General features: G+C 40.9%; 1 protein-coding gene across 1 annotated transcript; it reads right to left on the bottom strand.

Moving 5' to 3' along the window:
- Positions 1 to 62,136: 62,136 nt before the first annotated feature.
- On the bottom strand, positions 62,137 to 118,668 carry LOC120515059 (rho GTPase-activating protein 40). The gene is made up of 15 exons (XM_039735772.1): positions 118,587 to 118,668; positions 115,195 to 115,370; positions 112,396 to 112,616; positions 105,102 to 105,189; positions 104,606 to 104,727; positions 87,618 to 87,783; positions 87,371 to 87,462; positions 81,892 to 81,969; positions 79,141 to 79,300; positions 78,652 to 78,734; positions 68,527 to 68,733; positions 68,034 to 68,174; positions 65,735 to 65,883; positions 65,547 to 65,602; positions 62,137 to 62,525 (listed from the first exon to the last, which is right to left on the bottom strand). The coding sequence occupies exons 2-15, from the start codon at positions 115,358 to 115,360 to the stop codon at positions 62,419 to 62,421; spliced, it is 1,836 nt and encodes a 611-aa protein (XP_039591706.1). The 5' UTR covers positions 115,361 to 115,370; positions 118,587 to 118,668; the 3' UTR covers positions 62,137 to 62,418.
- Positions 118,669 to 144,179: the final 25,511 nt, after the last annotated feature.

Raw genomic sequence — 144,179 nt, 5'->3', positions numbered from 1 at the left:
CATCAATAAACAGCTCGTCTTCCTCTTTATCTGAGACATCACACACTGCATGCACGGGTTTACCTTTCCCAGTCCTACAAACTTTAGGGAAGTGGTTCAATTTACCACATTTTTTACACTGTCTTCCTTTAGCTGGACATTGACTTTTTCCACTGTGTGCTTTGTTTCTGCAGCAGCTGCACATGAATATGCTTGTATGCGTCACTTGCTTCATATTCTTTTGCTGCCTTCTCAATTGTGTAATGCGGTTTTTGTTCAGCACTCTTTTCAGCTCTTGATTTTTGTCTGCGTACTGAGCCGCTCGGAGTACATGCATTGAAGGTTCTCAGCTGTGCTTGTGCTATCTCGTGCGAAATCCACGGCTTTATTTAATGTTATCTCAGACCCGGCACTTAAAAGTTTCTCTCGCACTTTCACTGAGTTTGTGCCAAACACTAGTCTATCCCTGACCATCTCATCTTCGTTTGCATAAGCACAGTCCTTCACCCGCAATTTTAACTCCGTTTCAAAGTGATCAAAAGTCTTGTTTATACCTTGCGTTTTCTCACTAAACTTGTATCTCGCGAATATCGTATTCATCTTAGGCATGACAAACGCCTTGTAGCAGCAGCGTGTCTATTGGATTGCTGGTGACGGACGACCTTATATGGACAGGCACTCAATTAGATAGATAGATAGATAGATAGATAGATAGATAGATAGATAGATAGATAGATAGATAGATAGATAGATAGATAGATAGATAGATAGATAGATAGATAGATAGATAGATAGATAGATAGAATTATGTGGGAGGCTTGGGTATGGGGGACGCAATATAGGCAGGCAGCCAACTGCATGGGAGATGTGGTGATCGGGACACAACTCCGCCTCACACGGCGACCGAGCTGCAGGTTATGGCCGTATATATGTATGTAAGTAGGATTCAGTTATGACCCTTATGCGTAGAATTTCGCTGCTTAACTTTAGTAAGTAAGCTGTAAGGAATGAGCCTGCCAAAGTTCAGCCTTCTACCTACATGGGAAGTTGGAGAATTAGTGATGAGTGAGTCAGTGAGTCAGTGAGGGCTTTGCCTTTTATTAGTATAGATGAGTAGTCATCAGTTGCCAACTCTCATGAAAACAGAGCTCATTCCTATACAAGATGTCAGATACAAGATGTGGACCAGTTGGAATGAGTCACTGGGCATGTCAGAAAGGCTATGCATGAAAATCGCTGGAAAAGTCATTAGATGTGACACACCTATTTGTTGTACCACAAGACGTAATGCTGGGCTTGAATATGGTTCTATGTCTGTGCTGAATAAGAGTGAAAGGGGTCCTGGTGCACACAATGGCAGCTTTAAATTGTCCCAATGTGAATGAGTATGGGGTGCCAATTTGTTTGTTAACTGGCAACTCTAAATTGGTCCAGGAAGAATGAGACACCCCAGCTCTTGGATTGGATCAAATGCTGTATCCCAGTGTGCAGGTTTTCAAGGGGAGTCTTCCCTCCAAACTCTTCAAACAATTGGCAGTGTATCCCAACAACAAGGGGACCAACCTAGAGTTCCAGCATCCTTTTTTTAGTTTCACAAGAGACCCCTTCTGCTTTTCAATGAATATTAATGTATCCTGGTGTTTAACACTTTTTTTATTTAATTTTATAGATTTTAATAATGAATAACATTCCATACAAGTAAGTCAAGTTTTACAAGACTTGGTTCTAAACAAATCAACTCCCACCATGAGAAAGAGAGCTGGGCCAGCAGTGTAATACTTTATGCAAGTAAATATAAGTGAATAGATAAATTAATGAATAATTAAAAACAAATAGAGTAAAAAACGAAAATAAAAGGAAAAAAAGGGGGGCAATCTACTTCCACGATTTAAATGCTTCTTCTAAAATGTTATTGATTAGTTCCTCCCAGGTTTTGAAAATGCTTTGTACAGTTGCTCTAGGTGAGATTTTGATTTTTTCCAGTTTCAAATAGTATAAAACATCAGTTACCCACTGACTTAGAAGAGGAGCGAGATAAGTCTACATGGCAATAGTGTAGTAAAGGCAATTACAGTTTGTTTGTCCTTCTCCACATTAAGCCCCTCTGTGAGCCCACCAGACACATCTGTTAATGGATTAGGAGGGATTGTGACACCAAAGCTGTCTGAGAGGCATTTAAAGATTTTGGCCCAGAATGATGTTAATTTGGTACAAACTCAAAACACGTGGCCCAGTGAGGCTGGAACTTGATTGCAATGTTTGCTGTTTAGATCTTGCCCTGGAAACATTTTGGACAATTTTAAATGAGAGAAATGTGCTCGATATATAATTTTGAGTTGAATAATTGTATGCTTTGTGCATATGGAGGTCGAGTGAATTCTGTGCATTGCTACCTTCCACTCCTTTTCTGAGATGTTGAGTGAGAGATCCTTTTCCCACTGTCCTCTGGGATCTTTGAAAGGGAGGGACTGTAAAACAGTTTTATGTATTACAGAAATGCTTTCTGAGTTCTCAAGACTGCTCAATATGTTTTGTGGCATAGAGTTAGGTGGGAGGTGAGGGAAAATGGGCAGGTTCTTTTTTAACAAAGTTTCTAATTTGAAGGTAGTGAAAGAAATGTGTTGCTGGAAGGTTAAATTTGGAGTATAATTGTCCATAGGATGCGAAGACGTTGTCTATGTACAGATCTCTAAGTGATTTAATCCCAAATGTTTTCCAGACATTAAAAACTGCGCACATTTGAGAGGGTGGAAAAAGGTGGTTATCATGCAGAGGTGCCACAAATAAAAGCTTCTCTGTCTTAAAATACTTCCTACATTGGTTCCATATTCTGAGTGCTTAACACTTTTTTTTATCATACTGCCACATCACATCACCTGAACCTTCAAAAGGTTCCCAACCCTGCTATTGGGTCAAATGTTGTTGTGTTCCAGTGCAGGACATTTCAAGGGGACCCCCATATCAACCCCTCACTCTTTGACCAAATGACAGTGTATTGCAACAAAATGGTAAACATCCAAGATTACTGGCAAACTTTTTTAATGATGTGGTACTCAAAGCGTCACAGGCCCTTCGATTGAATGTGTTGCCTTTGAAAAAAGTACAACCAGTAATTATATTAGGCTCCACTTCAAGCATTGCTAATCTGCAATTTTAAAAATGTGAGAGTGAAAAGCCCACACAGACTGTAAGAAAGCACAATATTTGAACAAGAAATGCTGGATCCACGAGACAGTAGCTCTTACCTCTGCGCCACCACGTCACCCATGTTACAATAACTAATGATTCTAAATTGGCCGGCTATGAGTGCATGTGAGTGTGGGTGAGTTATGTTAACTAGTGGGTCTATATTGGTCTGAATCATGACTATTTGTACTTTCACTGGATGTTCGACTGGCCCAGAATGAGAGATTGTGGTTGCAGATGTGAGGTTTCCCAGGGGTGGATTGTTATTCCATCCAGGGCTGGTTCTTGTCTTCTACCAATGATGGTCAGAATAGGTTCTGGCTGCTATCCACCATTTAATGAAAAAAGTGGACTCTCTGCAATTGACCTTTTCATTGTCTGTTAGTCTCAGGAGATTATGACTGTAAATATTAAGTGACCAGACTCGGACACCCATACAATCTCCCAAGATCCAAAGTCAGTAAGTGGGAAAACCCAGCCGGCTTGTACTCCTTTCAGTCTGCATCGCAGGCAGCTTTCCGCAAGGAGTTGTGTGTCTGCACCTTGTGACCTTTCTGTGCGTGTGCCTGATTGCATCTCGTTCTGCTCAGCAGCTGATAAGAGGCAAGGCCATGAATGCTCCCTTGATACTGCAGTCTGTTAACCTGAAGTGACTCCCAGGACTTCATTGCCGTGAATGTCTCCGACTCCCTCCCACCCCCAACACCCCGCCGCCTCAGCATTAACATTGTAATTGCTGTTTAACTGCTTGTCAGCGGGGCCTGCACAAACGGCTTGAGGCTATCCCCGGAGTGAGGCACGAGCAATCAGTACAACAATCTGTTTCCATTATTAAACTGATAGCCAGAGCCAAAAATGAATAAGAAATTGAAAAAATTAGGCAGACGTTTCATTTGCCATTCATCAAAACTTGAAAGAGTGGCGCTTCGGGGTATAAAGAAGCCGAATTCTGACTGGGCTTTCAATCATGGATGTGGCAGGGGTTGATTTTAAGGAAAGCTGCTCCTTCCAACAATAAGGGCCAGGTGATTTTGTAGGTCTTAAAGAGTCTGTGTAACAGACAGCGGAAATCAAACAGCAGCTAATCCTCCCGGAATGAGGACATCCTTCCAAGTTTGCTTTGTACTGATTAATAAATGGTTGTGTTGTGGAAAGTGATGTGTTGGAAAGGACTTGCTGTGCAATTTTCCCCTCAAGCAGTCCCCATATCTTGTTGTTAGTGTGGGCTTTTCCTTTGGGTATTCCATTTGAATGTAGGGGTATGTGTGAGTATTCGCTGTAATGGACTGGACACCCCATTCATCTCTTCATCCATCTTTTATATGCACAGGCCAGCAGAGCTGATTCTAGCATTATCAAAGCCAACCCTGGATGAGATGCCATTTCATCTCAGGAAACAACCCATAACAAATTCTGCATATCTTTGAAGTGAAGAAGAAAACTGGAATACTGAAAGGACACCCACATGATCAAGAATCCTTACATAAAAAGAAGGCTGGCTAGGATTGAAACCTTAGTCCCTGGAGTTGTGAGGTGGCAGCGCTTAGTGTGGGTGGATGACATTACAATAAAGACAATGGCATCAAAGTGTTACATCGGCATTTCCCTCTGCCATATGCAGTTAGGCTTACCTTTTGGCCTGTATTAAACTCAAGCCAGGAGCTCATTCATTTTACTTATTTCTATAATTCTCATCTCACCTCTTTTCTGAGCAATGATGGATTTGTAATTCTAACCCAGAAGTCACGTTGTTGAAAGTTGGCCTCTTGACCTGAAACAGTGCAGCCCACCTGACTTTTCACATTGACTCACAATTCATTTTTCTGATGCCAGCCACTGGGTTGGACATGAAATTTCAATGGGAAACGCATGTTGAAAGTCAAACCAATGTTCTCTTGTCAAGCTGCTGTGTGAATTCAGGAAGCACAGTGGGACCTAAAGAAAAGTCAATGACATCGTTAAACGTTTTAGTAATACATTTTAGACTGATTTATTTAGACTTTATTTAGATTTAGACTGAGTTATTTTTTAAGATAGATAGAACTTTATTTGCCCCTAAATCTAGGGAATTTGGCTTTTTGCAAAAGCTCTTTAAAAAAAAAAAAAATATATATATATATATATATATATATATATATATATATATATATATATATATAGACAGATTAATTAATATATACATGCTAGCTGTGTAAGCCCATGCTGTAAAAAACCTGGGGTCCTAGAAACTATTGAAATAGTCTGAAAAAAACTGAAACGTAGAGATGTCAGATATTGAATGGAACTACTCTGGGCATCTACTGGGCAACTACTGGGCATCATCTGGGCAACTACTGTGCGCATCCCTCTCCTAGGAGGATTCGTTTTGTCAAGGTGCTTGAATCACTTGTGCATTAGCGGCGGGAGGAAAAGTAAATGGGATTCTGTTTTGCTGATGTTAGTGGCTAAGCGACTTTGTCTTTCTTCTGAGGTTTTGTTTTGCTGATGTGCTGGCCCCGCTTGTGTTTTTATTAGCGGCTTAGTGAGTTTTCTGTTTTCTCGGAGGTGTAGCCATTACCCCGACTCCTCCTCTCACTTCCAGGCCAGACAGAGACACACACACTTCCACATGTAAACCGTTTATATACAAGATGAACACACACTGTTGACTGAAGACGCACCAGAATGACTAAAAAGGAAGAAAATTAAAATGCCTAAAAAGTCCTGACTTGGCTGTCACAGTGAGGCATTATGCAAGTATTATGTTCGACATATGTCTGTTAAACAAATCTTTGGCTAAAACTCTTCAGTGTTAGTGTTTCAGAGGGAGGATGTGCAGCATTGTTCATAATGGCACTCAGTTTTGTTTAAATTCTCTCCTTCACTGCAAACTCCAGGGGGTCCAGAGTGTGTCCCATAACTGAGTCTGCCTTTATAATTGGCTTGTTGATTTGGTGGGCCTTTCTTGAGTGATGTTACGAGTCCATCACACCATAGCCTCAAAAATTGCCGTGGCCATCACAGAGTTGTTGAACATGTGAAGGACGTCACTTCCCATATTAAAGGAATTCAGTCTCCTAAGGAAAAAGAGCCTGCTCTGACCTTTCTTATATATGTAATTCCTCTGTATTCTGAGACCAGTCCAGACTGTCATTAATGTGGACCCCCCAAATATTTGTAAGAAAGAACCACCTCCAAATCCACTCCTTGAATAGTGACTGGACATAGAGGCACTTTAGTGTGGCGAAATTCTCTTAGCACCAAGAAACTAAAGTTCTCCACCTAAATCCTATACTCTGCCTCATTCCCTTTATCAATACACCCCATAAGTACAGAATCATCTCAGAATTTGTGTAAGTGACCTGGTGTTATATTTATAGTCTGAGGTGTACAGAGTGAAGAGAAAAGGGAACCTTTCCTTGTAGTCCTCCAGTGTTGCTCACATCTGTATCAGAGACACAGTCCTTGAGTCTCATAAACTGCGGTCTGCCTGACAGATATTCCATTATCCAAGACACCACAGGCTCATCCACCTGCATATATCGGAGTTTACTGTTTAATAGGGATGACTAAATGGTACTGAAAGCACTGGAAAAATCAAAAAATATGATCCTCACAGTGCTGCCAGCTTTGTCCAGGTGGGAATAAGCCTTGTAGAGCTGATAGACAATTGCACCCTCCACTTCAATTTGTATCTTATAGTCAAACTGCAGTCAGTTCAGGTGGTCTGCCACAAGAGGACTCATATAGCCCACGACCAGTCTCTCAAAGATCTTCATGACATGTTCATGTCCTTATGTTAATTGTATTGGTTTCATATATGATTATGTATCAGTGTAGAGTCTCTGTAAATGTGAATATGTGGAACCCTCAGGAAGTGAGGCAACATGTGTCTGTCTCTGTTTGTCACTAAAAAAGGACTGTGGAGGCAGGTAGGTCAATGGGAATCACTGTTATTTCTAAGCTTATTGGTGTGTGAGTATTACACTTTATGGTTGGATTTTCTGGGTTTCCGATTATTTTGCTCTGGTTTACAATTCCGATTACTGGACTGTGTTTTTGGGAGCATATTTGGTGTAGATTGTCTGTTTGGCAACTCCTATAATGTCTCTTTTGCTCTGTATAGATTTTGTTGCATTTAAAAATAAGTCTTATTTTTATAAAAAAATCATTGCTTACCTTTCTGTACACAAGCTGAGGTTTACGGTTACCTTCCTCTTATGGACCTTTTTTGAGATTTTTAAAGACATTTAAAGTTATTTTGAGGCTAACAATCCTTTCAGGTCTGCAAAATCATTTGAGTCAGGATTGACTTATCAGGGTGATTTTTATTCCAGGTGGGCGGTGGAGGCCTAGCCAGGCCAGTGCAGCATTGGAGTAGCATTGAGACCTTGTTTACATTTGCGGAGGATCCAGTTTAGGACAAGTAGCAGTCATAGCAGCACCAGTATTAGTGGTGGTGGTAGTAGTGGTATTGTCCTATGTAAGTAATGTTTCCGTAAATATGTGTACTCTGTCTAATGGTTATTTACTGTATTTTCTTTGTTAATTTTAAAGTATTATTTTTCTTGTGTTTATTATATTTATGTAGTTTTTGCAGCCATGTTCTTTTTAATTACTTTTACTAACTATGTATTACTTGTTATCTCCTGTGTCCCTTGTGTTTGTGGGTTTAACCCCAAGTGGTGGGACCACCCTGACATCACAGCTGAATTAAACTGTTATATTGCTAAACTGAGAGATTCACTACAACAATAACAACAGCAACATTTAATTCTATAGTGCATTTTCATATAAATGATGTAGCTCAAACTGATTTACAAGATGAAGAAAGAAAAGAGAAAAAATATAAAAATAAAATTAGGCAATACTAATTAACAAAGAATAAAGTAGGGTCTAATGGCCAGGGAGGACAGAAAAAACAAACAATAAAAGCACTCCAGGGGATTGGAGAAAAAAAAACAAAATCTGCAAGGGTTCCAAGGCCATGAGACCACCCAGCCCCCACTAGGCATTCAACCTAACACTAATGTTTGTAAAGTGCTGTTCTTTGTAAGAATTAATTTCTAGGCTTCTAGGATGTTTGTTTCTGTTCTTGAATTTTGATTACTGGTCTGTGGATTAAGATATGTTGCTAAGGGTTGCGTTGACAATTCCCTTTTGCTTTTGCATTTTTGTCTTGGTGCTGTGTTTTGTTCTTCTTTTGTTTTATACAAATATTTATAATCATTGATAAAGGTTTAGTTTTAAAAATAGATAGATAGATAGATAGATAGATAGATAGATAGATAGATAGATAGATAGATAGATAGATAGATAGATAGATAGATAGATAGATAGATAGATAGATAGATACTTTATAGAGCTCAAACTAGAGGTTTTTCAAGAATTCTCCCCCTTGAGGGGCATTTGAATGCATTTTGGACATTCAAGGTGTTTTTGAACCTTATATTAACCTTAAATTGTCAGTCTTTTTCAGATGTTTGGGGCCTGGACAAGCCAAAGACTGTCCATTACTTTTTTTCGAGACCTCATACCTTTTTGCTATTTTATTGTGCACAGTGAAGTTTTTCCTTGAAGCTGAGCAGCTAATGCCAACTCTCTGGATATGACTTATGTAAGCTGTGCTCACACCTGGGGGTGGCTTTTGTCACCTGTACACTGAGCTGGGCATGTTTTATGTCAGCTGTGCTCTGATTTGGGCAGGGCCCATGTAAAGTGTACCCTGGTCTGTTTCAAGTTTATGTCAACTGTGCTCTGGCGTGAAAGGGATTAATGCTGACTGCCCTGATGTGGTCATGGCTTATGTCATCTGCAATCTAATTCGGGTGTGCATTAATTCAGTTGCACTGTAGTCTGGGCATGTTTTATGTTAAGTGTATTATGATCTGGTTGTGGCTAATGTTCTGATATGGACATGATATTAGCTGCACTGCACGGTTTGTCCCTTCCATATAGTGTGCACAGTTCAGTTTCTGGTGTGTGATTCAGCTGTGATCCCTTCCCATTTCAAAGCCAGATCTCTGACGTGACTGCTGTATATGCATGTCCTATGGGTCACACTCCATGTAAGACCTTTTCTGTCTGACATATGTGAAAGGAATTGTGATCCGCACTTGAGACTAGATGAAGTATGCTTACCTTCAGCTCTTCATGAAATGCCCATCCTCAAGTCTGACTTCATGGTGTCTAAGGTGCTGGATTGCTGCTCATAAAAACTGCTAATGACCTAACTGGGCAGGACACTGAACCAAGCACTTGAAATAAAAAAGCCAGTGAGTCCAGTGGGGAGAGAATACATTTCTCTCTTTTCATCATCACACGCCTCCACATGCAGAAAAACGCCAGCAGCTACAATTTTTCATGTTTATCTGGATGGAATATGAATAATAGCTTATTAAAATATATGAATCATTTTTATTAATGTGCAGGCCTATCAATCAGATGCTTCACCGCTCTGCTTAAAATTCCAGCCTATTTTTGACTGTGCAAGCATCCTTCGTGGAGTTCATACATACCTGCCCTGAAAACTGCAAGGTTAGAGACCCTATTGTTTAAGGCTGAAACTCTGACCTCTCCAGGCAGATATTTGTATTTAGACGTGTTAAGCAGATGGGCAGCAGAAGGACGAAGGTGTTAATGGTTCCAATTTTATGTTTGGCTAACATTAAAGGAGCCTGGCAAAAGGCAACTAACCTCCTGAGCCCCCCTCACCTCTAGCTGGGAGATAGCGTCTCACAAAACTCTATCGTTTAGAAGCACAAAACCCCCGCACCCACACTGCATATTATCAGTCGAGCCACCACATTATTTTCATGACGCCTGCGCGGCTCTCATTGTCTGCCCTCATTTTTCTTCTTCCATTATCTCTGATCACAGTCATGATTGAGAATCAATCAGCACAGCACCACGCAGCTGCTTCCTCTCTCTCACCAGACAACTCAGCAAGCCTCCTTGCACATTCGGGTCCAACTCCAGTCAGGGTGCCAAAGGCAGACAATCGACACTACAAGATATACACACTTGTGCACCCCAATACTCAAAGCTGTCATTGCTCACACTGCATCACCCTGTGTGAGTGAATGTGTGCATGCGATGGACAAGCAACTGCTGTGTGGGAAAGCTTGATTTGTGTTCTGCTAATGTCTACCAGATGTGTGTAATCTGCCAGTTCTCACTGTACCCCAATAACATTGCATGTTGAGGTTTAAATAATAACTCAGAATTGTATGGATGTGAGGGAAGGTGGGTGTGCTCAGGTGTCCCTGCATTGCACTGGCCCTAATGCTGCAGCAATAATCTCTGTATGTATGCGTGCATTGATATATGTGAGTCCATTTTGGTCACTTCAGAGTGTCCAGTAGACATTCAGTTGTCCCACCAATTTTTTTTATGAAACTGATTTTTACAATCTAGTAGGGTTTGGAGTTACAAGAGTAACCAACTCTGAAAGAGTCACCAGACAAGCACATCTCACACTTAAACAATGGATTCAGAAAGTATGCAGACCCCTTCACTTTCTGCTCACTTTATTGTGTTATAGATTTAACTTTAAAGGAATACATTTTCCATTTTTGAACATCAAGCTGCACTTGGTAATCTACATTGACAAGGTGAATACATGTTTTCAAAAAGGTGTGCACATTTACTAAAAATCAAAAACTGAAATCTCTCATTTATTTAAGTATTCAGACCCTTAGTTCGGTACTTTGTAGAAGCTCCATTGGCAACAGTTACAGCTTTGAGTTTTCATCAGTAAGTCCCTACAAACTTTGCACACTTGGGTTTGGGAAGTTTATCCCATTCTTCCTGGCAGATCCTCTCAAATTCTGTTAATGTGGATTAAAACATCTGTAAACTGCCATCTTCAGGTCTCCCCACAGATGTTCTAGGCGGTGTAAGTCTGGACCACTCAAGGACAGTCAGAGGCTTGTCCTGAAGCCACTCGAGCATTCTCTTGGCTATATGCTTAGGGTCATTGTCATGCTGAAAGGTGTACCATCTCCCCAGTCTCAGGTTGCATGCAGTCTGGAGCAGATTTTCTTGAAGGACCTCTCTGCATTTGGCCACAATCATCCTGCTCTCAATTCTGAACCCAACTCCATTGTCCTTACCACTAGGAAGCACTCCGTAGCAAGATGCTGTCACTACCAGGCTTCAACATAGGATTTGTATTAGGCAGGTGAATGGGCAGTGGCTGGTCTACTCCAGACATAGTGCTTGGAGTTCTGAGTAGAGAGTTCAATTTTTGTCTCATCAGACCTGAAAATCTTTTTCCTCTTCCCCCGAGTCCTTTAAATGCTATTTGGCAAACTCCAAGCAGGCGTTAGCTACTCTATCATAAACATCTGATTGATGGAGGACTGAAACTCTTTAATGACAAAGGCCCTTCTTGCCCGGTTACTCAGTTTGGCCGGACAGCCAGCTCTAGGAAGAGTCCTGGTGGTTCAGAATTTATTCCATTTCTCAAATATTGAATTATTGAAGAATGTATTGCTCAAGTGACATTTTGACACTTTATTTTAGTGGTCTTGCTTGTTAAGATCCCCATCTGTACTGTAATTTCTTATTTCAGTCTTAAAGAGCTGCATTCAGTGTTTTTAATGGCTCCTTATTAGCAATAAGATGCAAATGACAAAGGAGCCAGAAGTTTTCCACCTACAGTGCATCCGGAAAGTATTCACAGCGCATCACTTTTTCCACATTTTGTTATGCTACAGCCTTATTCCAAAATGGATTAAACTCATTTTTTTCCTCAGAATTCTACACACAACACCCCATAATGACAACGTGAAAAAACGTTTACTTGAGATTTTTGAAAATTTATTTAAAAAAAAAAAATTGAGAAATCACGTGTACATAAGTATTCACAGCCTTTGCTCAATACTTTGTCAATGCACCTTTGGCAGCAATTACAACCTCAAGTCTTTTTGAATATGATGCCACAAGCTTGGCACACCTATCCTTGGCCAGTTTCGCCCATTCCTCTTTGCAGCACCTCTCAAGCTCCATCAGGTTGGATGGGAAGCGTCGGTGCACAGCCATTTTAAGATCTCTCCAGAGATGTTCAATCATATTCAAGTCTGGGCTCTGGCTGGGCCACTCAAGGACATTCACAGAGTTGTCCTGAAGCCACTCCTTTGATATCTTAGCTGTGTGCTTAGGGCCGTTGTCCTGCTGAAAGATGAACCGTCGCCCCAGTCTAAGGTCAAGAGCGCTCTGGAGCAGGTTTTCATCCAGGATGTCTCTGTACATTGCTGCAGTCATCTTTCCCTTTATCCTGACTAGTCTCCCAGTTCCTGACGCTGAAGAACATCCCCACAGTATGATGCTGCCACCACCATGCTTCACTGTAGGGATGGTATTGGCCTGGTGATGAGCGATGCCTGGTTTCCTCCAAACGTGATGCCTGGCATTCACACCAAAGAGTTCAACATTTGTCTCATCAGACCAGAGAATTTTGTTTCTCATGGTCTGAGAGTCCTTCAGGTGCCTTTTGGCAAACTCCAGGCAGGCTGCCATGTGCTTTTTACTAAGAAGTGGCTTCCGTCTGGCCACTCTACCATACAAGCCTGATTGTTGGATTGCTGCAGAGATGGTTGTCCTTCTGGAAGAGTCTCCTCTCTCCACAGAGGACCTCTGGAGCTCTGACAGAGTGACCATCGGGTTCTTGGTCACTGCCCTGACTAAGGCCCTTCTTCCCCGATCGCTCAGTTTAGATGGCCAGCCAGCTCTAGGAAGAGCCCTAGTGGTTTTGAACTTTTTCCACTTACGGATGATGGAGGCCACTGTGCTCATTTGGACCTTCAAAGCAGCAGACATTTTTCTGTAACCTTCCTCAGTTTTGTGCCTCAAGACAATCCTGTCTCGGAGGTCTACAGACAATTCCTTTGACTTCATGCTTGGTTTGTGCTCTGACATGAACTGTCAACTGTGGGACCTTATATAGACAGGTGTGTGCCTTTCCAAATCATGTCCAATCAACTGAATTTACCACAGGTGGACTCCAGTTAAGCTGCAGAAACATCTCAAGGATGATCAGGGGAAACAGGATGCACCTGAGCTCAATTTTGAACTTCATGGTAAAGGCTGTGAATACTTATGTACATGTGATTTCTCAGTTTTTTTTATTTTTAATAAATTTGCAAACATTTTTCACGATGCCATTATGGGGTGTTGTGTGTAGAATTCTGAGGAAAAAAATGAATTTAATCCATTTTGGAATAAGGCTGTAAAATAACAAAATGTGGAAAAAGTGATGCGCTGTGAATACTTTCTGGATGCACTATAACTTGCTTCCATTTACACCTGTGTGTGTTCATCATGCACTATTTGGTTTAATAAGATGCTTAACAGAAAAATGTGACAAACTGAAAATGATTCGTTTTAGGCTTCAAGTCATTTAGATGATATCCTTGGAAAGGAAAAAATCTATGATATAAGAACCTAACATTGCAGACTAACAAACCATAAAATTAAATAAGGCCTGAGACTGGCAAGGATTGGTTTCTAACTAAGCAATTGGGTTGGAACAAAAACCGACATTGTCCACCCCTGGTCTATGGCCTGCATAACCCACAAACAGATCAACTCACCTTGATCAAGCCTGGAGCCCTCATCACATTCCTGAGACACTGGAGCCTTGATCATTTTCAACATGTTTAGTTCATGAAGAGTCCTAATTTACTGAAAGCATAGTGTGAACTCAACAGTAGAGTCTCTCAGGAGTGTTTTCTTCTTTATATTATGACAATGCTTCTGGTACAGTTAGTAAACCTGTGGTATTAGCAAATGTTACTAAAATTGGGGGGAATAGTACATACACAGGAGGTGTCAAAACAGTTCACTCTGACAAACAATGTCAGAACTCGATAAACACTTAGAAAATGCAGTGTGACACAGAAAATTGTAAAGTGCTACACATGGGGGAAACTAGCATCAGTCATAAATGTAAGATGCCAGACAGTGTCTTACACAAAACAATCTCTTAAAAAATTATGGCATTTACATTGACCCAGTGTTCCAATCATCTAGGTGATGTGCAGAAGCATTTACAAAAGCATATTGAGTGTTAGGCTATATTGTAAAAACTATTGAATGTAATTCTGTGATATTATGCTCAGACTGTACAGTGTTAAAGAACACACACGGTAAAGTGAAAGGCTTGGGGAACCACCCCATATACTTGAAAAAAAGTTGGTTAGGTTAGTCCAGACATGAGCTCAAAACAGAACTGAAGGAAAAACAAAATGGTTGATGTATATATTAGGTAGACAGGAAGTGATGTAATGGGAGAATGGCATTCTGGGAACTGGAAATTACATTAGAAGGAGGTGGGATCTTGAGGACCAGAAGAGGAAGTGGTGTTGGCTGTCTTCTGAGGACCAGAAGTGGCTTTAGGATGAGGGTTCATTGGCTGGTCTTCAGGGCAAGAAGAGAAAGAGTTAGAGGGCAGTCCCAGCCACTGGTCTGACGAGAACATCGATGTATTTAAACCCATAAAATGACTCCCAAGCGCGCTTGTGTGAAAACAGTAATACACTGGTGAGACCTCATCGTAAGTATTCTGTGCAGTTCCAGTCACCACAATACAAGAAAGCAGAAAAGCACTTGCAAATGTGCAGAGGAGAGTAACCAGGTGAATCTTGGAAGTAAAGGGCATGTCCTGTTATGACAGCCTTAAACCACTTTAGTTATATGGTTACAAGCCTACTGTATGTAGGGATCTAATCGAGGTCTTCAAAATTCTCAAAAGCATTAATAAATTGGATCCAATTTAATTCTTTCAACTAAAGATTGAATCATGTACTCCAGGACACCAATAGGAATTAAGTGGAAATACATTTAAGACTCAAACCAGGAAGCACTTCTTTCCTCAAATCTAGAACAAACATCATGTTTTTGAAGCAGACCTTGACAACCTTTTAGAAGTATCTGGATGAGATACTGGAACAGCCTAATTATTAAATAAAAAAAGTTCTTGATGGACTGAATGTTCTTCTCTCATTTGTTAAATTTCTTGTTCTTCATTCTAATTTTTTAACAGAAGGTATACTGAGCATTTCCTTTAAAACAGTGGTTCAAATGAAATATACTTGGAAACATTTCTCAGTTTCAAGTCCACCATTTTGTCTTCATTTTTATTGAAAGTGGATTTGGCACCTTTGCCAATGCAACTTCATTTTTGGAAAAAAATATTCCAATAATTTTTTTCAGGAATTAAACTATTTACAGTTTTTGAAACAATTTCTCACATAAGAAATCAAAGAAATCATTAATTCAAAATTTGTGACATGTCAACTCAGGGCTACTTCACCCATCTTTATTATTCCGATCTTAACATACTCATATTCATAAATGTGGACTGTGGAGCATTAGAGGTGCTTTCAATGACAGTAATCACAGTATGAGGAATGATGGGGCCAAATTTGATTGATCTTCCTTGATTTCAGCTCAGAAAATCCAGGCTTTACTCAATTCATCCATCCATCCATTATCCAACCCACTATATCCTAACTACAGGGTCACGGGGGTCTGCTGGAGCCAATCCCAGCCAACACAGGGCGCAAGGCAGGAAACAAACCGCAGGCAGGGCGCCAGCCCACCACAGAGCACACACATACATACAAACACTAGGGACAATTTAAGATTGAAACAGCACCTAATCTGCATGTCTTTGGACTTTGGGATGAAACTGTAGTACTCGGACGAAACCCATGCGGACACAGGGAGCACATGCATGCAGGGAGGGCCCGGGAAGCAAATTACTCAATTCAAATGTTAACAAAAGATGTCATTTGACCTATTTGCATGGAGCCATATAGTATCAAGGTTAATTGAACTTGGTTAGACCAATGTTTCCCAACCTCAGTCCTGCGGCACCCTTGTGGCTAAAGGTGTTTGTTCCAACCAGATTCCTAATCAGTGACAACACCTGATAGTACTGATCTCCTTCAACTGGTATTATTTTTATTTTATTCTATATTCAGAAAAGCATAGCAGCATGATTTTTACATTTATAAGACATTTATAAATATTTCTGCTATTGCTATAGATTAAAATGCCTAACTCTCTTTTATTAATTTCATTATATTTTGCCCTTTCTCTGTGCAGTTTTTCCCCTTTGTTGTCTTATTAATGACAATTAAAAATGAGCAGAGCAGACACGCTGGCAAACAACATGGAATAATCAAAGGCTGCAAGTACTTTAGCATCAGACTCACTAATTAGTAAATAATGGATTAATTAGAAAAGAAGAATGAAAAATCAAGATGAAAATATTGTTAAATAGAAAAAAATACATTATTCCCATATAACTGCTTGGTACATTTTAATATATATAGTCACACAAAGGAGGCAGTCAGAAAGCCCAAAGGTGAGTGAAATATTGCAAGACGAAGGATTGTCACGTGGTACTTGCCTGAACCTTTTTTCCCAACAGGAAAACCGAAGAAAACTTTTAGCCGCTATTTCCGGATTTCAAAATGGCTGATGTGATGTCACTTCCGGCGACTCCATTCTTCACCACTTCTGCCTGTCATCATGGACATCACTTCCGATTCCTCCACAATGACGCTGTTTCTGACTTCCGATCTCAACGTCACTTCCTGCCAACCAGTTCCTGTACCCATAATACATTCTCTATATAAACACCATCTTGTCACAACCAATTTGTCATCAGTTACTGTATTTCCAGTGCTTTTGATCCATTTTTGTAACCTTTTGTCTGCAGCACAATATACAGGGACGGTCCCCAAAACTTTATCTTTGTGGATTCTCTTTTTTTGTTCAAGTATTTTACACAATTGGCGTAGTCGGCAGGATCTTTGTTCTTAAAATGGCAGAAGGGCAAGATCTCAACAATGTCTTATCATCGATTGTGAGTGAACTGCACACTCTAAAACTGCAGATGGGTGAAACCCGAACATAACTGGTGGAGTCTCAGGCTTGTGCAGCAGCAGTAGTTTGGACGGAGACCACTCGGTCATTACGAATGCAACTGACTTATCTAACTGAATACAACGACATAGAAACATACTTCCTAGTTTTTGAACGCACCGCCAAACGAAACGCATGACCGAGATTGGAGTGGGCGTACCTTCTGGCTCCCTACTTGAAGGGGATTGCTCAGAGAGCTTATTATGACTTAACCGAGGAGCAGGCTGGCAACTATGACGTTCTCAAAAACAAAGTATTCAAATGCTCTGGCATATCTCCAGAACAGCAGGCAAGAGAATGGAGGAAGTGGAAATTTGTCCCAGAAAGACCACGCAGAACACTAGCATTCAAAGCTTGGAGCAAGGTCTTTCTCTGGCTACAGCCAGACATTAACAGCTCCCAGAAAATGGCTGAATTGCTAGCCTGTGAGACCTTTGTACATGCCCTCCCTGATGAGATTGGCCAGCAAATCCGGAGGCAAAGTTATGATAATATGGATACCTTGATAAAAATCATGGAGCGTCACTGGTCGGCTTGCAAATTGGGGCGATCAGAAAGGTTCTCTCACCATTCCCAACAAGTACGTGGAGCGGCCCCTGAGCCCTCCTGACAACCACCTGTGCCTGCAGTCCGAAAAAGGGATAAACAATACACTATGCCACGCTGTTTCAAGTGTGGCAAACTTGGCCATCTATCCCCAACGTGCACCAACGAGCCTATGGACTGCTCACTGATGAAGGGGGAAAGGTATTTTGCCACTGTGATTAATATTTTGTCTCTTCCCTATACAGGTGCAGCTATTATAAATGGCTACAATGTAAGAGCAATGTTCGATTAAACTCCGATTTTATTGGCTGGGAATTAATGAGGAGGTCTGACGATTTTGTGCTCCGTGCCCCAAGTGCCAACTTTGTCAGATTCCTAGAAGGGACCGTGCTCATCTCATTCCCCTCCCCTCGATAGATGTACCCTTTGAATGAGTCGGTATCAATCTTGTAGGCCTGTTAGAACCCTCGTTAAAAGGCTTTAAATATATTTTAGTGCTGGTAGATTATGCCACTCGATTCCCCGAAGCTGTTCCCTTACGCTCAGCTAATTCAAAAACATTGCACAGGAATTAGTAGGGATATTCGTACGTGTTGGGATCCCCAAGGAGGTTTTAATGGGCCAAGGGACTCCTTTCATTTCGGAGACGTTCAGGGAGGTGGCTAAATTACTCAAAATAAAACATCTTAAAATGTCGTTCTATGACCCTCAAACAGACGGTTAGGTAGAACGATTTAATCAAACTTTACAACAGATATTACGTAAGCTAGTTACCACAGATAGAAGAAACTGGGATCAGTTACTTCCTCTTGTTTTGTTTGCCTATCGGGAAGTTCCACAGGCTTTCACAGGGTTTTCTCCCTTTGAATTATTATATGGAAGACAACCCGTATTGGATATGTTAAAAGAAGGTTGGGAAGATGAGGTCCTTCCTACATCAAATATACTGGAATATATCACACAATTATGAAAGAAAGTGGAAGTGGAGTTGGAAGTAAGACGAATGTTAGATTTAAGGGTTATTGAAGAAAGTTATAGCCCCTGGTCTAGTTTAATTGTCTTAGTTCCCAAGCCAGATGGCTCATGGAGATTTTGCAAAGACTTTCATCGACTTAATCAGGTTTCTAAATTTGACGTGTATCCAATGCTGCGAGTGGACGATCTACTCGATCGACTTGGAAATGCGCACTTTCTAACTGCTCTTGACATGACTAAAGGGTATTGAAAAATTCTCTTAACGGCCTCCGCTAAAGAAAAGACCTCTTTTAGTACACCTAGTGGACACTGGTAATACACGGTCCTTCCATTTGGTTTGCACGGAGCACCGGCAACTTTTCCACGTCTGGTCAATACATGGCTAAGGCCCCACAATTCCTTTAGTGCAGCCTAACTGGATGATGTAGTCATCTATTCCGACACCTGGAAGGAACATGTATTGCAGGTTAAAATGGTGTTTTCCACACTAGCAAAAACGGGACTTTGTATTAATCCAAAAAAGTGCATTTTTAGGTTAAAAGAAGCCAGATATTTAGGCTACCTGGTGGGTGGGGGCACAGTTAAACCACAATGTTCCAAAATAGATACCATCATTAATTGGCCCCATGCAATAATAAGAGGCAGGTTCAAGCATTTCTTGGTTTAGCGGGTTACTATTTCCATTTTGTACCCTGTTTTTTGGAAATTGCTTCATGCTTATCTGATTTAACAAAGAAAAGAGCACCCTTAAAAGTGGTATGGGATGATAAGGCTGATAAGGCATTCTGTGACTTGAAATTGGCCCTTACATCAGCACCTGTTTTGAAATCTCATGATTTTTCTCTCCCTTTTATTCTCCAGACTGATGCATCGGACACAGGACTGGGTGCCGTGTTGAGCCAATGCGTCGATGGTGCTGAACACCCGATTATGTACCTCAGCTGGAAACTGCTGGACAGGGAGACCAAGTATGCCGCGGTGGCGTGAGAAGCCTTGGTGATTAAATGGGCTATCACACAGTTAAGGTACTACCTTTTGGAATGGGAGTTTACTCTTGTGACGGATTATGCTGCCTTACAGTGGATGTCCCTTCACTGGGAGTCTAATCCCTGTGTCACAAGGTGGTTTTTAGACCTTCAACCTTATCATTTTAGTGTTGTTTATCGAAAAGGTTTCTTGCAGGCCAACGCGGACGCTCTCTACCGTGCCCACAACCTCTCAGTGCAGGTCGCCCGACCCAATGGGTCCGGGCTGTGGGGTGGGTCATGTCACACACGTGCAATTTGAAGGCAGTCAGAAAGCCCAAAGGTGAGTGAAATATTGTGAGACTTTTTTGTTTGAGTATTTTCCATAATATATATTTTTCAAACTTGGTACATACTATATTGTTCCCAAAACACAGAACTTGTGAAATAACACATTACTTAATTATCCCAGGAGTCCAATTAAAAACAAAAGCTGGCTGGAACAAAAACCTGCAGCCACAGGGGTGACCCCAGGACTGAGGTTGGGAAACACTGGGTTGGATAGATTGGCCTATACCAGGGGTACGCAACTCTGGTCCTGGAGCCTAATGAAGCAACTGGTTGGAGTGAAATTGCTTGGAGTTTGAGGCTCTGACTTATTTGGTCTTCTATTAGCTGACTCACTTCACATTTCATTTTTGTTTGGGTGCCATTTAAGGAAAGAAACAAAGCAATTAAGAGGAACAATAAAGAAATTCAGGGGAACAAATCTTACAAACTAAGTCAATTAAAATGAAAGGAAAGGAGTAAATTAGCAGCAAAAACTGGCCTCCAATTAAGAAAAGGGTTAGAATGAAAACCTGCAGCCACTGGGGCCCTCCAGGACCAGAGTTGGGGACCCCTGGCCTATACAAAGAAAATTGAGTCATTTAGGCAAGGAGAAAAAGACACTGAGCAATGGAATCCTCGTCCTTAGAGCTGTGAGTCCTCAATGCTAACCCATGTGCCAACATGCTATCTTCTAAGTCTAAAGACAAGTCGGATCTCTTTATGTACTGCTATCCTGTTACCTCCATATAATATAGCAAGCCCAGGCCCAAATTAACCCCTGAATCTAGCAAACATCTCTCCTTCTCTTCCCTAGGAAAGACATAGGAATCGTTCAGGTTTCTGCTTCCTCAGGGAGTGAACTCAGACACACACACACACACATACTCATACTCACTCACTAACTCACTTTCTCATCTCTCCCATTAATCCATTTTCACAGTTTGAAATACACACAACAGGGCTGATGTTCCAACTAATTGTTATGACTCAAGCGAGGTAACAGTGGTCTCCTATCTCTAGTCTGTAGGACTCACCCTGTGTGGATTTGACCTCTGTAGGGCTTGCACACATGCAGATGTAGAAATCTGTTGGATTCCGTCCCACAAGACCTTTTATCCCGTACAGAAATGACCCAGTGCCAGACAGCTAATTGCAGAGAATTCATAAAGTGCAGGATCAGCAGGGCACCTGTCTGCATGCAAACAGGCCCTTTGTGCAGTGGATAAAGCCCAAGCGTAACATGAGAAAGCACTGCAAAGCTGCCTGTTGTGTATGTTAGTACACGTGACCCTCATGTTTGATGAAGGTTCACCTCTTCTCTGGCTCTCCCTGTGACACGTATAGCCTGATCCGACTGGTCTCCGTGTTTCAGCAGCCTGACGGCTTTTATTTGAGTTGTGGGAAGCAGGGTGCGGCGCTTTACATCCGAGGTTTGCTGTGCAAATGGCAAGTTAGGACTCTGCACAAACATGACTTTTTCTCAAGAAAAGGTCTCTGAGCCCCCCGAGAACCTGTACATATGAGCCAGGGGCCAATGCAGGCAGTCGAGCTAAGTCCAGAGAGCAGCAAAAGTACAGTAGTTTTGTATGTTGGAATTGTATCTTTAACAGATAAAATGTCACTTTCATTCTAATGCTTCTTTCAACGGGGTTCTTCCCTTTGGGGAAAATATGGAAAGTAAATGCAGCTGTCTGCTGACTTGCCGGCTGCCACCATCTGGTCACGGCAAGAGGGAGAGAGCCAAGTAAAGTGTGGTGTTGTGCTGCAGTCCAGTACATGGCAACTCAAAAGTCCTGAGCCAAGTTTCATGTGAACAACCTCAGTAAGAGAATTGTGAAGACAAAATGTCTGCTTAATTCACCTTAAGAAATAAATATAAAGTAGTCTTTATCTCAAGGATAAAGTACCTGCCTTCATTAGTTCATTGTAGTCTTACAAAGTGCGCTCGTGTGCTGCACACACTGCACAGCTAAAATAAAACACAAAAAATACAATGTAACATGAACATTATTGGGCATCCACACTGCTGCCCCAACCTTAGAATGATGCAAGAAATTGTATAATATATAAAAATATTATTCAAATGAGTGCACAAGAGTGAAGGCAACACAACAGGAAAAGCGGTAGGTAGGGCAGCTCACCCTCTTGACTCCATTGAAGTTCCTCATGCAAGTACTCTTTTACATCTTCTTTACCTTTGTCTCTTTCTCTTTCCCTAGCAGATCTTTAGACTGTCTTCCTCCCACCATTTCAGCATTTGTCCTTGCTGTCCTCCTGCCTCTTCCAAATGTCTTTTTTCAGGCCAAGGGGTATCCATCCATTTACTTTTGGGACTCCAACCTGTATCTTCCTCTACTGGTGCCTGGTGACTTTACGATCCAAACCCATTTTTAAGCCCTCACATACATCACTGCAGTTTCTTGGTGGAAGTACGATTAGGGTAATTTAGGGTTAGGTGAATGTTGTTAAGATTAGGGCTCAGTGTGGCTAATATGTTGTATAGATGTGTCAATTCTACCACGAATCTGCTACTCATTATATTCAATAACTTCTGCCAGGAAACTGAGACTAAAATCTGTGGTGATGTATGGCTCCATGGCTCTGCAGTTTGATGCTTTTACGCCCTAAAGGTCTATAGCTTCTGTTTGGCAGAGGTTCAGACAAACCTGTCAAGTGATTAATTGTCTGCCAAGACAAACATAAAAATAATAATAACAGTAGCCAGGTCAGGTCAGGTTGGGGAGCATGGACTGGTACAGCACATTGTCACACCCACCACACAACGAAACAGCTTGGGATGCTGGTTGGCAACCCACCAAGGCAGACACGCAGTTCAGTCCCACCCTCCGGAAATGACCATCATCTGCCACAGCCAGGTGTTACATGGGCTTCCCATTGGCCTGGTCCAGCTGCTCAGGTCCTCAACAATGCACAACACAAAGTCAAACCAGCAGCACCCAAGGATACTCCAAAGAGACACAGAACCGAAGGAGTCCAGTCTTTGTCTCAGGACACTTGATAGCATTCATGTCTCCCAACTGTATAGCAAAACAGGAAGCACCAGGACTCTAAAGATTTGGATCTTCATCTTTTTACATCCCTTTCACCACCCCTTTCCAGAGACCTCATGACCCTCCATGCTCTCCCAATCCATCTACTGAGTTCGTAGGAAGAGTCACCAGAGATATGAATGTCACTGCCGAGGTAAGTAAACCTTTTGACGTGGTTGAAACTCTCTCTGCAAACAGACACACTGCTGATGGCTGTGTCCAAGAGGTCATTAAAGGCCTGAACAACAATAATAATAATAATTGATTCAAAGTAACCATCAAACGAGGCAAGCTTGTCTCAGGACCAAGTGCATGTGTAAACAATGCTACTAAGATTTACCTAATGACCACAGCTTAGTGGCCCTTACAACCCACATCATGAAGACCGTTGAAAGGCTGGCTTTGAACTAAGTAAGTCCTCTTGTGAAAGATCATCTGGACTGCTTGGACCCACTGCACTTTTCCTATTGGAAAAAGATAGAACTGGAAGTTACAATTATCTATCTGCTCCATAAGGCTTATTCTCACCTGGACAAAGCTGGCAGCACTCTGAGGATTATGTTTTTTGATTTCTTGAGAGCCCTCATACCATCCACCCATCCTTGTTAAGGGATAAGCTCAGAGATATGCAGGTGGATGAGCCTATGGTGTACTGGATAATGGACTATCAGTTTGTGAGAGTTGAGACTGTGTTTCGGATACCGATGTGAGCAACACTGGAGCACCGCAAGGAACAGGCCTGTCTTCTTTTCCTGTGTACCTTAGCTTATAATTATAACAGCAGATCAGGTAACTTGTGGAAATTCTCAGATGATTCTGCACTAATTGGCTATTATCTCTTGGTGCAAAAAGAATTGCTGGCTGCCTAACGTCAACAAAACCAAGGAACTGGTTATTGATTTTTGCTGCACCAAAGAGCCTCAGTGTCCAGTCACTATTCAGAGAGTGGAAGTGGAGGTTGTGAAATGGTAAAAGTACTTAGGGGTCCACATTAATAACAGGCTGGAGGAACTCTAAAAGAAAGAACAGAGCAGGAGACTGTGTTCATTTATAATAGATAGTTTGAATGCTTTTGGGCCAGTAACATCACTTCAAGAGAGGTCCAACGAATTAATAAGCTGATTAAGAGGACAGGCTCAGTTAACATGCGCACTCCTGAACTTCCAAGAGGTAGTAATGCCAAAGTGCCATTAACAATGCTGTGCATTCTCTCTCTGACACACTAACACTGAGGACTTTCAGCAAACAAATTGTTTAGCAGAAGTGTGTCAAGAAACTCTATGAGGACTCCTTTGCAACAACAATACACCTGCATAATGCCTATCTATCTATCTATCTATCTATCTATCTATCTATCTATCTATCTATCTATCTATCTATCTATCTATCTATCTATCTATCTATCTATCTATCTATCTATCTATTTTTATTTCAGCAATGAAGCAGGTTGAAATTTGTGTCCAACAATTAGTGTTTTCTTTTTCTATCAGTGTACAGAGGTGCCTAGTTTTCATACTCTTTCTTTCTCTGTACGTTTAGCATTCGTTTGCTCAGAGGTTGATGTGCTTGCTGTGCTTCCAGAGCAGCTCTTCTTTTCTCCACCCTAGCGGACCGCTTCTTCTCTTCTTTCGTTGGCATCTTTTCACATTAAAACTGATCAAGTCAGTGTTTGTGTTGCAATTACTTAGTACATTTTCCTTAATTTTTCACTTAAGCTGGCACTTAAGTCTTCAATCTGCCTCAAGAATGATTTAAGATATGAAGAGGTCGGGGAAGAGTTGGCGAAGGTGGTAGGGATGAGAACGGCACCCGTACACATGCGCCACACAGCATCCCTGCTGGCCACTGCCAAGAGTTTATTCTACAATAAAATAAAATAAAAATAAAAAGAGGAATAACCCTGGAGGTCAATCATTACTCTGAAAGTGGATAGTAGACATCATGTAGTATATGTGTACCAAATTTCAGGTCAATAGGTCAAACAGTTTGCAAGCTACAGGTGATTTAAAATCCTGGACAGACAAACAGACAGCCATGGTAGCATATTATATATAAAGAAAGATTCATTACACACACAGTTAAGTGAAATATTTCAAGCCTTTTTTTGTTTTAATGTTGATGATTATGGCAGACAGCTCATGAAAATCAGAAATTCAGTATCTCAAACTATGATCAAATAAAAAAAGGATTTGCAATAGAGAAATGTCCAACTTCTGAAAAGTATGTTCGTTTATACAGTCAATGCTTAGATGGGGCTCCTTTACCACAAATTACTGCATCAATGCAGCATGGTATGGAGGCGATCAGCTTGTGGCACTGCTGAGGTGTTACTGAAGCCCAGGTTGCTTTGATATTGGCCTTCAGCTCATCTGTATTTTTGGGTCAGATGTGTCTCATCTTCCTCTTGACAATACCAGATAGATTGGGGGTTCAGGTCAGGTGAGTTGGCAGGCCAATCAAGCACTGTAATACTATGGTCAGCAAACCATTTGACAGTAGTTTTGGCACTGTGGGCAGGTGCTAAGTCCAGCTGGAAAAGAAAATTGGCATCTCCATAAAGCTTGTCAACAGATGGAAGCATGGAGTGCTCTAAAATCTCCTGGTAGATGGCTGCACTGACTTTGGACTTGATAAAACAGAGTGGACCAACACTGGCAGATGTCATGGTGCCCCAAATCAACACAGATTGCGGAAACTTCACACCTGAACTTCAAACACCTTGGATTCTGTACCCCTCTACTCTTCAAAAATTCTTGTCAAGGCTGCAGTCATCCCTGTTGCTTCTGCATTTTTTCCTACGACATTTTTCCCTACCAGTCAACTTCCATTAATATGCTTCAATTCAGCACTCTACAAACAGCCATTCTTTTCAACACTGACCTTCTGTGGCTTACCCTCCTTGTGGAGGGTGTTGATGATTGTCTTCTGAACAACTGTCAAGTCAGCAGCCTTCCCCATAATTTTGGTTGCATATACTGACCTAGACCGAGCGATACACAATATTTAAAATATTCAAATAGCAGTTTACTTAAACGTGAATAAGAAATTCTAATAATTTGAGGCACTGGAGTTCTGATTTTCTTGAGGTACAGTATCTGCCATAATCATCTCCATTAAATATTTCACTTGTAATTTATATAGCATATGCTAAGATTTACCTTTTAGAAATAAATGACAAAAGCAAATGACATTTTTTACAATATTCTAATTTTTAAATTCACCTGTAAATATACAAGAGGCATTCCTGACCTTGGCCAACTTACCCTGTGCCCACAAGCATACAGAGAGAGTGCCCACAGAGTGGCCACTTGGCACACAAAAATTTAATTTCCCTTCTGTGACTCACCAGTGTCCACTCAGGAGGGGCTGCACAACTCACTTGGCACAAGGCCTCCTTGTCCCCTGGCATGTGTGTCAATCCATGATTCACACTCTGTCTCTGACATCATGGTGCCTGAGGTCCATGACCTCATCAGCCCTGCTAGGTTTAATGTCAGGTCTCAAAGGGCAGGCAGCTGTGAATTTTGTGTGTGCCAACATAAGGGCAGAGCTGAAATCATTAAGAGTACACTTTTTCCTTTAAGGATGCCCAGAGGAACACTCATCTTGCGTCAAAGACTCATCCCTGCGCGACCTACACTTTGCCCTGAACCCACTATAGCAAGCTGCCTGGCTCACAAGAGGGCTTTGGCATAAAACTGACAAGGGGTAGGGGAAACATACTTGAAAATAGGAACCCATGCTGATGATGTTTACTAGTTCAGCTACCAGTATGGGTAAACATGACGAAAAAGTAGGAAGTAAGCTATTTTGTCTTAAATTGTAATTCCTCTGAGAACACTGCAATGAGAGAGAGGTCCATGGAAACTGGCAGAAGGTGCCCTCAGACCAATAGGTTGTACCAAATCATTCTGAAATGGAAAGGTGTGGCCCTGCTGTCTGTGTTAGGATGCCAGAAGCCTGGAGGTCGTCCAGGGCACTTGGTGAGATTTTTGTTTCTAATACAGGGTGGCACAGTGAAACAGGAAATTTTCAATTGACTTTCAATGCACTTATAAACACATTAAAAAATACATTTAATGATGACATTTATTGTACAGGATATGCAATTAATGATGGTAATCAATATTCATTCAATATTCTTTTTATATTTTGAAGATAACATCATGAGTGTGTTGTCCATTTCTCCGCACACATTCTAACAGCCTGTTCTGGAAATTCTGCATTGCTTGACGTAACATGTCAATAGGAATGCCAACGATCTCCTCTTCAATCCTCCTTTTTAGTTCAGCAATGATGTGTGCAGTACACTTCGCTTTAAATATCAAAAACAGTGAGATCTGGGGATCTCTGAGCCATGGAATGTCACCGTCACATGAAATGATGCACCTTCCAAACAATCGTCGAATAGCAGCCATCGATTGTCAGACAGTAGTAGAAGTGGCTCTGTCCTGTTGAAACCACATGTTTTCGATACTCATATGTGCGAAGTTTTGTAACCTGCGCACAAAAAAGGTTTCTAGAATAGCAACATACCGATTGGATGTAACTGTGGTTGCAAAGCCCTCGTCATTTTCAAAAAAATAAAGGCCTCTGACACCATGTGATGACACAGCACACCATGCTGTAAACCTTGGTGCTATGTAATGGATGCTGGTGAAGCTCAAAGGGATTTTCCTGTGCCCAATTGTGGATATTCATCCATCCATTTTCTAACCCGCTGAATCCGAATACAGGGTCACGGGGGTCTGCTGGAGCCAATCCCAGCCAACACAGGGCACAAGGCAGGAACCAATCCTGGGCAGGGTGCCAACCCACCGCAGGACACACACAAGCACACCCACACACCAAGCACACACTAGGGCCAATTTAGAATTGCCAATCCACCTAACCTGCATGTCTTTGGACTGTGGGAGGAAACCGGAGCGCCCGGAGGAAACCCACACAGACACAGGGAGAACATGCAAACTCCACACAGGGAGGACCCGGGAAGCGAACCCGGGTCTCCTAACTGCGAGGCAGCAGCACTACCACTGTGCCACTGTGCCACCATGTGGAAATTCTGTTTGTTAATATATCCTTTAAGATGAATATGGGCTTTGTCCAACATTCACAAGTTGTTAATGAAATCGCTGTCCTCGTTTACTTTAGTCAATAATTGTTCACAAAACTGTTGATGCAACACGTGGACATTGTGTTTGAGTTCCTGCACAATCTGTAATTTGTAGGGGTGGAACTTCAACTCGGGCAATACTCTTTGCACGCTTCATTGCCCCAACTGTATTGATGATGAGTGTTGTTAAACGGAGCTCTGAGGGCTCCTCATAATGGCAGCTTGAACAGCATCAATATTCTCTGGTGTGCGGGCCATTCGAACAACACCTGGGGACTTCTTTTTTTAATGCTGAACCCGTTTCTTCAAAATTACGCAATCATGATGTCCTAACTGGTAAGGATGCCGAAATTCCCTTTGTGCAAAAGTCACATTATCACCATTCTTATAAAAGGCTTTCACAGTGAACACTCGTGCACCACTCCACTGCTCCATTATAACTAATGGCAAGGGGTTCTAAACGAGGTTGCTTTGGTTGGATTGGTCCCAAACAACTGTTGACGGCCCAGGGTGGGCAACATCCAGATCCAAAATTAGCTACCAGAAAGAGAAGAAGCTCTAGAGGAACAGGCCCAGGACTTTAAAGGGACATTCCTGACCTTGGGAAGGCTTTGGAATACTGAAATGGAAGCAACCCTAGTTTAAAGGACACTGGTTGGAAGTTGTAGGGTTAGGCAGAACAAATGTTTGACTGGCAAGAGGGTGAAGAGATGGGTATAAGTACAGTGGGGGACAGTGGGGGAGTAAGCATTCCACTCCATTTGACAATCACATAATAGTAGGACAGTGTTGTGTCTTACAACATTCAACCTTATATAAAATTGAGAAACACAGCACGATAACCGCTTTCCATGTTTTTCTTTTAATTATTTGTTGTATTACCCAGAAAACTTATATCCCTGCTCATACGCACACATAATGGCCATAATGGTACATACACACAAAAAGTAGATCCACTAACACAATATACATAACAATTCCTCCCACGCAGCACTGAAGCTATATCAAAAAAAAATATATGTATATATTCTCACAAATATTTTTAACTATAACAGCATATAAAATTTAACATTCAGATCTTTTAGGAGGTTTCCTAACTCTTTCAGGGTAATGTCTAGTGCATATTGAGCTAGAACTACCAACTGAGTCCTGACTGTCAGGTTGCGTTGTTTCCTGGTTGTCTGTGGTGATGGTGGACTCCTGACCATCACACTCTGGTACAGTCTTGCCTTGCAATGAAGTTGGCTGTGCAATTTCTTCCTGTTGGTGGTTGTCAGAAGGAGTAGCATCTAACAATTGATCTGTATGTCGACGCCAGACAACATCATCCCCAATGTCTACAGTATAAGTCAGTGGTCCTGTCTGTGAGGCAATGACACCTTGCTGCCTTTAACCGATCACTGTTACGATAATCGCGAGCCAAAACTCTCTGACCTGCACAAAAGGTGCGCAGGGTTTGTGACTTTTGACTCTGATTCCAGGTGGCCTGCTTCTGTTGGACATGCCTACGTAGGTCAGGTTTCATCAAGTCAAGGCGGGATCTCAGGGGACGGCCTAGAAAAAGCATTACAGGTGTTTGTCCGGTAGTCGAATGGGTGCTGTTACGATAAGCCAATAAAAACTTGAACACTTTGTGTTGTAGTGATATTCCTTCAGATGACATTGCCTTAATGGACTCTGTGAAGAACTGCACGAAACGCTCAGCAAGACCATTCGTTGCAGGGTGGTATGGTGCTGTGGTAATGTGTTTTTCCTGAGGAAGGTTTTAAACTCCTCAGATAAGAACTGACTACCATTATCACTTACTATTTATTCTAGTACTCCTGTATGTGAAAACAAGTTACGTAAGAGTTCCACAGTCTTTATGGAAGTTGCTTTAGTGGTACAGAAAACCTCTGGCCACTTAGAGTGGGCATCTACAACAATAAGAAACATCTTATTAAAGAATGGGCCTGCATAGTCAATGTGTATGCGCTGCCATGGGGTGGTGGGCCATTCCCAGGGGTGAAGTGGTGCAGACACTGGTGACCTTTGAGTCTGCTGGCACCCATTACATGTGTTTGTGAGGTCTTCCAGCTAGTGATCAATGCCCGGCCACCAGGCATAGTTGTGAGCCAAGTTCTTAATCTTTACCAACCCTAAGTGCCCTTGGTGTGAAGTTTTGGTGGAATTATAACACATGTGCCTCACAAAATGCAACCTTAACTTACGGACAGTTGGTCACGTCGTGATGAGAAGGTTGATTAAGTTGCATTGCCCTTGGATGGCCAGCCTTTAATTGTCACTTCATAAACTTTAGAAAGTGTTGGGTCGCAGCGTGTCTCTCGCTGGATGTCAGAGCACAAGACTGGCAATGAGTCTACTTGAGCCATTTGGAACATGTCTACTGGTTCCACTAAATTCCTGGGTTGTGATAACTCCAATGGAAGCCACGACAGTCCATCAGCATTACCATGATGCTCTGTGCCTTTGAATGCAATATTGTAAGTGTGGATTCCAAGAAATAATGCCCATTGTTGAAGTCGTGCAGCAGCCATACCTGGGACACCCTTACACGGATTAAAGATGGACAACAATGGCCAATGATCAGTCAGCAAGGTAAAATGTCTCCCATATAAATACTGGTTAAACTTCTTAACTCCCCAAACCAAACTAAGGGCTTCTCTATCAATATGGGCATAATTACGGTCTGCTGGAGTTAAGGATCTTGAGGCAATGGCCGTTCCATCCCATCAGTGAACTTATGTGACAATACAGCACCAATACCATAAGGAGAGCCATCACATGCAAGCTGGAGTGGCAAGTTGGGGTCATAATGAGTTAGCACATTGTCAGATGTTACAAGAGATTTTGCCTCTTTGTAGGCACGCTCACAGTCTTTAGTCCAACACCATGCTATTTCACTACATAGCAAACCATTTAAAGGGTGCAAAACAGTTGAAAGATTTGGAAGGAACTTGTGATAATAATTAACCAGTCCCAAAAATGACCGCAATTGAGATACATTTTGGGGTTTTGGTGCTTTCAGAACAGCTTCAATTTTTTTTTACATTTATGTAAGCCTTCTTTATCAATTTGGTGTCCACAATACTCAATAGAATTTTTGAAAAATTCACACTTATTTTTGTTGACTCTCAAGCCAAAGTCTGCTAATCTATTCAGGACTTTTCCTAGATTCTCTAGATGCTCTCGTTCATCAGCACCTGTAACAAGAATGTCATCAAGGTAGCACTGAGTGCCAGGAATGCCCTGTAAGACTTGTTCTATGGCCTTCTGCCATATGGCTGGTGCTGAAGCAACTCCAAAAACCAAACGGTTATACTGGTACAGGCCTTTAGTAGTGTTAATAGTCAAATACTTTTTAGATGAGTCCTCTACTTCCATTTGTAGGTATGCTTGTGCAAGGTCAATTTTTGAAAACTTTTCTCTTTTGCCCAGAGATGCAAAGATATCATCTATACGGGGTAAGGGATATTGTTCAGTTTTTAACACTGGGTTCACTGTCACCTTAAAGTCACCACATATGCGCACAGTGTCATCACCCTTAACAACTGGCACAATTGGTGTCGCCCATTCAGACCATTCTACTTTTGTCAGTATGCCGTCCTTTTCTAGTCTTTGCAATTCTGCTTCTACTTTGGGGCGTAGGGCATATGACACTGGCCTTGCCTTGTGAAACCTTGACACTGCATTATCTTCTAATACAGTCTGGGCTTTCATATGTTTTAATGTGCCAATGCCATCCTGAAAAACCTGTACATACTGTGAAAGTAGCTCTTTAAAACTGTTATTTATGGACTGGTTGCTTGACTTTTCTAAGGTTTGCATGGCTTTGATTGACTGCCAATCCAACTGTATTTTCTTCAGCCACTCACGTCCCAACAGTGGCAAACCCCCTTTTTAAATTACATAAAGTGGCAATGTATGTGTTTTCCCTGTATATTTCACATTTACATTAATTGTTCCCAGGGGTTCTATTTTCTCACCAGTATATGTTTTCAACATCACAGGGTCTGTCTCCAGGATGCAATGTGCAAAATGTTCCTTATAATCCTTATAGCAGATCACTGACAGGGCTGATCCTGTGTCCAGCTCCATCTTAAAAGGCACGGCTTCCACTTCAAGGGACACCCACAAGATTCCTCTGTCAGCCTCTTTAAGTGCATAGATATCAAAGCAAGCCAACTCGTGTTCAGATGAGTCTGATGTGGTAGTATTCATTTCGTGCACATTTTTATGTTTCTGTTTATTCTTTGCAAACTTTTTGTCACGTAGGCGGGTTTTACACATTTTCTGAATATGCCCTGGTTTCTGACATTGACGACACACTTTGTCTTTAAACCAGAACTCCGAAGCGTTGTGTGACCTTTTACCACATCTGTAGCAGGGCGCATTTCTCGCGTGTGTCGCTTCCAACTTATGTGTGCTACACCCTGTCACGATCTTCTGCTGCAGCTCGAGGCAGGGTTAATGTACACTCAGTCAAGAGTCGTTTCTGTATATTTTCATTGTGCAATCCACACACAAGCCTGTGTCTTAAAGAATCTGACAAGTTTTTTCCAAATTCACAGTGCTCTGCGAGTCTTCTCGGTTCTGCTCCAGTCTCTAGCTTTGTTTGGTTAAACGCTCTACAATTACAAGCGGTTTAGGGTTCAAATGATTTTGCAGGACTTCCACTATTTGGTTGAATGTTTTCTCGGCTGGTTTGGCTGGTGCCACTAAACTGCGAAGCAAGTTGTAGGTTCTAGCTCCCATTAAGTTAAGTAACACGGCAACTTTCTTTCCGTCATTAATCTCGTTCGCCAGGCAGTACTGTTCTAGTCTCTCAACATACGTGGCCCAGTCCTCCACTGAACTATCAAAACTGTCCATTTTCCCCACACAACCAGACATTTTCCTCTCTACTCTGTTCACTTTTTTCGGTTATTTAATTTGTTTTACTCACAGCCCTTCTTGGCGCTGCGTATCCTAGGTAAAGAGACTCCTGCAGATGCACCTGCTTTTCGATGCTTGTTTCTCCCCGTTGTTTTCTTGAAATAGCTCTGTACAAATTCAGTTTTAGGTTCGATAGTATGGTGAAACAAGGGTGCATGTAAACCTCATCGCCAGTTGTTGTGTCTTACAACATTCAACCTTATATAAAATTAAGAAACACAGTACAATAACCCTTTCCATGTTTTTCTTTTTATTACTTTTTGTATTACCCAGAAAACTTATATCCCTGCGCATACGCACACATAATGGTTAACAGTATACATAGACACAAAAAGTAGATCCACTAACACAATATACATATCAGACAGCAAGTGCTTGCTTTGTTTTACCTTTTTTGTGTTTTGTTTTTCCTTATTTCATTTTTCTCAACATTTTCTTGTCATCTTTTGGTTGAAGAAGCCACATTTTGTATATGGTGAGACCCTTTGACAGTCTCTGCTCCTATTTAACATCAGCCTCTCACCTCACTTTGAAAGCCTTGTCACTTGCAAGAACCCGTATTCAGGCTCATTGTGTAAATGTTTTCCACCCGTACACCCTGTAGCATCAGAGCCCTGGGTTCAATTCACTCTGTGTGTGAGGGAACTTTCCCCATTTTAGCCACATCCATATGGATTTTTTGGGAATTCTGGTCTCTTTACTTATGACAGATGTCAGTTGGCATGCCTTATGAGGGAGTGTGTACGCATGTCTAGAGAGGCCTGCCTTATGTTTAATGACACCAGAATAGGTTACAATGAATGCTCAACTCAAAAGAGTTAGCTCAAAGAAGATCACCTATCTGGGGTTTCCACTGATTGTAATCTAAATGCACCTGTATGTAGGAGGTCCAGCTTGTGGCGAGTCAGTATGGTGGTCTGTCCTACACGATGAACACAAAAGAAAACTCCAAGCAACTCTGTGAAAAGGTGATTAAAAAACACAAGTAAGGGGATGGAGACAAGAAAATAACCAAGTCACTGAATATCCCTTAGAATCCAGTTAAATCAATCATTAAGAAATCGAGAGCATTTCACAGCTGTAAATCTGCATGGAGCAGGATGCCTTCAAATACTATGTGATTGTGGAAGAAGATGATGAGTGAGGGAAGTAGCAAGAGGCCTGTGAGAACTCTGTTGGATTTGCCAGCTACAGTGACTGAGATTGGAAAGATGGTGCAGACATCAACTGTTGTTCGGGTGCTTCCCCAGTCACAGCTTTATGGGAGAGCATCAAAGAGAAAGCCACTTTAAAAAAAAATACACATGACATCTTGGCTAGAGTTTGCCAGAAAGCACATGGGAGACCTTTTGAAGTTAGCTAGGAGGTTCAATGGTCTGATGAGACCAAAATTGAGGTTTTTGGTCATCTGACTAAACACCATGTTTGAACATTGCACACTGTTCTCAACTTGAAGCATGATGGTGGTAGCTTCACATCCTGGAGATGCCTGTCTGAGGATGGCCCTGGAGGAATTGTGAGGGTAGGGGGCAAAATGAATGTAGGGAAATACAGGAAAATCCTGGAGGAAAACCTGATGACATCTACAAGAAACCTGCAACTTGAGAGAAGATTTCTTTCCCAGCAAGACAACAACCCCAAGCATAAAACCAAATAGCTTAAAAGCAATAATGTTAATGTCCCGGAATGGCCGAGTCAGAGTCCAGATCTCAGTCCATGAGAATTTGTGGATGGATTTAAAGAGGACTTTTAATTAATGATCACCATGACACCTGGCAGAGCTGAAGGAGATTTGCTAAGAAAATGGGAAGAAATGTCAGTGTATAGAAGTGCAAACCTGACAGAGACCTGTGCACACACACTGAACTGAAGGTTGTCATGGCTGCCAAAGGTTCTGACTCGAAGGGGTTGAGTAATGTTATCAGTTATTTTGTGTTTTATATTTGTAATTCATTTAGACAACTTTGCAGAGATATGTTTTCACTTTTGACAGTAAAGTCTTTCCATTTTAAGAGTCTTTTAAATAATGCCAAAAAATAAATCAAATCCACTATGATTCAATGTTGCATAATAATACAATGAGTATACCTTCAAGGAGGTAGATACTTTTTATAAGCAGTGTAGGTTGCAGTAATGGACAAAATTTTCATTTCATGTTTTTATACAGAATTGAGATAACAGAGTTTTCTGATAGAATATGAATCTATGGTGAAGAATGTTGGACAACAACAAATAATATCAAAAATGTCCATGAAAAAAATGACATATTGTTGCTGTCACATAATCCAAGAGGCATCCAGTCGTATGCTTACAACGGACCAAACACATGCGTTTTTACTAAAGTACTGCTAAACAAACCCCTTCTGAAAAATGTTTTGTGAACTAAAGTGGACGGCGGCATTGGCGATTCTAAATTATCACTAGTGTGTGCTTGGTGTGTGGGTGTGTATGTGTGTGTGCACGCCCTGAGGTGGGCTGGCACCCTGCCCAGGGTTTGTTTCCTGCCTTGAGCCCTGTGTTGGCTGGGATTGGCTCCAGCAGACCTCCGTGACCCCGTAGTTAGGATATAGCGGGTTGGATGATGGATGGATGAACTAAAGTGAAATGTACTGTCACGCACATTGCATTGGAGGCAGCCTAAGGCCTCTGGTGATGGAAATAACCTGTCGAACCAGAGGGTGGCACTGTTTTCTAATGCCTTCTCTGTTCCTCCCTTTGCAGAACAGAAGACTGACAGCTTTTCCACCACTGACATCACATCTGTTGTTCACCCTCCTAGACTGAGATTATTCAATCTCTCACATTTTGAACCAATTCTGTCCTGAACTCACATCTGAAAAGACATTCTTTTGATGTTATTGAAAATTGTCGATATTTTTTTTCTTTGCAATTATTCGGGGTCAACAGCTGGTGACCCAAACTTTTTTGTTATATTTCTTGGATATGACCAAACATTTGAACTAAAGACCCGCCTTGCACTTCATTCATTGGTCAGGGCTTTATCACAGTAATAGCTTATTCATTGGCTTACACCGTGCAATAATAACATTGCAAAATGCATTGAGACACATCAATCACTAAAGACTCAAAGTTAAAGAAGAGTAAAAACATTATCAGAAAGATATTTTGCTTTATACTTTAAAAAGCTGAAGGTCAATTCAACGATGCAGTTTCACAGACCACTTCTAAATAATTCCGAGGTACTCCAGTTGTGACTCACAGCTATGAATATAAATGTAACAACAGGAGGTTGATCTTCAATTCAAATGCTCGTTTGCATTTGAGTGCGTTTCATCTTTGTTCAGGACAGCGTTTTCTTAAAAGGGTTTATTTGACAATATTTTAGTAAAGCTGCATATGTTTAAGAGATTTATTTTTTTCTTGGACATCTTTGATATTGTTTGCTGTTATCCAGCATTGGTCTCCATAGATGACTATCCATCAGAAACTTTCCTATGTCCATTCCACACAAAAACATGACATCAAATTTTTTTTCTCAACCACCACTACAAGCGGTAAGCAACATATAAAAAATATCATTTTTGGGTGGAGTATTCCTTTAAGCTCCATACAGCTTTGTATTGGCCTAAGAGAGTGGATAGGTGGAGTGATGGACACACTCCCTAATGGCAGATTCAGCCCATCATTTTTCACCCATTGTCGATGGCATGCAGGCACTGCACGTCTTCAGTTTCCTCAAGCCTTGTTTTCATGACTGCTGAAGCCTGCTCACTCTTGCATGGCCTCCAACTGCCTTGAGCCATCAAGCAGATTGGAAATCACCAGAAAATATTAGTTCTCTACAGGAATATTTCCATGTGAAGGGAGGTTGACGAGGGGGCACTAAAATGGACATGACGTCATCTGTGAAATCAAAATGACCTAGAAGCTTTCTCTATGAACTGCTCACGTGTAACTATAGATTTGTGATTTTCTCGTATATCACAAAATAAGCCAGAGAATGATAGCCAGCAAGACAGTGAGAGAAGCAGACACTGGTGTCCGCCCACAGAATGAGAACAGCCGAGCGAAAAGCTGAAATAGATGGCTCTCATTTGTAATGGCTCACTGCCCCTTTTTTCTGTGCCTGCAGTTAGGAGGCTGCCCAGCTGGGCCTGTGCACTGGACTGAACTGGAAGAACCCTGAGGGCAGCTTCTCTAGAATCGTTTGCTAGAATGCAGGTCTGCCACTTAGAAGCCTGAAGGTGGCTCATCTTAAAGTGGGAGAGGCTCTGAGTTGACATACAATTCAAGACAAAAGGATTTTTCTTTGATTGTGTAATTACAAGCAAGCAGACATGGGCCGGGGGTCAGCTGTCTGTTCATGGATCTACAGGCATGACAGTTCACAAAGTAAAGTAAATAGATGGATTGTTGAGGAGTGTAAGGCACTCACACTCAGGCAGACCACACTGAGTAGACACAATGGAACTCAAGGTGTGTACACACAATGGTATTCAAATGCAATTATTGCAAATACACACACAAACGTCCACCACTCATCAGACAATGTGCACCTCGGGCAACATTTTATTTGTGTGAACAACTCACTTCATGCACAATCACACACACACAAACACACAATCTGCATTCTACCAAATGTACACATGTCTTGTAGAAACACTTTTTCAAACACTGAAGTTGTGTCTATAGATGCTGTCAATTACACATGCATGTGTCTTGGTGACAACAGGGACAGGTGAGGGTATGACACAATTTGTAACATGGCTTCCGCATCAACCCATAAAGTGGAGAAAACAAATTACATCACTTCTGTTATCACCTTGACTCCTCCCGTTCTGGCATAAAGGAGAACAATGACAGGAAGTAAGCATCACTTGATGGATCAAAGCCCTGAGATACAACCCCTATTTAACATTACCACAGATCATTTATTGATAGGCAAAAAAAACTGTCGTTCCTTGCTGTTCTTGTTGTGGAGAATGGATCGCTCTCTCTCTTCAGAGTAAAAACTTGAAGACTCAAGATCGACAAGCAGAACAGACTTTATTGCAAAGATGCACACAGTCGTCTCAGTTCAATGAAGTGAGCTCCTTTCCTTGGGCGAACCTTACATTTATTGCAATTCTTATCAGTATCTCTTTTGCGCTTGAACATTTTTCATCATTTTTGGACTCCAAAAACACAAATCCTTCATTCCTAAAGTTTATTCATACCACAAATGTTTTCCCATGCTTTATCTGAAATATATGCTTTTCTGCCCCTAGCTGCCACCATTATTTGTAAAACCAAAACATAGTTAGCAAGGAACGACCTTCCCTCAATGTTCACTAAATCACTTCTCACATTCCTGACCTACAGCTGGTAGATAATGGTGGTTTTCCATGCATTAAGAAAAAATAAAAAATACAGGCATGAGCCTTTAATGATTTAACTCTTTCATAGCCTAAAGCTAACTAGTACAACATGATTCATTTTAATGGAAATGGAGATTACATTAATACAAGTTTTCAGTTCTCTATATTCTTTGCTTTTTGTTTTAAACACATTCTTGCTATTAGAAAATGTGTGTTCTTTCTCCGGCTGAGACTTCAACACTTTTTATGTCTAGTGATCTGAATTGGAGACACGGAGAACAAAAAGGGGTAGCCAGGTGGTAATCCCGGTTTTATGATTATATGCAAAAAATTATGAAAATAAATAGCACACAAGGGTGCAAAATGGTGGAGCATTCAGCCAAACAAAACACATGGTGAAGGATCAATCCATCTGCTTTTGCGGATGGTCCTCAACTTCCACTGGCAATGCAGAATTTATATTGGCATCCCAGAAGGGTCGGTCTTCTTGATGGAAGTGAAAAATAAGTCAGGCATCATTGGAACTGTGGTGTGAAAAGCATATGGAGTTAGCGTAAGTGCCCCCACTCTACATGGGGCGGTTACCTTTTTGAAGCCCTGAAGATGTTCCCCATGTGCACATGCTTGACAGTCCTTTGACTAATTCATTTACAAGACACAGCATCTCAGGAATTAACATAGATGTGCCCAACTGGGAGCACAATTCAAACACACACTGGGCACGTCAAGTAGACAAAGCCCGTCAGGCAAACGCTCACTACTGTGTGTATGCGTTCAGATACAAAAATTTCTCTCAGGTTCTTTATTCTCCACTTTAAGGGTGGAAGCGGAAGCCATAATAAAAACTGTGCCACACCCTCACCCATCCTTGTTGTCAGCATAAATCAATCTCCTTATCATGCGTATATAATTGACAGTATCCTTAGAACACAATTTCAGTGTTTACACAAGTGTGTCTGCAACATTACATTAGGTAGAAAGCAATGCATAACAAATGTAGAGTAGAATTCACCTGATGCACAAAATTGGCATCTCACTCATAAATTTACATACACATTGAAAACCTCAAGCAGACGCTGGGCTCCTCATGCACACACAACGTTGACCAGTGTTAACAACATGCATGCAGATACAAAATGTCTACACACAATGTACATTACTAATGCACATATCTTGTAGAGCTGCGGTGGGCTGGCACCCTGCCTGGGGTTTGTTTCCCGCCTTGCACCCTGTGTTGGCTGGGATTGGCTCCAGCAGACCCCCGTGACCCTGTGTTAGGATATAGCCGGTTGGATAATTTAATGGATGGATACCTTGTAGAGATACTTTGTTGAGACACAACACGTTTCTAAGGATTATTGTCATAGGGTGAAAACAGACCAGGAGATTGTCGCTTATTAATGAAATTTAGTCAGGCAAACAGTCACCACTGGTGATTATCTTTGTGGAGTTTTTTTTTTTTTTTGGGCTGGACAAGATGGCGCCTGTGCCTCACTTGCTGTCTGTCGCTCTCAGTTCTACTTGCATTTGGTTGCTCATTTGTGAATGTATCCAGTTCTTTGCTTTGGTGTGATCGCCGCTCACTCTTTGACATTCGAGTTGCTGACAAAGAACTGATGGGTTATGACCTGGGTGAACAGAAATCATCTATCCCACTGCTTCTATTGGAATTACCTGCTCACCTCTGGTATGCTCCGGTTTCTCCGCCTCAAAGGGAATGGAGTGGATGCCGGACCGGGGGAAAGCACAGTCGTTTGGTTGGTGAGAACTGGATATTATCTGGCTTTTTTTTTTCTGGAGTGGACACATTTTGGCCGAGTGTGGATCAGATCATCATCACGTAATTTCCTGACAGTCTCTGGAGTCTGCATATACCAAGGTTATGGAATTGTCTTCCACTGACTTTGAGATCAGTAGAATCTGTTGAACTTTTCAGGTGTCAACTTGGGACTCATGTGTTTGGATTGGCATTTGGGTAGCGCTATCATCTATGGGTGATCTTTGTATTGTCATTGCTCTATATTTTCTTTTAATATTTAATTTTTTCTGCTTTATTGTTCAGCACGGTGTGACATTTGCCTGTGGTAGGTGCTTTAGAAATACATTTTTACTTAGTTTACTTACTCTTCCCCAAGTATTCCTGTTTTACTCTCCCACCTCATATACGTGTTAGACAGTCTGGCATTTCCAGATACCCCTGTATATGTTGTTGACCCTGCAATGGACTGGCATCCCATCCAGGGTTGGTTCCCACTGAAACCCTGAACTGGTTTAAGCAGGTTTTATGAATGGGATAGAGCAGAGTTGAGTAACTTAGAGAGAAGCTCAATCTTACAACCCAGATAGTAACACCAGATAGTAACACCTGCCCTCCAAGCTTTACAGTTCAGACATTTTTGCCACACAGATGCACACACGCACATGCAAACAAGAGTCCAAATCTGTATCTCATATTGCACTTTTTGGAAGCAATAGCCCATTTACTGTGACAGAGTGAGCATTTTCATTTTTATTTTTAGATGCACTTTGATGCATGTGCTAGTTACAGTACACTCACTACGGCTTTGGTGATACTTGAAGCTGAAATCTCAAAAATGTTTCAATTAATGAAAATGGGAGCCCAGAATAAATGCATCTCGTGGATAATTTGGGATCCTCGTAATGCACGTTATTAGCAAAATTGCACATAATTGGCTGTCATGGTTACACGGAGACAGTGGAGCGCCTGCGAATAAAAGGGTTTCACAAAGAGAGGGAATCAGAAGACAGAAAATCAGAGGATGGAGAGTGGAACAAGAGATTGAGAGCGAGAGAGGGCACAGTGAGATAACGCTGTAGGGTCTGACCTGAGATTAGCTGAGCACTGACTACGGGCCATATTCTCTGATAGTTGCCATGGTCACAATAATTTTACCAAGAATGAAAACAAAAAAATGGAGACCGCTGCCTGCAGAAGAAGAGGCCATATCATGCGTGTCACAAGTCTCTTCACTGAAAAAGCTACTGCCGGGCACCTATCCTATAATGAAGGGTTTTAATTATGATTCATTTTAAAGGCAATGGTCTAAAGAATCCATCAAGGATCATTGGTCTAACTAGGGATTACACAAATTAAGGCTCTCCCAAAGTAAACCTGAATCAAACAGAAGTATGCATTTAGCTCTCTGACATTTTCAGAAGTGATGTCACCAATTGTAAGGACTCATTGCCTGTCTAGACCCTATAAGGAGCTCAAGAGTGATGCCTGGCACAACGAAACAAGGAATGTGTGGTGCCAGAGATGGGCCATTCACATAGCCGTGCTCTCAGCTTTGTGATGCACACACGTAACAAAAACGAATGCCTCTCTGACTTAATAAACGGAGATTATTACAGCAAACGAATTCTTTCAGGGCGTCCTCTTTGTTTCTGTCAGATAAGGTAGTTTGGTTGCATTAGGTTTGCAGATGAGCACTTGGAGGCTTCTCCCACATCAGATAGCATTTTGTTCATTACACGCCTCATTAATTTAAATGCAAATTGATTTCTGATGTGACTTTTTTTTTGGCAGGCATGTCATGTGCTTTTCTCTTCATTTTGATTCATCTTGCTACAGCTCAAGGAGCACGCCTTTAACCTGCCTTCTTTCCAGAATGGACAGCGCTTAGCCCAACTCTGGCCCATTCTTCAGCTCTGAAGTCAACTCCATTTACATTCACTGTTAAAGCGTAGCTGAAGGCAAAAGCTGTAAGACTTGAGCCCAGGCGGCAGGATAGAGAGCCAGCGAACACGTGCCGAGGCCACCGCTCGGCTGTCAGACACAGTGTCCGTTCACATGAAGCAGGCCAGCAGTCCCACTGTCTGACATGGCCTCAATTCACATCAGCAGAGTCAGCAGGCCAAGTGTCCAACCGCTTGGGATTCTCCCACTGCCTAGGGGGCAAACAGTACAGCAGAGCTCAGCTGACCTAGTCACCCTGGGAGTTTGGCTTGCTTCAAGATGAGAGACTGTCAGCACGAGAAACCGGAGGTAAATTCACCTGAGGTGTTTTAAAAGTGACACCACAAAACAAGAAGAGGATCTCTCTCACAAACTATAAATGTAATATAGTAAATAAATCTCTTTGTCCTCACTGAACAATGTAATTTCTCCTAATTCATTTAGGTGTTTTCATTTATAGCGCCTGATACGACTGGGGGGCAGCAGTCACTTGGGTTTCCTTGGCGCTGACGCTCACAAATTGATGGGACAGGAAGGTCGCACTGCAACGACAGCTGTTGCTAAGCAACAACAGGCCTGCACGGCTGCTGATAACACCACAGGCCCCTCGTTCTGCCTGAGTGCACCCCGTCTGAACTGAACAATACCGGCTTAATGAAGCTCTCAGCTGCCCCTGAGCTTCCAGCTGACACCCCAACCATCACTCCCTACAGCTGCTCTGCAATCGCTGCTCAGAAAAATGTCAGCCCAGAAAGTGCACGGAACGCAAGTTTAATGTGCCCCACTGAACAGGCGATCACTCGGGTAGTTCTTGCCATCCTCCCTCCTTCACTAGCACAACCAAGCACCCAAATTTAATATTCCTGCAGACCAGAAACATCATTGGCAGGATAACTGTCAGTCAAAGTCGACTTCAGCAAATCATGTTCATGCTAGCCAGCTTCACCCTTCTCTGCAGAATATCTCAGCAGTGATAATCAAGACTATTTTTCTGCAGCCCAGAGCCTTCAAGAAAGAGCTAAAAGTAGGTGGAATTGACTCCAATTGACGCTCATAGACTCTACCTACAGACCCCCACAGTTCCACACATTTACACTATGGTTAAGATGAGGGTTGTAGGAGGGTTATCTGACTCAAATAATGATGACTGTCCAGGTACTTGGAGCTCCAGGATGGAGGCTCCTGGCTGATGTGATACCAGGCTTGGGCAGAGTCCAAGTTAAAGAAGAAGCCTGCCAATGGAGGGCATGGTCAAAGGGCAAAGAACCAAAGGAGGAGTTTTTGACACGTCATCAGCAGAGCTGTAGTGTTACTAACATTATCGTGCAGCAAGATTTCAATAATGAAAGTATCCAGACTACATAGCTTTTTTTAGTGATAGCAACAATGGAATCTTTGAGCGACTGGATTAAATGGAATAACTGATTCACAAAAAGATTTGATCTTTCGGCAGAAAGTACTTAATAAACCTTATTTTAGAGTCAGCACATTCTTTTCATCTGTTGTCCACTGGTGGACTTTTAAGTTTCTATACCTTGAGACCTCAGCCAACAAGCCAATTGCCCCCTACTGGGCTATTCTACAGCTGGGACAGTGCTCGTCTGGCCAATCTGATGAAAGCAGCCTTCTACCTAAATGGTTCCAGTGCTCTTTTTTATCTTCTTAGGGAGTCAATTGTTGGGGAGTCATCATAAAACAGAGCCTGTTAAATCCCTTTGAGGCATTCCTTGCGTGAGTTTGGGCTAAGTAAGACAGAAATTGTTGTTGCTGTACACTTACATTTTTCTACACCTGTATCTATATCCATAGGTATACTGTATATCAACATATGTTGTACAGTAAAAGGGAAGCACATATCAAAGTACTTTTTATTCCAGAAATTCAACACTTCTCAGGAATCTTCATCACAGCATAATGGATTAGATACAAGGGGAGATGCCAGTCATTGATTGCCTAGTGACATTTTAGCTCTTTAATTCAGAGGGATGTAGGTGTTAATTGCACTATATAAATAAAATGTATTATAATAATTATTATTATTAATTGGGTCTCATGCATGTACCACACCTCGGCAAATTCTCACGAACATTTTGAGCTTCCACTTATCCTAACTCGAGCTGCGTTCTAATTCGTGTTATTTCCAGGTCAGTCAATGTGGCCAATCACTATCGATCTGGAATTTTTTTTTTTTCTCCCCACTAGCATTTTGATGGTCATGGATATGCATGCCCAGTTTCTTAGATGTTTGTTTTATGAATGTGGCAGGGCACTCATTACACACTCTTTGAAATTAAAGGTTCCAATGTGGTTCTTTAGAGCGATGCCATAGAGGAACATTTTTTTGATTTCCAAATGAACAACCTATATGAAAGTTCCAGAAGTAATCCTTAATTTACAGTTGTACTTGGTTTGAAAAATAATCATACACTTAAAAATAATGATTCTTTAATAGCATTTTTTGGTTTGTTTTTTATTGGATTGTGTGCTTCTTCATGGAACCACTGCTTAACAAAGCACCATCCCATTCTGGGCATATGAAGTTGTTTTTTTGTGCTATAAAAAATGTACTGAAATATAAGAAAAACGCTGAAATCTTATATGGTAGACTACCTAGCAGGACACTAAGAGATTAAGAAGTCCCTTTAACATCATGATTTATTGGTATTTCACAAATCTGTTACCATCTATTCATGGTTAATTACTGTATGGTGCCTGTAACAGATCTAAATAAATAAATGTTCATTCTTGATCCTTCATGTGGAAAGGTATTTTAGGAACGAAAAATGGTTCCCTTATGGGAGGGCCGCAGTGGGTGCAGGTTTTCATTCTAACCCTTTTCCTAATCAGTGGCCAGTTTTCACTGCTAATTAACTTGTTTTCCAATCATTTTAATAGCCGTTTTTAACCCCTTATCATTCGGGGTCATTTTTGCTAAATCGCTTGTAATTCGACCTCTCCAAATTAGAATCATTGCTGTTATTGAACTATCTGGAGTATAAACACATGTTTGGTCTCTTTGTAAAGGTAACATTCTCTAGTTTCACCCTTAGTAGTCAGAATCACTGTAGGTGTGACTGATCAAAAGTTATGCACATTAGAACTCACAAAAAAAAACGAATTTTTTTGTTCTCGCCTAAGTTTTTTTATGAAAATAAAGGAAAATAAAGCTGCAGTAGGTAGGTGGGGACAGAAACACACTATGTACCAACAGAATAACTTGTTGACTACTCAAATTTCAAATTTGAAAAGAATACCTGTAAAATGACATTTTTTACACTAGTTTTTATGTGGGCATGCCCAGGGGCTTTTTAGAGGGACCATTATCCACATTTTGGAACGTATGGAAAAAGTGTAATAACTTTTGAATGCTTCAACCCACAGATATCAATGAGGGCTCTACTGAAAGCTTACACCTAAAGGAATCTATATCTACACACAGTGTCACTCTATTAGTTATGGAAATTCATGTTCCATAATAAAAACAATAAAAAATACACATTTCTATGTAAAAATGGTCAATACAAGTTATGGGCCAAAAATATATTTATATTTTTATTTTTACTTTTTTTATAAAATGCACACAAACTATATATATTTATTTTACAAACTGTTACAACACAGCTCAGCGTTTTTCCATGTGCCACTTGATGGCAGCAATCACTAGCAAGCAGAAAGCACAAGGCGTGGCACATGTCGCTCTCCCATTATACCTCCTGGTGCGGTTGAATACTTTGCAACGCGTACATGCATCTATTATTTAATCGAGCGTTTATTTACGTTTAAACTTCTACTTTTATTCATATTTAAAATGCGAAAAAACTTGGCGAAATCACAATAAACAACCACGCACCAACTCTGCAGACTGGCACAAATGCCACCTTCAGCAGCTCGATCGTTTTGTTTACAAGTTAGTATGGTAAGTTACATATCAAAATGCTCGTCTGCTCATTGGCTGTAAGTTTTGAATGTCAGTCACAGTGTCCAATCAAACTGGTAGATTCTACCAAGGTTTGGAGCATTACGTCATCCTTCAAGCTGTCTGTGACACTCGTTGGCTATACGAGGTGCCAGTCAACCCCAGACCCGTCGTAATTGGCCAACTTAGGTGTCTTTCGAAAGCTAACACTTCCGTGTTTCATGCATGGTTATCGCTGACAGAAACAAATTACGTCTAATATGAGCAATATAAGTGAAAAAAAATTACTTAGGTGGTCTCAAGTTATGAAACGTTTTCTGGAGTTTTTGTCCCTTTGAGAATATATCGTGTGTTTTGGACCTAAATCGTTTTACTGGATTATATTCGCTGGAGCCTTACGGACACAATGGGATCAATACTGCTCGGAAATATTGATGTTTGACTTGCTGGGGGTCTTCAAAGGTAGGCACAGTCAACTCTTAAAAGTATGTACTTCTCTGTAAAAAAGGCTTTAGTGTCAGTGCTGTGGTTGTTGTGTGTCAAAATGGTTTATATCATCGGAAAGACGAGACTTTGAAGTTTCATTTGATGGGTAGGGTGTCGAGATGCATGGCAGATGGGCATGCACACATTACTGTAACGTTTTTGAACCGCTGTTTGTCCCGGGACCGGGACGTGTGCGCGTTAAGAGGATTCAGTCCTTTGAATTGACTCTTTTCTTTATGAAATGACAGCTGACCAGCTAAATTGGGGCTTCAAATACCAACTAATTTCACTCCAACCACTTCCTTAATGAGAAGCCGATTCCTGCTGTTAATTAAACTCGTTATTTATTTCCATGGTTTGTTGCTGTTCTCATTCTTCCACAGTAGACATTTCCATAACTATAGATTTTCTGCATTTTCTAGGAACACCGTCAAAATGTTATGGTGACCTGAGAGATCAGCCTTACTGAGACCTACTGATATCTTTATTTTCAGTTACTCTGTATGGGCACAGGTGAGCTGGTCATGTGGCGGCTTGTTTTGTGTCTCATTATTGTTTGGCTGCTAATTAAGGAAAAAGAAACATATAAGGGGTCTGAGACAAGTTAATTAAAATTATGGAAAAAGAAGTTAATTAACAGCAAAAACAGGTAACTAATTAAGAAGATAGAATGAAATCCTACAGCCACTGCGGCCCCCCCAGGACCGGAGTTTGACACCCCTGCCCAATGGCATTGCTCAGAAGAACCACTCTGGTTCCTTTATTTTTAAGAGTGAAGATGATAACAGATTTGTGAAAGACCCTTGTTAAATAACACAGCAGAAATTTAGGTTTTATTGATATGTCTGTACCCTGTGTGATGAAAGGCAAGGATGAGCTGGTATCCCAGTTTGGATGGACGATCAGTTACCTGGCTGGGAGGCCCTCATAATGGATAGAGAACATTAGTGGATGGGTGTCTTGGCTGGAATGATTTGTGTCTCCTTTCTCAGTCAGGCAGATATATAGGAAGGACAGGTGATTACTGCCTTCCGGGGCCATTTAGTGAAGATGCATCAGGAGTTTGGGGTTCTGAGACGCTCTCTATAGGCCACACCTGCTAAGCACCCTACTATACATTAAAAGGTTCTGCTTTGTCAAGAACGGTCTAACTGCGGCCTGCAATTCGTATGACATAGATCAGGTAGTGCCCACAATGTCAGTCACAAAACCCCTTTTGACTGAGATAACCCTTCCACAACCTTAATGTTAACCATAGTGTAATGGGGCCCTAAAGTTAACCATAGTCTAATGTGATGAGTGTTTCATGACTGACATTGAAGGCATTTCATGATGTTGGGGCATTACATTACTGACCTCATAGGTACTGCAGTCTGCAATTACACTCTGTTGGTTTTGTCCAAATATTTAGAATTATTTTGAAGCTCCAAGAACCAATTTTACCTGCAAATAACACTTTCCAGAATGAAATGGTTCTTTGTCAAGCAATGCTTCATACATCTCCGTAAAGAGTGTGGAAGCCGGCCCGGACACAGCAAGGCGGACACATTGACGTCACCCACAACACATTTATTATACATATTTACAAGTTAAGTGCACCTCAAAACCCCCAAAATCCCCAAAGTCCTGGCCACAACAAAATGCCTTCACTTCTCTTCAGGCTGCCTCCTCGTCTCCTCCCAGACCTTGTCTTCCTCACTCCCAACTCCAGCCCTTGTCTGAAGGGAGGCAGCCCCTTTTATGAGCACCCGGATGTGCTCCAGGTGTGCTCCGGCAATCTTCCACCGACACACCCCAGTGTGGCGGAAGTGCCGGCAGTATCCCCGGAAGCACTCCGGGTGTCCCTGCACTTCTCCCCCCCAGCACTTTAGCCACACCAGGTGTGGCGGAAGTGCTGAGGTCCAGGGTCCCCAAGGCATTGGGGCGCCCCCTGGAGGTGACCATGGGCCCCTACAGGGTCAAGCTTCAAAGCTCTGTAACCGTGGTCCCCATAGCAACCAGGGTGGTCGCCCCCATGTGGTCTGAGGTGGGCGTACGCCCTCTTCCGTTCCTCCAAGGCATCCCAGCCAGGTCGTCCCCCCAGGCATCTGCCACAAGAGCCATTAAAGAAGCGGTATTATTAAGGGTGTACATTACAGAGTAAACAGAATTGCTGATTTCTGCTGCCAAATATTAACACAAAATGATCTGCAAAGGTTGTATTGGTCAGATTCACCAGCACAACAAAGGAGTGTTTATGTTATTTGCATAATGTGAGCCATGGAATTGTGTTAGTAATGTCACAAGGGCCTGAATGCATTGAAAGGAGGTGTCTTAACATTGCTGTCATTTATTTGCAAAGTGCGCACACTTAACTGCATTCTATTTACATCGGAAGTAAAATGTCGGAGCTGGGACTGACACCTGAGTTGATCGCATTCTATATTCCAAAAATCCAAAATGGAACCTTTCAGGAAAACCTTTGTTGTGCCTGCTTTAGCAATTGATAACAGTGCATTAATGTTGTATTTGCAAATCTAAAAACTGTAGCAACATGTCCAAGCATAGAAAATGGACAGTACTGTGTGTACGACTGTTTTAATGAGACACCAATAGGCAGAAGTGCTAATCTATACTAATTAAAGGCAAAGCCCTCACTGACTGATTGACTGACTGACTGACTCATTGACTCATCACTAATTCTCCAACTTCCCGTGTAGGTAGAAGGCTGAAATTTGTCAGGCTCATTCCTTACAGCTTACTTACAAAAGTTAGGCAGGCTTCATTTCGAGATTTTATACGTAACGGTCATAACTGGAAAATACTTACAGACATACGGTATATACAACCATAGCCTGCAGCTCGGTCGCCATGTGAGGCTGAGTTGCGTCTCTCATCATCACGCCTCCCACGTAATTGAGTGCCTGCCCATATAAGGCCGTCCGTCAGCAGCTATCCAATAGACACGCTGCCACAAAATATTCGTGGGTGAAGGACTGTGCTTATGCAAACGAAGATGAGATGGTCAGGGATAGACTAGTGTTTGGCACAAACTCAGCGAAAGTGCAAGAGAAACGTTTAAGTGTCGGGTCTTAGCTAACATGAAATAAAGCCGTGGACATCGCAAGATCGCACGAGATAGCACAAGCACAGCTGAAAACCTTCAGTGCATGTACTCCGAGCGGCTCACGTGAACTGACTTTGCAGGACTGGGAAAGGTAAACCCGTGCATGCAGTGTGTGATGTCTCAGATAAAGAGGAAGACAAGCTGCTTAGTGATGCGGTAGGAAACGAACAACCCTCTGACGCTGAACAAGCCTTTGTAGACATATCAATAGGAAAGCAAGGTGTAAAGCTTGTTTAAATTACGTTCATAGACACGCTATCGCTAAATATTCGCAGGTAAATCCACAACTTAATACCGGGAATGCCTGTTAAACATCGTAGATTCACGAGTACCGATTTGGGTAGTGATCACTTCAATGAATGAAACCTGTTCAAAAAACGCATTACACAATTGAGAAGGCAGCAAAAGAATATGAAGCGAGTGACGCATACAAGCATATTCATTAGTGCAGCTACTGCGGAAACAAAGCACGGTGTAAACCTTAAGTTTAAATTAAGTTCATAGACAGGCTGCCGCTGGCGTTTGTCATGCCTACGATGAATACAATATTCGCAAGATACAACTTTAATGAGAAGACGCAGGGTATAAATGAGACTTTTGATCACTTTGTAACGGAGTTAAAATTGCTGTAACGAAGTTAAAATTGCTGGTGAAGGACTGTGCTTATACAAACAAATAGGAAAGCAGGGTGTAAAGCTTAACTTTAAATTAGGTTCATAGACACGCTGCCGCTGGTGTTTGTCATGCCTAAGACGATTACGATATTCGCGAGATACAAGTTTAATGAGAGGACGCAGGGTATAAATGAGACTTTTCATCACTTTGTTACAGAGTTAAAATTGCTGGTGAAGGACTGTGCTTATGCAAACGGTTGATGATATGGTCAGGGACAGAATAGTGTTTGGCACAAACTCAGCGAAAGTGCGAAACTTTTAAGTGCCAGGTCTGAGCTAACATTAAATAAAGCCATGGACATCGCAAGATCGCACGAGATAGCACAAGCACAGCTGAGAAGCTTAGATGCATGTACTCCGAGCAGCTCACGTGAACTGACTTTGCAGGACTGGGAAAGGTAAACCCATGCATGCAGTGTGTGATGTCTCACATAAAGAGGAAGACGAGCTGTTTATTGATGCAGTAAGAAAGGAACAACCCTCTGAATCTGAACAAGCCTTTGTAGACACATCAATAGGTAAGCAAGGTGTAAGGCTTAAGTTTAAATTAAGTTCATAGACACGCTACTGCTAAATATTCGCAGGCAAATCCACAACTTAATACCGGGAATGCCTTTTAAATATCTTAGATTCACGAGTATTTGGGTTGTGATCACTTCGCTGAATGAAACCTGTTATCTTTACAACGGTTGACAATGAAGATGAGATGGTCAGGGATAGACTAGACAAACACGGAATGTAACTTGAACACAACACATCCTCCAAATACAAACCTGATTGAAAGAAATAATGATAATCAAATCCTTGATGACAGCAACACTCATAACAGTGAAAAAACAATTACATTGACAATCATGTTATGTTATTTTTAAAATGTTTCCTTTTCTTTTTCATTACATTCTTTAACACACAACTTCTCCACTGTGAAGCACGGGTATTTTGCTAGTAAACAGTATAAAATACAGCTTTCAATTAAATTTGTGGCCATTTTGGATTGACGTCATAATCTGGAAGGGCAAATTCAGTCTTGACAGACCAGCCCTGAGTTTCCAAGTTGGAAATCCAATTTTGTAAATTTATGACTTTTAAACTATTTAAAATTTTATCTTGTTGTTAAAATATTCTCATTGAAAGTCATGGCTTCCATTTAATTCTTTTCAATGGCGAAAGGTGGACTGGAACTGCTCCTGTTAGGGGTTGCCACAGTGGATCATCTTCTTCCTTATCTTTCTGTCCTCTGCATCTTGTTCTCTTAAACCCAACACCTGCATGTCCTCTCTTACCACATCCATAAACCTTCTCTTAGGCCTTTCTCTTTCCCTCTTCCCTGGCAGCTCTATCCTTAGCATCTTTTTCCCAATATACCCAGCATCTCTCCTCTGCACATGTCCAAACCTCGCCTCTCTGACTTTGTCTCCCAACCATCCAACTTGAGCTGACCCTCTAATGTACTCATTTCTAATCCTTTCCATCCTCGTCACACCCAGTGCAAATCTTAACATCTTTAACTCTGCCACCTCCAGCTCTGTCTCCTGCTTTCTGGTTAGTATCAGCATCTCCAACCCATATAACATTGCTGGTCTCACTACCATCCTGTAGACCTTCCCTTTCACTCTTGCTGATATTAGTCTGTCACAAATCACTCCTGACACTCTTCTCCACCCATTCCACCCTACCTGCACTCTCTTTCACCTCTCTTTCACAATCCCCATTACTCTGTACTGTTGATCCCAAGCATTTAAACTCATCCACCTTTGCCAACTCTACTCCGTGCATCCTCACCATTCCACTGACCTCCCTCTCATTCACACACAAGTATTCTGTCTTCTTCCTACTGACCTTCATTCCTCTCCTCTCTAGAGCATATCTCCACCTCCTCTCCAGGGTCTCTTCATCCTGCTCCCTACTATTGCTACAGATCACAATGTCATCAGCAAACATCACAGTCCACGGGGACTCCTGACTTATCTCATCTGTCAACCTGTCCATCATCATTGCAAATAAGAAAGGGCTCAGAGCCGATCGCTGATGTAATCCCACCTCCACCTTGAATGCATCCGTCACTCCCACCGCAGACCTCACCACAGTCACACTTCCCTCAAACATATCCTGTACAACTCTTACGTACTTCTCTGTATGAAGAATTATACATATTGTACAAATAATATCAATATTTTGAATCATTTAATGGTTTTGTTTGGGGTCTATTCATTTACTACATTTCTGTGACACTTTGTTCAATTGGTGTTAGAGAGATTAAGAGAGGAGAGTACTGAAGACAGTTCTGTATGCTCTGTACACTAAAAAGGTCAAGTAAAACAAAGCAGAGGACCTACTGAGTGCTGTTAGTTTGCTGATCTTTTCTTTAAAGACCATATACTTATGTAACAAGGTTTCTTTTCAATGGTGGATGGAATCCCTTTCAGGAACAAAGAATGAGTGGATGGAGGCAGAATTCTGTTCCAAAAGAGCTGTTTTCACTGCAGTTGCTAGTACACTACTCTTTAATAGCATTTATGGTTCTTTACTGGCTAGTGTGGTCCCATGTAGAACTATTGCTTGACCAAGCACCATTTCACTCTGGGAAGGGTTATTTACAGAAAAGAAAGAAAGAAAGAAAGAAAGAAAGAAAGGATATTTCTGGAACCTTCATATAGAGGTTATTTTGGGAACCAAAAATGGTCCCCCTATGGAATCACTCTGAAGAACCACTCAGGCACTTTTATTTTTAAGAATGCAAGGCAGAGTCACATCAAAACAAAAAGGTTTGTGAAACAATATAATTTGTTTCTGTTCCATGAATGTGCTGTGGAATTTCAAGGTTAATTTTTTTTTCCATTTGTAAAGCTTTGTTGATGACACCTTGATTATGCCTTCCTCATATTTCCACTGAGTTGTCACCTGGTGCTCCAGTTTCCTTCTATATGCCAAAATCTGCAGATTAGCTTGAGTGTGTCCTGCAATGGGCTGGTACCCTGCTCAGGCTGCGTTACTGCCTGATACCCTATAGGATCCTTCTTCTCTTGCCCCTAAATTAGACTAAGTATCTTAGGAGAAAAAGTGTCATTTTTTGCTAACTTAACCAAAACATATTGGAATATATGCAAATTTCATTTAACTATGTCAAAGAGTTAAAACTGGAACACCATTTACTGTAATAAGCTAGGGGGCTTTGCCCCCTGCTCGTTTAGCTTACCAACCCCTGAGCGTGTGCTACATCCCAGCCACTTTGTGTCTCTCCCACTTGCGTATGTGGATTCCACTTTCACCAAACAACACATCTTCATTGGGAAGAAACACTACTTTTCCTTGATGGCAACACGAATTAGATGATCTACAAGTCACTGACTTTAAATTTAAATCCGAACAATATATTAAATCTCTTTTCACTGTTCCATTATTTCACTGAGTAATAATTTCCGTTTGTTCATTTGTATCATTTTTTTGAGTCTTTCCAATTTTAGTACTTTCATTATCTCTAACCTGCTCTGATTGAGTATCGCGCCAACGTTTTTGAATTCTTCACGACGTTCTACTTTGTCATCTACGCTTTGTCTTTTATTTATGGCCCCGGGTACGCTTAAATCTCTTGGCACAAAGTCTCATCTCACGGGACTTGAAAGTATCTCTCTGAAAAAGTCATGTCTCCTCCCAGGATTTTTTTTATTATAATAGAGAAATGTCTGTAGGAGCTGATTCAGGGGATATTTGAAGTGACGACTGGATAACTGTCCATTTGCTTCCCATTACCTGGCCTCTCGTTTTCACAGGTGACGGGTCTGAAGTTGGGCATGGAGGGTTGAAGTGGCTGTTCCTCCCTGCGCCCTTCGCCTGCATCTGAACTACAGCCAGCTGAGCACCTCTTGCTTCCTCTCACATATCCTTGGAGATCTCGAATACTTAACTTTATAAACACTACTTTCTATAATTGAGCATTGCTAGTCTGAATATAGACTTTATTTTCATCCTAATATAATGAACATCAACTCATCTAACCCTTAAATGACAGCATCACTTTATACTCGTGTACGCATACATCCTCCATGAATCGACCTGGCGTCCATCGTACACACCGGACCCCTTTCTTACATCAACTCTACACAGGCTTAATTCAAATTGGGCTACGGTCTGTTTTAGGGTAAAATGCGTTGTACGACCCTCCTGAAACAGCACAAGCTTCACATAAAAAGCCATCTCACTGCAAAGAGCCGTCAGATTGCAGTAATTGTACCCGCCGACCGCAGCAGCTGGGAGAATAATCAAAGTTTGCATTCACAAGCCAGCGGAGAAGGGGCTTCGATAATTGAGATAATAACACTCTGTGAATTACAGCCTTTCAACCAAATTGGCCCCATTATTACAAAGACACCTTTGAACGCTGCTTCTCTGGGGTCAGGGGTGCTTTACAGATTTGCCAGTCATTTTTCTGCCTCGTCTAAATCTTAAAAGATATCATCAAGATTCTGAGGAAAAAAGTGATGAGGCACGTCTTCCGTTGAAAAGGAACCCTTTAGGAAACCCCCCACTGGGGCAGGGCTCCTGGGTGCAGAACTATCACAGCTTTCCTCTCCTATTTGGCCCATCCACCTGATTCAGCGATCACTTGCAGAATTTACAGAAATTCGTTTCAGTTTCGCACCAGCTGCCTTAATTTCTTTATATGTTATTCCTGTTCGGGCTCATCTTCTGGCGTTAATGTCCTCTCCTCTAATTTGGGATATAAACGAACTATTAAACGGATGAACGTTCTGTAGTGATTGGGTACGTTCGAGCACTTCGGGTGGTCCTGAGGGTAAAAGCCGTTTTGGTGAAATTAAAGTGGTGTTGCTGCATTAATATTTGATTTTGTGGCCATCTGAGATACTGGGAGTTGACGTTTGTATAGATAATTCTACATCTTTAGGGAGGTACTTACTTTAGGGAGGACCTTGATGTTGTGCAGTTATCTTTGCGGCTTCACAGTTCCAGAGATGCGAGTTCAAATTCCTTGTTCACTGTTCGTTTTTGAGCACGCCTATGCTATTACGAGTTTTTCTCTCAAAGCCCCATAAACATGGGAATTTTGTTGAATGGCAACACTAACATGTCCCAGTATGCGGAGTGACGCGTGCCCTGTCTATGGTTGCTTCTTGCCGGGTCCAGTAAATACATGTGTCATTAACACCCATTTATATTGGCTGCTGTATCCTCCGAAATAACGTCTCTTCGTAACACCACAATTGATAAACGACGTCGAGAACATGTAAAGATTGATATTCTTGATCCGTTTCGAAGCTTCTTGGGTTACAGAAGCAAAATGAAAATCAAACCGTGCCTTCTGCCTCAAATACACGCGCATGCAGATCTACACCCCTCTTGTGGCCAACACCTGTTATTGCACAACGCGGTTGTCGGGACTTGTGCTGCTGCATTCTCTTTATTCATTCCGTTCAGATCCATTCATGCATTTACAACAGGCAGCCATCATCCAATTACTAAACGTGATTTTTAATACTTTACATATAGCCGGAACCATTACGTACAACATTTGGGTACAAGGGAGCTTGGGCGGCGGAATCCCAAAATCGTCACAGGTGTCCTTTCAGCATTTTGATCTCAGCTTGGATGGAGTGCCAGTTCAAGACTGGAAGAACGTATTGAACATGAAATACGAATTTAGGAGAAAGAAGTGTTTTTAATTACCCTTGTGTATACACTATGCTGATGCTGTAAATCAACAACTGTGTGTGTGTGTGTGTGCATATATACTGTATATACTGTTATATATTACTGCTCACCAGTGATTTATCATGGGTGAGACAGGACCTGGCAATGGATTGCTGCTATGCCCTGGGTTGGTTCAAGGACAGACTTCAAATTCTCATGATTCTGAATTGGATTAAGCAGGTTTGAGAATGTTATGTTATACAGTTGCCGGTCATAATAATATCATTACAAAGTTGATTTATTTCAGTAATTCCATTCATAAAGTGAAACTTGTACATTAGATTCATTCATTACACACAGACTGATGTATTTCAAATGTTTATTTCTTTTAATTTTGATGATTATAACTGACAACTAATGAAAGTCCCAAATTCAGTATCTCGGAAAATTAGAATATTGTGAAAAGGTTCAATATTGAAGACACCTGGTGCCACACTCTAATCAGCTAATTAACTCAAAACACCTGCAAAAGCCTTTAAATGGTCTCTCAGTCTAGTTCTGTAGGCTACACAATCATGGGGAAGACTGCTGACTTGACAGTTGTCCAAAAGACGACCATTGACACCTTGCACAAGGAGGGCAAGACACAAAAGGTCATTGCTAAAGAGGCTGGCTGTTCACAGAGCTCTGTGTCCAAGCACATAAATAGAGAGGCGAAGGGAAGAACAAGATGTGGTAGAAAAAAGTGTACAAGCAATAGGGATAACCGCACCCTGGAGAGGATTGTGAAACAAAACCCATTCAAAACTGTGGGGGAGATTCACAGAGAGTGGACTACAGCTGGAGTCAGTGCTTCAAGAACCACCACACACAGACGTATGCAAGACATGGGTTTCAGCTGTCGCATTCCTTGTGTCAAGCCACTCTTGAACAAGAGACAGCGTCAGAAGCGTCTCGCCTGGGCTAAAGACAAAACTGCTGCTGAGTGGTCCAAAGTTATGTTCTCTGATGAAAGTAAATTTTGCATTTCCTTTGGAAATCAAGGTCCCAGAGTCTGGAGGAAGAGAGGAGAGGCACAGAATCCACGTTGCTTGAGGTCCAGTGTAAAGTTTCCACAGTCAGTGATGCTGGTGTTGGTCCATTGTGTTTTCTGAGGTCCAAGGTCAACGCAGCCTTCTGCCAAGAAGTTTTAGAGCACTTCAAGCTTCCTGCTGCTGACGAACTTGATGGTGATGCAGATTTCATTTTCCAACAGGACCTGGCACCTGCACAAAGTGCCAAAGCTACCAGTACCTGGTTTAAGGACCATGGTATCCCTGTTCTTGATTGGCCAGCAAACTCGCCTGACCTTAACCCATAGAAAATCTATGGGGTATTGTGAAGAGGAAGATGCAATACGCCAGACCCAACAATTCAGAAGAGCTGAAGGCCACTATCAGAGCAACATGGGCTCTCATAACACCTGAGCAGTGCCACAGACTGATCGACTCCATGCCACGCCGCATTGCTGCAGTAATCCAGGCCAAAGGAGCCACAACTAAATATTGAGTGCTGTACTTGCTCATACTTTTCATGTTAATACCTTTCAGCTGGCCAACATTTCTAAAAATCCTTTTTTTGCATTGGTCTTAATTGATATTCTAATTTTCCGAGATACTGAATTTGGGACTTTCATTAGTTGTCAGTTATAATCATCAAAATTAAAAGAAATAAACATTTGAAATACATCAATCTGTGTGTAATGAATGAATCTAATATACAAGTTTCACTTTTTGAATGGAATTACTGAAATAAATCAACTTTGTCATGATATTCTAATTTTATGACCGGCACCTGTATATCTCTCTATTATAAAAAAAAAAAATCTTGTAAGGTTGGAAGGAGATGAGATGTGAGTTTCTCGGAGACACTTTTTACATTCCACAAGATGACTGTTTGTGCCAAGAGATGAAACCACGTCTGGGGCTGGAAATAAAACAAAGAGCAGTGACAAAGTAGAACGTTGTAATGAATTAAAAAATGTTGGCGTGGTACACATGCAGAGTAGGTTAGAGATAGTGTAAGTACGAAAATTGAAAGTCTCAAAAAAGGTGATTATAGATCGCATTAGCACAAACATATGGAAATTATTACTCGGTGAAATAAGAGAACAGTGAAAAGAAATTGAATATATTGTTCAGATTTAAACTTGGAGGTCTTGAAGATTGTTTAATTCGTGTTGCCATCAGGGGAATAAAGTAGTGTTTCTTCCCAATGAAGAGGCGTATCCGTGAGAATTAAAAGATTTGTTTTTTGGTGAAAGTGAAATCCCGCACGAGAGAAATCATTTCTCATTTGTGTGAATGATTTTGTCAGACACATTTCTTGTAGAGAGAAAGAAACAATATTCACTCACAGGCATTTATACGTTGTGTTGCCACGATGTAATTCCAAACACGGAATCAAAATTCAATGCGATATTGATGAAAAGATAAAAGCAAAAAGAGATCGAATATATAGTATGGAAATAGGTGATATGATAAAAGTGTGCCACAAGAGATACAGATCACGTGGCACAGCAGCAGCAACAGCAAGCCAGCAGCTGATTGAGCAAAGAGGAGGTAAAAAAAACTGCATTTGTTTCCCATTGTATCACCGTTTAAGAGGGGTTTCAGAGGAGTGACCACGTCTCCTTGGAGTGCGTTAAGCCCCCCTCTTCACAACACAAGCAGGAGAGATGGGAGGTGGGGTTGGCAAGTGAAACAAACAGGGGGCTAAGCCCCCTAGTTCTTATATAAAAACGTCTACATATGGAAGTTTGTGTGTCTGTCCGGCCCGGAAGTGAGAGAGGTGGAGTTGAAGTAAGGACTCCACCTTCAAGGAAACAGAAAACTCGCTTAGCCACTAATAACACAAGCGGAGCCAGCAGATCAGAAAAACGAAACCTCACAAGAGAGATAAAGACACTTTGCTGCTATGGTATCCCTTTTACTTTTTCTCCTGCCGCTAATACACAAGCGAAGCGAGCACGTCTGCAAAACAAAACCTCTGAAGAAAGACAGTCACTTAGCCGTTAATGCATAAAAGATGCGAGCACGTCAGCAAAACAAAACCTCCTAGGAGACAGACACCCAGAGTAGTTCCTTTCAATAACCTGACATCTTTAATTTTCATTTTTTTTTCTGATGGTTTCAATAGTTTCTAGGACCCCGTGCTTTTTACAGCACAGGCTTACACAGCTAGTATCTTATACAGTATTTAACATTATCTACCTGCTATGAACTTTTTTTCTCAACCATTTGTATTTGTACACCATAAGAAAGACACCATATGAAATTCTGACAGATTTCCTATTTATGCATCTTCTTATAAATTGTCTTCATAGGATAATGTAAGCAATGGTAAAATGACTGTTTTGTGTTCATTAAACATTCCCAAAGCCCCCATAGCTATCAGACAGGCCATGCACAAGTAGATTCATGACAACATACACGGTGCAGCAAGGTAAAGCCTGTTCTGTCTGGCCAGTAAAGTTTACACATCATGGCAGTCATCAAGCTGTACAGAATTACTGTGAGCTACAATAAGGAAAAATTGCAAGGCCTGAAGTTTGTCTCACAGCTATACCATTGTAAGTAAAAGCCCTTCTACTAGCAGTTTTACACAGTTGTTTTGATCAGCTCCTAGAGGTACATTGTGGATTAATTTTTGTAACTGCACATTTTGGTGTTTTTTTTAACAATAGTCATAGTATTTGTGATGCCTATGCAATTTATTTTGCTATTGTTTTTTATTTTGGACACGATTTTGTATGGATTTCTTACCGGTGTCAACATCATTTACTGTGTTGATATGACCATTGCCTGTCAAGTCACAGAAATGCAATTTCATTTCCCTATAAAAGATGGTGGTGCACAGTTCACGTCATCCAAGATTTTGGATAAATCACAAACTCAATTTAATTCACTGTTCAATTGCTAGTTTTGGTTTTGAACTCCTGCTTAACATTTCTTGAACTTCACTTTTTATCTAGCAATTTGGTATTCTGAATTCTCAATCTCTTATTCTGACCTGACTACTCTTTTTGCCTTATCCTTTAAAACACCTTCTGCTAGTCCTATTATCCTACTTTTTCTCCATCATCATCCTGCATCCAAATAGGGTAAATAACCTGCTAGGACAACTTGCATCAAAAAACTGAATGGAATGCCAAGAGAAAAATTTCAAAATTGTCACAAAAGGGGCTACTGCTATTAAGATTTGCTGTGGGGAATTTTAGATGTTTTTCCATCAAAAATAGTATTATAAAGTCTTTGAATTTTCAATTCTAAAAATGGCTGGCTGTAATCTAGATAGCCATGTACACTGGTGTTAAAAGCTCCGCAACCACTAGGGTCTTCCCTGTGACTCCTTCATCTTAACAGCAGGCGTTGTTGCAGCAGTGAATTGTGTGACCTTTTTAATCTTTTATATATATATACAGTATATATATATATATATATATAGTCAGACATGTGAACTTAGGAGGCAGTCAACAATCCCTGAGGTGAGTGAAATATCGCGAGACAAGAGGTTGATATGTGATACTAATGCCTCTCTCTCTCTGTTTCATCAGACAAAAAGAAGAAAAATAACTCGCCTTCCACACTTCCTGGTTCCCAAGATGGCTTCCAAACGTCACTTCCACTTCTGACTCTGGATGATGACGCCACTTTCCAGCGCCTTTGCCATGACGTCACTTCCGGCTCCTTCTGATGATGTCACTTTCGTCTGAAAGTTATGACGTTATCTCCTGCCATGTACCATTGTAATTACTGTAAAGTACTTTTATCGTATTTTTGCCATTTTTGCATTCGTTGTCCACTTGACATTATACGGGGATGGTCCCCAACTCTTTTTCTCATTGTGGAAGATTCTTGTTTATTACAATATATACAGGGCCATTCAAAATGAAAGAGCAGATTTCAAAAATTCATTTCAAACAAACTGTATAAGACAGAAACATATTCCGCACATCACTGGAGAGAGGAAAGTTCAAAGTTTAAAAGTCCAGCTAAAAGTACCAGTGAATGCCACTGACTTCATTTTCATGAAAGATGGTGCCCTGCCCCATTTTCACTTGGAGGTCCAGCATTACAGGAACAACACCTTCCAGGACAATGGATTGGAAGAGGTGGACAACAAGATCTTGCTTATCATCTATGGACTCCCAGGTCTCCAGACCTTACCCCCTGCCATTTATATCTATTGGGGTACATTAAAGGAAGAGTGTTTGTTCCATCTATGCCTACTAATCTACATCGAATTGAGTAAGCTGTGAATTCAGGTAATAGGGACTAGTTGACTCGTGTGTGGCAAGAAATGGTCTACCATTTTGATGTTTGTGTCACTACACATGGTGGTTATGTTGAGTGCATGTAACCTCAAGGAGCATAAGACCAAACTTTGAACTTTCCTCTGTCCAGTGATGTGCGGAATGTGCTTCTGTCTTATACAGTTTGTTTGAAATACATTTTTGAAATGTGCTCTTTCATTTTGAATAGCCCTGTATACTGTATATATATATATAGTGATAAGAAATGCACTCCAGTCATCGGGTCTGGAACCGGAAGTGATGTCAACAGGACTGGAAGTGATGCTGAAGCTGACTTCGTCTAAGGTGCCGGAACCGGAAGAGACATCATCAAAGGTGTCGGAACCTGGCTGGATTTCCCAGGAATGGTCTGCAAGAAACTGAGATAGACAATCAGCACACCCTGTCACCCCCGGTCTGATGTGGTATTACAATTACTCAAGCCCTTTAGCTGCCTCCTACTCACACGTGTGTATATTTCTTATAAATATATATATATATATATATATATATATATATATATATATATATATATATATATATATATATATATATATATATATTATTAACATTATATGTTATATTATTAATAGGATTAATAGAATAATATAATAAATTATTATTATATATTATATATTATTATTAATGTTATATTAGTATATTCTTTATATATATATATATATATATATATATATATATATATATATATATATATATATATATATATATATATATATATATATTGTTTGCATTAAAGTCTGTTTTTAAAGCATCATAGCCTGCTTTTAAAGTATCACTTTGGATATTAAACTAACTCTGCAGGACAGAAGTGGGATTTGTAAACAGCAGGCACCTGTGGTCAGTAAGTTGAATTCCTAGGGGAGATATGGCTGGTAGACTACAAGTGTTTAGTAAGGTAGACTCACATATATCATCAAGATACACACAAGGTCTTGAAACAATTTATTTATTTGGGGTTTTCAAGTTGTTTCTATTCAAATCCCCTTGGTCTTATCGTCACCAGTGGATATTTTGAATTCAAAGGCAGTGTGGTGATCAGAGGTGCTTCCAGACAGCAAATGAGCTCTCTCTCTCTCTGAGCTCCTTGTTGACACTCAACGTTTACGGCATCCTTTGGATCTGGTGATGGAATAACATGAACAAGCTTGACTCCTCTGTCCTCTACTATGAGGTCTTTAAGCTCTGAACTTTTGGAATTCACAGAGGGCCATTGTGACCAAAAGTCATTCTCGTTTGTTATCAGGCTGTCGTTGCTTTATAATCCACTCGGCTCCTGGGTTGTTGTTGTACAAGTCTAAGAGAAAAGTGGTAGGATCCACACAGTGCTCCCCTAAAATAACAAAGACAAGCAAGCCTCAGCTCAGTTATACATGTCAGGGCCAGGGAGAGAACTGTCCTAATGGGCCCCGCATCAGCCTCACAGCCATTTAACAAACCTAACAGAACTAACAGAACATTATCAATGTGCATTTAGGAGCACTGCTAGCCAAATACAAAATATTGCCAAAACATTTTTTTTGGAACATTTCAAGCCAGGTGCAAAAGATTTAGACACATTTTGTAACAATGCAAATCAAAAAGAGCAAAATATCATTTTTACAGCATGTAAGACAAACTTTGTAAATAACAGGTTCTAAATTACTCTGCTAATTTCTGCAGAAGCGTTTGTATCTGCCAAGTCATTAATAAGATCTGCACAAGTCACTTACAATGCTAGCTCACATGCAATGGGCTGTTAAACGGTTCAGTCGTGAACGTCATTTTTAATCAGCTTCTGCTAGTGAGGAGAGAAACAGGCAAGTTTCGATCTACATGCAGTTTCTCAAAACTGGGAACTAAAATTCATTTGGCAGCCAGTTTCACAATTACGAAACTCACTACAAAGTTTTCAGGGTTTAAATGTCTTTTTTGGCAGAAAGCAAGGACTACTGCTCGCCGCAGCTTCATTGACACTTGTGTGTTTGCCTTTTATTTCATCTGCAGCTGTGCAAAGCATGTAATCTTCATCACACTGGTAAAGTCAGTTGTGTTTCTGCCTCACATTCACATTACTGTGGAGGAGTGCAGCAAATTTTTTTTCAGTATAATATAATGCATATTATCCACACAAAGACACATCAAAATACATTGCCATGCACATGACTGTGTTTTCTCCAAAGAAAAACTCAGCATTCTAAAAGTCGCAAACTGCCCCACATTAGCTGAGTATGTGCACATTTCCTGTCATCTGCACCCACTATAAATCATTTTTTAAATATTTAATGACGGGCACTTCCAGTCAGGAACTAAATGCCTTTCTTCTGTGTGAATGGTACGGATTTCACTAGAGACAAGACATCATTTATTTTGGGATTTTTTCTGTAAAGCAATACACTGAGTTTCTCTACAAATCCAGTTTTGTGCCAATCATTTTGTTCATCTCTACGCTTTCTCCTGGCTTCAGTGACTTGAAACATGCAAGAAATGCACAGAGTAACGTAAACACGTAACGTAAAATCTCCGAAGCTTCATTCCATGTGTAGCAGTGCTACCGTGGGGAGAACTTTACTTCCCAGCAGCCCAAGAGGGTTACCTGCATAGGATGGCAGAAACGGAAGTTGGGGCAGCTGGGGATGAAAGAGGCCAGCAGGAAAGTTTAAAAGGGAAGCCTGATGGTGCAAAAGGAGATCTGTGTTTTGTGTATCCTGTCCAATGTGTCGTCTGAAGAGTCGATTGTGCCCTGGATCATTTCACGTTAGATGAATGGACTGTCTCGTGCCTGCCTGTCGTGTTATAGTGGTCGATTAATTGTTGTGTGTTTTCAAAAGGAGCGCACCTGGAAATCTCACCCCTCGCCGCTCAGGACTACCGGTAGGACTGTTTCATTCATTTTCTACAGAAGCTGTTCTCGGGATTCTTATTTTCACACCATATCATTCCACCTGCTTTTGCTGTATTGGACTGTATAAGGACATTGTCTTGAGTGTTAAATTGTTGTGGTTTGTTTGTGTTTATTGTACATCGCCGTAAGGGGACTGGGGTGGGATTATTTAGTGTGTAGTTATATTTTGTTTATTAATTAATGTTTAATAAATTCTTTGTTTTATTACCTGTTGTGTTTTGTCTATGCTTGTGAGTGTGTGTGGGTCGAGCCAAGGCTGGGTTCGTCCCTGGATTCTCCACCAAAATTAAATAAATTCCAGATAGGATAGGACGATGAACCACCGCGCAGAGCAGCACAGGAGAATGACCAAACTCAAAAAGACTCAGGTCAAAGCTGGAGAAAGAAACAGCTAGAGGCCACTGTTTACAATCGAAGTTGGATTTGAAAACAGTCGCTAAACCTCCACCACAACCTGAATACCGCGAGGAATTAAAATATGAGCAGCCACACGGTAACAATTCAGAGAAGATGCTGGACTCACCAGGAAACAACCGGGTTTGCAGGGGCCCAGAGGTGGAATCGCCTGATCCGAGTTAAAAACAGGTACCAGCCAGGAGTCCACAGGGTCCTGGGAGCACCATGATTCAAAAAGGTGAGGAGCCGATCTATGTTGAGCTAGAAAAACTTTGGGAGATCGAGCCAAACAGGCCTCTAACTTCACCAACCACCCGCCGAGTTTACCTCTGTATCTGTGAGGTGGACCTTTAGCATGGTGGAGGAAAGCTGGTATTCCAGGAGGAAAATCTTGTCCTCCGTTGTTGAACTGTACAAGTTTTACAGCAGACAAATGAAGCTCCAGAAGTATTTGGCAATCATACACCAGTAGTGAGTTGACATTTTGCATGACAAACACAAAAATAACAACAAAAACATAAGCAAAATAGAGAGCGATAGATGACATGCCACACAAACTGGCACCATCCAGGTTAGGTTGAATGGTCTTCGACGGTGTGAATCTTAGCAGCACTGGACTGCTACACATGTACGGAATTAAGAAATTCAAGAGGTGTCCATGGATCTTTAAAAGTGGCACAGTATACCTTCATCACATACAGCTGGCACTCAAAGGCAGTTGTCAAACCACCAAATATTGTTATTGTTACATTTATGCGAAGACCTTCCTGGGCTTCCACCAGCCCAGGGCTTAGGGTCTCATTTGATCCCACATCCTCCCAGAAAACCCCCCATCTGGGTTACATGGCCCAGTATTTATTTTTGAAAATGCGTTGCCTTTCAGGGCAGAGTATCTCACAATTGAGTCAGTGGATTTTATTTTTAGCTACCTTAACTTTACCAGTATATTAGAACACCTTGCTGAGCCTAAATGGCTCTTTCAGATAGTCCACAGTGGTGAAAATTTAAGGTTACATTTTTAATTTCTATATTCTAATGAGTGTCACTGGAGAAAATATTTATGCTTAGACATACCGATATTTCCACCAACTTCATAAAGGGCAATTTCTGGCTTCTCAACAGATCCATTGCTGCAAGAAAAACATCCACATGTTAACCCGAGAGCTTCATGTTTGACTCCTGTAGCTGTTATGTTTAAGTAAAGAAAATCCTCACCCATTAACTATTTTCCCTGCACACAAGCAAAGCACTGGCCCACTTACCCGCACCCTGTGGCAGCATTGGCCTCCTGCGAATTCAACTGCTTGTGGTATTGTTCTAGAACATCTGCAGCCAGAGAGTCAACATTCAGCTCGATCTTTAAAACATCATTCTGCTGAAGGCCGGTCTGGATCTTCACTGTCCTGTGAGGCTGTGAGGACGGTTCACGCTGATTAGTGGGCTGCATCTAAAACACCTGCTACAGTGAGGGACAAGAGTCAGCTTCCAGTAGCGGATGAAAGAAACTGCCTCCATCTTGGAGGAAGCCACCCAATATTTCAATCCCTCCTGTAGCACATATCAAAAAGTGCAAAATGGTGGAACAATATAAAACAGCCCTTCCTCTAATCCATTCTGCAGGCAACAGGGAAGAGTAAAGCATAGACGTGGACAAATGTGTTGGCACCCCTCCTCAAAAAAGAAGATCCCACAATTGTCTCTGAAATAACTTGAAACTAAAAAAATGTAATTGGTACCCATCATTGTTTATTCTGTATTTAACAAAACTCAGAATTTGGTTTAGAGTTTTGATGCAACAGAATATTTCAAATAATAACACAAATGAAAATGAAATGGACAATAACGACGGGCCCCTTAACCTAATATTTTGTTGCACAACCTTCAGAAGCAGTCTCTGCAAATAAGCGATTCCTGTAGCTCTCAATGAGACTTCTGCACTTGTCCACATTTGGCCCACTCTTCCTGAGCAAACTGCTCCAGCTGTGTCAAGTTTGAAGTGGGTCTTCTCCAGACTGCATGTTTCAGTTCTTTCCATAGATGTTCGATAGGATTCAAATCAGAGCTCATGGAAGGCCACATCACAATAGCCCAGTGTTTTGTTCTTAGCCATTCTTGGGTGCTTTTAGCTTATGTTTTGGGTCATTATCCTGTTTGAGGGTCCAGGACCTGTGATTGAGACAAACCTTTCTGATACTGGGCAGTACGTTTTGCTCCAGAATGCCTTGAAAGTCATGAGTTTTCATTGTTCACTGCACAGACTAGAGGTACCCCATGCCAAATGCAAAAAAGAAGTCCAAAAATATAACAATAGGTATGGTGTTCTTTTCTTCGAAACCTTCATTGTTTTCGTCTGTGGACATGTGAGTGGATGTGAGTTGACAAAAAGCTTTGGTTTCTGTCTTATCTGTCCAAAGGACATTATCCCAGAAGACTGTGGCCTGTCAATACACATTTAAGCAAATTCCAGTGTGTCTTTTTTTATGTTTTGCTTTCGACAGTGGAGTTCTCCCAGGTTTTCTTCCATTGAGCCCACCGTCACTCAAAAAGTGACAGATGGTGCAACCAGACACTGATGAACCTTGATCTTGGTCTTCAGCTTGTATTTCTTTTTGAAGTTGTCCTTGGCTTTTTGTCTACCATTCTGACTATCCTTCTGTACATTCTGAGGTTGACTTTCCTGTTGTAGTTGCATCGATGGAGGTTGGCTACAACCCCATGAACCTTAAACTTCTTAATAACATTTGCAACTGTTGTCACAGGAACATCAAGCTGCTTGAAGATGGTCTTCTAGCCATTGCCTTTAACATGGTTGTCTATAATTTTTTTCTGATCTCCTCCGACAACTGTCTCCTTTGTTTCTCTGGCCAATGTTCAGTATGTTACCTAAGATGATGCCAAACAGCAGACTGATGACTTTTCTTCATTTAAATATGCTGAATTGCTGCTTGTAATACTAATTAAAGAAAAGGGCTAGTCTGAAAAATCGCCCTAATCCAACTATTTATGATCTTTTCTAGGGGTGCCAACAGACGTGTCCAGGCTATTTTAGAATATCTTTGTAGAATAAGTAATACTTGATCTCTTTTCACACTTGCTTTGCTTTACTCACTGGCATATTAAAAGCATTCAGGTATACATGGGACAACTGATTTTTATTTAATCACTTTTCAGGAGGCATACAGCACTTTCTTGAGCTAAAAGGGTACCAACAAATGTGTCCACGTCTGTAAATCCAATATTGTCCTATTGGTTAATTTTGGTTCACTATTTGAGCAAAGACTCGGGGGTTATGCTGTATATTAGGATAGCTGAGTCTTGTTTTCTGGCATTCACGCAGTATTTGATAATCACAGACAGTGGTGTGAACAACAATCTATGTTCTAACAAGAAGCAAAACTAGTTCATGAAACTCTCCTAGAGACTTGTGGGTGGCAAAATGGCTAGCAGAAGGAAGCACTAAGATACTTCAAAAGCACTTGTAGTGCCAACTGAAGCACATGCCCACTATATGTGACCTAGTGTTGCAAGGGATTTATTTCATTGCTCAAATAAGATCCATACCTCTGCTGAGCACTTTTGTGCCTTGTGCCGATCATTGTAGATTTTCTTCAGTAGATTTTTAATCCTCCTGTCATAGAACTGGTATCTGCGGCTGCTGTTTTCATTTAGCTTTCTCACCTGAGACATCAGGAAACAGGGAATCTGCAAATATGCCATCAAATCTTAGATAAGAATACATGTAGCACAACACTATTAATTTATGGAAGGAGGAAGCCTCCCTCTGCTTAGCTTACCAAGGTGCATTTTAGAGTTTGTTTCAAAAATTGTTCATTCAGTGTAAGCTTTTTGTGCACCTTTTTCATAAAAAATAGAAACATAAAATCTAGAAAACAATAATTCTATGTTCTGCATATGGAAATTTCAGTATTGTTTCAAATTGGTAAATATGCACATTTAAAGAGACATTGCAGGGTAACAGCATTCAAATGGAATGACTGAATGAATGAATGAATGAATGAATGAAAGTGCTGTGTGACATGATAAGGAAACTTACTGTCCACAGCAGATCTTGATATTGGAGTAGCAGCCTCATGATGTCTGCTGCCCTCTCCGCCAGCACTTTCTCACGTCCTCCACTCAGCTTGGTGTCTACACTCTTATGAAAGAAGAGGTTAGGTGCCATGATGGTGGAGACACTCCACAGGTTCATGCGGTTGGACTTCTCATGCAAAACCACTTTCCTCAGAAACTCAAGCAGGGCCTGCAGGGAGACAAATTACACACCAAAGTCATTTCAGAATAAATCTACACAGAGGTGATAATGTCAGTCAGTTGTATCAAGGATACAACCACAACTGGAATCCTATTAAGTGTCAAACTTTCCACAAATGGCATGTCTTCCTACAGTAAAACATACTGTATACTGAAAGGCAGATAACTTACAAAGTATTGAAAATAATGTAATAATCCATCCATCCATTCATTATTTAACAAACTTAATTTTAATTGAGCCTTGAATGCCAAAGTAGAATGGCAGGATTGGTCTCAAAGCAAGACCCAACTATATTCCATCATGGGCACAATCACACAGTCATGTTAGAGCCACTAAACAACCTGATCTCTGGGTTGTGTAATTAAAACACCAGATACAGTGAGAACTTGCATAGAGGCATGACTCAATCTCAGAACTCTGTAGTTGGGAAATTGGAGAACTAAGCTGATGTCATTCAAATACAAATCATGGTCTACAGTAATATCAACTCATGTATCCAAATCTGGATTGTTAACCATTAGTTTTCAGCATGTGTGGTAAGCACAAAACCAGACAAAAGGTAACTCCTTCCCTCACCTCTATAAGCTCTACACAGCCACTGAACCAAGCTTGGGACAGCCAAAAGGAAATGAAGTCAAAAGCCCAGGCTTAGCCAGATAAGCATCAATCTTTTATCGTGCTTCTCTTCTGCCATTACCCACACTAAAGAACTTCTCTTCCAGTACAGGATTTGCAATACTTCTGATACTCATAGCTTGTTCTCTGCTTTCACCTTTCTTCTCAGCATCCACCTCCACCTCCAACCTCCTTCATGAAATGTTAATGTCATGAGTGGCCAATTCTCATCACCCCAGCCAATTAGTCTGCTCCATCCAGAACAGAATTGTATACTCCAACATCCTCTTTAGTTGCCCCACTACCTAACATTAGACCCTTCCCCTTACATCTCCACCAGGCAATCTCTCCTTCACTCATTTCTGCTGTCACACATGTCATCAACACCTTGCTCAACTCAGGCTCTTTTCCTACTGTGTTCAAACAGGGCCTGATAACTTCACTTTTCAAAAAGCCCACACTTGCCCCATCTCAAGTGAGCAATAACAAACCAGTCTCTCTTCTCTCTTTTTTATCCAAAACACTTGAATATGCCATCTCTAACCAAGTTTATTCTTTTACCTAGAGAACAGATTGCTCAGTTCTAACCAGTGAAGCATCAAGAGGGGCCATTGCACTGAGATGCCTCTGCTGGCTCTTGTTGACTTGTTATGGCTGGCTAGACCTATCAACATGTCATCCATTCTCATCCTCCTTGATCTGTCTTCTGCCTTTGGCACTATTAACCACCAGATCCTCCTTGCCACCTTCTCTGCCCTAAGCATCACTGCAACTGCTCTCAGATGGTTAGAATGTTATCTCTTGGACATATCCTACTGTGTACCGGAATTGGAAAGATATTTAAGTTGCTTCTGGCAAGCATAGTGGTGCCCCAAGAATTAGTGATGGGTCTTCATCTTCTGTCCTTGTAAACCACCTCACTAGGCCCTATCATCCAGTCCCATGTATTCTCATACCAATGCTATGCCATTGATATGCAGCAGTACCTCCTGTTTCCTCCAGAAGATCATATGGCCTTAGCTAAACTCTTGTCTTGTCTCTCTGATATCTCAGTTTGTTCTTGAGCTTAACATGGCAAAGGCAGAGCTCATTGTTATCCCAGCCAATCCATCTGTTTAATGCCCTATGTCTGTAAAACTTAACTCATTATCATTAGGTCACTGTGCAACCTTAGGGTAATCCTTCACTGACCACATTGTAACTGTCTCCCATTCATTCTGATTCACACTGTTTAACTCCTGCAAGATCTAATGGAGTACGCAACACAACTTTTGGCCCTTGCATTGGTCTTGTAGCATCTTGACTACTGCACCTCTTACTGGCGGGTGTACCTAGATGCTCTACCAAGCCACTGCAATTTATTCAAAATGCAGCAGCACGTCTACTGTTTACCTGGCTGGGGTGTGAGCATGTCATTCCTCTTTTCAGGTCACTATACTGGCTCCCTGTAGCAGCAAGCATTACTTCAAATCCTTAATGCTTTCCTTAATGCTATATTGTGACAGATGGCCGAGGACCATCACCCACAGGGACGCCTGTAGAGTGGAAGGACCGGGAGAGAGGCAGTACCTTCCCCAGGACACAAGAGGGCAGCCCCTACCTCCTGGTTTGCATTGGGGTCATGGGACTGGAGCTTCAATCCTGTTGGAGACGGTGGCCACACCAGTGGGCGCTTGGACAATCCTAGAGCCTTGGACTGCAGCACTTCCACTATACCAGGAGTGCTGGCAGAAGAGAATCCAGGCGCACCTTGAGTGCTTCCGGGTGCCTATGCAGCACTTCTGCCACATCGGAGGTGCTGCAGGAAAATCATCAGGGTGCACCTGGAGCATATTCGGGTGCATTATAAAAGGGGCCACCTCAATCCATTCAAGGAGCCAGAGTCGGGTGGCAGAGGACACAGCTTGTGGAAGAGGAGTGGAGGCGGCAAAGGAAAGGAGAAGAATGTGAAAGAAACGACTGTGAGTTTGGGCTATTTGTGGTGTTTTGTGCTGTGTGCAGGAAAAAAAAAAAAAAAGTGTGTGTTTTGGGACATTCTGAGTCTTTCTATATGTATGTATGTGTGTGTATGTGTGTGTGTGTGTGAGACCCTGTAGTTAGGATTTGGCGGGTTGGATAATGGATAATGGATGGCTTGTGCCTCCTCCAGACCGCGAGGGGGCGTCCGTCCTGGTTAGGCAGGGGGCCTCGGGTACAGGGCTTGGAAGCCCAGCCCTGTAGGGACCCGTGGCCACCGCCAGGCGGCGCCCGGTGCCTAATATCCGGGAGCCCGGCACTTCCGCCACACCAGGAAGTGCCGGGGGGAAGACTTTGGGTGGCGCCCGGAGAGCCGCCAGGAAAGCAGCCGACACTTCCGCCACACTGAGGCGTGGCTAAAGAGAAGAGGCCGGAAACACCTGGGGCTCATCCGGGGCATTATTTAAGGGGCCGCCTCCCTCCAGTCATTTGGTGGAAGTCGGGAGGAAGTAGACGGAGCTGGAGAGAGGACAGGAGGCGGCCAGGACAAAGGCACAGAGACTGTGGGCCCTGGACTTTGGGGGATTCAGTGACAAGGGCGCTGGGGTTGTGAGTGCACGTGACATTTATATATTATTGTACATAGTGTAAATAAACAGTGTGTGGAGCAGAAAATGTTGTCCGTCTGTCTGTGCCGGGGCCATCGTTCACAGTGGCGTAGTCGGCAGGATACTCCGCCTGGTTCAAGGCGGGGACCTGCAGTAAAACAACAAATTTCTGTGAACGGCCCGGTGCAGCAGCGGACCCCACACACTGGCCGCGGGAGCGGCCCGTGCACAACCAGCGGGCGTTTCGCCCCAGAAACCGCCACCGGACAGCGGAATGGCTTTCCCCGGGTGCGAAGGAGGACCCGACATCGCCGGAGAGCAGCGGGCTCCGAAAGTCGCGCTGTCGGGACGGACAGCCGGGCCGGCGTCGCTACGCAAAAGGCCACACCGAGGCAAGGGCCAAGGCATGACGGGATCCGGGAGGTGAGTGCCCTGCCCTGCGATAATCGGCCCTCCGGGGTCGGTTGTGCTTTATTTTCCACAGGCAGGGACGAACCGGGTCCGCGTCCGTGGCAGGAGCGCGCCGGGCGCGGGCTGTCGGCAGCGGCGGCGGCAGCAGCAGAGAAGGCTGCGGTCGGAGCGCTGCGGCTCAAGGAATCGCCGCAGCCACAGCGGCGAAGAGCGCGTCTCCGCACTCGGAGCAGGGAGGCAAGATGGCGCGGGCCAGAGGTCCCGCCGCTGACAGGCACGGGATTGGCGGTGTGTCTTGCGTGCCCGCCGATGATTGGATAGAGGCGGGCCCAAGGAATGCCAGTCTCGTGTCAGAGAAGAACCCGATTGGGCCAGAGGGAGTGGCCCAGAGGAGGCAGGCGTCGCGTGGAGCCGATCAGCAGGTAAGCTCACCGACGTCTGTCTCTCTCTATCCACCAGCGGCTCGGCGCGTCTCGGAGGAGTCCCTTCGGCCCGTCGAGTCGTCATTTGAGGAGTTGCTGCGTGTTCTAGTCGCTCAGTGTGAGCAGCTGATGGAGAAGGCGGTCGCGTCGGGAGTGACACGCGTGAGACGGAGGAACGGCGCGGCGCTGGAACCGGAGGCAGGCAGAACACGGCGGGAGTGGTGAGTGTTGCCGTTCCCATAAAGCAAGTGGGGGTTCGCCGAACATGGCCGTGACTGTTTACAGGACGACCGGCTCTGAGTAGGCAACTTCCCAACAGCGGATGCGGCGGTGCAGACAGCTAGCGAGGCTGGGAGATCGAACACGCAAGGGCTGGTAGGATCGGGGCTGCTGAGTGCCCTGGGTCCTAGCGCCCTGCGCTTCAAGCCCGCAGCTGTCTCCTGTCGCTCTGCCTGGACGCAGACGGGGCTGGATTTGAGCTTTTGCTGTGCTCAGACCCAGACCGTCAGCGCGTCCAAGAGAAGAAGGAGGAATTGAAGGGTGAATGCCGATTCCTCCGATAGGAGAGGACCGCGCTGGAGTGCGCGTCCGGAGAAGGGCCGTCCTCTGGATGGACAGAGGAGATTCCTGGCGGCTGGGCGAGCTGCCTGCAAGAGCGGTGCAGCGCCAAAGAGCGGATGGGCATGGAACCGGCGGCGGAGGCCTTCAGCAGGCAAGTTGGGGACTGTCGGAGGGGCAGGAGCACGGTCAGTCGGAGACCGGCGGCGCTGGGGTGAGTGTCCTGGCTGTGCTTCTGGCCCTCTGTTTCTTTTTCCTACAGGCCCGAAGCCCGGCGGCGCTGAGGCCGGCGTTGACAGGGACCTGCCCTCCTGGAACGGGCCGCTCTGCGGGAGAGCTCCACGCCGGGAGGCCTATGGTGACCCAGCTGGGGGGGACAGCGGGGGCGAGAGCGGTGCAGACCACTGGAGCGCGTTTGCGGCGGTGGGGGTGCCGAAGACAGATGTCCCAGGGTGCCGTGTTGGACCCTGGGGACATAGTAGGACCCTCGCTGGGGACGTGCTGCCCTTTCGGGTTGTGCCGTTCGGACCCACGTGTCCTCGCTAGCGGTGGGGCACTGTAGTCCCCGGCCGGTGCTGGTGCCCGGCCGGGACGCCCAGGAGGAGGAGAGGAGGGCTTGTGCCTCCTCCAGACCGTGAGGGGGCGTCCGTCTTGGTTGTGTAGGGGACCACGGGCACAGGGCTTGGAAGCCCAGCCCTGTAGGGACCCGTGGACACCGCCAGGCGGCGCCCCGATGCCGGTTTACCCTGTGTGGTCTTTGGCCGGGGATGGAGCCCAGCCGGGACGCCTTGGAAGACCGGAGGAGGGCGTGTGCCTCCTCCAGACTGAGTGGGGGCTTCCGTCCTGGTTAGGCAGGGGCCTCGGGTACAGGGCTTGGAAGCCCAGCCCTGTAGGGACCCGTGGCCACCGCCAGGCGGCGCCCGGTGCCTAATTATCCCGGGAGCCCGGCACTTCCGCCACACCAGGAAGTGCCGGGGGGAAGACTTTGGGTGGCGCCCGGAGAGCCGCCAGGAAAGCAGCCGACACTTCCGCCACGCTGGGGCGTGGCTAAAGAAGAGGCCGGAAACACCTGGGGCTCATCCGGGGCATTATTTAAGGGGCCGCCTCCCTCCAGTCATTTGTTGGAAGTCGGAAGGAAGTAGACGGAGCTGGAGAGAGGACAGGAGGCGGCCAGGACAAAGGCACAGAGACTGTGGGCCCTGGACTTTGGGGGATTCAGTGACAAGGGCGCTGGGGTTGTGAGTGCACGTGACATTTATATATTATTGTACATAGTGTAAATAAACAGTGTGTGGAGCAGAAAATGTTGTCCGTCTGTCTGTGCCGGGGCCAGCGTTCACAATATATATATATATATACACAGTATATACACACCTTGGTATACGTCCGCTTTGGAAATAAGTCCAACTTGGTATACATCCTGTTTGAACATGAAACATTTTACTTGTTATACGACCTTTGTTTGGAATACAACTCGTGTGCTACCCTTGTTTACCTCTCTCTCGAGACAAAGCCACGACTGCACATTAGCGTCAATACAGCAGTTGCTAGCATTCAGTGAACAACCCGCGTGCTACCTGTTGTATATGATTGTTCAATGATGATTTTGTCCATTGCTTTATGTTCAGGTGTTAATTGCTATGGTCTGCATCTTTTGAGACGTATGACTGCGGGAGGGGTGTGGTTTGGAAGGCACGCTGTATGGACAGTTGGTTAAACATGGTTCAAAATAAACAGCATTCGAAATGTTATTCTGAGTGTGTCGCTACTTCAATCTAGAGAACACTACACTACCTTTGTTTACCTCTCTTGAGACAAAGCCACGAGTGCCCACAAGTGTCAGTATGGCAGTTGCTAGCATTCAGTGAACAACCCGTGCTATAACTCTGTGAATTTTCATGTGATTTTGTGTTTTTTCGTGTAAATTAGAATTGATTATTGAAAAGCATGAAGGCATGCGTCTGCTGCATATTATATGCCAAGAACGATGGTATCTATGATTGTGAAAAACAAAGATGTAATTAAAAAGTAAATTGAGGTTAAATTTTCATTTATTTCATCTAATTGCTTTTGTATTAATGTATTTTAGTATTAAGCAGTGTTTAAATTATTTTATACAACCCCATCAATGTATAATATGCCAATAACAATAGGATTTTTATTTCATAGTAATGTATTAATCATTTTCCCTTTTTTTTCTTATGGAAAACATTCAAGTCAAAGGATCTGGAATGGATTAAGGACGTATACCGAGGTACCACTGTGTATATATATATATATATATATATATATATATATATATATATATATATATATATATCCATCCATTGTCCAACCCGCTGAATCCAAATACAGGGTCACGGGGGTCCGCTGGAGCCAATCCCAGCCAACACAGGGCACAAGGCAGGAACCAATCCTTGGCAGGGTGCCAACCCACCGCAGGACACACACAAACACACCCACACACCAAGCACACACTAGGGCCAATTTAGAATGGCCAATCCACCTAACCTGCATGTCTTTGGATTGTGGGAGGAAACCGGAGTGCCGGAGGAAACCCACGCAGACACGGGAGAACATGCAAACTCCACGCAGGGAGGACCCGGAAGCGAACCGGGTCTCCTAACTGCGAGGCAGTAGCGCTACCACTGCGCCAATATTTATATATATATATATATATATATATATATATATATATATATATATATCAGGTAGTCCCCAGGTTACGACATCCGACCTACGACTTATGAATGGGGCTGCAGTAAATGCCGCTCCGTCATCTTCGGTGGGGTACGTTGCAAGCAGTGGCTGGACGGAGGCTGGAGTGGGGCAATTTCTCTGCTTGCGCAGTGTAGTGTCCCTCAGGCGGCTCCCAGCAGCAAGTTGTTTCACTGCCCACCACCACACACGGCTGCCCCCTTCGTACTCGGTGGGTGGCTGGTACTGCTGCAGGCGGTGACCTGGTTGTGGCTGAATGGAGGCCCTTGAGGGTGAACGGGGCGGCAGGGGGGTAGCATTGTAGTGTGCCTCGGATGGCTGACTGTTGAATGGGGGCGGTGGTGGGCGATTCACTACCCACCTTTGGCCACGCCATCTTTGTTCTCGATGGGCAGACGCTGCAGGCAGCATACTGTAGTGGAGGTGACTGTGAGGTGGGCTGGTGACGAACCGCCTCTCTCCACCCCCATTCATTCTCAAAAGCAAGCCTGCTTGTGCTGTTACGCACATAGCAGGAAGTTGTCTCTTGTCAGTACATCAGACGTGTTGACGACGGGTGCCTTACTGCTGTGATAGTGTGTACAGTGCTGTGCAGAAGAGCGCATCTTAACCTTTTGTCTTCACTCTTCAAGAATGTCTCTGAAACACAAATCTGATGCAAGTGCTGGTGATACAGTAAAGAAGAGAAGAACCATCACATTGGAAAATAAAGTAGAAATAATAAAAAAGGCCAGAGAGAGGTGAAACTCCATCATTCATTGGCAGAGCACTTGGTTACAGTCGGTCAACAATAGCATTTATTAAAATAATGTACCTGTTCCGACTTACATACAAATTCAACTTAAGTACAAACCTACAGTCCCTATATCTATACATTGTCACAGGAGGCTGGGGGCCAGACCAAGCCAGGACGCCTGGAAGGACTGAGAGGTGGTCTATACATTCCCTGGGCCATTGGGGGCAACCGCCCTGGATGATGAGGGGACCATTGGGACGAAGCAAGGAGGCTCAAACCCACTGGGTTTCTGCCACACCTGGGAAGGTGGAGGAAGGACCTTCCAGGGATGCTCGGAGTGCTTCTGAATGCAAGGGCAGGACTTCCATCACACAAGAGAGTAATCCCGGAAGAACGTCATCACACACCTGGAGCACATCTGGATGGAAATAAAAGGGGCTGCCTTCCTACAGTCGGGGAGCTCAACCCAGTCTTTTCTTTCTGGTGGAACGAGATGCCCACCTCCACCCGAACTGCTAATTTCATCATTGTGTTTCAGAAGTGTTTGAAGATTTTTTTTTGTTATGTGAATATCTTTCTAGTAGATAAGAAAACTTTATCTAGTCTTGCATCATGCTGTTCATGTGTGATGGTTAATACTGTAACTTTGTCCTTATTTCACAACAGTCTCCAGACTGCTGTTTGCTTGATTAGGTTGACCTCTTTTGATAATCAGTTTTGGACTAAAGGCATCTGCTAATTTAGTAAATGTAAGTTTAAATGTAAACATAATCTGCCACAGTATCCTGAGAATATGATTTCAACAAAATACATACCCAATCAATCCATTCAGCCCTCCATTTTCAGCTTTTTACATTCCAGGGTGAGAGATAGACAATATTTTTGCAAGAAAATCTAGGTGCAAGGCAAGAGCTTCTTCTGCCAGAGGCCACTTTCATACACATACCCAAACTCACAAATATAAGGCCAAGTTACACTTGACATTGAACCTAAGAAGTATATCAGTAGGATGTGGGAGGAAACAGGAGTACACAGAGGAAACCCATAGAACCAGTGAACAGGCAATGGTTGAAACAAAGTACCTGGAGTTGAAAGTAGAAGTGCTAATAAGTGCAGTGCCATACCATCCCTTCTTTTTACATTAAAAAGTGGCTGGGAGTCTGACCTGTCCTAGCAGCATTAGCACAGTGTATGAACAGAATACAGAAAAGGAAAAGTCCATCAAAGGGCCTCCTTGAATACACATCCAGATTTACTTATACTAGGGTAATTTAGAGATACCAATTACAATTGCACAGTATCTCAGGGATACCAGAAAACTCACACAAACAAAGGTAAAGTACACAAACTCTGCACAGACATTAATTGAGCAAGTCTCAGAAGCTATGCAAAAACAGGAACAACCCCTGTAAACCCCATCCTTAACACCCTAAGACCCAGTGAATATTCTGGATTTTAACTGCATCCCCCTCAAGCAAACCTCTTCTAAACATGTGTAACTGCCAACCCAAGAAAGACAAAATTTTCCACAGAGCCCATTTCCTAGAAAATAGTGAATAAGTCTATCTACAAATGGCATGATTGTGTCACTGCCTATTTGAAACATTAGCCTCTTTACTTCTGTGCAGTTTAATATCATCTCTTCAGATTAGTCACTAAATGTTTGCCAATTTCATGTTCTGGAGGGGACAAGACAACCGCAAGTCATTTTCATTAATGCTGCTTATCAGTACAGTTTTTTGTTTTCGTTGTCCCAAATACTTCCACCCAATTTTACAACAGACACCTTACCAGGAGAATGCTCAGTGAGTAACATATGCTCAAAGCATCTTTACACAAGGTAAGAGTGCAGGATAATGTCAGAAATGTTCTGCCCACATACCTTTAGGGTGTTTCTGTTGGGATCTGGCAAGAGAAGCACAAGAAGGTTGAGAACGTGAAGCCTCTGCTGCAGATATGGAATGTCTGCAAAAAAAAAGGTCTAATGAATATGTATCCCCAAAGTGAACATAAGTTTTGATGGGTATGTGGATTCTGTTTATGAGTAGCATCTCTATCATGTACTCCCTGTCATTCACATATTTCTACATAACTTCTGTTCATCCACTTTTAAGCATGCTTGATCCAATTTGGAATTAAATAGTGTCTTTCCCACAAGCGTTGAGTACAAGACAAGAAATGATCCTGCATCGTTTAGGTCAATTTCACTTAAACTGAGCCAATTAACAATTACTCTAGTAGGAAATCCCTGGAAACCAGAGGGTCCTGAGGCTGTGAGGCAGCACTCCTTACCAATTTGCCACAATGAACCCAAAAACATCCATTTGTTAACACCATTACAAGGAAACTGGAACAAATCTTTCTTGCTTACCACCAACAGCACTGAAAGTGTGAAGATACTCTGCAGTTAACAAAGGCACTGGCAGATCACGTATGAATTTCTTGAGAAGTGCAGCTCCATCATTGGGATTCACTTCCTCCCACTTGAAAAGCCCTAAGTAGAAAGTGTTCTCTAGTCTCTGCTGCAAACTCTGTAAAAGAGGTGTTACAAATATAAAACAAATGAATCAGTGTGCACATAACTGTATTTGAAAGTAAATACCTATCCACTTCCTTAAGGTTTCATTTTACACTCACCTACTTCCATCCTGCTACAGCTTTATATCCTCTCCTACGCAATTTTGCCATTGATTCCTATAACTGTATTTAAAATGCAAACCTGTTCCATTGTAGTGACAGCTCTGCCTAAGTGGCCTAAACAGGTAACAAAAATGCAAGCTCATTATTTGGTGATGTATCTGCAGTCTGACAGTGCAAGACTCTGGCCTCAGTCCTGGGTGGAGGATAAGCCATTTTAGATATTAAAGGCAACAGTATCTTTCACTGTGGTAAAGTTAACTGACATTTACATGTAAACTGCGTGCTTAACTTTTCTGCCGAACAAATAACATATCTATCTATCTATCTATCTATCTATCTATCTATCTATCTATCTATCTATCTATCTATCTATCTATCTATCTATCTATCTATCAGCCTTGACAGGGCTCTTGACCAATAAATGGAGAGTTCAGGTCTTCAATTGCAAAGTGTGATCCCATTTGAATGCATTTTCTGTTCGTGCATTGTTTTAATATCCCAGAAGTATGTATTTTAAAAACACATGCATGCATTTTGCCCATTTAAGCTAATTGGATGGCATGATGTGTAGATTATGCAATATGAGATTTTTTCATAGATGTTTTTGATCTTGTTTGCTGTTGTCCAGTGGTGGTCTCCACAGACACTCATGCTATCAAAATCTTTGTATCTGCATTCTCAATGAAAATATGAAATTAAAAACTTTACTCTGCCATCACTACAAATCACATGGGGTAAGTAATATATAAAAAATCTTTTTTGGTGGAATATTCTTTTAAACAGGAAATATTTGCCTGTGTCACTTTTGGGCGAGCCTAAAATATAAAAAAGAGTAGTAGTTGTAGTAGTATTAGTTGTAGTAGTAAAAGTAGCAGTAACCTTAAGCCTATCCTTCTGATGAGTTAGTTAGAATTGCCAAGTCTGTATACTGTGTTGTCTCCCAATTAGGATGTCCATTCAGTGTACGTTTATGTAAACTTCAAAATCTAGTCACAAACACTGAACACTTGCTTAATAAATACAGAGAAATACAGGGAAATCCTGGAGAAAAAACCTAATGCAGTATGCAAGAAAAGTGCTTTGAGAGAAAATTTGATTTCCAGAAAGACAACAATCCCAAGCAAAGAGCCAAAAGTCTTAAAAATGACAATGTTAATGCCCTGCATCGGCCAAGTCCAGATCTCAGTTCAGTTGAGAATTTGTGGCTCTGTTTGAAAAAGGCTGTTCACTCATGATCTCCATGCAACCAGACAGAGCTTAAGCCATTTTGCAAAGACATTGCAGCGTCCAGATGTGCATAGCTGGCACAGTGCATCTACTAAATACTGATTTGAAGGGCATGAATAGTTATACAATCAATTATTTTGTTTTTTATATTTGTAATTAATTTAGACAATTTTTCCCAGATCTGGTTTGACTTTGACATTAAAGAGTCTTTCTGTTGATCAGTGTCTAAAAATCTAAATTGAATAAACAGTGATTTAATGTTATATAACCATAAAGGGGTGAATATTTTTATAGGCTCTGGATCTAAGGCCCAAGAGTTGGTTTATTGTTGTATAGCCAGGACAGAATCTGCATTGGTGAACCTGATGTTAGGTTCAATTATCAGAAGAAGTTTTTACTCCAATACTCAAGTGTAGGTTCTTACATTCTGGAGCTTTCCTGTAGCCTGTATCCAACAACAGCCCATTCCAAATGTTTTATGTCAGATTTAAGGGAATTCACTCTGTAATTTAGCTATTTAAAAGCCTTTTTACTAAAACTTTAGGTGGGAGCTTTTAATCTTGCCATTAACCTTGTACAACGGTAAAACTAAGAGGAGGAAGATAATCTACAAGATTTGTCACAAGTTTGTTAGGACATAATGATACTAATCAAACATTATAATCTTTTTAGACAGTAGCATGCCATGCAGAAAAATGTCTCTGAATTGCTTCAGATAAAGGATAAAATCTTCCTAATCTGGCTGTAGGAGAAACAGGCCAATGCAGTTCAAGGCTGCTTTATTCAGGTGACCCCTTTCTTTAGTCAAGGATACTCAAAGTATTTAGGACTCTAAAAACAGAAAGGGCCTAGAAGGTGTCACAAACGTGCACACGGGTGGCAGTCGAGCTTAACTAAAGAGAATGATAAGCCGGAATGGGGGTTAACGATGAGTACTAATGCCTATTCTTCTCCCTCTGCAGACCCTCAGAAAAAAAGTCTTCCTGATACCCTCACCCCAGCCTCCAGTACTGACCCCATTTCCAGCCCCGAAGATGATCTCACTTCCATCTCTTAGCCTAAAAACATGCCATTCCTCTATAAAGCCAACATACTGCCTAATACAGTTAAGGTCAGTTGTGGATTCTGGTAGACTCAGTCTGTTAATACTACTCATTCTGTTGTTTTCTTACTAATATTGTTCAAGTAAACGGAGTGGCTATCCCAAATGTTTTCTTCTTATTACACAGGGTATGTAAAATTCCAAGCAGCATACCTTAATCCTGGACTGGGAGCCTGATACTCTCAGAATACCTTCTGAATCCAGGGCTTTTTCTTCCAGGAAGGACAGCATCTGTAAAATGAAAAGTCCCCATCAGAGTCACTGGCGGTGCTTGAAGTGCTAACACAATACCAACACTTTCTTGAACAGCAAAGCCTATTAGCCTAATAATCTCTAAAGTCTCTCACTTAAATGTGTCACCTTTGACCATTAAGAGTTGGGAAGGATGAGGATTCATTATCATATCTAACAGGCTGCTTCAAAAATAAAACTATGGGCCCATTATCACTTGACTTTCAAACTGTAGTCTTTGTATTACTCAAAAAGGATGTTTGGGGTTCATAATGGATGCAGTTCAAAGAATTAAGCTTTCAGTTTTAAATGCAATTGTTCTGTCATCCCTGTATCTTTTTAGGTGGTTTCGTATTTAATGTGTGTAGCACCTACTGTGATAGCCATGTCTGTCTGTCCACCTGAGACAACTCATTTCCGTGTTGACCAATTTTGTTCAAAGGTGGCATACTTATTCTTCTTGGAAATTTGTCAAGACCGTTCAGTTTTCATTGTGACATCTCAAACAGAACACCCTGTACAAAGTTTTGAACTTTCAAAATCTCTCATTGAAAAGAAAAGTCAAATCTGCAAATGTGTCTATCTTAAAATGGAGACACATTCTGTGCAACTTAAAGTACGAATTCCTTTGCTGTTTCAGTTTTACCTTGACAGCAGTTACACCAACTTGTAAACTTCTCATGCATTCCTGTTTTAAACCTAGCTTTTTAGCTTCAACTGACAGCAAACAGATCCCCAATACAAGTTGATGAAACATAAGCAGACTGTGTGCACAGGTAGAAGGCGTTCTTATGAGCGGACACAGACGGTCTGGTGAACAAGCAAACCTGCAATGGCAAGTCCAGCTGGGTGCCTGCAGAAACCTCTGCATCAGCAAATTGTTTCTTTTTTAAAAATTTGTAATAACTTTATTTCAAGAAAGCAACATAGTATACAATCAAGCAGATACAATTTGCAGAACATATAACAAATACAAACAATAACAAAGTAAGAATTCAACTCCCAGCAAATTGTTTCTGCTTTCTTGCAACTTGAACATAAAAGGAAGAAAGACAGTAACTCAGCATTTTACTCCTCCTAATACTTTAAATTGTACAGTAACAAGCAAATTAAATGAACTTTCTTAAACTGTAAAATTATAAAATGCAAGTAAGGGTAACAAAAGGTTATATAGTTACAAATGACATACGCTGTGGCACGTAAGCCATTATGCACAAAATGAATAAACAGTTACTCAGTTACCCTTACACTAAACCAGTAAACCGCATTATCTGCAAATTACAATGATGTACAATTTCACCGACATTATCATTTACCAGGCTGAAGAGACATCCCTGTTACAGCAACAGTCCCAATTTCAGGCTATGCGTCCCAATAAATAACTGAAGAATATGAAATTGTAATGCCTTAGACAGGCTACTAATCTAATAAACCTTTTCAGTGTCACAAATATTACCAAAACAAATATTTTCACAGTATTTTTGGAATATCATTTACAAAACTCATGGGGAGATCCCCTGCAAGCAAGAAAGAAAGCAAAATCCAGGAGCAGACATTGGTCATGCTACAGGCCACACCAATACCAACATGTAACTTGTAAGGTACCAGCATGTAAGAAATCCTTGGTGTAGCTGCATAGACTTAAGTCTTTGATGTAACTAAATTTCCATTGTTCTTCATATGGTTTTGAATGGCAGCATTAAAGTTACGGAAATGCTCATTCTTCAAATGGTGTATGAAATATAAATCAGGCCAAAATGTAACCATTCCATGTGAAAGGTTATTTGGATTGACCATGCACACAAAAAAAAAACAGCCCCCTCCACCATCAACATGGCTTGGTGTTACGGTTACCTAAAGTAACATATTGTAGGTCTGGTGTTAACATAAAAGTTTCATTATAGACTTTAACAGCATTTTACTCTATAAACCTATAAATCTTTCCCTCTTATAATAAGTGTAACTTGCAGGCAGTGAAAACCAATATCTCTCTGATGAATGTGTTTATACACTTCCAAAATGAAGTCTGTGCGGTGAAAGTAATATTCTTCATCAATGAGAAATTTCCAATGAATAATAATATGCTTTTTCTATTACAAAACCAATTGTAATTTCAAATATGACTGAAGGAAACTGTGTGCTACTGACAAAATTTTCTAAATTTTGAATCTTAAAGAAAATTAATAAATGTAGCAATCACTTTTTCCAAATGTAAAGGTTAGTGAGTAAATGGGTAATAATAAGACTGTCAACTGAACTTTTCAGTATATAGAATTTGGCAGGGTAGAGTGATTGCTTTCACAATGCACAAATTTCATGAGCAGTTTCATTTAAGATTTATAAACTGAAAAAACATCTCCAAGGTGTTTGGTTGAAAATATACTACTCAAAAAAAATTAAAGGAACCGTTTTTAATCCGAGTATAGCATCAAGTCAGTGAAACGTCTGAGCTATTGATCTGGTCAGTTAGGTAGCAGAGGAGGTTGTTAATCAGTTTCAGCTGCTTAATGAAATTAATAACATGTGCGCTAGAGGGGCAACAATGAGATGACCCCCAAAACAGGACTGGTTTAGCAGGTGGAGGCCACTGACATTTTTCCCTCCTCATCTTTTCTGACTGTTTTTTCACTAGTTGCACATTTGGTTACAGTCAGTGTCACTACTGGTAGCATGAGGCGAGACCTGGACCCTACAGAGGTTGCGCTGGTAGTCCAACTTCTCCAGGATGACAGGCACATCAATACATACCATTGCCAGAAGGTTTGCTGTGTCTCCCAGCACAGTCTCAAGGGCATGGAGGAGACTCCAGAAAACAGGTAGTTACTCCAGGAGAGCTGGGACAGGGTCGTAGAAGGTCCTTAACCCATCAGCTGGACTGGTACCTGCTCCTTTGGGCAAGGAGGAGCAGCATGAGCACAGGATGAGCCCTACAAAATGACCTCCAGCAGGCCACTAATTTGAATTGTCTCTGACCAAACAATCAGAAACAGACTTCATGAGGGTGGCCTGAGGGCCTGACGTCCTCTAGTGGGCCCTGTGCTCACTGCTCTGCACCGTGGAGCTTGATTGGCTTTTGCCATAGAACACCAGAATTGGCAGGTCCACCACTGGCACCGTGTGCTTTTCAATGATGAGAGCAGGTTCACCCTGGGCACATGTGACAGACGTGAAAGGGTCTGGAGAAGCTGTGGAGAACATTAGGCTGCTTGTAATTTCATTCAGCATAATTGGTTTGGTGATGGGTCAGTAATGGTCTGGGGAAGCATATCCATGAAGGGACACAGAGACCTCTACAGGCTAGACAACGGCACCTTGACTGCCATTAGGTGTTGGGATGAAAATCTTTGGACCCATTGTCAGACCCTGTGATGGTGCAGTGGGTCCTGGGTTCCTCCTGCTGCATGACAATGCCAGGCCTCATGTGACGAGAGTATGCAGGCAGTTCCTGGAGGATGAAGAAATTGATACCATTGACTGGCCCCTGCTTTCACTTGCCTGACCTCAATCCAATACAACACCTCTGGGACATTATGTTTGGGTCCATCTGACGCCGCCAGGTTGCACCTCAGACTGTCCAGGAGCTCAGTGATGCCCTAGTCCCAACGTTGTCATGCATGCATACAGGTACGTGAGGGCCACACAAACTACTGAGTACGATTTAAAGTTGCTGCAATTAAATTTTGGCAAAATGGACTAGCCTGCTGCATGATTTTTTCACTTTAATTTTTGGAGTGTCTTTGAATTCAGGCCTCTGTAGGTTGATAATTTTCATTTCCATCAAACGATGTGGCATCCTTTTGTTCCTAACACATTACCCAGTCCATATCAGTATGGATATCCAGCAGGATTTTTTTACCATTGAGATCTGATGTGTTCCTTTAATTGTTTTGAGTAGTTTATAATCATCAAGAAGTAATTAAAGCAACCAATGTATTCTTTTATAAGTGATACCACCTGAGCCAGATCCCACCATAAAACGGGTTTGGATTAGGCAGGATCTGAAATGCATGGACTTTGGCCAACTGATTTAAAATCCTAATCAGTATTCATTATTTAGGACAGCAATTAAATTGTTGCCATGAGACCGCAGTCTTGTCATTATTGTTATTATTATTCATCTCAGGGTGAATACACACACATGCCCCACAGGGCCAATTTAGCATTGCCAATTCACCTAACTAGCATGTCTTTGGACAGTGGGAAGAAACACACAGGAAGAATATGCATCTCCACGAAGGGAGGACCCAGGATGAGGTCCCTGGTCTCCTTACTGCGAGGCGGCAGTGCTGCCGCTGACTGCACCACCATGCCACCCATTTTCATGGTGCTTTTAGAACAAAAAAAAACATCAACAGTTTTGGAAATGTCTGCTTTGGCAGAATGAGAGCACCGACATGCCATGGTATTAAAAAACAGGTTTAATTAACAACAAGAACCAACCTTTAATTAAGATGGATGGAGTTTGAGGCCCTGATTTAGCTGGTCACCTGCTGCCTCACTTTACATCTCAGTTTTGTTTGGCTATCATTTAAGGAAAAATGAAGTAATTCAGAGGACTGAGTCTTAAAAAAAACAAGGCAACTCAAATGAAGGCAAAATAAGTCAATTAACAGCAGAAACAAGTCACTTATAGAGAAAGTGGCAGGAAGAAAAACCTGCAGCCACTGCAGCTCTTAATGATCGGAGTTGGACCTTTGAAGTATTTACTGAGTTTAGCAAATGCCAATTTTCTAGATTTTGTAAAATAAATACATTTTTAAATACAATGTGATGCCACACTACTGTATGTTTTGGCTGGTGGAAGCAATTACATGATTTAAACTTGTCTTTAAATCTTGTTCTGTTGATAGAGCATTATTACACAAATGAAATATTTTTATTGTTAAAGAATTGCAAACTAACTGCTAACAGAATTCTAACTTCATCTGCAGTATAACAGTTAAGATACTGATGAAATGAAATTGTCTCTTTCAAAGCTGCAGAATTTATTGATCTTTGGACTCTCTCGAACATTGATTCTGTTTATAATAAATGAAATTCAAAGCTACAGGATATGAAAGCATTTACATCATTTTACCCAGGCAGGGTAAACCATCTCTGAGACTCGAGATGAAACATTGACAAAGACATATGACCTACAACTACCATAGACCATTCACTGAAGACTGAAAACCACAAGGAGTTCCACCATCCAACACTTTATTACAAGGCCATTATCATTTCAAATCACCTGCCTGTGCTGCGTATGTGTAAAGGTATGCATTTATAAAATCTGTACTGCGCTAGGTTGATATTCGACATAAATGATGCAATAATGAATAGAATATCCACCACCGTTTCAATCAGTACTAAAGGTAAAAAGATTTATAATTTTCATTAAAAAAAACATGCAAAAATATACCTCTTCTAAGAGGAGTGGTATGGTCGCATTGGAATGGATCTTTTGGTCATTTTCCAGCAGTGTGGCCAAGGGAACACCAAACAGGCAGCCCTCTATAGAAAATAAATTAAAAATGAGTTATCTTCTCAATACTAAAAAGCATTTACTGTAGGTGTCCTTGGATTCACTTCACTGTGACTCTACCCCAACAAAGTGCTAAGGGAGTGCAGGTCCTCCTTCAGCAATTGTCTTCCAGTCTGAACCTTACCAGAGATCTTGTTTCTGCTGCTCTTGGATCTCTTTAGTTCCACTTGCAGAAGATCACAGAGTGCAGTCATGTCGATGAGAGCCAGCTGACGGATCTTCTTGACATCTGGTGAAGACAAGTCCCCGATCCGTGTTACCCCCAGTCTGTACTTGGGAGAGACTAGCTTCTAGAGGCAGGGAGAGAAGCACACATTTATTATTGCTGTAGGCCGGACCTTGGATTTGCTTGAACAGCACATCTCAGTATAGTGCTGTCCACATTTGTCCAGCAGACACCCGTGACCCTGTGTTCAGATTCAGCGGGTTGGAAAATGGGTGGGTGGATGGGTGCATGTATTCTCATTAAGCTGCTCTTGTGATATAAACTCCCACAAAAAATACATTCGCAGACGTCATTATGATTATTAAAGACAAAACATGGCACAAAATATCATATTATCCATTTTGCACACATGTATGTATGTAAAATTCTATGTTAATTCTATTTGCTTCATAATCACTGATAGGTAACACAGAAGGTGAGGCCAGCGGCAAACATCTTAAGTATAGACCACCATACAGATATCCTAGTATTATTATTAAAAAGATAAGACATTTGGAAATGAGAATTTCAATTTGTATAGCTCAGCACCTGGAAGTGTGCTCATGAGGGACCTGGGAGTAAGGGAAAGGCCTTTTCCAGTATATTGCATGCATTGATTCTGAGTGCAAATTCCATGAATATTTCTGCACCGTTGCTACTGTACATCCAGGTACTACTGATAGATGGAGGTCCCTCACACTTTCCCTCAACTGCCTCTGACTTCATTCTCTTTAGTTGGAAGTGGTAAATAAGAACAGAAGTATAAAAGACACACTGGTAATGAGGCAATTCAGTGGGGCTCGAAGTGTGATTAGTTGTTTTAAGTCCAATATCATCTAAGATCAGAGTATGGAGAGTACACACACTAGTCAAGGATAGTGACCCCCAGCTCTTTGGAAGGCAAAAGAGATACCTGAAGTTAGAAGAAAGAAAGACAGAGATCAAAACAAAGACAAGAAGGAGTTCAACAATGAGGGTTCAACTAAACATTTAGGTACAAAGAATCTGTTGTAATAGACCTGCACAGGGTCACTGTTAGATTTAGCTTTACAGCAGTTTTAGTAAATGATTTCAGTCAATAAACAAAGAGATCTGGGTGGTGAACAAAAGGCAAGGAATGCATATAAACAGAACAACTAGCAGAAATCGCATGCAACAACCATGTCAGAGTTATCTAAGTGATCATAAAATTTAACTCATAACCATGCTTGATATACTGTATGCATTTCCTATGTCCATTTAAAAGGAAAAATTGAATTTAAAACTTTTTTTTTTTTTTTCTGGCGTGTAAGATCTGAAAATCTCTGCGTGAACAACGCAGGTATAGTATATATATATAAAAAATGTGGTTATACAATTCATACTGGTAAGGTGGCACAGTGGTAAGCCTTGCAGTAAGGAGATTGGGGTTCACATCCCAGGTCCTCGATCTGTGGAGTTTGCATGTTCTCTCTGTGTCTGTGAAGGTTAACTCCGGGTGCTCCAGTTTCTTCCCGCAACCCAAAGACATGCATGTTAGGTGAACTGGTGATGCTGAATGGGCCATAGTGTGTGTGGGGGTGTGGGGTATGGGTTTGTGTGGGTTTGTTTGCCCTACAATGTACTGGCACACTGTCCAGGATTTGTTCCTACCATATTTCATATGCTAGCTGGGATTGGCTCCAACTCCCTGTCCCGCAACCCTTTTCTGGATTAAGCTGGTTTGAATATGACTTTATACTAGTAGTTCTCAACCATGGGGGCCACTGCCCACTTAGGGGGTCTCTGTAAAGTTTCAGAGGGGACCCCAAGATGACTGAAAATAATCACACAATAGCAAAACACTTAAATCTCTACAAGCAATATACAAAAAGCAAAGGAAAGGAAATTTGGCCCAAAAGTTCTTAAATAGGTAAAACCAGGCAGGAGTTTCAAAGACTTATTGCCTAGCACTGGCACCACAGCAGATTTGGACAGGGAACTACTTTTATAAAAGATTCATGGAATTTTAGATAAAATTGAAGTACCACTTTGCCCCCTGATCTCTTCGCTCGCCAACAACCCCTCTCTATTCCCTAGCCCTCTAACCACAAGCCACTTCGCATCTCTGCCATTCAAGTATGTGGATTTCACTTTCACCAAACAACAAATATTTAAATTCTCGCGGATAAGCCTCTTCATTGGGAAGAAACACTACTTTTCCCTGATGGTAACACGAATTAGATGATCTACAAGTCTCCGACTTAAAGTTTAAATCTGAACAATATATTCAATCTCTTTTCACTGTTCCGTTATTTCACCAAGTAATAATTTCCATTTGTTGGCGCTAATGCGATGTTTACTATTATTTTTTGAGACTTTCAAATTTTCATACTTTCATTATCTCTAACCTAATCTGCATGTGTATCGCTCCAATGTTTTTGAATTCTTTACAACGTTCTACTTTGTCATCTACTCTTTGTCTTTTATTTCTGGCCCCGGGCATAGTTAATTCTCTTGGCACAAAGTCTCATCTCGCAGGACATGAAAGTATCTTTCTGAAAAAGCCACATCTCCTCCCAGGCTAAACAGTGACATCGTGTCCCAGGATTTTTTTATTATTTTATATATATATATATATATATATATATATATATATATATATATATATATATATATATATATATATATATAGAGATAGATAGATAGATAGATAGATAGATAGATAGATAGATAGATAGATAGATACTAGCTGAAATACCCAGCATTGCCCAGGAGGAAAATAATGTTTTTTTTTTAATTGAGAAAAACATAATCAGAAAAAACACAACTTTAAAAATAAACATAAATTAACAAACAATAAACCTGGGTTCGCTTCCCGGGTCCTCCCTGCGTGGAGTTCGCATGTTCTCCCCGTGTTTGCGTGGGTTTTCTGCGGTGGGCTGGCGCCCTGCTCAGGGTTTGTTTCCTGCTTTGCGCCCTGTGTTGGCTGGGATTGGCTCCAGCAGACCCCCGTTACCTTGTAGTTAGGATATAGCAGGTTGGATAATGGATGGATGAATAAAGACTCACTAATGTGCTTGTCTTGAGGTATTGTATGTATGTTATCCAGTTGACGCTCTGAACCGGCCAAATGTATTTAATTTGAAAAGCAACAGGGGCGCAGTGGTGCTCAAACATAAAGAATGCTGGCAGTCACCTCCAGTTCGCCCTTGTGTTTTTTTTAATTGTTTGAGAAAAACATAATTAAAAAAGCACAATGTTAAAAATAAAAATAAATTAACAAACATTAAAGACTCACTAATGTCCTTGTCTTGCGGTCTTGTATGTATGTTATCATCTAGTTGACGAGGTGCTGCTCAAAAATAAAGAATGCTGGCAGTCACCTGGTATATACTAACTGTGTAAGCTCGTGCTGTTAAAAGCATGGGATCCTCGAAAGTATTTAAATTATCACTACTACTCTCTCTGCTAGAAAGATTCATGTTGCCGAAGTGCTCACATCATTTGTGCATTAGCAGCTAAGCGACTGTCTTTCTTAGGAGGTTTCCTTTTGCCGGTGTACTGGCCTCACTTGTGCATCTTCGGAGCTGGAGCCCTCACCCCAACTGTACAACTCACTTCCGGGCCGAACAGACACACACACTTGCACGCGTAGAACTCTATTTAATTTCAAAAGCAACAGGGGCGTGGTGGTGCTGCTCAAACATAAAGAATGCTGGCAGTCGCCTCCAGTTCGCCCTCTGGTGGTTGTTCCGAATGTCAATTGGATGATAACACGCATACAAGACTGCAAGATCACCCCTCACCCTACCCAGAAGGGGGTGGATTACGGCTGATTTCATTCACCCTACAGTATTTTTAGTCAACCAATGAGAAACATGTGTACCAAGTTTCATGAAAATCGCTCCAGCCGTTCGGACGTGATGCTGGAACATACATACATACATACACACATGGACTTTTATATATATAAAACTTAATAAAATGATAAGAGTCTGTGTGTCTGTGTCCGTCCTATTAGATATATCTGTCACACACTTTCTTCTACATACACAAACTTCTACGCACATTTGCAGTAATAAAATAAAATGTCTTGCATTTGTCATTCCAGCTTGGTGGCGCATCATAAATGTTAACACTGCTTTCACAAAGCTCAGACCAAATAGCATATAACAGGATAATATGCATTGCACCTTTTAATCCAACATACAGTATGGTGCATCACAAAATTTTGTAGTACTGTAATGTATTTTAGCACTACAAATGTTTGTGATGCACCATCTGTTGGAATCACAAATGTAATGCATTTTATTACTAGCTGCATTACAAAATAAATTCCAATAGATGGTACATGATGTTTATTTAGATTTCAACCTGTAATTTCAGTGATAGAATTTCCATTAATATTCTTCACCCTCTTAAATTTGGACTAATGATTACACCATATTTAGTTCTAAAGTCCATTGGTCCAAAAGCCAATATGTTGGCTTTGTTGTGGGTTTTTCAGAAGGGTCTCCTGTTTTCCCACCTTATCACCAAAGACATGTGATTGAGTAATAATAATAATAATAATAATAATAATAATACATTTTATTTGAAAGCGCCTTTCAAAACACTCAAGGACACTGTACACAGTAAAAAATAATAATAAAAGTAAGAACATAAAAAGCAGGCAAAAGAGCAGGTAATTTACAAGATCATAAAAACATAAAACAGTTCCAAATAGGAAAATGGAGAAAGTTATGTGGGATAAGCTATTTTGAATAGGTGAGTTTTTAGTCTAGACTTAAAAAGAGAAAGAGGTGATGTTTCTTATTTCAGGAGGTAGGGAATTCCAAAGTCGAGGAGCAGAGCAACTGAAAGCCCTGCTCCCCATAGTGGCCAGACGGGGGACAGGGACAGAGAGAGAAAGAGAAGAAGAGGATCTGAGACACCGAGATGGGATGATGATCTGTACCAAATCAGAGAGATATGGAGGAGAGAGATGATGAATAGCCTTAAATGTATACAGAAGTATTTTAAAATTAATGCGATATTTGACCGGAAGCCAATGGAGCTGCTGGAGAACAGGGGTGATGTGGTGAATAGAAGGGGTCCTGGTGATAATACGGGCAGCAGAGTTCTGAACACGTTGAAGCTTATGAATTGATTTTTGAGAAAGACCAAAAAGAAGTGAATTACAATAGTCAAGCCGAGAAGTAACAATGCTGTGAACAAGAATGGCAGTGGCCTGTGGAGTAAGAAAGGAACGGAGACGATTGATGTTACGCAACTGAAAATAAGCAGACCGAGTGACATTATTGATGTGTGAATTAAAAGACAGAGTACTGTCAAGGATGACACCCAAACTTTTCACACATGGGGAAACAGAGACCGGCAAGTTATTGATAGCAATAGAAAAACTATTAGTTCTGGATAATGTTGATTTAGAGCCTACCAGGAGAAGCTCTGATTTATTGCTGTTGAGTTTCAGAAAGTTAGAAGAGAACCATGTATTTAGTTCAACTAAACAGAGAGTGAGGGAGGATGGGGGGAGAGCAGAATCAGGTTTGGTGGACAGATAAAGCTGGGTGTCATCAGCATAACAGTGAAACTGAATATTATATTTACGAAAAATATATACAAGAGGGAGAAGGTAGATAATGAAAAGAAGGGGCCCCAGGACAGATCCCTGGGGGACGCCAGTGACCAGAGGAAAGGACTGAGAAGTGAATGATTTCAATCGAATAAACTGAGTACGATCAGACAAGTATGACTTGAACCAGGCTAGAGGAGTATGAGAGAGACCGATTGAGACTAACCTACTAAGTAGAATGGGGTGAGAAATAGTGTCAAAAGCTGCACTCAGATCCAAAAGAATAAGAATGGAAAGTAAACCGGAGTCAGCTGCCATAAGGAGATCATTGGTTATTTTTATAAGTGCTGTTTCAGTGCTGTGAAAGGGACGAAAGCCAGACTGGAACCGTTCATACAGATTATTATTAGTTAAATATGAGTGGATCTGTGCAGCAACTATCTTTTCGAGAATTTTTGAAATGAATGGTAAATTGGAGATAGGACGAAAATTATCAAAATTATTGGGATCTAAACCCGTTTTTTTCAATATTGGGGTGATGGCAGCAACTTTGAAAGAGGTAGGAACAGTTCCAGTGGTAAGTGAAGAATAAATGATAGCAGATATGAGGGGAAGCAAGGAGGGTAAACAAGCTTTAACCAGAACTGTAGGAATGGGGTCGAGCTGACAAGTAGAAGGTTTTGACTTACAAATGAGTATCTGATTCTATACCTGCCTCTGTGAGAGTGTGCGCCTGAGTGTGCTCTCTGGTAGATGGGCACCCTGTCCAGGGCCGTTTCTTGCCTTATGCCCAGTGCTGCCAAGATAGGTTGCAGTCCTGGGTAATCTTCAATTCAATTAACTGAGCTGGAGAATGTTATGATATGTTACGTTACCTTGATATTGGATTAACAAGGAAGATGCTAAGAAGATTCTAAATAGCTACCCTGTGTACAAGGTCCATATGTGAATATGAAGGGTGCTAGTCATTTTGAACAGAGCAGTGTGCTAACTTCACAGTTCCATTTTTTTACAATAACTTTCTCGGGTTAACTTCAGTAACAAAGCATATCTCACTTCATTCAAAGACTTTACAATTTAGATCATATGGTCTGTGTGTTGTGTATCATCTGTTTGAATATTTTATTGTTAAATTGTTTATTGCACTATAGTGGTTTTCTGTATGGTTAACTGTAGAATTTTGAATCAGCTGTGCTGCATAGTTTCGTCTGTGGTTACCATAACTGTATTCTAAAGGGTTAACTTCTGGGGTGAGGAAACTTGCATGAGAGCTGATGATCTCAGCTTTAGGTTCTGAAGTTGACCCATTTCATAAATTATACTAAATAAGACCATGAAGTGTAGCAAAGAATCTGGTAGGTGATTGCCAAAAATAATGGTTACACACATCAAGTCACACAAATATAGTTCCATGGAATTGCCATGTCAATGTAGTGCGGCTCTCTGATTGTGAGAGAGACTGGAGAACTGGTAGATAGAATACACAATGGTCTGAAATGGAAGCAGTTAGGAGTTATAGTGGACTCATAACTATCTATACTAATAAAACGCAAAGCCCTCACTGACTGACTGACTCACTCACTGACTCACTCATCACTAATTCTCCAACTTCCTGTGTAGGTAGAAGGCTGAAATTTGACAGGCTCATTCCTTACACGTTACTTACAAAAGTTAAGCAGGTTTCATTTCGAAATTCTACGCGTAACGGTCATAATTGAATCCTACTTATATACATATATATACGTCCATAGCCTGCAGCTCGGTTGCTGTGTGAGGTGGCATTGTGTCCCCCATCCCCACGCCTCCCACATAATTGACTGCCTGCCTATATAAGGCCGTCCGTCGCTCCGGTCTCTTCATTCCCTTCTTTGCTTCGCCACGGTATTCACGTCTCCCTGCAGATAACTGCAGCCTTTTCATTTAATCCACGGCTTCACCGCTGTTATGTTGTTCATTTATTACGATTATAGTTATTGTGTAGGTATTTTAGACTTAGTTTACTGTTCAGGTGCCCATTTCCTTTATCGTTCCAACCGTACCCCCATTAACATGTCTATCGAGGTGATCACCATCAATCAAAGAACTGTCATTTACCGAGTGGTTTCCATGCCCGGAGATGCCGCCTGTCTTTTACATTCTCTGTGTTACATATTGCACGGTCATATCAGGGTCACTCTTGATATCTGGAGGAACATTGTGTCTTATGTATTGAATGACTGGGACAGGTTCAAGGTGTGGACTGATGACGGTACAGGAGATAATTATACTACACAGGAGCACTATAAGAGTGAAATGCTTAAGCCCTTCACCTATGGTTCTGCATGTGAGTTGATGGCTGCCGCTGAATTGTTTGGTTGTCGCTTTCAAGTGTACCGAAATGGCCAAATATTTTACACCTTTGGAGAATCGCCAATGCCTCTTAAACATCTTAGATTCACAGGTAACGATTTGAGCAGTGGGTTGTATGCTTACAACGCTTGACAGATGCTGAATGTCACTTCAACACAAGTCCAGCAAATACTGTCGTAATTGAAAGAAACCATGAAACTCAAACCGATTATGACAGCAGCAATCCAAGCTGTGAGAAAACAGTAAAAAGGAGGCATGTCAGATGTCGTGGTACATTTTCTGATGCAGCTTGACGAAAATAACTTTGTAACGCTGCCGCCAAATACTCGCAGAAAAATCCACAATTTAATAGACATGCTGTCACTAAATATTCGCAGGCAAATCCACAAGTTCATAGAGACACTGTCGCTAAATACCCGCAGGCAATTCTACAAGTTCATAGACACACTGCCGCTAAATATTCGCAGGCAAATCCACAAGTTAATACCGGTAATGCCTGTTAAACATCTTAGATTCACGAGTAGCGATTTGGGTAGTGAACACTTCGATGAATGGAACCTGTTATCTTTACAACGGTTGAAAAACACGGAATGCAACTTGAACACAACACATCCTCCAAATACGAACCTGATTGAAAGAAATAATGATAATCAAATCCTTGATAACAGCAACACTCATAACAGTGAAAAAACAATTACATTGACAATCATGTTACGTTATTTTTAAAATGTTTCCTTTTCTTTTTCATAACTTCTTTAACACACTACTTCTCCACTGCGAAGCGCGGGTATTCTGCTAGTCTACAATAAGAGAGTGTACAAAAACAGTCGAAAAGGCTAATAGGAGATTAATTTATATATCATGACATGTACCATACATGTCAACGGTGGTTATGCATAAGTTATATAACACACTAGTGAGGTATCACCAGGGGCCTCATGTATAACGCCGTGCGTAGAACTTGCACTATAACATGGCGTAAGCACAAAAGCCGAAATGTGCTTACGCACAGAAAAATCCAGATGCAAGAATCTGTGCGTACTCCAACTTCCACGTTCTTCCGCTACATAAATCCCGATCAGCGTGAAAACTAACGCTCGTGCACGCGCTTTATGTAACGCCCCAACTCCTCCCAGAATTATGCCTCTTTGAATTTGCAAATCAATATAAATCGCCCTTAAGCTCAGCCTTCTGTGAAAAGACAATGGGAAAAGCACGGGGAAAATATAAGAATTTCAGCAAATACCAAGTGGAGGCGAAGGAAAAACATACTATTTGTTCAAATAAACCGTGGTATAATCAACAAAATGAAGTTGATCGAGTGACATAGCGTGTTGGAGAAACTTGAAAGCTCACGTTCACAAAATCGCACAGTGCCGGAAATAAAAAAGAAGTCACGTATCAAAGTTGTCGTGAAAAGCCGAGTTGTAGCCCACTGTCTGAGTGTCATATGAAAGCTTATTAGGGTACAGAGAAAAAAAGGCACACAGTAGGGAAAAAGCACGAAACGTCAACTTCAATCTCGACATTTCCACTTTAATCACGTAGTTTATTTTATCATTAAAGTAGAACATCATAAACTTCATCTTAAAATCGTTTAATTAACCAGTTTCTCAAATCACATCGTAATTAAAGTAGCACGTTAAATGCTTCGTTTTGTATTTGATCTTCTGTGTGCTCTATGTGTGTGAATTACTACTTGCTTCTTAAACCGGCTCTCTTCCTCCAACTGGACACAGAATCCATTACATTCGTGATATTACAGCTCTCTGAATAACTAAAATACTGAGATGTATACGTGATATCATTTTCATGATGATAGGAGTTAAAGCATGTTATTAAACATGTGTTTCACTTCGATGAAATAATTTATTGCAGCAGTACTCAGGGCGGCTCTAGGCTTGTGGTGGCACTGGGCAGAGGAAGAATCGGTGGCTCCTTACGCCCACCAATATCAGTAAGGTAGCTTATGCACGGTGGATGGCTGCACGTCCGTTGCAGACACTGCGTAGCCGCCTCGTGCTCATGACACAAGCATTTAACTTTTGCCGAAATTTGTCGCTGCGTTTTTAGCTGTGTTGTTATTTTCTCTTTCTGTGTTATATTTAATATATATTGGCATAGCTGCCACTGCAGTCCTTGCTTTTCTTTCCCCAAGTAACCGATTGCCACACAATCAGCTCTGTAATAGAAGTTAAGCCATCTATAAGCTTAGCGCCGATTCTTCAAAACGTTTAAGAAACATTGAAATATCTTCGTAGTACATGTTTAATTATTCTATCCTTAACGACACTCCCAGTGAAGAATATAGATTATTTAAATGAAGTTAAAGTTTTATCTGTATAATTTAATAAACATATTTTGCTGCATTTCACCTTAAAAATGATATCATCATCATATGTAAATACGCGCTTTATAAAGTGGCTCAGGTTGTGCGATATTATAACTGTAGTGCAAGTTTACAGTGGGGTGATTGTACTTATAAGTACAAACAGTTCTACAAGGTGCTATTGATTGAGTGCATTTAAAGTTCTTGGGATTAAACTGTTTCTGAACCGCGAGGTCCGTACAGGAAAGGCTTTAAAACGTTTTGCAGTGGCTGAGACAGCGTGTGCTTAATGCCGTATACCGATAATTCTCTTTCCGATCAGCTGCTGCTGATTCACACTCAGATACAGTGATATAAATACTGTGAGTGGTGCAGTGAGAGTAATATGTAATCCTCCTAACGGGAGGAGCTGAAAGAAGAAGAAGAAGAAGAAGAAGAAGAAGAAGGAGAAGTGAGAGTAACAACGCTAAAGCAGTTATGGTATTTGGAATACTATGGCTGTTCCCTGGACCATTATATTGTTACAAGTTAATTACAATCAGATGCGTTACACTAATAAACAATATGCGGTTAGTTTCTGTGTATTTATAAAGCCACGTCAGGAAAATAAAGAGTAACCACACAGGAACAGTAGCACTGCGTTGACGCTGGGTGCCGCCAGTCCGCAAAACCGAGCGGAGAACTTGCATACGACAAGGCATGAGGTACCGTGGAAAAGTGCGTGGCTTTACGCCAAGTGTAGGTTTTATACATCGCGATTTGAACGTGGAAAAGTTCTTACGCAACATTTCTGTGCGTACGCACCGTTTATACATGAGGCCCCAGGAATACTGTGTTTAGTTTTGTACCCCATACTACAAAAAGGACTAAGCAGTGCTTGAGAAAGTCCAGATGAAAATGATCTATTTACTAAAATATTCTTTTCCATGATGCCAGTTTTGTTTATATTCAGGTAGAAGATGGAGTGCTATGCACTTGTGTACAGCAACACTTTATAGATTAACATTGCTATATAAAAATGAAGGTAACACTCTATCCCTTATATAAAGCTGGGCTACTAGAAAGAATACCTGGATTACTAGGTTTGCAAAATTGGTATCCCAGCAGACTACCAATTTGCCCACCCCTGCTTAATAAAGCATGACTGCAATGTTTTAAAAAATATTCAACATTAATCAGCTGTCCACAATAAATGAGCTTCCTGCTCTGAGTGGATTCCATTTTTACTCTTATTGTTGCCATGTTTCGACTCCTCCTTGAAATCCTGGCTGGAGTTCAGCAGACATGGAGATAAAAATAAAAAGAAGTTTATTGAAAGCACATAAAAGCTATAATTTTTGCTTGAGGGGCATTAAGCTGCTAGTGGAATCTGAGTCTCTGGTGAGTCTGTTAGAGTTTTAAACCAGGAGTTCACAAAGACTGCAAAAGAGAATCTAGATCCTACATGACAGGGACACATGCAAATAAAATATTAAACAAAAAGTAAACGTCAACATCGGATTAAACTTATTGCCGGACATGTTGCTATAACAATTGACATAAAAAATAAACTAAGCCTCTTTTTTATTGTTGTAGGATCATTATATTTCTCCAGCTCCCACACTCCCTTATCAAAGAGCTGCTTCCTTGCCCAACCTGGTATCAAGTTACAGTTAGCTTGTTAACAGCAGTAGAAGCATTCAGTTATGAAAACACTGGCACATTCCGACAAAATTTATTTTTTTAACAGATAAAATATCTAGTAGAGGAAAAAAACAGAAGTTTAATGTATACTAAGCATTCAAGACAAAGCTCATTCAAAAGGTCATTCAGAAAGACAATTTTCCATTTGGGATTAATAAGGTATATCAAATCATATCAAAAACACAAAAGTTCTGGAACTGTAGTTTTGAAAGAAATGAAAGACTTTGTTTTTAAACCTTTGGAAATGTATTGCAGTAATCAATTTGGTTGGGATAGTTACTTTACAATATGGGAATATGCAAATTTACCCCAACGCCCACAAAGGAAAACAGAATCGATCCCTGAACTTGTAGATCAGTAAGTCTAATTAATTATTGGAAATATTACTCTTAAATTAAACCAGAATCCCACATTTCGAACCATAACCAGAAAGGATTTTGAAGGGGAAATAATGTCAAATTAACATTGCCCTTTCTGAAAAGGCCACTGGAGTAGCAAGCAAAAGAAAACACTTGCAGGATCATTAATAGATTTTTAAAAACTCCTTTATATTGGGTCACAAAGAAGGCATTATACACTAGAAACCATTAACATCAGCAGTTATTTTTGAAATTTGATGGGAAACTGGTTAACAAACAGCAAAAAAAAAGTGTTAATAAGCAAGGAAAGAAACATTAAAATGGGGTTTTTGGTAAAATTGATGAAGATCACAATTTACATTTAAAAAAAGAGAATCAAATATTGTGTGTGAATTGTGACATTTCCAAATAATGATAAAATTCTGAAGGATGCCAAATATTAAGTAAAAAGCAAAAAGCCTTTAGATCTAGGTAACCTTCAAAGCTGGGAAAAGTGATATTTAATACAGACTTGTATCAAGTGGGATAGTGAGCAGACATATTGGTTAGCACAGATGCATGCTTCACAGCTCCTGAAGTCTGGGTTCAAATCCTGATCTGCATCTTGTCTATAAGGAGTTCACACTCCCCTCCTGTGTCTGTGTGAGGTTTTTCTTTAGGACCTTATGGTTTTGTTCCCACATCTCAAAGATGTGCATATTAGTCTAACGGGTAACTCTGAACTGACCGAATTAATAATAATAATAATAATAATGTGTGCTGAGTGAGTTGTTACTGCGTTATTTCTCCTGCATAAACTCAGAGTACATAAAGTGAACAACTACGTTACATTGTCCTTTTATTACAGCACAATCCATTCTGTCGTAACTTTCAACTCAATTTTCTGGCTTGGTTGCCTAACATAGTGTATCAATATTTTAAGAAGATCAAACAGAATAACAGACATTCAGCCAAACTTATTGATGCTGATGTGGATAGCTTCATAAGCCTGTTCTAGATGGAGGTGGTGAAGAAACTGGAAACAACAGTATGTCATCTGTGAGGACAGTCACCTTGAATGACCCACATACATGGTACCATAAAATCATGTCTGACCAGTGCTATTAAGCATCACTGGCAGCAAAGCATTAAGTCTACAAAGCCAGTTTTCATAAGTGTGGTAAATTGGCCTCGGTGAAGCTTGGTCAATTGCTAAAAGCAGTTACCAAAGGACTGTTTTTGAATTCTGTAAATTTGTCTGACATATGCTGACATATGCCCTCATGGATGTACCTGATACATATATATTACAGTCATGTGAAATGTCTCAGTTGTATTTTTATTGTTAATCGATCACTTTTCATGCTCAGAAAATCCATTTATTGTGAAGAGCCGTGTTTTCCAAGTGAAGAAGTACATCCGTGCATAAGTCACTAGTGCTGCATGTTCTGCAGATGTACCAGAAGAAAAAAATATTACCAGTGACGAAGTATACAACAGCATATTAAATACAAGTGTATATAGTAGCACTTAGAACTTTTAACCAATGTTCCAATATATTTGAATATTTATTTATTATTAATATTACTATTCACACATTAGTTTTTGTATAATTTGACAGCCTATGTGTATAAGAGATACTTTAACCTTTTCAACTAACAGAAGTTAGGCGATAGGCCTTAGCCTAAAAGGCAATCCATTAGATGGCATAGGCACCTGCCTATTATGCCGACACCTGGGGGGCATAGCTTATGAAAGTTATGGGTTGCACACTCTGGACAGCTAGGGGCACCATTTATGTAACTCAAGCAGCATATGTTCCATGAAGTCTAATAAAATGAAAAGTGCAGTGTAGATGCAGAGGGGCCCCATGTTGGTTACTTAAGGAGGGGCACACTTTGCACACCAAGGGGGGCATCGTTTATGTAACTCAAGTGGAGCAACGCACACAGTGGCCCCTATCACCTCCTCTCCTTCCATTCCACTCTATGGACACTGAGTGGCACTGTTTTGGTAAGTCAAAGGGTATGCATTCTCATCCCAAGCCTAGGGCTCGATAAGGGCTTCAAGTAACACTGCCCAGGGGAAAACAGCCTAGAGCTTAGCGATAATGATTCTGTAACATTTTCTGTGTTTTGGGAAATCTGCAAAAAGTCAGCACACTTTTCTAGCAGTAATGAGAACCTGTTCCTAGTTAAGCCAGGTGTTTAGTGCGAGTGCTCATTTTGGGCAAGAAGGTTGGGGTGCTGATGCTGGTTTTTGTAAAAAAAACACCTTTTCAAAGAACTCTCAGTTGAGTTTCTGCTTGATATATACAGGTATATCAAATTGTGTAAGTTGATATATATATATATAAATTAAAGGAACACTTTTTAATGAGAGAATGGCATCAAGTCAATGAAACTTCTGGGCTATTGATCTGGTCAGTTAAGTAGCACAGGGGGTTGTTAATCAGTTTCATCTGCTTTGATGTTAATGAAATTAACAACAGGTGCACTAGAAGGGCAACAATGAGATGACCCCCAAAACAGGAATGGTTTAACAGGTGGAGGCCACTGACATTTTTCCCTCCTCATCTTTTCTGACTGTTTTTTCAATTGTTTTGAACTTGTCAGTGTTACTACTGGTAGCGTGAGGCCATACCTGGACCCTACAGAGTTTGGTTGCACTGGTAGTCCAACTTCTCCAGGATGGCAAGCACATCAACATGTGCCATTGCCATAAGGTTTGATGTGCCTCCCAGCACAGTCTCAAGTCTCAAGTCTCATGGAGGAGATTCCAAAGAGACAGGCTGTTACTCTAGGAGGGCTGGGACAGGGTCGTAGAAAGTCCTTTAAACATCAGCAAGAGAGGAATCTGCTCCTTTGGGTGAAGAGGAATGGGATGGGCACTCTCAGAGTCCTACAAAATGACCTCCAGCAGACCACTGATGTAAATGTCTCTGACCAAACAATCAGAAACAGAATTAATGATGGTGGCCTGAAGGCCCAGCATCCTCTAGTGGGCCATATGCTCAGTGCCGGGCACCGTGGAGCTCAAGTGGGATTTGCCAAAGAATACCAGAATTGGCAGGTCCACCACTGGTGCCGTGTGCTTTTCAAAGATGAGAGCAGGTTCACCCTGAGCACATGTGACAGACATGAAAGGGTCTGGGGAAGCCGTGGAGAATGTTATGATGCCTGTAACATCGTTCAGCATGATCAGTTTGGCGGTGGGTCAGTGGTGGTCTGGCGAGAAATATCTATGGAGGGACACATAGACCTCTACAGGCTAAACAATGGCACATTGACTGCCATTAGATATTGGTATGAAATCCTTGGACCCATTGTCAGCCCCTATGCTGGTGCAGTGGGTCCTGGGTTCTTCTTGCTGCATGACAATGCCTCATGTGGTGAGAGTATGCAGGCAGTTCCTGGAGGATGAAGGAATTGATACCAGTGACTGGCCCCCACGCTAACGCTGACCTGAATCGAATGGACCACCTCTGGGACATTACGTTTTGGTACATCTGACACCTCAGACTGTCCAAGAGCTCAGTGATGCCCTGGTCCAGATCAGGGAGGAGATCCCCCAGGACACCATTCATCGTCTCATTAGGAGCATGCCCCCTCGAAGTTCTCAAGCATGCGTACAAGTATGTGGGGGGCATACAAACTACTGAGTGTGCTTTGGAGTTGCTGCAATGAAATTTTGGCAAAGTGGAGTAGCATGCCTGCCACATCATTTTTTCACTTTGATTTTCATGGTGTCTTTGAATTCAGCCCTCTGTAGGTCGATAATTTTCATTTCCATCAAACAATGTGGCATCCTTTTGTTCCTAACACATTACCCAGCCCAGAGTTTTTACTCATTGAGATCTGATGTGATTTTAAAGTGTTCTTTCAATTTTTTGAGCAGTTTATATACTTTTCAGACAGTATGTAATGTATACTTTTACAGATACTTGAAAGGAGCATCTCTCCGATTTTTGCTGCTTTTAAAAACTAAATAAGGACACTTTCATGAAGCTCTCTTTCAGCTGCTGGAAACTTTGCAAAGTGGTCTTTCCCAGGCAAGAAATCTTTTTTCTTTTCATTTTTCAATTAAGAGTATACACGTTATAATTTGTAACTACGAAATTGGACCATCTCAGAAATTATCATCTGTAGCTTGCTTTTGCAAAATGGACTACATAAACCTTTCGCCAATGGGCTTGCATAAACCAGCTCAGTTTGTATGATTCTTTGTATCGCCTTATATCTAATGCTATTGGTTTTGACTGCAAAGAAACATAGTTTAAGCTTAAAACCAGTGTCTCTGTTACTAGCATCACCAAAAGGTTTAGATGGTTCGTTCCTTATCTAGCTGCAGTTTTTTGAGGGTATGATAGGATGCTATTGTGAAGCCTTCTACTATTAGTTAATTGGTTGAAGGAAAGAAATGAAAGTACAGACAGTCCCAGTCAGTGAGAGCCTGCCATAGGAGCCCATAGGGTCAAATTTGCACGGGGTACAGCACAGACACGTACACTATAAAGGTTACAGGCAACAGTTAAACAGTTTAAAAATTAACCTATGATTTCAGTTGGTAATTTACATGTTTCGTGACACAAATCGTCTGATAGCATGATAAAACTACATGCAAATTTCATTTAGTCTTAACTATTTGGACATCGTCCTCTTTACACACTCACAGGTAAAGTCATGGCCTCATTCTTCTTTCTTTGATTATCTTGATCAGCAGTTTTGCCCTGCTTTACTAGGAGGGCAGCTTGCTCACAGTATGGCACATCTGTTATGAAGATCTCCTCTTTCTCTAAATTTTTTAGAAGGAAAAGAGAAGAGCAATGTTATTTTGTTAGTACTTCACTGTGGTATATAATGGAGACCAGCCTCAAATGCCAGTTAGATATCATGATATGCTGTTGTTATTCATTGAGATTACTTCTGTTTTACTCTTTGTGCATATAATATAATTTTTGTGTTTTACATACATAACTGTTAATACAGTATAGATATAAATATATGTAAGTGCTCTGAGCATGTACTCAAAAAGAAGCACTATACAAAAACAAATAGACTTGAATTGTTCAAACACGACTTGAGTGTTGCTAGCAATGTGCTTCAATTTTTCAATTTTTGTTTCAACATATGATATTTACAGTATGTTTAAGAATGTAAGTAAAGTACCTCCTATTGGGCACTGTGGCATATCACCCATGACTTCTTCAAGGTGCTGGTCATTGGAAATTGAGTCTTCAGTTTCAGGCAGAGTTTTCTGTGGAAGTCAACAAATGCAGTAGTTGTTAATTTTTTGTATATTACACAAGTAACCAACAAGGAAGCCGAGGTAGATGAAAATAAAGATACATGTAAGGTGATGAACACAAGGAGGAATAACGTAAATAGACAAAACCCTAGCTGATCCACTGGCCCAGACCATTCTGATCATGCACCCCTTTCTCCCCACCTTTAAACACCACAAAACCCTCCTCTCTGACACAAACCATCTACATCTTCCTTAGCACAGCACTGGCCTGTATTCCCCCACCAGATGAAGTCTTACACTCCCATATTCCTAGTTCCAAGTTTAAAGGCTTTACGTTCAGAAAGCAGCTTTCAAGCCCTGGCCAAGACCCACTTCCAGGAATCCTCAACAAAATTTTCTGGGGTCAATCTCTTAGCACTCCATTCTAGATGCCCAGTCATTGTTGAAATCCCAGAACTTAATTCTACTCTAAAGGGCTTGGTGTTCCCCCAGTATGGTCCAGTTTAACAGACAGCAGAGTGTCACATACAAAGTAAATGCCTCCATGCTGTCATTTGGCATAATGAGAGACTATCTTCTATGAATAAAAGTCCTCCACTCTTGTTCTACTTATCTAGCATCACTCTTGTGAGATTCTGGCTGCAACAACATGTCCACTTCCACCAGCGTCTTTACTTGGGGTATTTACCATATGACTTCTGTCTCAAACTCCAAAATAAATAAAAATCCAGTCTAGACCCTGTCTCCTTTAATAATATATATTTAATTAGTTTTTAAGAGTCGAAGAAATCCAACTTTTGCAGATTTAGAGTTTAGGTACTTGTCAGCATGGGTAGACAAGAACCATCAGGTTGCAGAATGCCTGCCTAAGTGGAGGAGACCTACAATCACTTCCAGGTTCAGGGGCTGTTTATCAAAATCTAGGAGCCATTCATCAAAATCTGAATAGGCAGCAGGATCCCACCTATTGTAAGAGAGAACCTTTGCCTGCAATCTCTTGGAAAAACTTAATTTGTATCCCACCAGTATCCATTAGCTGCATTCTCTTTGTTAGCGGGTCAAGGAACCTTGGCTGTGGACAGACAACCCAGCAAATGCTATCAGCAGGTTGAGTCGTTTTCTGGATGGGTTTATCAGCTGCCCTCTAATGTCCTGGGGGAATCTTATAGGCTTCATTTTTGGGTGCCATGATGCTTATTTCTTTGGAGTCTTCCTGGAAAATTCCCTCAAGGCACCCTCTTTGGTAACAGTAATGTCAACTAATACAACCCATTTGTCCACACCAGTATGGAGAGATGCTCTGTGATAGTAAGTTTGAGTTTTATATTTTGAGACCGACTTCAGTCAGGTACTTCTCCTTTTTCAGTGTAACCACTCTAAAAGAAAACCTGGGCAGCAGGTTTCCATCCAGGTGACAGCCTGAGCCCCTTATTCACTTCCCAATTACCACACCATAGCAATTATTCTTTTGCCTTCTGTTTTTTATCTTTCTCTCTCTCTCTCATCCTTGACCCATTTCTTCTGCCGGCAAACCTCACTCTCCAGTTCTTCTCACAAAACTAGACTCAATATGTGCATTGGTAAGAGACAGTTTTAACTTTCGTTATGGTATTCTACTTTGGCTATAGGTGTTAGAAATCTTTTCTGAAGCCCACCACTTCCCCAATCCTCTAAGTCTTCTATAATGTGTAAAAGATCAGGATTCCAAAGCAGTTCATAGCCTGCGTGTTTTCTCTTGGACAAAAGTTGCCTGCTGCTGTGCCTCCTATCAGCCTGAATGAGTTTTACTACAGTGGTCCCTTCCGCAGTCTGCTGTATTGATGTCTGTGAAAAATATTGCTGAGTTACTTCTTCCCAGAACTTTACAAATAATGGGGTCTCCTGCACTCTACGGGCTGTTCTTTCCCACAGTTACGTGCCGAGATGCTCAGTCACTGCACACTCTTCTATGATTTAACTATGAAAATTATATATGCAAATGGGCTCAGTGGTCTAGGACTGTCTAAACAGTAGTAAGCTACAGAAAAAACAATTAAACTGAATCAAACTGTGGAGTAGTGATTAGTAGGGCTGCCTCACAGATAGAGAATCATGGCCTAGCCAGGTGCTGTCACTGTGTAGTTTATATGTTTTCCTCATATTTGCACTGAGTTTGTCACCTGGTGCTCCAGTTTCCTCCAACATGCCAAAATCTGCAGATTAGCTTCACTATCAATTGTAAATTAGCCCATTTTAAGTGAGTGTGTCCTGCAATGGGCTGGTACCCTACTCAGGCTTCGTTACTGCCTGATATCCTATAGGATCCTGCTTCTCTTACACCTAAATTAGAATAAGTAGCTTAGGAGAAAAAGTGTCATTTTTTGAAAACTCATCCAAAACATATTAGAATATATGCAAATTTCATTGAACAATGTCAAAGAGTTAAAACTGGAACACAAAACACAGCATGTCTTAACCATTTAATAAGCTAGGGGGCTTCACCCCATGCTCACTTCACTCGCCAACCCCCGGGCCTGTGCTACACGCCAGCCACTTTGCATCTCTGCCGCTCACGTATGTGGATTTCAGTTTCACGAAACCACAAATCTTTTAATTAATACGCCTCTTCATTGGGAAGAAACACTACTTTTCCCTGATGGCAACACGAATTTGACGATCTACAAGTCTCCAACTTTAAGTTTAAATCCAAACAACATATTCAATCTCTTTTCAATGTTATTTCACCGAGTAATAATTTCCATTTGTTTGCTCTGATGCGATCTTTACTATCAATTTTTTGAGTCTTTCCAATTTTAGTACTTTGATTATCTCTAACCTGCTCTGATTGTGTATCGCGCCAACGTTTTTGAATTCTTTACGACGTTCTACTTTGTAATCTACTCTTTGCCTTTTATTTCCGGCCCCGGGCGTGGTTAAATTTCTTGGCACAAAGTCTCGTCTCGCTGGATATGAAAGTATCTCTCTGAAAAAGTCATTTCTCATCCCAGGATGGTTTTATTATAATAGAGAGATATTAAACTTTGCAGAAGAAAAGAATGATTTTGAGGTCAGTTTATGATATACATTAATGTTGCTTGGAAGAAAAATGATATTGTAAAGTCTCAAAAAATTAACTCTACATTTGATCCAGAAAGCGTTCAGACCCCTTCAATTTCTGCACTCTTTATTCTATTGGAGATTTTATTTGAAATTGATACATTTGCCAGGCAATCTACACTCTAATGACAAAGTGAAACCATGTTTTCAGAAAGATTTACAGATTTATTAAAAATCAAACACTGATATCTCTCATTTCTAAAAATATTCAGACCCATGGTTATGGTACATCAAATTGTGTATCCTGCTTCCTTTAATTATCCTTGAGACATACCTAAAACCTGATTCAAGTCCATCTGTGGCAAATTTAATTGATTGACATCATTTATACAGGCACACACCTGTGTATACGAGGTCCCACAATTCACATTGTATCTTAGTGGTGGTGAAGCATACATAAGGGCAAGGAGTATGCCATTTCTCAAGCTAGGAGTGTTCCCAAGAGCACAGTGGCCTCAATAATTGTGAAATGGAAGAAGTTTGTAACTACCAGAACTACTCCTTTAGTTGGCTGTTCAGCCAACTTGAAAAAACAGGCAAGAAGGATCTTGGTGAGAAAGGTGACCAAGAATCCAATGGTCACTCTAAAAGAGCTTTACAAGCCCTCTGCTGAGATGACAGAACCTGCTAAAAGGATGACATTCTCAGGAGCACTCCATTAATCAAGTGTTTATGGTGGAGTGGTTACATTGGAGCCACTCTTCAGTAAAAGGCATAGAACAGTTTAAAGGACTCTGAGAGCATGAAGAAAAAGATTCTCTGGTCTGTTGAGACTAAATCTGACAATTTTGGGAAGAATTCTAAGCACTATATCTGATGATGACCAGACACTGCTCATTACTCACTTAATATCATTGCTACAGCAAAGCATTGTGGTGGCATCAGCCTGCTATGGGCACAGGCAGCGTCAGAGAGACTGTCCAGAATTGAGGGAAGGATGAACACAGCCAAATACAGAGAGCTCCCTGCATAAGACATGTTCAAGAGTGCATGTGAACTCAGACTGGGGCAAAAGGTCACCTTTTAGTATAACAGAGGCTGGAGTGGCCTTGGGAGAAGTTGCTGACTGTCCTGGAGTGTCCCAGCAAAGCTATGGCTTAAGCCCCATAGAACATCTATAGAGAGACCTGATGATGGCAGTTTACAGATGCCTTCCATCAAGTCTAATGGAGCCTGAGAGGATCTGCCAGAAAGAATGGGATATAGTGTCCAAATCCAGGTGTAAAAAGCTTGTAGAGACTTATATACAAAGACCTGAAGATATAAATGTTGCCAAAGGGACTTCTACAAAGTACTGAATTAAGGGCCTGAATAATTACATGAGGGATTTTAGTTTTTGGTTTTTAAGAAATTTGCAGACCTTCCTGAAAATATGTTCTCACTTTATTATGGCTTGATTGTTGTGCAAAAATGGCACATTTATCAATTAAAAATTAAATCTGCAGCACAATGAAATGTGCAGACATTGACGGTGTCTGAATCCACTGTACAGTATATTTACAAAAAATTGATTTTGAACTCTTAACAAACAAAAAATGTGCATACTACCTAAACACCAAAAGAAATAAATAATTTGAAACTCATTCTATTTATATATAAACAGTTGGTTAGTGTTGCTGCCTTAAAGCTCCAGGAACGTGTCTTCAATTGCCTGAATAGATAGATAGATAGATAGATAGATAGATAGATAGATAGATAGATAGATAGATAGATAGATAGATAGATAGATAGATAGATAGATAGATAGATAGATAGATAGATAGATAGATAGATAGATAGATAGAACAATGTCTATGTGGAGTTTGCATTTTCTAGTTGAGTGAGTTATCTCCAAATTCCTAAATATGTTCAGTATTTGAATTACCGGTGACTTTAACTTACTGTGAGTGAGTGTGTATTGTATAGCTATAGACTCGCATCCTGTCCAGGTTTGGTTCCTGCCTTTTGTCTAGTTCTGCCACAACAGAGTTCAGCTTCCTGCATGTGATTATATCCGTCTATCCATTATGTGAAACAGCTTTATTCATTTTAGGGTCATTGTACTAAAGTAATTCAGTTTCTGAAAATTAAAAATGATTACCATTCTTTAAAACAACAAAGGCAGAAACAGACAAAAACTAACCCATGAAAAAGGGATAAGTACTGAACAAACAAAATGTGTAAAAGCAATAAAGTTAGCCTTTGTGTCTCACTATTGTGTATTATTTCTAGTAAGTATATTATTTATAGTAGGTAGTTCTACAACCTAAAATAATCTATCCATTTTTCATATCTTCTTAACTCCAGACAGGGTCACACCTTTATAATGCACTGGTGAGGCCTCATCTCAAGTACTGTGTGCAGTTTTGGTCTCCAGGCTACAAAAAGGACATAGCAGCACTAGAAAAGGTCCAGAGAAGAGCGACTAGGATGATTCCAGGTCTACAGGGGTTGAATTATGAGGAAAGATTAAAAGAGCTGAGCCTTTACAGTTTAAGCAAAAGAAGATTAAGAGGTGACATGATTGAAGCGTTTAAAATTCTGAAGGGAATTAGCCCAGTGGATCGAGATTGTGACTTTAAAATGAGTTCATCAAGAACACGGGGACACAGTTGGAAACTTGTTAAGGGTAAATTTCGCACAAACATTAGGAAGTTTTCTTTACACAAAGAACGATAGACACTTGGAATAAGCTACCAAGTAGTGTGGTGGACAGTAAGACTTTAGGGACTTTCAAAACTCGACTTGATGTTTTCTTGGAGGAAACAAGTGGATAGGACTGGCGAGCTTTGTTGGGCTGAATGGCCTGTTCTCGTCTAGATTGTTCTAATGTTCTAATGTTACATAGAAGTCAGAGATAACCCTTGCAACAATTAGGAAGAGCCACGAATTTGTTCTGCACAGGATGCAGGTCAACTGCAAGTCATATAACGTACCCACATACTGTGGCCACTATGGGGTGCCAGAGAGCCCCAAACCCCAAACACTAATGCTCAGACAAGGCCTGAGTACAAAACAAAAGGTTTTATTTAAAAACAAATACAGATAAAACAGTAATTAAGTGCACAATTCTTTGCTCTTCTTCACTGCAACTTCTCCCAGGCGAGTGTTGCCTGTCTCCACTCCTGGCTCTGACTTGCCTGGACAAGGCCGTGTGGTCTCTTTTATTGAAGACCCAGGAGTACTTCCGGTGCCAGGGCTTTGCCCATTGGAAGCACTTCCCGGCCACATGGAAATCCCAGACAGTAGTGAGTGTCAATCTACATGGGCAAACACTCCAAATGTACCCATTTAAAATGAAATCTACAACACAATAAAGTGTGCAAAAAGTGAATGGGTCTGAATACTTTCTGAGTCCTATGTTATGAATACAAATTAATTCTTTGAATAAAATGTACATTATTGAATTAGTAGACTATTAACTAGTTACTGAATTCAAAAGGAACATCCATCTATCTCTCTGTCTATTTTTTAAGCCTAGTTATTCTAATTCAGGGTCATGAGATATAAAAATAAGTTAATCTCCTTGTTCACCCATTTTCCATACCAATTTATTTCAATCTCAATGTGAGTTTGGAAATGTAAGACTCTGTCCTATAGGAAATAGAAGAGAAAAGCTCACCTCCAAAAGAGCCTTGTATGAGGCACACAGTGCATACAGTATGCACATGTATACTAAATGGCACAACTTCCTACTGTTCGTATTATGTATTCGCATTTTAGAAATGTTTCATCAAATGTTTGAGATCCAAGGGCACATAAGTAAAATAAATCTTTTACAAACATAATTCACAGAACTAACACATAAAATCTGGTTTTTAATTTTCTTGCAAGATATTAAAGTTATAAAACTTAAGAAAGGTTCAGATGGACGTTTTTTTAAGAGATGAGGTATAATTCACATTAACTTCATGCTTCATCTTCCTTTCGTCCCCTTCTTGACCCTGAATTGGATTATTGGATTTAAGAATGTTATCTTCACTTAGTGAAACTAACATTTAACACACTAACAACAATATTTAATGCTTCAGGAAATAAACATTTTGGCATTTTCTTGGAAACCAGACGACAAGTGTATCTTGCAGAATATGTGAGTTATAAAAAATGTTTTCATGCTAAATCCCTTTTCGTGTTGCTTACCTGTAGACTAGATGAACCGAAGATGTCACGGACATCGGGGATGGGTTGTTTGCGTTTCTTTTTAATAGAGCAAGTGTATGTGTTCAGTCGTCGCTGCACTGCTGCAGCCTGGGTCCGTGTAAGAGTCGACAGCAGGATCATGTTGTCCACGTCTTCACAGTCCTCTCCAATTAAAGTTGACAAACCTGCATCTTGAAGCCAGGCTTTTTCCAGTTCCCCTTCTGAAAAACAAAGAGGTGAAATAAGCAGCGCATACAGGAAAAAGACATTAAGAATTCAAACAGTCAGCAAATTATGAACTCAGAGAATTTGAGGAAGCAAGTCATTATTAAGGGGAGGCATGGAGGTACAATGGTTAGTGCTGCTACCTCACAGATCCTGCTGCATTTTATTTCCCCTAGGGCGATGCACATTCTCCACATGTCTGCCCTGGGGCTCCAGGTATTCTAATTTTCCACCCACATCTCCAAAGATTGGTGAAACGAAAACCGTATGAGAACATTGGTGTGCATGAGTAGGCCCTGTGATAGACCGGCGCCTCAGTCCAAGAGTATTTCCTACTTTGCGCCCAGTGCTACTGATAAAGGTTCTGACATCCTGCAACCCAGTATTGGATTAAGCAAATTTGACTAAGTTAGATGATGCAGGTAATTATTCAAGAAAGACACATTTGTTTTGATAATTTATTTCCATAAGGAAGTCCATTTTTTGCTAAATATTAGCACTCTTTCAAGTTTATTGTTCAAATTCAAAGTCAATACAGACGGGAGTCATTTGCACTGGTACAAACCCAAAGGAAGCTTTGAGCACACTACCAGTCCAATCACAAAACTGGGCTACATGTAGATTATCCCTCTCTAGTTTCACTAACGTAAAAAGCAAGATGTTATCTTTTAAGGAACAAATGCCTCTACCACACCTATATTTAGCAGTAAGTTAGGCCACACTTTTACTAAATCAGTGACATGAAACCATAATGTGACTCAATTACTTATTCAACTGACTTCTTCATCCAAGGTGACTTACAAGATTTATGATGCAATTGGTTACATTTCTTTTGGCTTTCCAATTGGAGCACAGACAGGTCAAGTGACTTGCTCATGGTCACCCAGTGTTAATAGCAGGATCTGAACCAACAACCTCAAGGTTTGAGGTCCAAAGCCTTAACCACTACACCACACGTCCTGCCCTAATATTTTGTTTTTCACACCAAAGTAACAGATTCACAGCTGAATGTTACAGCAGGTTCATGTAAAAGTTGCTATCACCGTGCTAGTTCCATGGAGCCAAGCAGTGATCAATGACACCAGGCAGCTGTTATATGTCTACACTGCCTAGAACGCTACATCAAACAAGTGAATCAGACTACTGAAATAAACATAACTTTCTTTAGCTTGCTAGACAGCTTGTGAAATCTTTATCACAGCAGGTTACTCAAATATTTGTTACTACATTTCTAAATTTCCACTTCCAATAATGATTTCATTTGTCAGATCTGTTAGCCTACTGGCATCTTTAAGTAGCATAAACTGGAAATAGTCTTACAAATGTATTCTGCAATAACACAGGGAATTCAAAGTATCAGATGTACTGTATGCCAAGACAATAAACCAACTCAGGGCACACAAAAAAAAAATACCCACAACCAATTAGAAGGAATCAGTCTAATGTGTGCACAAGAGGACAACATTCAAACTCCTTCTAGTCGGTAGCTGGAATGAAAACTGAGCCCACCTTCCTTGAGCTGTATGATAGCAACATCAAAATATTATTATACCATCAAATCACCCTTGTGAATTTCAAATAATTGGCATGTTTTTGCAATAGCAATAACAGACAAAAAGATATTGAATGCAACAATATAAATTAAATCAAATAAATAGATACAGTACTAGTCAGAGTCTCCTGGTGTGGACTGAGTAATTTGTAGATAGATAGATAGATAGATAGATAGATAGATAGATAGATAGATAGATAGATAGATAGATAGATAGATAGATAGATAGATAGATAGATAGATAGATAGATAGATAGAACACTGTCTATGTGGAGTTTACATTTTCTAGTTGAGAAGTTGAGAATGGTGACCCATGTTGTTATTGCTAGCTGCCCCATCTGTCATCCACACTGTTTCTATGCTCTTGTGAGTCAAGAATTTTCTCTTTTTGGGTTCCAGAATTGAGGTAACTCTTTCTCAGGCGGTAACCATGAGTGCTGTCATGTCTAACTCGTCTTTTTAGTTCAAGGTGGACAGTTTATAATACTTAAACTATGAAGAAAACCAGGAGTGAGACAAAAACACTCTGATTCTCCTTTGTGTTGTGCTGCACTTCTACTCTCAATCAAGCCTCATTCAACATCCCTCAACAAAAGCTAATTTTATTACATGAGATATTGTTAGGCTTTGGTCATTTTGTCTGGTCAGGTGTTTTACAACTTCTGAACCAGTAGGTGGGCACTGGTGTGCAAATTGTACCACACAGAGAAAAGGCACGGGGATCCCCAGGGTTTCAAATTTTGGGTTCCAAAGTAGTTTGCCTTATCTGTATGATCCTAGAGAGCAACTAGGCAAAATCTGATCCAGATCGGTCAAAGGGTGTAGGATTATATAGGGAACATGTAGACAGACAGTCTATTTTATATACTGTATATAGATATACAAGAGCATAGATGTAAATGTCTTAAATGAATATAGTGCTCATACATAACCCAATATACGGTTACTGAAGCACTCATCCTAGACCTTTCCTGTTAAATTAATTCATATTGTAGTGCTCTGCTGTCAATAACTTCTCTTACCCTCAGGCTGCCTGGTAGAGCCCATGCTACCCTCTGTCTGTGAGATGCTTCCTCCTTGCCAAATACTTTCCACTTCATTCCAGAATGCATCAGATAGAGAGGAGTGGAAGTACAGATTGTCAGCATTGAGCTGACATGATGGGTTTGTCCAACTGTCCAGATTCATCCTAAAGTATCTAAAGCAAAGCAGGTGAGAAGATATTCATTAATAAAAGGATTTTAAATGAAAACAGTACATTTCTTATGTTATTCTACAATATCCTTATTTATGTAGTGACTTTAAATTGCAATCAAATAACTGAGAAAGGGCATGAGTATGTTCTGTTATAGGTACTGGAGTACCCCATCCAGGACTGATACCAGTTTTGTTTCCAGTATTTCATGACACTAGTCTAACAATAATATTTACTCTTCTAGCTGTTTGATTCCAGGAATAATTCTGAAAACAATTATACAGTATATCTCTTGACGTTCAATATTCATACATACTTTCTTAACCTTAACCCCTCTTTATCCAGTTGAGGGTAGTGTGACGTCAAAGCATATCTTGGCAGGACTGGGCAGAAAAGAGCACTGGACAGGATGCCAGTTCATTTTAGGGAGCACTCCCACACTCTTATTCACATTGGGGCCAGTTTCGAGACAGTCCCTAACATAACCTGCATCTCTTTGTGTATGTGGGAGGAAAACCAGAATGCCCGGAGAAAAACCATGGGGAGCATGTGCAGACTCCACACAGACAGCATGTGGGTACAAGATTCCGAACTAGGATGCTGGATCCGTGAGGTGGAATCACTATCTACTGGACCAACATGTTGCCCGTGCCAGAATTTTCATCTTGATTTTAATTAGCTTTAAAACCATTTTAAGATGCTGTTATATTTACTGTTAAAGCCATTTTAATTCATTCATTATATATATATTGTAAGGAACGGCCGGCAGTTTATCTTGGCTGGGACTCCCCAGTAATGGAAGGATGGGGGAAGGCAGCTTATCAAGGACACTGCCTCTCCCAAGACGATAGATGGTAGCTTCCCTGGACTGCAGTGGTGCCCCTGATGCCCACAGGGTACTACGGGATTTGGAGTTCAGCAGCACAGCCCTGTTGGCTGCCGTGGGTGCCGCTAGGGGATGCTGTGGGAAGTTGGTGGGAGAACAAATTCTCACCTAGCCCAGAAGTACTAATGAACTATGACAACGGAAGTACTTGTGGGCTGATTAAAACCTGAATTCTCCAGCTGACCCGGAAGTGCTGGAAGTCACAAGGGAAGAAGAACAGAAGCACTTCCAGGTCAAGGACTATTTAAAGAACTGTTGGAGACCAAGCAGGTGAGCTGAAGTTGGGAGGTAGTTGACAGAGCTTGCTGGGAGGAGTGGAGGAGAGAATTGCGTTATTTATTGGTGCCCCAAACATTTTTTGTTGTTTGTGTCTTCTTTCTTTGTGTGCACATTATCTCTAAGCAAAGTACAATCGAACCTCCACTAATGTGAATAAAACCACCCTCAGTTTTACTGTTACTGACCTAATTTCTTGTATTAACTCCAAAAACAGGGTGATGAAGTATCAGTAAACAACAGAATGAAGTATCAAAGGTTCATGAAAGTTATTTGACATTTTAATTGAAGAAACTGTGTATCTACCCCTAAAGAGTCACGATGATGAAAATGATGCAATTGGGTGCTCATCTGTAACCAAAAGCATTGTTTATTTTTATCCTTAGTTGTTTAAAGAAGTGGACACAAATAAAAATAGCAATAATTAAACTATACTAGAATGAAAAGGTGCAAAGAAAAATTTTGCCTCATGGAATTTCAGATTATTACTGTATGTATAACGCCTAACGCGAGATAACTTATTTTTAAAAAACTATTAAGATCCATCAGTCCATTTTCTGAGTTTAAAGAGCCTAATCAAACATCAAAGAGTGCCAAGAAACCAAACAACCCAGGATGGGGAGACCATTTATCACATTGCAAATACCCATACTTGCTACACTGAGGTAATTTAGAGTCAGTCAGCAACCCAACTTGCTCAGGAACATATTAAGAAATGATCCAAGTGAAACATACACCTCAAAGGCATAAAACAAAACATACTTTATAGCCAGCCTCAAGATGCCTGAACATCTGTCAAATGTAACCAACAGAGCCCTAAAATTACATCGACATAAAGCTCACTGACAAACAGCGCCCTTCATTTTCTTACCACCCCATACATAAGCATCACAAAGTGTGTGGTTCTAAAATCCCAGGAAAAACTGAACTTACAAAACATACACTTTAAAACCTCTTCAGTCATATGCATCTCCATGACTATGATGAGTGTGCCTACCCATAAGTGTTATGTAGATTAAGTCATACTGATTAAATGATCAAGAGCATCCCTGGAGTCTTGGAAGCATTTCTTTCATGGTTTTGGTGCTTTCTGCTGCTTCCAGTATAATATTTTCACTATTGCATAGGACATATATCTCCTCTAACTTCCCCTGTCATGGCCTGAAACTACGTACACTACAAACATGCTATTATTTATAGTATTAAAATGAATCTTTGTCTGACAAAGTATTAAAAGCTTTGAAATTTAAAGATTAAAATATACCAACCTGAGCCACTCCTGAGGTAAATAAATATTCTTTCAGCTCAAGAAGCAACTACTAGGGACTTTAAAACATCAAATTACTTGGCTATAGGTGACATGTGCTACCATACAGCACTGAGTGTACAAAGTGCATTGGCTTACCACAGACACATTCAGAGTTTGGTGCCAAAACAATCAACATCAAATCTGTCCCAAAAAGTAAAAGACGAGAGAGAATTTCCAAAAATGGGAAAGAATGCTTACATTGTTAGTCAAATGTATTAAAAAAGAATACTTAAATCATGTGCACCACACCATGTAAGGTGCAGGAAACAAAACACACCAAGTACCTCATGGCACATTCCACAAGATACCGTGGGATGTACTAAATGAAAGCAACAAAACTGTAGTGAGATACAAAGAGCACAGGTGGAACTTCACAACTAAACGTTCCACTGTTCAAGAAACAGAAGCTGTGAAGAGTGAGAGAAATCAGGAGGACATTCCACATTGTCAAAATAATATTGGACAGATCAAATTAAAACTCTGCCAAATGAAAACAATAAGCTCCACAATCCATTCAAATGTTGGTATATAGCACCACTCTAGATACCCCTACCTTTTCAGAATTCTTCATCCTTGTGAGATATATATACCATCTCCCAAAAAAAATATCTACAGTATAGGCAGATTTTAAGAGGTACAAAGCAGAAAAAAGAGGCCAATTCCATCCACCAAAAGCCACGTTAACGTTTTCAAAGGTCAGAGAACTGAGCCTGTCCAGTCACAGTTGTTACAATTGTAACCAGCTTACCTGTTAAAGCAGGCAGTGAGCTCAGTGAGTCTGTCACTCTTATCCAGGAGTTTAATGTCATCTGTGTACAGCAGAGCTGCTTGGTCTGAATGGAGAGATCCGGAAACAGAAGCTGCCCGTCCACCTCAAGCTGTTTCCCTTGTAATCCATTAAACATATTAAACCTAGCAAGGTCACTGCAGCAGCAACGTCAGAGGAGCACATCCTCAGGAAGGACTCAAACAAGCCTCGGCCAAAGTGATTGTGCCTGTAGCTGCTGCTCTTGGACATAAGGACAATGTATATATTTCAGCATGGTTCTGCTAATCTTCTTCATACCACGATCTAGCCCAAAAACCTTTTTATTTAATTTTATTCTGAGTTATAGCATCTTAATCCCCCAGGACACCTTCCGTTCCCCAAGATAAATATGTCAGGCTCATTTCCTCCTGGAATAATTGCTATAAAAATGGAGTGCATCCTGTTTACATTAAGTGGGGAATTCAGACCTTTACAAATTTGAAAACATCTTTCATGAGAAAGCGCATTGTTTAAAACAAGTGGTGAACAGCTGAACCAACTGAACATTAGGTGGACAAGGCCACCACATGAAATGAGAGGCTGTCAAACCAGTCTGCCACAGATACTACATATGGTGTATTGTGAAAATTGCATACTCTTAGTTTCTTTCACAAAAAATCTCCAAAGGATCAGGTGCAAAAGTAGAAATGATACTATCAATTGATTCTGCTTGTTTATTTATATAAAAGTATAGGATAAATATACTGAATATATAGACAAATATCCTGAGATGGAGTACAAACAGGGTGACATGGGAACTGGGGGAATAAAGGTTGACACAGATCAGAGGAATTTCCCAACAAGGCTAAAGGGAGGAGTGAAGGAGAGGGTAAAATGCATTCATAGGGATTATATGTCATGCCAGGGCAATCCCAGAAGGAAGTATGTCTTTTCTATTAACAGTTTACTCTCAAAAAGCTGAAGGACAGGGGAATGTGGGCAAACAAAGAGTAAGGTCCAGCCTGGGTAACATGTAGTCTCCTCCTAGGATACGGAAGTCAACCAACCCATCAGTTGCTGAAATGTCTGGCACTCCTCATGGAAAGACAGCAATTCCATGGATGGCTAGAAGAAGGCTACCTGACCACCAGACTGACAGAGGTCCCAGACTGGGACAGCAAAAATGGAGTTTACCTTTAAAGCAGTAAAGCTTTAGTGGACATGTGGATCTCTGATGAGAACTCACTGTTCCATAGTGCAGTAACAGAAAGGACCCCTAGAGGGAAAGTAGAGCTGACCCAAATCTATTGTAATTCTGAGAAGGTCTCTGAAGCTGAGAGAAATAGAGAGGGATGGGAGGTAAGTTTAGAAGAGTTTGTGGGACCTTAAGGTGGGCAGCTTGGCAAGCCACCCCATCTGGTAGACAAGATTAAATGCCAGTATAAACTGGCCACAGTTTATGGGGGTCTCTCAAGGCCTTAACATTTGGAGAGTATAAAGACCTGGGGCCTCATGTATTAATGGTGCGTACACACAGAAATGTTGCGTAAGAACTTTTCCACATTCAAATTGCGATGTATAAAACCTACACTTGGCGTAAAGCCACGCACTTTTCCACGGTACCTCATGCCTTGTCATACGCAAGTTCTCTGCTCGGTTTTGCAGACTGGCGGCACCCAGCATCAAAGCAGTGCTACTGTTCCTGTGTGGTTACACCTTATTTTCCTGACGTGGCTTTATACTGAAACTAACCGCATATTGTTTATTATTGTAAGTCATCTGATTGTAATTAACTTGTAACAATATAATGGTACAGGGAACAGCCATAGTATTCCAAATACCATAACTGCTTTAGCATTGTTACTCTCACTTCTCCTTCTTCTTTCAGCTCCTCCCGTTAGGAGTTGCCACAGCGGATCATCTTTTTCCATATTACTCTCACTGCACCACTCGGAGTATTTATATCACTGTATCTGAGTGTGAATCACAGCAGCAGCTGATCGGAAAGAGAATTGTCGGTATACAGCTTCATGGACACGCTGTCTCAGCCACTGCAAAACGTTTTAAAGCCTTTCCTGTACGGACCTCACGGTTCAGAAACAGTTTCATCCCAAGAACTTTAAATGCACTCAATCAATTGCACCTTGTAGAACTGTCTGTACGTATAAGTACAATCACCCCACTGTAAACTTGCACTACAGTTATAATATCTCACAACCTGGGCCACTTTATAAAGCGTATTTACATATGATGACAATATCATTTTTAAGGTGAAATGCAGCAAAATATGTTTATTAAATTATACAGACAAAACTTTAACTTCATTTAAATAATCTATATTCTTCACTGGGAGTGTCGTGAAGGATAGAATAATTAAACATGTACTACGAAGATATTTCAATGTTCCTTAAACGTTTTGAAGAATCGGCGCTAAGCTTACAGATGGCTTAACTTCTATTACAGAGCTGATTGTGTGGCGATCGGTTACTTGGGGAAAGAAAAGCAAGGACTGCAGTGGCAGCTACGCCAATTTATATTGAATATAAAACAGAAAGAGAAAATAACAACACAGCTAAAAATGCAGCGACAAATTTCGGCAAAAGTTAAATGCTTGTGTCATGAGCACGAGGCGGCTATGCAGTGTCTGCAACGGACGTGGCCATCCACCGTGCATAAGCTACCTTACTGACATTGGCGGGTGAAGGAGCCACCGATTCTTCCTCTGCCCAGTGCCACCACAAGCCTAGAGCTGCCCCTGAGTACTGCTGCAATAAATTATTTCATTGAAGTGAAACACATGTTTAATAACGTGCTTTAACTCCTATCATCATGAAAATGATATCACGTATACATCTCAGTATTTTAGTTATTCAGAGAGCTGTAATATCACAAATGTAATGGATTCTGTGTCCAGTTGGAGGAAGAGAGCCGGTTTAAGAAGCAAGTAGTGATTCACACACATAGGCACATAGAAGATCAAATACAAAACAAAGCATTTAACGTGCTACTTTAATTACGATGTGATTTGAGAAACTGGTTAATTAAACGATTTTAAGATGAAGTTTATGATGTTCTACTTTAATGACAAAATAAACTACGTGATTAAAGTGGAAATGTCAAGATTGAAGTGGACATTTTGTGCTTTTCCCCACTGTGTGCCTTTTTTTCTCTGTACCCTAATAAGCTTTCATATGACACTCAGACAGTGGGCTACAACTCGGCTTTTCACGGCGACTTTGATATGTGACTTCTTTTTTATTTCCGGCACTGTGCGATTTTGTGAACGTGAGCTTTCAAGTTTCTCCAACACGCTATGTCACTCGATCAACTTCCTTTTGTTGATTATACCACGGTTTATTTGAACAAATAGTATGTTTTTCGTTTGCCTCCACTTGGTATTCGCTGAAATTCTTATATTTTCCCCGTGCTTTTCCCATTGTCTTTTCACAGAAGGCTGCGCTTAAGGGCGATTTATATTGATTTGCATATTCAAAGAGGCATAATTCTGGGAGGAGTTGGGACGTTACATAATGCGCGTGCACGAGCGTTAGTTTTCACGCTGATCGGGATTTATGTAGCGGAAGAACGTGGAAGTTGGAGACGCACAGATTCCTGCATCTGGATTTTTCTGTGCGTAAGCACATTTCGGCTTTTGTGCTTACGCCATGTTATAGTGCGAGTTCTACGCACGGCGTTATACATGAGGCCCCTGGAGTTGATTTGAGGTCTGGTGCTTGCATGTGGAAGATTTTGCTGTGAACAGACAACATGCAGTCAAAGGTGAAAGAAGCCATCCTTAAGCTGCGAAAACAGAAAAAACCCATCTGAGAAATTGCTACAATATTACGAGTGCCAAAATCTACAGTTTGGTACATCCTGAGATAGAACGCAAGCACTGGTGAACTCAGCAACGCAAAGAGACTTGGACATCCATGGAAGACAACAGTGGTGGATGATCACAGAATCATTTCCATGGTGAAGAGAAACCCCTTCACAACAGCCAACCAAGTGAACAACACTCTCCAGGGGTCAGCGTATCGATATCCAAGTCTACCATAAAGAGAAGACTGCATGAAAGTAAATACAGAGGGTGCAGTGCAAGGTGCAAGCCGCTCATAAGTCTCAAGAATAGAAAGGCTAGATTGGACTTTGCTAAAGAACATCTGAAAAAGCCAGCACAGTTCTGGAAAAACATTCTTTGGACAGATGAAACCAAGATCAACCTCTACCAGAATGATGGCAAGAAAAACGCATGGAGATGGTGTGGAACAGCTCATTATCCAAAGCATACCACATCATCTGTAAAACACGGTGGAGGCAGGGTGATGGCTTGGGCATGCATGGCTGCCAGTGGCACTGGGACACTAGTGTTTATTGATGATGTGACACAGGACAGAAGCAGCCAAATGAATTCTGAGGTGTTCAGAGACATACTGTCTGCTCAAATCCAGCTAAATGCAGTCAACTTGATTGGGCAGCATTTCATGATACAAATGGACAATGACCCAAAACATACAGCCAAAGCAACCCAGGAGTTTATTAAAGCAAAGAAGTGGAAAATTCTTAAATGGCCAAGTCAGTCACCTGATCTTAACCCAGTTGAACATGCATTTCACTTGTTGAAGACTAAACTTCAGACAGAAAGGCCCACAAACAAACAGCAACTGAAAGCTGCTGCAGTAAAGGCCTGGCAGAGCATTAAAAAGGAGGAAACCCAGCATCTGGTGATGTCCAGGAGTTCAAGACTTCAGGCTGTCATTGCAAGCAAAGGGTTTTCAACCAAGTATTAGAAATGAACATTTTATTTCCAGTTATTTAATTTGTCTAATTACTTTTGAGCCCCTGAAATGAATGGATCATGTTAAAAAAATTCTTTAGTTGCCTCACATTTTTATGCAATCGTTTTGTTCACCCCACTGAATTAAAGCTGAAAGTCTACACTTCAACTGCATCTGAGTTGTTTCATTTGAAATTCATTGTGGTAAAGTACAGAACCAAAATTAGAAAAAAGTTGTCTCTGTCCAAATATTTATGGACCTAACTGTATGTGATCAGATTCTTATGAAGGTCATACTTTAAAGGATATACTAGATAGATAGATAGATAGATAGATAGATAGATAGATAGATAGATAGATAGATAGATAGATAGATAGATAGATAGATAGATTAGTTTTTGCTGGAAAACAACTTTATACTTTCAATAATTTGACTATGACCTCCCTCAATACACTACACAACACATGTAGACTGGGTTATCATAGCCCATGTATCCAAAAACTGTCAGGGAGAAAAGCCAATGTACTATTTCACAGCCAGGACAGAATCCATATTGTTCCTCCTGTTTCTTAGGCTGAAGAATGGGACAGACCTTCCGTTTCAGCAGCTGTACATAGACCTTACCTGGGAGGTTAAGGAATGTGATCCCTCTGTTGTTGGAGCACATCCTCTGGTCACATTTTTTAAAAATGAGGACTACTACACCAGTCTGCCAGTCCAAAGGTATTTTATCCAATATCCATTCTACATTGAATAGGCCTTTAAGTGATGCCATACTAGCAATGCCCATCCTTTGATTGTTAATCTTCCCACAAAACTCCTTAAAACTGCATAGCAGTTTTCTTGGTGAACATCCCACAGACTTTTTTCCCATTAGCAATACCAGAAAGGCAGGAACTAGCCATAAAGTTGTTACCTTGCACATGCCTCTTTAAAAAACACTTACATTCATCTACAGGGGTTATTGTCCACTACTAATTAACATAAAAGTATGTCTTTTGATTGTGGAAGAAAACCAGAAATTATAGACATTAAATGTATGTTTTTCTAATAACCTCTGAGCATCCTTCATTACTACATAGTTTTAGCTTACTTTATCATAGTTTATGCTACCATTACGTCAGATTTCTATTATTAGGAGATGTGTTTAGGAAGGAGCATTAGCTCCACAAATGGACCAAGTTCAATGCTGGAAAATACACAGTGGAAAGCCTGTTCTGTGTAAAGTACTGTCCCAAACCCACAAAAGTGACATAATAATCCCAATAGCAAAAAAATCACAACACAACACAAATAATAATCTTATACTTAACCTGTAGTAGACAATCTGCAACATAGCCAACATCAAGCTGTACAGGAAGACCATCTTTGAATATCAAATATCAGCAGGGTGAATCCTGTTGTTGCTGACTCTCTCTCTCTGTATCTCTCTCTCTTTATTAGCTGAGGGGCTCTCAGGCTCTTCGCGATATCAAGTTGGGTGGGTGGAAGGGGCACAATTTACAAGTCTAGAGCGTGGTAACACTTTTTATAACCTTAAGATAATACTGTTTGGGTACAATATAGCAATGAGTTTCTAACTAGGAGCTTTGCCTCCCCATTTTTTCTAAAAATGTCTGAAAATAAAGATTTTTTCCTGAAACAATCCAGGAAATACTCACAGATTGATACAGCACAATAATGAATACAAAAAGCAATGATGCACGATAAAAAGGAAAAGCAAGCAATATAACATAATAAGTAGAAATAAAACAAACAGTGTAGATGTATATAACAGAATAATATTTAAAAAAATGTGTATTTATATAAGTTCAAAGCTTATTAAATACAGAGGCCACAGTGACACACAGTGAATATTAATTAATCTAAACTGCTGCCTACAAGAGACTAAACAGTTTGAAAGACTACAAAATTGTCATAAATGATAACAGTCAGGTGTAAAAGGTGTATCCAGTGCCTACCTTCAGGCAATATACAGCCAAATTGGTGCAGTAAGAAAGAGGAACATTTTATATTTCTGTAGCTTTAATTTCACTAACAGATAGAAATGGTGACCAGGGCTTTGTAATTGGTACACAAAAACTTTGACTCCAACTCCGACTCCTCGATTTATGGTACCAACAACTCCAAATTCGAAACCAACGTCTCTATTTGTAATTAGGCTAATATATTTATGTTAATTGAATGCATATAACATACAAGATTTATCAATGCCAACATGAATCATCAGGCTACTTCTTAGCACCATAACCTGTTAAAGTTTGAATGTAAAGGTTGTCGGGATGCCATTCTGGTTTTTTTTTCATATTATTTATTAAAGACATTACAAAAATGTTAAAATAGGGTATATTTTTATCAAAAGGCTAGAAGAAAAAATTATTTAATCTAATCAGTATATGTGAAATTGGAAAATATAACAGATTATATTACAGCCAGTAACAGCATACTGCACAATAACGTGCAGTGAAGACACTTGACTTGACACTTGATATTGTTTTCCTACTCTTTCTCTGTATGTTTAGCATTTGTTTGCTCAGATGTTGATGCTCATACTGCTTTGTGAGCAGCTCTTCTTTTCTCCACCCAAGTGGCCCACTTCTTCTCTTCTTTTGTCGGCATCTTTTCACGATAAAACTGATTAAGTCAGTGTTTGTGTTGCAATTACTTAGTACATTTTCTTTAATTGTTCACTTAAGCTGGCATTTAAGTCATCAATCTGCCTCAAAAATGATTTAAGATATGAAGAAGTAATGGAAGTGACGGCGAAGGTGGTAGGGATGAGAACGGCACCCGTATGCAAGTTCCACTGCCAAGAGTTGATTCTACAATAAAATAAAAATAAAAAGTGGAAAAACTTTGGAGGTCAATCATCACCCCGAAAGTGGATAGTAGACTTCACATCGTATATGTGTGGCAAATTTCAGGTCAATGGGTCAAACGGTTTGCAAGCTACAGGTGATTTGAAATCCTGGACAGACAAATGGACAGCCACGGTAGCATATTATATAAGAAGACTAGCAAAATACCCGCGCTTCGCAGCGGAGAAGTAGTGTGTTAAAGAAGTTAAGAAAAAGAAAATGAAACATTTTAAAAATAACGTAACATGATTGTCAATGTAATTGTTTTGTCACTGTTATGAGTCTTGCTGTCATATATATATATACATACATACATACATACACACACATATAAACATATATACATATACATATATACATATCTATATCTCTCTCTATATATATATATATATATATATATATATCTCTCTCTATACATGTATATATATATATATATAGTAGTGTGTTAAAGAAGTAATGAAAAGAAAAGGAAACATTTTAATAATAACGTAACATGATTGACATTGTCATTGTCATGAGTGTTGCTGTCATATATATATACATATATATATATATATATATATATATATATATACATATATATATATATATACACACACACATAAACATATATATACATATACACACATACCTGTATATACAGTATATATACATATACATCCACATATATATACATATACATATATATATATATGTGCACAAAACCACGCTTTTATCAAGGCTTCCATCGGGTAGTCTTTTGAAATGAAATTTTCCTCCAATCAGTCGTATCAACGCGCTTTCTTCTGACTGTTACATTTTTGTAGCTCTGATGTGTACATCAATGTAATCGGTGTACCAGGAAATCATGCATTGACAGAAGTTCCCCTTTGCTTGGAATGCAAAGTGTGATTAAATGCGTTATTTTTTAGTGCATTATGGAGCACACGCATCGAAGCTTATCAGCTGTGCTTGTGCTAAGAAAAGGAAACATTTTAAAAATAATGTAACACGGTTGTCAATGTAACCTTTTGAAAGTAGTGCCTGGGGGATTCAGAGTGTGGAGAAACTCTAGAGACAGCGTGTGTATTAACTTGTGGATTTTTCTGTGAGTATTTGGTGGCAGCCTGAAAAAGTTGGTTCCGTAAGACTGCGTTAGCTACGGAGCTCAGCTCAGAGCGAAATGAGGTGAATGGGAGGGGAGATGATGACGTGACTCCCCCACCCGCCTTAACTGTCAATCCCCCCCACAAAGACAGTCTCTTGGAATTTGCATAAGCACAGCCCTTCACCATCAATGTGAACTTAGTTACAAAGTGATCAAAACTCTCATTTATATCCTGCGTCCTTAGGAAGTCATTAAACTTGTATCCCGCATTAGCCGTGGGCATGACAAACGCTAGTGGCAGCCTGTCTATGAATTTAATTTAAACTTTAGGTTTACACCGTGCTTTGTTTCCGAAGTAGCTGCACTCATGAATATGGTTGTATATGTCACTCGCTAGCTTCTTATTGTTTCGCTGCCTTCTCAATTGTATAATGCATGTTTTCTTCAGCGCTTTTTGGAGCTCTTCCTAGTTTTCTACGTACTGCGTTGACAGTCAGTTCATGTGATTACATGGGAGGCGTGAAGATGTCACACGAAACTCCGCCCCCCACAGCTTTCGAGCTCAACTCCATTACAGTATATGGAGAAAAATAGCTTCCAGTTATGACCATTACATCTAGAATTTCGAAATGAAACCAGCCCAACTTTTGTAAGTAAGCTGTAAGGAATGAGCCTGCCAAATTTCAGCCTTCTACCTACATGGGAAGTTAGGGAATTAGTGATGAGTGAGTGAGTGAGTGAGTGAGTGAGTGAGTGAGTGAGTGAGTGAGTGAGTGAGTGAGTGAGTGAGTGAGTGAGGGCTTTGCCTTTTATTAGTATAGATTTACTTTTAGTTGGAGTCAGGGTTATACATTTTTATTCACTCTAACCCACCTTAATGTAATTGCTTCTGAGTCCAACTCTATGACTCTGATTCCCACCCCATGCTAAACTTTTTTTTTAAACCAAAACTTAAAATGACAATTTGCCTTATAGCCTAATTTAATATTGCTCCATTTTATTACTTTCACTGTCATTGATCTATCACAATTTTAAAACTTTTAGTTATTGATTCATAAACTATAGGTCCATCATCACTGCCTGCAAAAATACATCTTGAGTTCTTGTTGTAATCAGTCACATAAATCTCATCAGAATCAACATAACAGATGGGCTGGACGACATGCCTGATAACCAGAACAACTCCCTGAACATATTTTAGGCACACAAATCCATACAGTTGTGAATTGTGCATCCTAACAAGCATAAGAAGAACATACAGATGAATTACGGCATATGCCACAAAGCATGGTTATAAGTATGCCTGAAAACCTGTCATAAAACATCTTCTGTCTCCAGTCGGGTGTTTAAAAACAGACAGTCCTGTGCATTGCAATGTAAGGAAAGGCAGGTTAACAGTCAAAAATGGTCCACTGGCCTAAGGTCTTACTGCCATCACTGAAACATAAGGTTAGGAGAAAAAGTTGGCATTAATCTTATATGTGCAATCAACTATTTCACACATAGTAGATAAATATCTGCTAAGTGATGTGTGACTAAGGAACCAAAAGTCAAAGAGCTCTTGAAAGCATAAGCACACAGCAATAGTAGCTTGTAAAAGACATTCTGTTCACCTCAATGAATCAATCAGTCTGTTTTCATCTGTTTTCATTTTAATTAAAAGAGCAGTTTTTGATTTTTTATTAACACTAGTGCAAAGTAAGTTAATAATCATCCTGTAAATGAAAAATCAGGTGTTCAATACCTACAAGGGAAGTGTTAGGTCCGGTCTGTATATACTGATATGTTCGTATCCATCTAACCATCCAGTATCCTTTTATCAAGCCCGTGGTTGTGAAGAGAGAGGCAACTATTCTAGAAGCACTGAATACAAAGCAGAACCCAGTGCATCACAGAACAATCTCTCATATACAAATTAAATTTGAAGTTATCAATGAGAAATGTCTGTGCCTTTGGGCTCTAAGAAGAGACAAGAGTGAACACAAGAAGAAAATGGAAACCCTTTGCAGAGAACACCCCAGGAGCAATCAAACCAGGGTCCAAGTGCTGTGAAACAGAGACATTACCTACAGCACAGACCAACAATAATTTTCATATGATATGTTCCCTATATATTATCTTTTTATTCCACGTTTCTTTTTATGAAATTATTTAATGTACAATATATCTCTTTCATTTATTCTCTGCATGTATTTTTTATGCAAAATTTTATATTTTTATTACTTTTGCCATAGAGTATGATACAGCATGTCAATTAAATGCCTTAGAATATGAATGTAATTATTACTGTCCTATCCAGAGATTGCTCCTGCCTTGTACTCTATTTTGCTTGGATAGGCTCCAGCAAAAGGATAAGCAGGTTGAGAATATTGGATGTATAGATGGATGGAAGGATTAATCAATAATCACCTAAATGCAATATCCTGACTTTATAACTCACAGTCCATCTATTTACTGAACACACTTAATAATTAGCACAATTTTAAAAAGCTTAAGTCTAATTGTTCTAAATTACCATTGAGGTTAACAAATGGTTAAGATATTTATTACAGTACTTGATTTTATAGATTACAGTGGATTCAGAAAGTATTCAGACCCTTCACTTTTTCACATCTTGCTATGTTCCAGCCTTATGCTAAAATCATGTAAATTCATTTTTCATCAAGCAACACTCAATACCCCAGAATGACAAACTGAAAATAAGATTTTACACTGTCACACACGTGCGCATGGGAGGCAGTCTAAGGGCTTGACCGAGGGTAAGCTAAAGAATCAGGGGTTGATGAATCGCACTAATGCCTTTTCTCCCTCTTCTGCAGACCTCCAGAAGGGAAGACCAATAAATCTCCACCTACCTCCAATTCCAGAGAAAGCCCTTCTGCCGACCTCACTTCCGCCCATATCCTGCCTCTTCCTGCAGAGCATGTATAAAGCCAAAGACCTTCACTCACCAAATCAGTCTTGTTACAGACTCCGTCTTTTGATTACTTGTTAGAAATTGCATTTTTTTGTTAACCCCATTCTACTGATAATCATTGAGATGTTTCAGTACCTTGTTTGGAATCCACCTGTGTTCCATTCAATTGCTTAAGCAGGACTAGGAAAGACACACAGCTCTCTATGGAAAGTCCCATGGTTCACAATGTGTATTAGAGCAAAAATCAACCATAAAGTCAAGTGAACTGCTTGCAAAGTTTAGAGACAGAATTGTGTCAAGGCATTGATCTCAGGAAGGCTGCAAAACGTTTTGTGCAGTATTGAAGGTTCCCAAGACCACAACAGCCTCCATACTTCCTAAATATAATAAGTCTGAACCAACGACAACTCTTCATAGAACTGAGGAGACTAAGAACCAAATGATCACTCTGGCTGAGCTCCAGAACACTACTATGGAGATAAGAGAACTTTTTAGAAGGACAAGCATTACTGCAACACTCCACTAATTTAGGTTTTATTGCAGAATGTCCAGATGACACATGAAACCCCGGCTCGACTTTGCAAAAAGGCAGCTAAAGGATTCTCACACTCTAAGAAGCAAGATTATGTGATCTGATAAGACCAGGACTGAACTGTTTGACCAGAATTCTAAGCATCTTGAGAAAAGCAGGCACTGCTGTACAATATCATTCTAACAGAGAAGCATGGTGGTGGCAGCATCATGCTCTACAGTTGTTTTTTTAGGGACAGGGTCTATTCAGGGTTGGGAGAAAACTGAAAAGGACAAAGAACAGAAATATCTTTAATAAAAAGCTATTCCAGAGTGCTCCTTGATGTAAATTAGCAAAAATGCCTAAAATCTTGCTTGATGAGGGGAAAATGAATTTAAACCTATTTAGCGAAAGGCTGCACCATACAAAATGTGAAACAAACTGAATGAGTCTTAATACTTTTTGAAGGCGTTGAATGTTATTAAGTAACAATGATTGATATTACTGTTTTTATAGTATTTTGCCACATTACTTTTACAATTATATACTGTTTGCATTCCTATAAAGCTCACAATTCACATTTTCACATTTGTATAGTTATTTATCAGGTTGCACCTTAATTAATTGCCGGTCTCGTGGCCTGGAACCCCTGCAGATTTTATTTTTTCTCTCCAGCCGTCTGGAGTTTTTTTTTTTTTTTTTTTTCTGTCCTCCTAAGCCATCGGACCTTACACTTATTCTATGTTAATTAGTGTTGTCTTATTTTAATTCTTACTTTGTCTTTTATTTATCTTTTCTTCATCATGTAAAGCACTTTGAGCTACACTATTTGCATGAAAATGTGCTATATAAATAAATGTTGTTGTTGTTAATGCCCTGTTTTATTTCACTTCATAATAAAACTTCCTTTTTGTACTCCAGTTTTCCTCCCACATTCTTCAAGACCTACAGATTATCTTAAATGGTGATTCTAAACTGGTTCCTGTGTGCGTGTGACGGTGTGCTTGAGTGGGCCTTTTGTTGAAATACAGGAGGACCTTGAAGCAGAACCACCTGAGGTTGTCTGGACATGCCCCTAAGAAGTATTCCCCATGGAGAGTGCACCAAGCTCAACCTATTGGATGAGTCCCAGGAGCTGAAGGATCTCTGCAGGGTAGTCACATTGAAAGTATAGAAAAGTCATAAATAAAACAATGCATTGGCTTTTGGTCTTGTTAAAAAAGGTTTTAAAAATCTAAACAGTTTTTATGACAAAGCCATCTACTTTGAACAGGATATTTTTTACTATCAGAAACTAAAGAACATCACAGATACTATATGTCTTGGCTTCGTTTGTGTTACAGTTACTAATATTGTTTTAGCATTTATTTGGGTAAATATACTGAAAATTAAGGAACATAAATGAAATGTCATCCCAAGTGATCTATTTCAAGATATTAATGACACAGGGATTTTTTTTTGAAATGGGCAGCATTCTCAACCTAAACTTAATCTACAAAGTACAAATAAATGTGGCAGTCAGCTATTATACTACATGCCAAAAACACACAGACACACTCACACATACCAGGGGGAGCAGATCACCCAGAAGACAGCTTGTGTGAACAAGGACTGCTAGAAGGCACCAAATCAGTGGAAGCAGACTGGGGTACTGGTATGACGCTAGTGGGATTCCCCTGAGGCAATAAATGGGAGTCACAAAAGGGAGTTATTAGGGGGTCATCACTTGATAGAAAAGGGCAGACAGCAGGTTGGTGCATCTGAAAATTTCAAGGCCAGATTCATCAGGCAGTGTTAGGATTTCAGTGGAATAGCAGTTGCTTTGTTGAGCTTGCCGATGACTTTGTAATCCATCTCTCCACATCAGACATATCTCCAAGACTGTGCCGAAGATAAGCCAAGAATGAGGTAGAAACTACAAGGAGAAGCCATTGATAGTCAGTGTAGTTGACATTGACAATGGAAGGAGGGCAAGGTGCAGGAGAGTATATTAATGTGAGCAAGTGGATGAGCCACTCATCTGTTAGTTAGCACAGAATCGCTGTGTATAGTGACAGATGGTGGGATAGTTAGGCTTTAGGTTGTCCTTTGTTTCTTTTCAAACAGTTTATTTGATCTTTATGTTCATTCCTTCTCTGTATTTTATTCATACAGGTATTTTTAGATATATATGTTAGATTTACATGTTCATTTATAATCTTTATAAAATTTGTCACAAATAACATGTTAAAAACATTTAAATGATTATCATATTAACTTAAGAAATAAGCATAAATAATTTATTCAAACTGTGTATAGAAAGAGCAATGATGCATGTGGAATGATGATGTTAATGTGCAGCTTCATCCTGCATCATGCAGAGTATAATGCTTATATAATAAATCACACAGTCACATGCAGCATGGAAAATTGCATATGAATATAAATGAAGTAATCAAATTCTATTCCCACCACCAAAGAACGAGATGGAGGATTACATTTTCTACAACAAAATGAGGAAAAAAGAACTTAATATGTACCATACACATAGAAACAGCCGTTTTTATCTTTGTGTTTGAATGAAGAATTTGTTTAGAGGAATTATTTTCTTTTAAATGTCAAAGTGCACTCTATAACAAAAAAGTACCTGCTTTCACAAGCAGTGATCTAAATCAGTGATCCCCAACCTTTTTGATACCAAGATCCGCTTTACTAGAAGCAAATGTTTCCAGGGACCGTTGTTGTGGAGGATTTGAGGCGGGTTCGTAGGGCAGTTTTATACACAATTTACATTACATTGCTATTATTATTAAGTTATAATATCGTAATGAAATTATACAACTTACCATAATGCAGAATCAGTGGGAGCCCTAAGCTTATTTTCCTGCCACCAATCGATCCCATCTGGGGACGATGGAAGACAGTGACATGCGAAGTGTGTTGCTTATGTTCAGTCTACTCAATAATCTCGTTTTGGTTGCTGTCACTGCAGAAAACGCTGCCTCACAAAGATAGGATGTTGGAAATGGAAGCAGACTTTTCAGTGCTTTTGTGGCAACCTCAGGATATTCCACCTTGACTTTAATCCAAAACGTATGGAGATTTGAAGTTGTCTCAAACATACTTTTAAGGCCACCATCATTTGCAACCTCAAGCAGTTGATCTTCTTCAAGCACAGACAAAGTTGATTCACGTGGCTTATTCACAAATGGGTCACAGATCCATTCCTTCCCATTTCAGGGGTCTTTTGTGGTTGGGAATAATGCTCAAACTCTATTGAAAGCTGATATAGGTGATCATACACCAGCTGGGAGAAAGAAGGCCCTGGCTTGGTATCTTTAACAACCTCTGCTAGCGTTTGAAACATATCAAAAATCCCAATGCCGACTCATCTGCCCCATAAATCAAGTTTTGCTTTGAATGCAACCACTTTATCTGCCAACTCTGAACAACGGGTATCTTCTGCCTCTGCCCCACATGTTGCTGCTCCACCACTGCCTCAGATTTTCCTCCTCAGGCTCCTCCAGCACTCCTCCAGCCTGGCTGGATACTGAGTCTGCAGAGTGGGTAAAGGTGGGGTGACCAATAGTGCCTGTAAGCCTGTTCATATTGTGAAGTTTCTGAACTATTTTGAGATCAACCCACACAAACGCAACGGGACTGTCACGCTGAAGTGTGTCCTGAAGAGCGATTGCCTTGTCTGTGCAAGATGGTTTTTCCGTTGCTGGGGCAGGGCAACAGCAGGCTCACAGTGCTCCAGTGAAGCGCCACAGAAGTGAATCCTAAAAGATCGGCGTCGCACTATAAGTCCCTGTCTTACACCCCAAAACATGAGGCTTAGTCTCAGTACTTTAGCAAAACCAGCTTTATTCAGCTTGAAACAGGAACAGCATGGTTATTTATTGTAGCAGGATCTACCACTCTCCTATACAGAGACACAGAATTCAGGCAGGGTCGTGGCCAGGTTAATGGCCAAGTAATCCTGTTCCCTGCATTTACAATGTTCTTTGCATCACCCATCGAGATCTTTTCTGTTTGCTTTGGTGGACAGATGCAGCAGAGCTGTGAGCCTGTTGTTGCTCCGGCAACAGGTAAATAGTCTTCCACAGATGCGGTGATCACACTTCGGGATGCTCTTCAGCATGTTGTCCCATTGACGGAGGTCCCAAGAGACATATAACAAAGACATATGCATTGCTTTTGTCATTCCAACAGATTGCACATCACAAACATTAACACTGTTATCGTTTTTCCGTGTCTGCCGTTTCTATAGGAGGGTGACAATGAGTTAAATTCCAATGAATGTTTTTCAAATGCTGACGAGCAATAAGCAAAAGGTATCACTGAAAACCCCCGAAAACAAAAACAGCAAAAAACAGTACGAGGAAAGTCCGAAGAAAGAAATTTTTTTTACAATGTTTCTGTTTGGAGATTGTTGTGCAAATGTGCACAACTGAGCTGCGACCACAGAACTAACTGCTCTGTGGATGATTCATTCAAGCATTTCAAGGGCACTTTATTGTAATGAAGGTATCTGCTGAATGTACTTTGTAGTAACAAGATTTCTATAGACTCATGTCATATGGGGAAACTGTCGGGACCATAAAAATACTTTGTTGTAATACTCTCTCACCTCAGTCTCTCTCCTCTCTCTGTGCCCCCGCAAAGTCCACCCGCCTAGCATTCTGAAAAGTGTCCTCAGTGAAGGAGGCAGCCATTTTGCTTTAGCCCTTCACTAAGCGAGTCTCCTTTGCTGGCAGTTCTCTCGCGGCCCGGCTGTCAGACAGTGCCGCGGACTGGGGGTTGGGGACCCCTGGTCTAAATAACATGTAAGAGCAGCATGGTAGGGTGTGCACATAATTAGTTTAGCATGTTAGTTACACTCACAACTGCCGCTAGAGTATAGCACTTGAGGTATGGCATTAAGAGTCAAGAACACCACATTGTTAGCAGTGCTTTACTTATGATGCCAGAAATAACTGCTACGGCACATAGAGAATTCCTCCATAAGATCTTCCTGAGTCATACATTTAAATAAAAGAGTTTGATAGAGACTGAATCAGTGACCTATTTGAGGTTAGGTGGTCAGCCTGATTTACTTTGGGACATGTTAACTCTGCAGTGGGTTAACAAAAGAGTTGAAAAAGAAGCTGCAATTAAATGAAGTAAATGAGTAGCAAAATCTAGTTACTAATTAAGAAAATGGTTCGAATGAAAAACTGTAGCCACTGTGGCTCTCCAGGATCAGAGTTGGCCACCCCAACACACACAAGATTACTATAAGAAGAATAATTACTTTTACCAATGGACAATATAATAATTTTGAATTTAGCATTTAGCAACGTTTCTATAAGAAACGGAATTTAAAAATGAATATAGCTCTAGGAATAAAAGAGTTATTAAATCTGTTGCTTTTTACTCTCAAAAAATTAAATCTGCAACCTGATGGCAAAACTAAAATTTAAGAAAATGAATATGGCTACTCTGACAGAACTGAGTAGGCTTTCCTTCTAACCTGTTGTAATACAGTTCAGTGACAGAGGTATGCTGCAAACCAATAATTTCACTGCTAATTTATACAATGTTGTTAATATGTTTTATATTATTAATGCTTAGGTTGCGAAACCAACAAATGAAAGCAAATTTAATGATAGATCAAATAAAGGACAGTGTCATTATGGTTATGTCAACTTTAAACCATTTGAGTTTCCTACGAAAGAAAAGCTATGTCTGCTCCTTCCTACAAATTTGTTCTATGCTAAGACCAAAGTTTAACCTGTTATCAATGATTGTCCCCAGATATTTGCAGTGCTCTACCATCTCCACTGTCTCTTCTTTAATTAAGGTTTAGGCATTGGAATGAGGGGCACCAGAGATCTACAACCATATCTTTTGTCTTAGAAATATTTAGCTGTAAAATGGAATGATTACACCATTGTACAAACTCCTCGACAAGCAGTCCATGGCTGCTCTCTTTATCTGCAAATTTCAGGATTTGTCTGTTCTTTTGTGTACCCCTGCAGTCATTTATAAGATTTAAAAAAATAGATGGTAAACAGTAACCTTGGGAGGGTACCAACAGAGAGACTTAGGCTATCAGAATAGCAGCACATTACACTTAACTCTTTGTGTTCTGTTTGTTGAAGGTCCAGACTCCACCCCATCATATTAGGGTCCAAACAGAATTGATAAATCAGTTTGTCAACTAGAAGTGTGGGGCTGGATCGAGGCAAACGCTGACAAGAAATCTCTAAATGGAAATCCTGAGTGGTTTTTAAGTGCACTTGCAATAAATTCAGAAGCGTTGCTGTGGCATCCTCCACTCATCTCTTTGCTCTGTGTGTAAAATGGTGCAGATCTAAGTAGGCCTGAGTTTTGCTTAGTAGTTGTCTCTTAATTTGCTACTCAAAGGATTTCATGACATGAGAAGCTAATGCAGCTGATCTGAAGTCGTATAATGGTTTGGGGTGTGTAGTTTTTGATAATTAAATAACATTTGCCTGTTTCCATAAGCTGAGTACTTGTACTAAATCCAAGGGCATCCCAAATAAGGTGTGGAATATTGGAGACAGCTGCTCCATACAGGAGTAAAACAGACACCCATTAATTTTGTCTGGAGCTGAGCTTTTTTTTTATTTATTTATTTTTTATTTTGTTTAAGGACTTTTCTGACATGGTGGCACAGTGGTAGCGCTGCTGCCTCACAGTAAAGAGACCTGGGTTTCATGTTCTCCCTGTGTCTGTGTGGGTTTCCTCCCACAGTCCAAAGACATGCAGGTTATGTGCATTGGCGATCCTAAATTGTCCCAAGTGTGTGCTTGGTGTGTTGTGTGTGTGTGCCCTGCAGTGGGCTGGCACCCTGCCCAGGATTTGTTCCTGCCTTGAGCCCTGTGCTGGCTGGGATTGGCTCCAGCAGACCCCCATGACCCTGTGTTAGGAAATGGCAGGTTGGATAATGTCTGACTGACTGACTTTTCTGACATCATTCTGATTAAAGAAGGGTTGACTCCTGGCTCCAATCCTCAGCTTGTTCTTTTGCTGTCTAATTTCTGAAGCAAAAACCTATGTCACAAATCTTGAAAAGAACTCATTGAAGTTTTGAGCCAATTGAGAGATTCAGCCCTTGCCATTTCAACACGATAATTGTTTTTTGTATGAATGTCAGCCATCATCTTCATGCTATTCCATAATGAACCTAGGTTATCAGTCCACAGTTCATTCTCAACTTTGTCCTTATACTTCAGTTTTGTCTGCTTAATTTCATGTTTCACCTACTTCTGTAATTCTTTTAATCCCTGGTAATCCATGTCTTGTTGTTAGGGCATATTCTTGACTGATTTCATAGGAATTATGGTTTACTCACATAACACATAACTGCTTACAGTAGGTGGGTGGTATGGTGGCACAGTGGGTAGCCCTTCTGCCTCGCAGTTAGGAGACCCGGGTTCACTTCCCGGGTCCTCTCTGCATGGTGCATTGGGGATCCTAAATTGTCTCTAGTGTGTGCTGTGTGTGCGCGCCCTGCAGTGGGCTGGTGCCCTGCCCGGGGTTTGTTTCCTCCCTTGCGCCCTGTATTGGCTGGGTTTGGCTCCAGCAGACCCCTGTGACCCTGTAATTAGGATATAGCAGGTTGGATGGATGGATGGGTGTTTACAGTATCTGTCAGTTCATCAGTGTCTGCACAGGTTTCTTTAAATATGGCCCAGTTACACAGATATGGGAGAATCCTCGTCCCAGACTTTAATTATTTAATTTCTGTCTTTTCTCTTTTAAAAATAGGTTTATAGATAAGAACAAGTTGGACACAGCTATGATCTGATGAACCTAGTGGTGGCTTTGTTCTAGATTCATAAACACCTTTGATGTTCCCATAGCACTGATCAAGAACTCTATTATGACAAGTCGGGCAAGTGACATATTGGTAAAACTTGTGCAGTGCTTTGTCCAGTTAACATTGGTTAAAGTCTCCCAAAATAAAATTTGGTAAGTTGGGTTGATACAGTGATTCAAGCGTGCATGACACTGGTGATGGTGTCAGCTGCTTCACTTTCCTCCAGCCTCATAATGAAAATTTGTGGAAACTCTCTCTGGGCAAATAGATGATGGGGTACAGCAAGACAGACAGAAGTTATATATGTTTCGCTCACACTTTTTCTCAAATCATAACTGTTTTACACCATTGTTAATTTATATAAAGGTAGACACCTACACTGTGTGCCTTACTGATGACAGCTGAATCTCAGTCCAAATGAAATGGTGCACCAAATCCATCAGTCATCCAGTGGTCACCCGAATCATTTCTATTCAGCCAGGTTAATGTAAATGCCATAATATAAGCGCCTCTGTAGTCAGTCTACTGTATGGGGTGCCATTGCCTGAAATAGCTGGATCATCTCTGCTGCATTTTAGGGATGGTACACCTAACCATTTTATGACCTTTCTTGAAGACCTGCTTGGCAGTATTTTCCAACAGAACAATGGCTGACCTTACACGGCTGCTATCTCACAGCAATAGCTATATAACTTTGTAATGTCAGCAGGATTCAATGACAGCTATGCCCCCACATTTTACTCATAAAGTTGTCATTGAACATTCTACACTCTGACAGCAGTCCACTGCACTCCTATTGGAGTATTGCATCTTTGAAGGAGCGTTTTTTGAATGCTTGTTTGGATGCCTGTGTGAATTAATGTCCCAGCATAAAACCATTTGTACTGCCAAACATGGCCGGTGTGGACTATGCCCGGCTGTTTATCCCGTTCAAGACCCCCAAGCCGCTAGATGGAGGCCTCCCTGCAATGTGGAGATGCCCCGAATTCCAGCAGGGCATCATGGACTTTGGAGTTGTAGTGCACAGCCCTGCTGGATAACGTCAGGGCTGCCAGGGGTTGCTCCAGGGAGAACCAGGGACTGCTATTTGCCCTATGCCCCGGGAGTACTTCCAAGTCACATGAGCAGAAGGGATGATGTACTTCTGGGATGAAAAAAAATGACTTTTATCTGACCCGGAAGTTATAAGGAATTATGGACTGAAGGATAAGAAACACTTCCGGGTCAGGAACTATAAAAGGACTATGGGAGCTCCCAGACGGCAAGCTGAGCTGGGTGGTAGAAGGGCAACGCGTCTGGGAGTGGAGGATTGATTATTGTTATTGTATTGTGGTTATTTATGAATAGTGTGGAGTGGAGGGTGCTTAGTGCACATTATTATAATAAAAAGAATAATTGTAGCAGTCTTTGGCATAGTACCTATGGGGTTCAAGGGAGCGATAGCGCCCCCACTGCTACACCGGTTTTATCCAGTATTAATGAGATTAATGGGTTTGAAATAATTTCTTACTTTATATGGTAATTGTTCTAAATAAATGGGAAGCTTCTTTTAAACTTTATCATTACTTATGAGTACAACTATTTTATTAATGATGTCATTCTGGGCCTTGGTCCAGATTCTGTGTGTCACTTTTGTCTGCAGGATGTCCCAGATACAGCGGATTCATAAAATATTCAGATGCCTTCACTTCCTGCACACTTTATTGTGCTGAAGATTTAATATTAAATGCCATCTAAATCTACACTAAATGACCCATAATGACAGTGTGAAAACATGCTTTCACAAAGGTTTGCAAATTAATTAAAAATCAGAAAATGGAAATCTCTCATTCATATAAGTATTCTGATTCTTTGCTGTGGTAAACATGCCTACAGACTGCCTGTGAAAAATGTAACTGATTGGACACATTTTAGAAAGGCCCCTCAGTTCACACTGCATCTGCACTGCATCTGCACTGCACTATGCATCTCAGGACAAAAATCAAGCCATGAATTCCAAGAAATTCTCTATAGACATCTGCAATTAAATTGTGGTGAGGCATAGACCTGGGCAAGGATTTCAAACCATTTCTAAAGCTTTGAGTGTTCCCGGGAGTACGGTGGCCTAAATAATTGTGAAACAGAAGAAGTCTGGAACCACTAGGGATCTTCCCAGAGTTGGCAGTAAGGCCAAACTACATACATATGCAAGAAGGGCCCTAATCAAGGAGGTGACCAAAAACCCAGTGGTCAGATATTCAAAAGTCCTCTACTGTGATGGGAGAACCTGTCAGAATGATGACTATCTCTGCTGCACTCCTTCAATCAGGCATTTATGGTAGAGTGGCCAGATAGAAGCCACCCAAGAGTAAAAGGCATAGAACAGTTTAAAGGAGAGCATGAAGAAAAAGATTCTCTGGTCTGATGAGACATAAATTAAATTCTTCACAAAGAACTACAAGCAATATATCTGGCGAAGACCAGGCACTGCTCATAACCATGCCTAATACCATCCCTGCAGTGAAGCAGGTGGCATCAGCATCATGCTGTGGACAGGAAGACATGTCAGAATTGAGGGAAGGTCAAATGTAGTCGAATGCATAGAAGTTCTTGAAATTAAAAACTGCTCCAGGGCGCAATTAACCTTGAAATGGGGCAATGGTTCAGCTTTCAGTGTGACAATGACCCAAAGCATAAAACCAAGAGAATGCTGGAGTCACTTCGGGACAAGTCTCAGACTGTCCTGGAGTGTCCCAGCCAAAGCTCAGACTTAAACCCTACAGAACATCTATGGAGAGACCTGAAGATGACAGTATACAGACATTTCCCATTCAAACTATTGGAGCTTGAGAGGATCTGAGAGGAAGAATGGGATCAACTACCCAAATCGAGCTGTGTAAAACTTGTAGAGACACACCCAAGATGTTTTGAAGTTGTAAATATTGCCATAGGGGTTTCTACAAAGTACTGAATTAGGAGTTTGAAAAGTTATATGAGTAAGAGATGTCAGTGTTTGAATTGTGACAAGTTTCAGAAAAAATCCTTTCCCTTTGTCATCATGGGTTATTGATGGGCAAAATTATTCATATAAAATTAAATCCATCCACACAATAAACTTTGTAAAAAGTATAGGGGTCTGAATACTTTACGAATCCACAGTGCATTTATGCTCACATATTGATTTTATTTTTCTGTTCTAGCTTTCCTCTTTCTAATCTTTGGGGTCAGATTTATAAAACTTGCATACACAGCTTTCCAAGCAAAAGTTGTTATTTATGAAAGAAAGCCTGACAAGAGAACTTGCATATATTTATGGCAACTCTGATCCATCTGTATGCAATATTTCGGAAAATGTGGAAAATGACAACACCCTTAATCAAGCAGGGAAATGAAGCTAAATCAATGCCATGTGCATGGGAGGCAGCTAAAGGGCTCAAAAGAGAGTAATTCCATGCTGGACCAGGGGGTGGCAGAGTGCACTGACCCTTTCTCTCTTTCTTCTGCAGACCAACCATGAGAAATGCCACCTGGGCCCGATGACGTCACTTCAACACCTGGCTTTAAAAATGCCATTTTATTTGTCACCCATCAGTTCTGTTCTGGATTTGACTCTGTAAGGAGAAACTGTTACTTTTCTGTTTGATTTTCAACCTAATCTTCAAGTATATGAGGTGGCTGTGCCAAACATTTTTACAGTGTTTCTCCTTTTATTTGACACCAGCTAAATGACTACTCATGCACATAATTTATATCAACAAGCTCTTATTATAATGTACATTGACAAGACAAACATAATAAACTTCAACAGTGATTAATATAATGATAAGACTTTATTTTGGTTCCATTTTTAGGGGGCCAAAGCTGCGCATTTACACTGAAGAGCTTTTTGCTCATTACTTCATATCAGCTACCTTTTGTCATTTTTCAGGTCTAGAAACCAGTAAAGTGTAGTAAAAATGCAGATGTTATTCACTTGCTGTGCAGAGAAACCTATAAATATCATGCCCTGTGGCCTTTTCACTAATGGTTTGACACAACATTGTTTGTTTGGCATTGCTTGAAGGTTGTGCACAAGGTGACATATGAAGGGTTTTTACAGACTTGCAGGATTTTTGGCCCATGATGATGACTGACTTATGAGATGATTTACACTTTCAAGAGTCATTTTCTTAGAACTATATAAAGAGCTGGCCCTGACATTAGAAAGATAGACTGCCCAAAGTTGCTCTACATCTGTTCATATTCAAGTTTACCAAAGGTTAGCTTTCTGGCAACATGCACCTACCAAAGGGAACTGGTCAGCAGGTCAGGAATATCTCAGCCAAGCCTCACTTCCATCATGCCTGCTGTGCTGAAAGGCATAAACGACTGACAAGGTGCTACATTCTTGTACCTGCCAATATAAAAAGGCAATCTGCAGCACTTTCTGTTTTTTTTTTTCTAACAGGTAATTGACAACAGAGACAGTGAGAATGACATTGCTTTTCTTAATCGTAAGAAGTTAAATTCCATTAATGCACAAGCCACCTCTGATGCCAAGATGAGACTGACAAAAGTCATGGCTTGCATCAATCCATGATTCATTTTTTTTAGGCAAAGTAGCATTGGCAGAAGGTGTTGTAGGTGATGACTGGCTCGTTGGTAAGGTAATTGGCCAAACCCTCAGTGTTTCATATGATCGATACTATTCATTGTAACAGCAATCATGTCATTACTTGCTCAGATGCTGCTGCCTTATGCCCTTCTCTGGCTTAGAGTACAGAGGAGAGGAGCTTCAATGCAGTCCTCCTCTCCAAAAATACAGGTGGCGGTGTCTAGATGCGACAGGTGGAAGGAAGTGTGCTCTACCAGCCAATGAAGCTCAGCAGCATTGTTATTGCATATGTATGAGGTTAATTAGCATAGTCCATATATGGTTGTTTCAGAGAGGCAACTGTATGGGGTCCAAGGTGCATTCACATACGCAAATGTACAAGATTATTGTGACTTATAAAGATACATTGTGTGGAAATGTGTGTACACAAGGTTTTACAAAGACATTTTTCACACATTCCTGTTTTTAGGCATATGCATATTTTCAAACTCAACTTCAGGCAAAGTTTTAGAAATGAGACCCCTGCTTTCCGCTTTCAGTTCCTATCCCACTTTGTGTACTAATGTGAAGTTCTTATGTTTGGGCACAGCACCCGCTAAACCACTGCTTGCTTTTTCATGGAAGAACCCAGGCTGCATTACAATGAAGAACTGATTGTCTGCCTTTCATAGCTTGACTCTTTTGGAGCTGTCTGCATCAGAAATGAATAGGGCATTAGGAATTTCAGTTCACGATGATTATGATTCTGATGCTTCTAAACGTACATGTTTTTTGAACACAAACATTTCATGTAGTTGTTCCCTTTGTCTGGAATAAAGGTGTGGTCGGTTGGCACTGCTGTAGATACTGGTGGCATAGTGTATGACATGGGATAGCATGAGAGGTGGGTGAGGAGGAACTATTTGGATTTATTTTTCAGATTGATTAATATTTTTTCTGAAATGCTGATTTCCTTTTGACCTTATTAATAAAAATGATCACAAAAAATAAATTAAAAACTTTACAAGCCCCGAAATCTAAGCCAATTGAACACACCTACGACTATAGCAACAAAGTCTT

The sequence above is a fragment of the Polypterus senegalus genome, chromosome 14 (genome assembly GCF_016835505.1).
Source record: "Polypterus senegalus isolate Bchr_013 chromosome 14, ASM1683550v1, whole genome shotgun sequence".
NCBI lineage: Eukaryota > Metazoa > Chordata > Cladistia > Polypteriformes > Polypteridae > Polypterus > Polypterus senegalus.
Note: the sequence above shows the minus strand (reverse complement) of the source record. Positions and strands in the feature narration are given on the sequence as shown.

Coding starts and splice junctions, on each gene's coding strand:
- LOC120515059 (XM_039735772.1), bottom strand. CDS start 115,360: ATGAATCTGGACAGTTGGACAAACCCATCATGTCAGCTCAATGCTGAC. Junction 105,190..112,395: donor TCGGTTCATCTAGTCTACAG/GTAAGCAACACG, acceptor TGACTTCCACAG/AAAACTCTGCCTGAAACTGA. Junction 65,884..68,033: donor CACAAAAGTGCTCAGCAGAG/GTATGGATCTTA, acceptor CCGTCCTCACAG/CCTCACAGGACAGTGAAGAT.